Source organism: Fundulus heteroclitus, unplaced genomic scaffold, assembly GCF_011125445.2.
Source record: "Fundulus heteroclitus isolate FHET01 unplaced genomic scaffold, MU-UCD_Fhet_4.1 scaffold_36, whole genome shotgun sequence".
NCBI classification, from domain to species: Eukaryota; Metazoa; Chordata; class Actinopteri; order Cyprinodontiformes; family Fundulidae; genus Fundulus; species Fundulus heteroclitus.
The window spans coordinates 3621312-3765490 of NW_023396770.1; the positions used below are offsets into that span (position 1 = coordinate 3621312).

At 40.3% G+C, this 144179-nt stretch overlaps 2 protein-coding genes across 3 annotated transcripts in view; both read right to left on the bottom strand.

Annotated features, from left to right (window-relative positions):
* Positions 1-10596: 10596 nt before the first annotated feature.
* adgrg6 (adhesion G protein-coupled receptor G6) lies at positions 10597-109722 on the bottom strand. Of its 2 annotated transcripts, XM_036130457.1 has the most exons (33): positions 109614-109722; positions 94072-94160; positions 78677-79030; positions 78225-78358; positions 75460-75739; positions 73042-73215; positions 61833-61880; positions 59278-59349; positions 58929-59024; positions 57883-57963; positions 57621-57698; positions 53865-53978; positions 48165-48244; positions 48000-48046; positions 46328-46354; positions 46075-46208; positions 45757-45868; positions 44306-44376; positions 41905-41969; positions 41684-41823; positions 41354-41519; positions 41111-41254; positions 40914-41030; positions 39538-39583; positions 38836-38942; positions 36737-36864; positions 36305-36576; positions 33780-33870; positions 31911-32061; positions 31564-31696; positions 28238-28339; positions 25942-26097; positions 10597-11931 (listed from the first exon to the last, which is right to left on the bottom strand). In XM_036130457.1, coding segments are annotated over exons 1-33 (4026 nt in total). In that variant the 5' UTR covers positions 109616-109722; the 3' UTR covers positions 10597-11716. The 2 variants fall into 2 exon arrangements, with proteins under 2 accessions (XP_035986350.1, XP_035986351.1); XM_036130458.1 differs by lacking the exons at positions 53865-53978; positions 57621-57698; positions 57883-57963; positions 58929-59024; positions 59278-59349 and having other exon boundaries at positions 109614-109721.
* Positions 109723-121590: 11868 nt separating this feature from the next.
* The window catches only part of LOC105923097 (vacuolar protein sorting-associated protein VTA1 homolog), a 54963-nt gene continuing 32374 nt past the window's right edge, over positions 121591-144179 (bottom strand). Inside the window, exons 5-8 of the mRNA XM_036130434.1 lie at positions 143067-143181; positions 136869-137090; positions 132802-132879; positions 121591-121811 (exon numbers count right to left, since the gene is read on the bottom strand). Coding sequence (XP_035986327.1) covers positions 121666-121811; positions 132802-132879; positions 136869-137090; positions 143067-143181 — 561 coding nt within the window. The 3' untranslated portion in view covers positions 121591-121665. The remainder of the gene's footprint in view (positions 121812-132801; positions 132880-136868; positions 137091-143066; positions 143182-144179) is intronic.

The window sequence follows — 144179 nt, forward strand, 5'->3', positions numbered from 1 at the left end:
TTAGACAGAGGACATGTTTATCCTTAGAAAACAGATGTGCGCTTATTTCTTGTGCTTATTTCTTGTTTAAGTGGAACTAAATCACTTTATTTTCCAGGGATGTTAAAAAAAAAAAAGATTAGATATTGATCTACGGACATATTTTGAGAAAGAACTGAACAAATCCTAATTTTTCAGCATAACTGTGTGTATTATTCTAATTTACTGAATTTGGGGTTTTCACAAGCTGCAAACGAACGTTTCAGAAAAATTGTGATTCACTTTATAGACATTTATCTTTCTAAATCTAACTCAAACAATCCCTTATTGATGCATAAGTGCACGATCATGTCTGTTTCAGCTTTTTAAAGGTTAAAACTGTGATTAACAGACAAACATATACATGATTTTTCAGCATGAAACAATTCGTGCTTTGTCCGTTTTATTCAAGTTATTTTTTTTTTTTTTTTTTTTTTTTTACATTGTGGATCAACTTTAACTTCTGTTTGTCCAAACGCTGAGAAGCCCAGCCCTGCCTCCTCTGTCTGCCCTTCCTTCCGACCACATTTATATAGACGGCATATACGACTTTATGAGCTCTAACGTTTGGTCAACCTCATCCTCCTCCTCATCCTCCCTCTCTGCCTTCATCCTCGTTTTACAGGAAGCTCGGTTTTGCCCTGCTGAGCTTTAATTCCTTGATCTTTATTGAGATTTATCACTAATTTGATGACTCTGCCCTGTTTTTGTTTGGTTGCTTGATCTTATTTTATGAGAAAATTAAAGATAAGTGTGATGATGGGAGAGAAAAAAGGTCAGGAGGAGATTTCTTCTTTTTTTTTTTTTTGTCGGCACAAATTCATGTGGTTAATTTCCTGGAACAGTTGGTGTCAGCAGGCATGCCCGCCGAAAATAAAACTGTCTTTACTGTAAACCTCAGTGGTGTTGTGAAACTGGAGCAGAATAGAAATATATTTTACTGTCGTACCTCAGAAGGAGTCAGGTAAGTGCAGGAATCCAGAAGTAAGTCTCTGGATGAATAACATTAACAAACTCCTTGATGTAAATGCAGTTTGTTTTTAATAATAATGAACTGATATAATTTTTGACATATTATCTGCTAATTTGTTTTAGGTCTCTATATTTTACTGATGATGATTTTTTTCCTTGGTTTTGACTGTAGGGATGTATCAGGCTAAAACATTTTATACTGTAGTTGATATGTAGTTTATAAAATGGGGCATTGTTGAAAAGTTCTACACTGCAAAAACGGAACTAAAAATAAGTTAAATGTTCTTAAAATCAGTGTATTTGTCCTTGATTTGAGCAGGTAAATAAGATGATTTCCCAATAGAATAAGATTTTTACACTTAAAATAGGAACAACTCATCTCTATCATCTTATTTCAAGTGCAGGATGTCTAATTATCTTATTTTAGGGATCAAAATACTCACTCCATTGACAGATAATCTTATTTACCTGCTCAAATCAATGATAAATACATTAACTTTAAGAACATTTTACTTATTTTTTAGAACCGTTTTTGAAGTGTTGTTGGTAACTATTATTATAAAATATATTTAACCGATTCAGGGTAACCAACAGCTTCATTAAGATAGAAAACAGAAGTCCCATCTCTTGGTGGGATGGCTGCAGCTGGCCGAGCTCACCGGCTCTTTTTGTCAGCCTTTGTGTTTTTGTTCGTTATCGTCCATTTTAAGCTCTGACCCAGAATGGGGGGGAAGAGCTGCTTGAACTGAGGTCAAACTCGGAGCTTAGGGACTGCACTGACTGCCAAAAATCAGACTTTATCCCACCCCAACTGCCACGAACAATAGAAGTTTTCCGCCTCTGAGTCTTGTTTATCCAGAGTCCACCACCAAAACGTTATTTTATCCCATTACTGTTCTTGTTTAATCACACTTGCATTTGTATAGATTTAAAAACGACAATATAATACCAGTTTTAGTTCAAAAGTCAGTAAAGGTAGCCCTTCATATGACAACACCAATGAAGTGGCTCTCAGTTTCTAAAAGGTTGGTGACCCCGGACTCTAGGGGGCAGCGTTGTGCTCCAACGCCAAACGTACTACACCCCTCTACACGTAAAAGTACAAAACACAGCTGTTTCCAACATTTTAAAGCCTCTTTCTTCCAAGACTGGCTGTGATTTCTGTCCAGGAATAGTTCACAGTTTGCTGATCACGGTGATCTTTATGGGCCGAATCATGAAGATGTCGATATTTACGAACCAGAGGCAGAAGGAGAGCTTACTCGTCGGCCATGTTTTACCATATGGGAGTGTCTGCATTGTTAGAAAATTTTCTATGTGCGCAGAGCAGAAACTTTGGCCGAGTTAAGGAGCGCGGTAGCCAGAATGGCGCTATGTGGCCGCGCAGACCTCGCCGATGCGTCAAGGATAAACCAGGCTTGCAGCGGTGGCCTCCTCACCAGGCTAAAGGCTAATCTGCACAGACCAGTTGGGGTCTGCCCAATAGTCCGACAGTCCCACTAGTCTGATATAGTCGGATTTCCCACATTACACAGAATGGTCATGAGTTGTGCCTTAGGTAGTTGGGTTAGGGTTAGGGTTGTCGAACTATTGGGTTGTCGAACTATTGGGTTGTCGGATTATTGGGTTGTCGGACTATTGGGTTGTCGGACTATTGGGGTGTCGGACTAATGCTATGCACCCGAGCAGTTCTGCCCAGCCTCCTCATGGCCAACATTAGATCAATCGCAAACAAAACGAATGAGATCACCTCACATAAGATAGACAGCTATGTAGTGATCTTCAGGGAGACGTGGTTGGATGATAACGTACCTGACGCCGCATTGGAGCTAGCAGGCCGGTCACTCTCTGTTTAGAGCTGACCGGACTGTAGCAGCAGAGAGAAGAGAAGATGGGGGCTTAGGAATATACCTTCATAACTCTTGGTGCACAGCTGTAAAGGCGATTAAAACATTCCCCTATCTGAGATATTTGGTAGTTAAGTGCAGAATATTTAAGCTAGTCAGAGGTCAGCTTTGCTATTATCACTGGAGCAAAGATACAGCCGAAAGCTAATGTGACGCTAGCCCTGGAAGAACTCTTTCGTTTCATCAGCAGCCAAACGAAGAGCAATGCAGAGGCAGCTAAGATCATTGCTGGAGACTTTAATCGTGTTAAACTAGAAGTTGTGCTCCCCCAAATTCATTAAGTTTCTGTCCAGAGACAGCAGTATGTTAGACCAGGTCAATTGCAACATGCCAGGAGCTTATAAAGCTGCTTCAGCTCCTCACTTTGGATCATCAGATCACATTTCTGTGGACCTGATCCCTGCATACAAACCACTGATCTGCTGAACCAGACCCGTTTGTCAGAACTATTCAGATTCGGACCGATGGCGCCTGCTCAGCCGTACAGGACCGCTTTTAAAACACAGATTGGGAAATGTTTAAAGAGGGCGGTGATCTTGATCTAGAAAGTTACACATCATCTGTGCTGTTTTATATTCACTCCTGCAATGATGTTGTCCTTCCCACAAACCAGAAACCATGGGTGGACACTAAGTGCGGTCCGTGCATTTAGATCAGGAGACAGATGGCCTACAGTAGGGCCAGACGTGAGCTAGAAAAGGGGCATCCACAAGTCCACTCCAATTAATGTGTAGCACATTTCAGCAGCAAGTGTTTTACATCATTAAAACCTAAAAACATCATAAACACACGGAAACAGTCACTGGTTGTGAGAGCAGTAACTAACATTATCAGGTAAAAACATCAATATGTTGGTCAATGTTCCTGTTGTTATGGCTGAAAGCAGCTCTGAACTTGAGGTTTTCAGTCTGATTTAAAGGAACTCTGGAAGTTTGTTCCAGATCAGTGGAGCAGAGGAACTAAAAGCTGCTTCTCCATGTTTGGTGCTGGTTCTGGGTCTGCAGAGTTGACCAGAACCAGCAGATCTGAGTGGTCTGTTGGGTTGATGCAGCAACAGCAGGACTTTAATGTATTTAGGTGCTAAGCCGTTCAGTGATTTATAAACTAACAGCAGTATTTTAAAGTCTAGTCTTAGAACCGGGTCCATGTTCTCTACGTTCTTAGTCTCAGTGAGAACACAGGCAGCAGCGTTCTGGATCAGCTGCAGCTGCCCGATAGATTTTTTTAGGCGGACCTGTGAAAACACCGATGCAGTGATCAGTTCTACTAAAGATAAATTCATGGAATAGTTTTTCCACGTCCTGCTGAGACATCAGTCCTTTAATCCTGGAAATGTTCTCCAGCTGGTAGAAGGTTGACTTTCTCCCTACCTTCCAGCGGGGGGTAAACCTGGGTTATCTGCAGCCTCTCTGTGGGGATCCTCTGAACCCTAAAGCCCCGGTTCCTTCAGCTTCTGCCTGGATTGACCTGCTGCATGCTGGGTAGCTAACAAACTAAAGCTAAACATTCAATACCTCTGTAAGTCAAAGATCTGGGCCAATGTTGGGGAGTCCAGTGTCTTTTCAGAGCTTAATTAGATTTATTTTAACTCTCTGCAGACATCAGGTCAGAGAAGGAGAAACACCAATTGTTTTTTGAGTTTCTACAACAAACAGCTTTCATTTTCAGCCTCTCTGTCCAGTTTTTAGCTGAACGTCTTTTAGCTCGTTAAGGACTTTTAAATCTAATTGACTCTTAGCTTCACACGTTGGGTACTTGGCCTAAACCAGTACGTGGCCACACACTGGTCTGTTTTGGAGCTCCTTTTAAAGCGGCTATTTGTCTCTACGTCTCTAAATGATCTCGTATGTGTTGTTCAAATCGACACTCCATAGGGGAAAATGAAGTTCCCATGGAACACTGAACCATTACCGGAGTTCATTTTATAGCTCTGGAGGGTCCGATAGTTTTATTGTCATCTTGTCTTGCTTCAACACATTTTTCACCGTTTTCCCAAAGTACAAAACAATAAGTCTGAGTGGATTCCGAGTCAACAGGGTCACAGTAATCCTCGCTGCTTAAATGTAAGACAGATGGATTTGTTTTGTAAAGTCGGAAGAATTTCAAGCATTTGGGGTTACCGTGACTTGGATGATAGGTGTTTTAACTTTATGCAACCGACAACCTTTTCTTTCTACCTGTGAGTTGTTATTTTTCACTATCATGGAATCTTTAAGCGCTTTATATCCGAGGTTTTTCAGAACATGCAGAAAATCTGTTGAAGGTCCTCTTCCAACCTGGGAAGCAAGTCCACTGGTCGTTTCCAAACCGCACACTTTAATCTACATTCTGTGGCGCTAGAATCACTTTCAGCAGTCAAGAGCGCGAAACCAATGAAACCTGAGCGTTCCTGGGTTTGTACTCACTGAGTACGTGTCAACCACCTCATCTCCATACGCCGTATGATAAATGATCTCAGGGCTCTTGTGTTTTCTCTCCTTTGACTCCTGGCACATGGAGCAGCGACAGGGTTCTCGCATTTTTCGCATTTGTGACCCGACCGCATGTTTGATAAATCCCAGCGCTGGGAGGTAACGGAGAGGTGAGGATGAGGTGGAGGGAAAACGGACAAAGTTACCTAACTCAGCCGTCTGGGGGGAGGGGGGGAGGGTCTGCTTTTTACTGTGGATTCATGCTGTGGGACACTAGTTTGTCTCTTTTGCTGGTGTGGATGTGGCCGTTAGAAGCGACCTTCCCCCTCTTTAGACAACCACAGAGAGTGATTGCTGGGGTTTAAGGAAGAAGTAGTTCTCAGCAGGATGTAGGCTGTAGTTGTTCAACCTGAGATGTTCAGAAATGTTTTACTCTTTTATGTCAGTAGGGATGATATTACAGTTTACTACGGAGGTCAGAGATTGCATTAACTAAATCCAAAAGTAACGGCAGTAAAGGCTAAGGATGGAAATCTTTGATGGGAATCAAGAATTTTATTTAAAATTCTTCTTCTAACGTATAAAGCACTTAATAATCAAGCTCCATCATATATCAGAGCTCTGATTACCCCGTATGTTCCTAACAGAGCACTACGCTCTCAGACTGCAGGTCTGCTGGTGGTTCCTAGAGTCTCTAAAAGTAGAATGGGAGGCAGATCCTTTAGCTATCAGGCTCCTCTCCTGTGGAACCAACTCCCAGTTTTGGTCCGTGAGGCAGACACCCCGTCTACTTTTAAGACTAATCTTAAAACTTTCCTTTGTGACAAAGCTTCTAGTCAGAGTGGCTCATGTTACCCTGAGCTACCTCTATAGTTATGCTGCTATAGGCTTAGGCTGCTGGAGGACATCAGGGTCTATTTCTCTCACTCTGCTGAGTTCTCCTACTGCTCTCCAATCTGCATTGTTTGTTGTTATTTCAGCTTTTAACTTTTTTTCTCTGTCATTTTTCTCTTCATAGAAGGTACACCTGGTCTGGTGTTCTGTTAGCTGTGACATCATCAGGGGAGGCAGATCATCCACTATTACCATCTAACATAGAAAGTACTCCTGGGTCAATGTGAGCTTCTGTGCTTTCTGTGTCTCTGCTCTGTCTTCTCTAACATAGAAAGTACTCCTGGGTCAATGTGAGCTTCTGAGCTTTCTGTGTCTCTGCTCTGTCTTCTCTAAGCCCCAGTGGGTGGAGGCAGATGAGCGTTCACACTGAGCCTGGTTCTGGTTCTGCTGGAGGTTCTCCTCCCTGTTAAAGGGGAGTTTTCCTCTCCACTGTCGCTTCATGCATGCTCAGTATGAGGGATTGCTGCAAAGTCATCAGCAATGCAAACCTGGAGGATTTGATGGAGTCTGACTTTGGAAAGAGCCTTGAGATGATATGTCGTGTATTGGCGCTATATAAATAATTTTTTTAATATAATTAGCTGCATTGATGAACCGACTGTTCATCTGTTCAGGCAAACCAATTCCTTTACCGGTGATGAAAATGAGAGCAGTGTACCGAGTGCAGACAACCTGACATAACTCCATTTATGGTATTCTAAACCATATGTTTAACAGACAACCAGTAATCTTCTATCTTTTAACACACACTTCTTTTTTTAATGCATAGATAATGGGAAATTTTTCTGCGTACATGATTGAGTTTTTTGGCTCATTTTAGTGATATTTTGGTCAACAACAGAAAACAGAGAAGCATATTTTCCTCTATGCAGCTGAACTCAGGCCAGCAACAGTCTAAGAGGGTTTTGCCAACAGTTCTGCCAAAGGAGCCTCCACGGTTTAGCCTCAGTCTCCAGGGCTTTTTTTTCTTTCCCCTGAATAATAAATTGCTTCACCATGCCGGGGGTGAGGGGGTGGGGGGGTTCTTGGGTTGTGGTGTCTGATGGTCGGTGAAGCGCTTGCTCCCACGACCGAGCGGCGGACCTCTCGGTGAACTCCACTTCCTCAACCATCATAACGACTTGTTGCCAAAACCGGCGGGTCAAGGTCCAAAGACGATTGCGCGGTTAACCAGGAGAGGCAAACAGTGCATTAAACGAAGACAAAGAAGTGCTTAAAAAACGTATCAGAGGCAACACAAGAGTCCAAATTCAGGTCAAACAAACAACAGAAGTGACAAGAACACATATTTATATATAGATGTGATGGTCTTCCATTCAGATTCCCCTTCACTCACCTTCACTACAAAATGCTCAGCGAGGGCGTGACGCTCTGACACTTTTTACCTTAAATGACTTTAAACGCCTCTAATTTCATCTCCATATGCAGTTTATCCACCAAAACGGAGGGATTTCTTTCTGCTCTGCCCCGGCGGGTCTCTCCCTGCTACAACACGAACATACTTCAGCAGTTTTTTACCTGTTAAAACTGGAATTAAAGGGCATCTTTGATCACATCTCCTCCATAAAACACTGATGCATAAACGACTTACAGTCTTTGAAGAGTGACTGATGCTGATTTCTGTCTGCTTGAAGAAAAGAGTGATGCTGCGGGCTCCTCTTCCTCTAAAAAGAGTCTTCGTCTCGTTCTCCAGTCATTAGAATCCCACGATTGCATAAATACGTCGTTTTTGTTGTTGCTGCTGTCAAAGCCGACCGTTTTATGTTACCGGACTCCATCAAAACCAGAAATGCCTTCTGGGAGATCTTTGATGTGAATATTTGGTAGGACTGGACGGTACAGAGGAAAAAAAAGCATATCGATAAAATAGAAATCATATGGATCAATATCGCTAATTATCAACAAATTTAAAACATGTATTTTAAGTGCAGCTCTGACCATTTTATGCTGTTGCTTAGCGACCTGTTTTTAGATAAAGACACAAACACTGAATTCAAGTTTTTAAAACAGAAAAAATAACGCGTGCTCTCTGAACCCTTTGAAGGGGGCGGAGCTTGGTGATGGAGCGGCCCTGGGTCTGCGTTGTGATTGGTTGGGAGGAATTAATGATGTAATATTAACCTACATGATAGGCTAGAATGCAAAAGAAAGGAAAACTGTTATTCTATTGAACTTTGTATTGACCCCATCATCGATATACGTCTATCGATCGATATACATCGTTACTGAATTATCGTCCAGCCCTAAGATTTGGTTGTTGTAGCTAATGAAGTATTTGGAAAAACTTCTGAAAAGCAGAATATGAGCCCTTTTAAATGGCTTCCACCACACGTAGCATGGACGGAAATTCACTTACAAATAAATCCACATTTCTGGCTGTGAACGAGTCCCAGTGGGGAAAGAACTGTGGAGCATCTGCAGCCATCAGGCTCATCTATGAACTTCAGCACTGAGAAGTCTGATCTGAACTTTTAGTCCTTCCAGGCCTGTTGTTGCCTAAATTTAGCTTAAACTGAAGCAAAAAACACAAGAGATTGAGTTCATTTATCCCTTAAAGACATTAAAATTTCCAAATAAACAGCTTTTCCTCCCTCAGTGGTGTGGAAAACTCCTGATAAATCTGTAATTCTTCGTATTTTTAACACATTTCTTTCCACGGTCAAAGACTTTAAAGGAAAATCTGGCCGCTTGGCAGGAAAGCAGAAGGCAAGAGGGCTGAATCTGCCATGTTTCGTTTGTGTACATTGTCTCAAACGCTGGATGAAGCAGCATAAAGGAGGAAAATTAAGCCAGCTTATGTAACAATAAAGTATATTTATTCAATCTTCAACCAAACAGCTGCAAAGAGAGATGCTGCCAGACACAGATCAGCTTCCTACCAACACCAAAGTCTAATCTGAGCCAAACACGGCGCTAAACCTTAAGATACAGAGAAGGTCTCGGCTGCTTTTCCGTCGTTCCCCCGTCTCACAACGTTCTGAATTTCACGTACAGCGTTCCTGCATCCGGAGATCTTAGAGAACCAGGCACATTGAAACAGAGAAGTCACTATTTACAGAGGATATGGCTCCAAAAAAAACCCAAAAAACAAACATCACAGTTTTAAAAAGGACAACAGAACCTTACAGCCCATTTTCTCCAACCCCCATCCTCTCCTCTCCCTCTTCTGTCTGCCGGTTATAAGATACAGTAGGATCGCATCAGCATCTCTGAGCGCCCGGTGGCTCCAAAGCACAACGGACCATCATGGAGACTCGCAGATGTGGAAAAACTGGGGATTTTCCTGTGAGCCGAGCCTTTTTCACGCCGACTGTCATTTTATTTTGTTGTTGCACAGGATCACATCATTTGTTTCTAACTCAGTAAGTTTAATTCACACTAAACAAGCCATCTAATTGGTGCTGAACGGAGGTGGAGGCTAAATCAGTGGGACAACTGTTGCAATGTTTTGCTCTTTCTAGCTTATTCTGTGCATGGAATCATGTATAAACACTGCAAAAACGGATCTAAAAATAAGTAAAATTGTTCTTAAAGTTAGTGTATTTGTCCTTGATTTGAGCAGGTAAATAAGCTTATCTGCCAATGGAATTAGTATTTTTACCCCTAAAATAAGATCATTAGACATCCTGCACTTGAAATAAGATGATTGAGATGAATTTTTCCTATTTTAAGTGCAAAAATCTTATTCCATTGACAAATCATCTTATTTACCAGCTCAAATCAAGGACAAACACACAAATTTTAAGAACATTTTTACTTACTTCTAATTCCGTTTTTGCAGTGAACAGAGCATTAAAGTGATGAAAATATTCCCTCATCCGACCTGAGCGGTGCTGGCCTCTCAGCGAGTTTACCTGGTGGTCCAAACGTATTCTGGTGATTTATGGGATATCTAGCCAGTGTTTACAGCCTAAATAATTTAAATAAATGCGTAAATATGCCATTTTATTAGTACAGAACAGTTTTGTTCTGAATTAAAGCTGCAACAGTAAAACTAGTGCAGAACACAAAGCTAGTGTTGCTTCGCTTTCTGCCTTTTGACATTTGTTTGCATGATTAACAGTCTTCTTACTTATTTATTGCTTATTTTCAGCTGGTTGTGTGGAATATATGAGTGGAAAACTGACAGGCTATTTAATTTATGACCATATTCAGATTGAATCCGGGGTCCCGTCTATGTGAAGCCTCCTTGATGAAAGTCCCTCAGCAATAAACACCTGGAAATACCCTAAATGTTGTGAAAACTGGAAGCCCAAAGCTGCATAAAGAGGACCCAACTGCAAACTACTGGATAGAAAATAATCCTTCTGTCTGATGTTTATTTTAAGACAAATATAGAGCCCTTTAAAACTGACTTCCCTTTATAAATTCTTCTCTTTTGCTTTTTTTTTTTAAAATCACACCTAAATGTTTGAGATCATCAAAAAGTATTAATATCAGACAAAAATATAAAAAAAGTGGTGCTTTTTGCTCCATAACAACAAAAACTTTGCTGAATTACTTAATTTCAGCCGCACTGGAGGGTTTTCCAGCATGAAGTCCCACCTTTGAAGTCCGAACTTTGACTAGGCCGCTGCAGAACGTTCCGGTTCTCTGTCCTTTGCTGTTTTCTCCTTTAGTGGACGCTTACAGTTAATTCAGGATTAAAAAAAGAGGAGATTACCATTTCACACACGGCCAGGTTGGTTTGGACAGCTTTTAGTCTCATTAATAAATCAAATCATAACTGGAAGACTTTTGTGTTTAATCAGAACATCTTCGTCTGATGTTAATATTTTATGGATGATCTAAAACTTTTGGCGTTGAAAAGAAAAACAGCAAAAGACTTTTTCACAGCACAGTTTATGTACATAGCTATTGTTTCTTAGTGTGACTAAATAAAACCCCAAAGTAAATGTATTTACCTTTTTTTTAACCAATTAAACAAGAAAATGGACCCAGGTTCCTTTATAACCCAGAACCCATCGTTCTGTTGTAGTTTCCAACTGTGTGCGCTGATCGCTTCTAACTATCGATTTCTTAACAAATAAATTGCTCCACCTGTTTTTTCTCTGGCTAAAAAGAATTCTTGAAATTGAAGTAAAACTTCAATTATTTTATAATTTATAGAAATCTGGAGGACAGGACTAGCTTTTAATGGCGCTGCTTTAGTTTTAATGAGCTGAACTCGAACAAAGTTCTTGATTCAAAGAATTTCCACATTTTAAACTCCTGCTACTTCTACAAAAACTACAAACAAACATATATAACACACAAAAAAAAACATAATAACCCAACATTTCCCTTTAGGTGCATAAGAAGACGGCGGAAAGACGTCCTGGGTCAGATTTACAAAGATTTTCAAGCTCCTTAAAATCAAGACAACCTTCTCTGGGTATCAGCAACGAAGACATCTTAGATGCTTGACGATGTTCCAGAAAGAGAAAAAAATCCCAGGTTCCAAAAAGCGTCGGGAATATTTAGAAAAACCACAACCGGACAAGAAAAGGTGTCCCAGGGGCCGAGAAGGCGGGTCTAGAGCCGGGTGCAGTTGGTGAAGCTGTCGGACAGGATGATGTTCTTGTAGAAGTTGTCGGTGCGTGTGGAGCAGTAGCCTTTCACCTTGTCAATCATCTGGCTGACGGGGAGGATGGAGGAGGAGGAAGAGGAGGAGGAAGAGGAGTTGGGCTCTGCGTCGGAAGAGGTCGAGGAGACGCACTTGGGGCCGGTCTGGTTGGAGAAACGTTTTTCTGCAGAACGAGACGAGAACATGTTGAGCGTGGGGCGCAAAGCAGGAACGCAGAACCGCTTAAATCAACGCTGCGACTCTAATTCCCAGAGTTATTACGACTAAAAAAAGTTTTACAGCTTTAATTAAGACAACATGTTACCACACATGAAAAAAAACAACAACACACGGGGGGTTTAAATGACATTAAAACCTGCACCACATCTTTCAAAGTCAACAGAAGCAGAGAGAAGAGGAATGTGAGGCCAGGATGTCTAAAAGAAACAGAACCTCTGTGCATCTCAGCAAAGATGGGCGATGATGCCGAGCGCCGCCCTGCAGACCGGCACAGACCCCTAAATCCAGCAGGAAAAGGGGTCTGCACTCGCTTTGTTATTCAAGAAAACACCAAATACCTCAAACCGCTGTCACGGTCTCAGTCAAGAGTCCTCAGGAAAGTAGGCTTCGTCTTTTCCTCCATCTAAAAACCAACGGGGGGAACTGGAGAGAAGCTGAGCAGACGTGTTGTCACCTGCTTTCTACGGGGCGAAGACGGCAGACGCCCTGGACTCTCTGACGTCTGACGGCTAAGAACCACCAGATACTAAACCACAGATACGTTTGTTTTTGGCGTCGTGGGAGGAAAAGCAGAAAACCGTCTGAGGCAAACGCCACACACATAGACTGTGGATCAGAAACCAAAGGGTACAGCAGACAAAAAATAATAAAGAAATACTAGAAAGGCTTCACCATCGCACAACTAGGCCAGCAGGACTCCCACTCTGCAAAAAGGAGCTAAAAGTAAGTAAAAGGTTCCTGAAATGAGTGCATTTGTCCTTAACTTGAGTAGCTAAATAGGATTATCTAGCAATGGAATGAGTATTTCAGCCCCTAAAATAAGATAATTAGATATATTTACGTGAAATAAGATGATTGAGATGCAAAAATCTGCAGATCATTTAAACTTGCTGCTCAAATTAAAGACAAATGCGCTCATTGCATAAACATTTTACTTATTTTTGGTCTGAAAGACCCTCATTAGTGCTGTCCTGAAGAAGCCTGTATAAAAAGACGAATGTTTTTAAGGTCCGTCTTTGGCAAGGCAAGGCAAGGCAAATTTATTTATGTAGCACAATTCAGTACAGAGACAATGCAAAGTGCTTTACATGATTAAAATATAGGAATAAAAGCAAGTAGGGATAGAATGTAGTTGTGCTTGTGGGCCATGATGATCCCGACATGGAGTCACAGACGGAAAAGCTAAATCATATTTTTTAATCATCACACCTGCTCTGACATGTTGTTCAAAGCTCTTTGTTTGACTCGTTAAACCAAACTGAGAAGCTGCCATTTGATAACTGACTCACTGTCAATCAGTTCTCTTTGTCCTGCTGCCATGGGTGTTTTTTTGTTTGTTAAATTTCTCATGTAAATGATGTTTGTTGGTTTGAAACCCTCCTGCTTCCAGAAGCGTTCAACCCTGAAAACCGTTGCAGCCAGCAGATGAAACAAGCCTGTGTCCTGTCAGAGCTTCACAACGGCAGCCACGTTCTTATTTGCTTTTCATTTTCTAGTTCCCAGCACGTGTGCCGAGGCGGGGGTGGGGGTGGTGGTGGGGGGGGGGGGGGGGGGGGGGGTGTAGTCATACCTCAGACCCTCAGGACAGGAGGGGAAACAGAAGACGGGTGTACATCATCCACATAGAGAGCCAGAGGGATAAATTCACTCTGCTGCACAGTTCTGATCAATGCGCCAGTAAAAACACGGCGAAGATGTTTTGGAACAGCCTCCTTTAATCCTTGTGAAAACGTAAAGAGCTTCGTTCTGTCTGAAGAATGTTCGGAGCTCCAGCCGGGATGAGAGTGCCACGTTAAAGCAGCCTACACAGAGTCTGACAGACTATTTATACCGTCAAACATAACCGGCAATGATTTAACAGCTCTGCAAAGAACACCAAACATCCTGCGCCTGATAAGAAAAACTGAACCCGTCATCAAACTTATGTGTTGATTCAAAACAAATCCAAAGGCTGAATCCTAATGTTTAGCATTTCGCTGCATCGCCAACAGATTCCACAGATCATTTCATGATGTGAAAAAGTTTTATACAAGTTCCAATATCTGGTTCTCTCATTTTTGGGCACAGCTTCATTCACAAAAAGGGTGATATCGCTCTGTTTCTACCTCAGGTGGAGACAGAGCGCTAAATGGAGCGGGAGATTAAGAAAAAGCAAAGTTCTCAATTAATCTATGTTCTTAACTTGATCTGCATGTCCAACATAATGGGATCCCTGAAGTCAAATTCCCTGCTCGCGTCACAAACGTGACGATTAAAAGCTGGTACCGTTTAGCTCTAAATGATCTAAAATCTTTTATTTCTTCTAAATCGTCCTGTCTGGCAGTGTAACATTAAGAATTGATGTCTTAATGCCAAAGAGAGACCAACAGATTTAGTTCCATAAGTGGAACTGCTTTCACCATAGAGCTCCGCTTGATACGTTCGCAAAAAGCTTTATTGGATTTTATTCTGGGACTATTTTATGTTCAATGGACACTGAAACAGGTAAAAGAGATAAAACAAAGTGATAAATGGGAGAAAAGGTGAAAGAGAAAGAGGAGAGGAAAGGGAGAGAGTGATATAGCATCCTCTGAGTCTGCTTCTACACCTGCAAAAAGAGATATAAAAAGAAAAGAAAAAACAGACGATAAAGTATTACAGGTACAAACAACCAACACCCTGATACCATCACTGAAAAATATACAGAATTAATTAATATTATTTTATTAGTTTTTGTAATTTGGACCTTGAGTCTGTAATAAAATCTATCTATCTATCTATCTATCTATCTATCTATCTATCTATCTATCTATCTAATACCACATGTATAAAGTGACAACTAAAGTGGTTTTCTGTATAGAAGTGAGTCTGTAAGCACCTGTAGGTGTTTGTGAGAGTGAACTTGTGTATGTGAGGTTTATCCATGAGGGAAATGCTTAATAGTGGTTGTAAGGAGCCAAAGACCCCCAGAGCACCGAGGCGTTTAAGACTGGGAAGGCTAAATGAGTGAATTTCCCTTTTAGGTGACTCCTCTGGTTGAGTCTTCTTGCCTGCAGAGGCTTCCTCACTATTCAGGGATTGTTTGTGTGTTTTAGTCTCTGTGACGGTTGCATTAGCTGTTGAGCATTGAATAGTTCCTGCGGTCTGAAACCATCCAAAACATCCTCCGGGAACCATGAAGCCAGTCAAGAAGTTGTGGTTGGATACATGCATAAACAGGAGGCCAGGTGCCAAAGTCAGCACCATTACAGGGTGAATGTCCGCCCAGTCCTTTTTTTAACTCCTCTCCCTGTCCTTGTTAGACATGTCAGTCTGAATCCTGAGTTTATGCTAATAATGCTAAGTAAATGCACGCTGGACCAACACCAGCCGCCCTAAGAGGTTTCCAGGTGCCAAAGCGGTCGTACTCAACCTATACCCCTCGGGCCAAATAAAGCACATTTTGTACGAGCCGGACCTCCTGCACTGCCAGCGTGACGCCGTCATGCAGGAATTTAGCCTTCATCAGAGTCCTGCTGGGGAGAAAAAGGCTTCCTTGGCATGGCAGGAAGAGCTCCACCATTCTTAAACAAGGTCCTCTCCGAGCTCAAACGGGTGATTAATGTCACACCCAGTTAAAACGAGCTAAAAGGTCCGAATCAGAAAATCGGAAGCAATTTTTATTTTATTGGATTATAAAGTGGTGACTGGTGAGAACGGTGTTGGAGGAAATACTGAATCTCTGTGCTACAGTAGAGCTAATGTCTGAAGGGGGACAACTTGGAGACAAAAGATACACTATTGAGTATCTCTGAATGTACATCTTTCATAAAAATCTATTATTTTGGTGTATTCTGGTGGCTTGTTGGTGCAGGATAATCCTAATCCAACATTGTACCTTATAAAACAAAGGCCCTTCTATCAGATTAAGGGTGTCCAACCCGGTACTAGCAGGGTTGACCTCGTTAAGCGGCCGTTGAGTATATTCTCTCCACAGAGCGCTGCGTCTGTGAAACGCCAATGTTTGGTGTCTGCAAAGAAAATACGGAGATATTCCAGACATATGAAGACGTGAAGAGAGTTTGTGTTTAAAGATATGCCGACGCAACGCTGTTGTAGTCGACGCCGCAACAAACGGCCTTCTTCCCATTAGCTTTAAAGGCCGTTAGGGAATCTCAGAAGTTGTTGTTTCCATCAATCTCAATAAATCGAAGGCAGTAGAGCCGTTTAAACATAGAAAGTACGTTTAATTAACCATTTCAACTGGTTTTTGTCCAGTTGTAGTGACTTTTAGTAGAACGTGTCCATTGAGTACTTCTACATTTGCTTTTGCTTTATTTGATCATAATTAAAACAAAACCTTTTCTGCCTGAAAGGGAAACGTTTTGAGGCAGATGAACAGGATAATGAGTTATAAAACGGCTGTTTTATCGTCACAGGCTGTGCTACGGCCGTCACAAAACAAGGAAACCAAAGGTGTGTTGAATTTGGCTTTTTCTTTTTAGGACGACAATAAATAGCAACCAGGATTTTAAGACAAAAACAAACAAAAAACACATAACTTTGCCCCCTCAGATATAAAAGCAAAGGTGCAACAGAGCGTGTCTTTAATCAGATGCGAACAGACCGTCCCTGCTTTAGGCGGGACAACAGCGAGGGAAGAGGCCTAACCTGGACCCGGCGCTGTTTTATTGTTAGATGAGCCAACGAGCTGACATAAGACTGAACAGACAGGCAGGAAGGCTGGAAAAAGCTTGATTAAAGTTGTACAATAACAGGCAGAGCTTTTCATTGGGTCCCATGGCTGCTGGTCTGCAAGTCTTCTGGAGACGTTCTCGCTCCGAACGGCGCCAACAAAACGACAGATTGGAAAGTTTCTCTGGTCATTCCTGGAAGTTAATCAGGTGTTACTTCCAAAAGCGTTGGACGTTATTCCTGTGAGCTCCTCTGTTGTTTATGAGGTTTAATATGTGGACCTGTGTGAACCGGCCCAACGTCGTCAGAACCGTGGAGGTCTCCTGTCACTCCCGTCCATCTGGAACCAGTAACAGGCCTCACTGAGCAGAGGATGCATAGATCAGCCAACACGTCGTTACATTAAAGCGTTGGCCAAACTCTATGAGTGACTCTGTTATAGCTCACTGTCAATGTATAGAGCAGCAGACAGTTAGCCATTACAAGCATTTTCTCCCGATTGTCCCATAATTTAGCTAAAAGAGAAAACCTCTTCCTCATAATATGGATCGATCCAATCTAAGATTCCCCAACAACCAGCAAAACCGTTGTTAGAGCAAAGAAAAAAATAATCCTCATCCATCCACAGACAACTGCAACAAAGGTTTACGCCTTTTTTAAGCCTGAAACGTCATAACCAGGAGTTTTAGCTTTGGAGTGATTCAGAAGGAGACGACATAAATTTTATCTTAGTGAGGAGCTGTGATTGACCCTGTGGCTGGATGTGACGCTGTACAAAAAAAAAAAAAAAAAAACACAGACACACACGTACAAATGTGCCCCTAGTGATCAGAGGAGAGAAATTAATCGATTACACTGGATTAAGAAATGTGTGTAGCAAAAATAAAAAATAAAATAATAATAATAATAATAATAAGCATCACACAAGCAAACTTCTAGATGACCATTTAGGCTACTGGCATCATTAGACACAATACAGAAAATTATTTCTCACCTCGTTTATCTTATCCAAAGTTTTTATTTATATATTTTTCTCTGACTTTTTTCAATTTATTCTAAATTTTTTTTATTATAGGGAGTATTTCTTTAAATGATATAAAACTTCCTCTGTACCATATTACTGGTAGATTTCACTAATTTGAATTCACGATTATTCATTATTTTACCTATTATTTATTTATCCTTGATAAAATTACGTTACCAGAGCCGGACCTTTAACACGTCAGACCGCTGAAACGAAAAAATGTCCCCCTTTGGGGATGATAAAGTTTATATTATCTACATATTATAAATTAAAGAAGTATATTGGCTCATTTCCTCCACAGCCAATCAGCTCCCTCTGTTTTATTACTATTAATCGATTACTTATAGATTAATAGTTAATTAGATTAAAGTTTGTTTTATCTAACTGATAATGTTCACTTAGATCTTCCTTCAGTGTACTAATACGGCTGCCATCCAGCAGGGGGCACTGCCAGTCATTCTAAAGTGGTGCCCGACCACAGTAGTTGTTAGAGAAAGAAGAAATAGCGGACGCAACATGAGGAAATCCAAATGGAGTCCAGTGTGGGATTACTTTTGTTTAATTAGGATGCGAAAATCTCTTTATGCAGTTCAGTTTTTAAACATAAAAACTCAACAAGCTCATTAAAACGTCAGCTAAACAACTCCCATTCAGCCGGGCTGCATGGCGGAGCAGAGTCAGCTTCTCAACCAGAACTCCCTGATGTGCTCAGGAGGCGAAGATGTGATGACAGAAAAACGGAGGGAATTATGCAAAAAGTTTTAACGTGATAAAAAAAAGACATGAAGACAAAAATCACTGTGGATTAGTAGTTTTTCATATATTTTATTCTATTCAACTTATGTGTTTCTATTCAGTAACCTAATTTGTTCAGTTTTTTTTGTATTTAAGATGTCCAAGTTTATTAATGTATGAATTTGGTTTATTCAGTCAGTATTTAATACAAGTGGCAAAATAAACTGTAAAAAAAAATGACGTACCTCTTTTAAAAATCAGCATATTGTAAAAAAGTCTAAGTCTTAGTCTAAAAAAAAAGTTATGTGGAAATACCCTCTTGATACAACAGGAAACTCAGGTTTTTAAGAAAATGGCCGCTTATGAATTAATCGTTAGTCGCTGGATAAGATCAATCAACTTTAGATTAACTCATTAATAGATAAATCCAATAATGAGTTAATCTAAATCAGAATAATTACACAAACTGGACCTCTGCCTAGAAATGGTTCGTCTCCACAGAGAAGTAATCAGCCACCACAGGCATGACTGGAACCGGGTCCCGTTTAAGCGGGGCACAAACAGGTACTGCTTATCCACAGGTAAAGGTCAAGAGGTCAAGTCGACCAGCGCCTGTTTTCTTCTTTCTGACACACTGCATAGGAGAAAACCTCTTTATAACCTTCTCTCTGCGTCCCGTTTCACTGGACCTGAAAGGTGCTGACTCGGTGTTCTCCTCGCTCGGAACCAGCTGTGTATTTGTGGAACGTTCTGGACAAACAAGGCCCGCTCCAGCCCACCTGGCGATAAGAATCGGATCCTGAGACCTGGGTGTTAATCTGTTATTCCTGACTGTCGTCTGGGGATGCGGTGAAAAGGAAGCCCAGCGCGCGGCCCGCCAAATCAGCGGCGGGCCCGAGCTGGACCCGCGTTCTGTGCCGTCGAAGCCAAACTAAAGACAAAACACGGATCAGATCCTCTGCAGCTGCACAAACTGAAAAATTGCTCCAAACTGTCAGAAATTAAATCTTCTTACTTCACTTGCATCCATGTCCAGCCAACATTGTTCTGAAAAGGTTCTGTGGCACCGGGAGCCAAATAAGCTGTTGTGAAATTTGTCACTTGTGCATGAAAACGAAAAAAAAAAAATCTTTCACATGAGGAAACCCGGAGAGAAAATTAGATAATGATGGATTTTCTCTGGTGGAAAGAGCATCTGGTCTCACTTAAAGTCCAGCTGAACTCAGCAGAGGCCACTAATTCAGTCAGAAATCAAGTCAGATGGATTCTAAATAAGTTATCTATGGAGCTAAAACAGTGACAGCTTGCAGAAAAGACACGTGGCATTGTAAAATCACACATTTAACAATTAAACATTGAAAAATCACTTACAATGACATCGAAAAAGAGATTTGGCATTGAAAAATTAGACATTAAAAAGTCAAACATTGTTAGAAAGTAAAAACTGATGATTTTCTCATTTTATGCTGCAGCTTTTATTCAATTAGATGTTTTCAGTGTCTCTGCAGAGTTCCTTCAGCTACGATGCCACTACAAGCTGGCACTGTTTTACCGTCGGGGGCGGGGCTAAACTGAAGGCCCCTTCATGGACCCTTTCGGTCTGAGCTTCTTGTTTAACGAATAATTAGATTGTACCGTTTATATGGGCAAACAATCAATTAATTAATCATAATTTGTGTGTATATGCACCTGGCTTTATTCAGAATAGAACCACTCTGACAAGTGCAGTTATAAAGTTCCCCTCAAAAAATGGTAAATGGTAAATGGCTTGTACTTGTATAGCGCTTTAACTGGTCTTGACAACCTCCAAAGCGCTTCACACTACAGTTCAGTCATTCACATATTCACACCCTGACGGTGGTGAGCTATGTTAGTAGCTAAAGCTGCCCTGGGGCTGGCTAACAGAGGTGAGGCTGCCATGCACCGGCGCCACCGGGCCCTCTGACCACCGCCAGCAGGCAATGTGGGTGAAGTGTCTTGCCCAAGGACACAACGACAGAGATAGTCAGTGAGGCAACCTGCAAATTGCAAAACGAACTCCTTAACCTCTGTGGCACGTCGCCCCATAAAAAAAAAAACATAGAAGAAGAACTTCTGTATTTGCGAAACAACAAAAATAGTAAACAAAGCCGTTTTACACGAGTTTTTTTTTGTCTTCTGAGCGCCCAGGCTGGACTTATACGATGTTTTAATTATGGCTGAAATGTTACCGCATGTCATTCATTCCTGCTGCTACCAGACTATACAATGCTGCAAAATAACTGTAACCACAACGGCAATAGCTAATGTGCAATAATCTATTTAATACACTGGGCCACAACCCGTGCAATAATCCTGAAGTAGTGACTTCTGCTGCTATCACCACCTGAACATATGTCAGTACACATGTATGTATGTATGTATGTACAAGTGTATGCACGTATGTATACGCACATATATACGCGTAGGTACGTATGTATGTAGCCGATGTATATATATATATAAGTATGTATACATGTCTGTATATATATATATATAGATCACCATGAATGTAAATAAGACATCATATGACCATTCCTATTTCTTTTGGTATTCTTTTGATCCATTGTATATATGAAGATTCACTGTATATAACTGAATGCACCTTTCCTACTCTGCACCTTCTTGTATGAGCCGATGTGACGAGTGAATTTCTCCATTGTGAGATCAATAAAGCCTATCTTATCTTATCTTATCTTAAAGCAACAATTTTAGATCTTTTATCTTTTCGAACAGAAATGTTTTTATCAGGAGCGCCGGCAGTTTTGCGGGCGCTCATGGCCACTCGGGTCAGTTTGCCACGGTCAGAATAATTTAATCCTGACAAGCGTTTATATGAACTTTGATTGGATTACCAATCGGCATGAAGCCCCTCTCATTTATGATATTTAACCTTGCTGTGCTGTTTTACTGTCCTTCAGACAGTTTTTTGTCGTAAAGGTCCTTCTGGAGAGGTGCATTATGGGGTTATTTGTTTATAAGTAACGCCCGTCCCCATGCAAATACACCATAAAGGCGGGCTAACGTCATTTCCCATGAGGCACAGCAATGGCTGAAGGCGCCTTAATCGTCTGTAAAAAGGATCTAAAGATTGAAAAGTAGTTAAAGAAAAACAAAAGTTAGAGAAAAGTGTCATCGGTGTTTAAAGTGCTGGATGGAAACAGCATTTCAGAGCTGCAGTCTGGCTGTTTATCCCTGCAGGTGCAACGCTTTGGCAGCTCATGAAACAAATGATCTGAATCCTGCAGCTCTGATGGCGTTTGGAGAGCAGATGTTTGATGAGCCTAGAACCAGCCAGAGGCAGATTAATCCGCCACGACGGGCGCTCCATTACGTCCTCGCATATTTACGCTAAAACAACGTCTGACATCCGTCACGTTTGCCGTTAATTTTTCAGTCCCCGGCTGATTGGAAGCACACCACTGAGCTGTTGTTAAAAACCCAAACCACACCACACAGCACACGTTAGCGGAGATGCAGGGTGGGCGTTTGTTTCTGCAGCCAGAGACGCTCTGAGCGGGTGGAGTTAGCGCTTCCTGCTCGGTGTCGCCACCCACGTCAAAGCGTCTCGGGCTGGGAAAGCGTGTGACATCACAGCGAGCAGCCAATCACAGCACACCGAGCAGGTATGGGGTGGGGGGCGTTTTCCCAAAACGTCTGCGGATTCAGGGCTTTTGATCCCATGAAGCAGGAATCTGGGAACCGGATCCTTGGGATGCGGCGTTTTGGGAAAGCGGAAGCGGGTCGCGTGGCATCAGCTTTACCTCTGCAGGTCGTTTCCTCACGTTACGGGCCTGACGAGCTTTCTACACACCAGACACAGAGGCAGAGACACGTGAGAACATGCAACAGAACCTGGGACAAGGAGACAAAACTACAATGGTCCTGTTTAGAGCTGCAGCTGGACTCAACTTAGAGGCTGGAAACAGGGAATCAGACGTTCTGACTTATCAACGGGAAAAGAAACAACGGCTGGGTTTCCATTAAGGTTTCACGGCGGGGTTTAAAGCGGCACATTGTGAATTTTAAAGGAGATACACTGCAAAAACAGAAGTAAAAATAAGTCAAATTTTCTTTTAATTAGTGCATTTATCCTTGATTTTAGCAGGTAAATAAGATTATCTGCCAATGGAGTGAGTATTTTCACCCCCAAAAATAAGATAATTAGACATCCTGCATTTGAAATAAGATGATAGAGATGAGTTGTTCCTATTTTAAGTGTAAAAATCTCATTCCATTGGCAAATTATCTTATTTACCTGCTAAAATCAAGGATAAATGCACCAATTTCAAGTAGATTTGACTTATTTTTAGTTGTGTTTTTGCAGTGTAAAAGGGCGACTCGGGCTAATTTTACTTATTTAATCAAAGTTAATGGTGCCCAAAGGATAAGGTTAGACATAGTAATTGAATTGAATTGAATGTATTTGTACTTTATTTGAGCAGGTACACAAGATTATCTGCCAATGGAATAAGATTTGTGCACTTAAAATAGGAAGAACTCATCTCCATCAGCTTATTTCAAGTGCATTATATCTAATTATCTTATTTTAGGGGTAAAAATATTCATTCCATTGGCAGATAATCTTATTTACCTGCTCAAATCAAGGACAAATGCACTAATTCTGAGGAAATGTGACTTATTTTTAGTTCTGTTTTTGCAGCGTGTCAAGACGTTAATTGCACGGTTTCCACGCTGCTTCAGGATTTATCTTCAGGGAAAGTTCCTTTCTTTCTGTGCATCATAACATCTGGAATTTTCTCATCTATAGTTTGATCCATATGTTATAAAAACTGGATAAGAATCAAAGGAACGACGGCCACTTTTTGGACAGATGTGCGCTCATTCTGCATCAGAACTGCATGGTTTTAACCGTGCGCCGGTCACCTCCCATCCAGGAGGATAGATCGATGGTTGTAAACGCTGATGAGGAGGATGAGTGGGATGCTGTGAAAATGAGTTGGACTAGTGGAAAGAAGAACCAGGAGGAGGATTCGTGGGATAAAGAGCAAGGCTCGGACTGGACCAGGGTTCTGTGGAGGATATCCGCTGATCCAGAGATGGTGGAGGTTTCTGCACTGCAAAAACGGAAACTAAAAATAAGTAAAATCATCTTGAAATTAGTGCATTTGTCCTTAATTTGAGCACATAAATAAGATTATCTGCCAATGGAATGAGTATTTTGACCTTTAAAATAAGATAATTAGATATATTCCACTCTAAATAAGATGATGAAGATGAATTGTTCCTATTTTAAGTGTAAAAATCTCATTCCATTGGCAAATTGCCTTATTTACCTGCTCAAATTAAGGACAAATACACTAATTTCAAGAAGATTTGACTTATTTTTAGTTTTGTTTTTGCAGTGTGGATCTGTTGCAGACACTCCCCCAGTTCAGGTCACGACTCTCTGCAAATGATCCATTTCCCCTTGGAGGAATTGATGTTCCTTCAGCCTCTGATGTTCTGCTGGGTCCACCTCCAGCCGTCACGTGTTCACCGGTCTGGACCTGGACGCCCCACTGACTCCCAGAGATGCTCCTGTTCACGGCTCCAGCCTCCTGGAGGTGATGATCCATGGAGGCGTCACCAGAACCTCTGTGCTGGACTCCTTCCTGCTTCTTCCTCTGCTTCAGTGATTAGTCCCTCTGCGCCGCAGTCAGTCCGGCTCTCTTCAGCCTTCTGGATGCCGACCACGTTCTCAATCTGTTGCACAGACTCGTCCCTCCATGATGGTTCCTCCGGGCCCGCTGCTTCCCGTCTGGCCGAGATGTTCAGGTCCTGAGGTCTCTGAGAACTGGACCCTATCGGTGCATCGCCAGGATTTGGGCTTCTATGTTATGATGCTTTGTTTTTTGTTTTTTTTTAATATATTATATTAAGTTATTTTGCTGACTATTTTTGTCCCCCTTTCCTTTTGTCGTTTTGTTTTTGTGAAACAGGCCTCCTCTTTTCCTGTTTTTTAATCCTTTTTAATAACGCATGTTATTTCCTGTCTTTTAATACACTGTGATATTGTGTTTTGTATGTTTTATATGTTTTTAACTTATTTTAACCTTTTCCTGTTTTAATGTACAGCACGTTTGTCACCTGTGCGGTTTTTAAAATGTGCTTTAGAAATAAAACTGATTGACTGATTGATTGAGTTACAAAAAATAAACAGAAAACAAACAAACAAGTCCCCAAAAAACCCAACAGAAATGCTTTATCTTTTTATATTCTTAAATTATTTTAGTGACAATTATTTGTCTCTCTTTCCTTTTGTCATTTTGTTTTTGTAAAACAGGCCTCCTCTTTTCCTGTTTTTAAATCTCTTTTAAAATTTATTTCCTGGCTTTTAATACAGCGAGATCTGGTCATGTACGGCATTTTAAAACCTGGTTTTTAGCTTTAGATATTGTGTTTTGTATGTTTTATATGTTTTAAACTTATTTTAACCTTTTCTTGATTTAATGTACAGCACGTTGGTCAGCTGTGTGGTTTTTAAAATGTTCTTTAGAAATAAAACTGATTGACTGATTGATTGAGTTACAAAAAAATAAACAGAAAAAGACCAAAGAAGTCCCCAAAAAAACAACAGAAATGTTTTATCTTTTTATATTTTTTAATTATTTTAGTGATAATTTTTTGCCTCTCTTTCCTTTTGTCATTTTGTTTTTGTAAAACAGGTCTCCTCTTTTCCTGTTTTTAAATCTCTTTTAAAAACACTTTAATTTCCCGGCTGTTAATACAGCGAGATCTTGTCATTTACGGCATTTTAAAACCTGGTTTTTAGCTTTAGATATTGTGTTTTGTATGTTTTTAAACTTGTAATTTTAACCTTTTCTTGATTTAATGTACAGCACTTTGGTCACCTGTGCGGTTTTTAAAATGTTCTTTAGAAATAAAGCTTTTGGATTCATTGATTGAGTTACAAAAATAAACAGAAAAGGAATAAAAAACGTCCCCAAAAACCCAACAGAAATGCTTTGTTTTTTTTTATATTCTTAAATAATTTTGTTAACTTTTTTTTGTCTCTCTTTCCTTTTGTCATTTTGTTTTTGTATAACAGAACGAGTTACAAAAAATAAACAGAAAAGGAGCTAAAAAAAGTCCCCAAAAACCCAACAGAAATGCTTTTTTTTATATTCTTAAATTATTTTGTTCAATTTTTTTGTTTCTCTTTCCTTTTGTCATTTTGTTTTTGTAAAACACAAGTTACAAAAAAATAAACAGAAAAGGAGTTATAAAAAAGTCCCCAAAACCCAACAGGAAACTCCATAAACCATTGATGGGTATAAACTTTAAAGAAGAAAACCCGACTTTATAAATGATTCCCTTGTTTCCAGACTTTCAGGTTGAAGAAAAAGAGTTTTCTGTCTGAGCGTCTGATTTTCTCACAGCAGCCACTGAGTCCAGAGCGTTTCCAGCCTCATTTCCCTCACTGTCAGCTGAATTCTCACATCTGCCGTTCAGATAAACGCGTCTCAGCGCTGTGAGCGCAGGAAGCACGGCGGGAAGTAATCCGCTCATCTTGGTTCTCACCTGCGTTGCGGCTGCGCCTGGAGAACGGCGTCAGCGTGGCTTTAGCCTTGGCGGTCCAGTTGATGGTGCTGGAGCCGAAGGAGCTGGAGGACAGCGACTTGGCCAGGTTGTCTGAGCTCACCTTCTTCGTGTTGTTGGTGGCCGTCTTGCTCCAGTCTGCATGAGGGGAACAGAACCAGCAACCCATGTTACACCATGTTAAATATTCCAGTCGTTATTCACTGGAAATTAGCTTTTGGCTTCAGGTACTTACAGATTCACTTCTATACTGAAAACTCCTGTTATTATCTTCAGCTGTCACTTTCTACATGTCGTATTAATTAATCCTGTATATTCTTCAGTGATGGTATCAAGGCGTTGGTTGTTTGTACCTGTAATACTTTATCAGCTGGTTCTGCTGTTCTTTATATCTCTCTTTGCAGGTGTAGAAGCAGACTCAGAGGATGTTATATCACTCTCTACCTTTCCTCTCCTCTTTCTCTTTCACCATTTTTCCCTTTTAGCATTTTGTCTCATCTGTTTATCTCCTTTTTTTCCTCTTCTTTCTTCCTGTTTCTGTGTCCATTGAACATGAAATAGTGCTAGAATAAATTCTAATAAAGCTTCTTGCATATATAAATCAAGCGGTGCACTATGCACTGCAAAAAGAGAACTAAAAATAAGTAGAATTTTCTTGAAATTAATGTGTTTGCCCTTGATTTGAGCAGGTAAATAAGATTATCTGCCAATAGTATTAGTATTTTTACCCCTAAAATAAGATAATTAGATATACAGCACTTGAAATAAGATGATGGAGATGGATTGTCCCTATTCTAAGTGCAAAAAATCTTATTCCATTGGCAAATAATCTTATTTACATGCTCAAATCAAGGGAAAATACTCTAATTTCAAGAAGAGTTTTCTTATTTTTAGTTCTATTTTTGCAGTGTGGTAAAAGCAGTAAGGCTCCACTGGTGAAAGTTGAATCTATTGGGCTCTTTTTGGCATTAAGAAAACAATTGTTATTGCCACATAGCCAGACAGGACACACAAAAAATGGAAATTAGGTTTTTCATCTAAGGTTTTATTAACCTGCTGGGGATGGTTTACAAACCTCCCTCAGAAATGCGTCATCCTTAAAGTCACAACAGAGCCGTTTTTATTTTTTTGTAGCCTAATTGAAGTCTAATTCTGATGGTCCGTTAGTTTTATTCATATTTGCATTAATCCTGAGTCTTTTGAGAAACTCTGTGTTCCTTTATTTCTGTGCCTGGAGACGAAACGCACCAGTAGATCATCATTTCTCCAAACCTGCAGTCAGAGCAATGATTTCACAGCTTAAAACAGCTGAAGGGAGTCTGTTGACCTCTGCTGGGACTTTACCTGAAACGCTGTTTACGGTGCGGACAGATAGGATCCATCCAGGGGAGGCAGATCATCCTCTATTACCATCCAACATAGAAAGTACTCCTGGGTCAATGTGAGCTTCTGTGCTTTCTGTGTCTCTGCTCTGTCTTCTCTAAGCCCCAGTGGGTGGAGGCAGATGAGCGTTCACACTGGTTCTGGTTCTGCTGGAGGTTCTCCTCCCTGTTAAAGGGGAGTTTTCCTCTCCACTGTCGCTTCATGCATGCTCAGTATGAGGGATTGCTGCAAAGCCATCAACAATGCAGACGACTGTCCACTGTGGCTCTACGCTCTTTCAGGAGGAGTGAATGCTGCTTGGAGAGACTTGATGCAACCTGCTGGGTTTCCTTAGAGAGGAAACTTTCTCACCAACCTGGAGGATCTGATGGAGTCTGACTTTGGAAAGAACCTTGAGATGACATGTTGTTAATTGGTGCTATATAAATAAAATAAAATTGAATTGAAAAACGTGAAATGGCTCATCCGTGGGTCTTCAGCAGGATAACAGCAATTTCTCCCAGAAACGACCTGCAGGATGTTTCTCTGCGTGGATCCCACACACAGGCCTGACAGGAACGCCGCTCAGATCCTGGTTTTAAGGAGGAATTCCTTTTTTCTCAGCCGATGGCACCCAGACAAAGTTAATTAGGATTTTTTTTCAGTATGAAGTCAGACTTCAAACCGAACGTTCAGACTATTGTTGAGGAGCGCGGCCTCAGATTGACCGCACCTGGAGGACATTCCACCCCCTGAGAGACGGCTGGGTTTTATCTCCTTTTATTAGCTGCAGAGCCGACACGACTTAGATTTTATTAAACTGTCCTCTTTTTTTCCCCCCTAGCAGCTCTGTGAACCCAGCAGCCGCCCCACAGACAGCCGCCCCCCCCCCCCCCACAGGTAGACGGACGGTTACCTGAGTTCTCTGAGAGCCGGTAGGGGCCACAGCAGAGGTATCTCCTCCACTGCTTCTGCACGTTTTCCTTCAGGGCGCAGTGGAAGATAAATATGAAGAGACCTGAGGAGAGTAATAGTAATAATATAATAGTTAATAATAATAATAATAATAGAGAGAGAGACGCTAAATGAGACCAGAAACCACTCCGGCTTAGAAACATTAGAAACAATATCAGAATGGAGCGTTTCAGAAGTTCTCAGCATGATTAAACAGAGTTTGTGCACGGTTGAAAAATTAACTGAGACTTTAACTATTGTTAAAAATATATTTTTTTTGACTAACATTTTGTTAGGAATTTGGAAAAAATAAAAACATTCCCCAGCCTTCCTCTATATTATCTCAAGTTCTGTAAATAATAAGTAATAGCCACTATTACACAATTAAACTTTAATATTTCATCGTTTTTTTTTACCTCATATTACCAACAACTATGTTTTTTTACTCTGGTATTTAGCTTTTACTTTAACTTTAACTCTGTGTCTTTTCCGCCATCACACCAGAATTTCTCTATTGTGGGACAATAAAGGCGTTGTTGATCTTAAATCAGATAATTTTCTTTAGTGTGGAAATAAAAAACATGGTTCTAATTTATTAAGCGTTATCATCTCAGGGGAAACCTCTCCCTTCCTCTTCTGAATGTCGATCCTAATGCTCAGCGCCGGAATAAAGGTGTGCTGTGCATGGTTTTATAAATCAAAAAAATAAATAAACAAAATAAATCAGAACTTTTTTTAGCATATGCCATTTTCTTTTTCTTAGCATACATAAACTTTTACTATGGATTCTATGCAGAGCTTTATAAATGAGACCCAGGCGCCACATTTACACTGCGAGAAGAAAACTAAAAGTAAGTAAAACCTTCGTGAAATGAGTGCATTTGTCCTTGTAAATAAGACTATTTGCTAATGGAATGGGTTTTACTAACCCTACAATAAAATAAGTAGATATAATGCACTTGAAATAAAATGAAGGAGACGAATTGTTCCTATTTTAAGTGCAAAATCATTATTCTATTGGCAGATAATCTTATTTAACTGCTCAAACCATGGATAAATACACTAATTTCAGAAAAATTATTTCTTTTAGTTTAGTTTTTGCAGAGATAAAGCTTGCATTTGCACAAAATGAGGCCTTAAATGTGCGTAGGTCTTTTTAGACGCAACTTTGGGATCTATATATATACAAAAAAAAAAAAAGTGTGGTCCTCACGACAACTCTGACCCAGGCGTTTTAAGGGATGGGGGAAATTGGTGACGCAGATGGTAAAGTGGAGACGTTCAGTTTCTCTCCATTTCAGACTTTAATCATAAATGGACTTTAATCATAAATGGACTTTAATCATAAATGGACTTAAATCATAAATGGACTTTAATCATAAATGGACTTAAATCATAAATGGACTTTAATCATAAATGGACTTCATCATAAGCGTTCAGAGCTGCAGTGTTACTCATGCTGGCGCCGGCGACACCCAACACTTCTTCATCACATTCCTCTCCCTGATGCTCCCCAGGGCGACGTCTTCCTCAGACTAACAGATAATTGTCACAGGGTGTAAGGCGATTACTTTAATTGCTGTAAAACTCATTCGTGCTGCACGGCGGATGAATCGCCAACAGCTTGGATACGAGTTTCTACACGGCGCACAGGATGTCAGCCAACCTTTAAAGCAGCAATCAGCTTCACTTTTTAATGACTTCTTTTAACGTCAACAACATCTGTGCTTTTATCTCTGATTTACACATTTAAGAAACTCCTCTGGGATATTCTCTCAAAGTTTCTTAGCTGCAAAAAGGGAACTAAAGCTAAAATTTCTTAGAAATGTGTGTATTTGTCCTTAATTTAAGCAGGTAATTAAGATGATCTGCCAATGAAATTAGTATTTTTGCCCCTTAAATAAGATAATTAGATATACTGCACTTGAAATAGGATGCTAGAAATGAGTTGTTCTTATTTTAAGTGCAAAAATCTTATTCCATGGGCAGATCATTTAAACTTGTTGCTCACATCAATGACAAATACACACATTTCTAGGGCTGGACGATATATAAAAAAGGCATATCAATAAATAGAAATCATACTCATCGAGATCGACAATTATCAACAAATTCAAAACATATATTTTAAGTGCAGCCCTGATATTTTCATGCTGTTGATTTGTGACCTATTTTTAGATACAGACTCACAAACTCTGAGATCAAACTCAACCCTTTATTCAACCAACTTTTCACCAAACCTACAAGTTTTTAAAAAAGAAAAAAAAACGCGTGCTCTCTGAACCCTTTGAAGTGGGCGGAGCTTCATTGTTCTGCGTTGTGATTGGTTGGGAGGATGTAATGATGTAATATTGACCTGCATGGCTAGAATGCAAAAAGAAGAAAAGCTGTTATTTTATTGAACTTTTTATTGACCTTATCTTTGATATACGTCTATTGATTGACATTTATCGTCATTGAATTATCGTCCAGCCCTGGTTTCATTTCAAGCCAATTTTACTTCCTTTTAGTTCCCTTTTTGCAGTGTTTGCTTCTCCTCCCTGGCTGGCATTATCAACCATCCAATAACAATGATAAGCAGACTCATTTAAACGCAGATTGATTTTCATGAGCTGCTTTGCATTGACTGTTTATGGGGTTTAAAGGGCTGAACATGAGGAGGAAGCCGGTACCAAACGTTCACACTGCAAAAATGGATCTAAAAATAAGTAAAATTTTCTTAAAATTTCTGTTTTTGTCCTTGATTTGAGCAGGTAAATAACATTATCTGCCAATGGAATGAGCATTTTGACCCATGAAATAAGATAATTAGACATCATGCACTTGAAATAAGATGATGGAGATGAATTGTTCCTATTTTAAGTGCAAAAACTCTCATTCCATTGGCAGATCATCGTATTTACCTGCTCAAATCAAGAACAGACACACTCATTTTAACAAAATATTACTTATTTTTAGTTCCATTTTTGCTGTGCAGGTGCAGCTGTGCTCCATAAAAGGAAAATAGCGTGCTTTTTATTTGGCGTACGTACACTTTTAGTACGGATTCTATGCAATATGTTTAATAAATGAAACCCCTGGAGCTGGCTGATACAGATACAGGATTCTAGAGTTAAATATTTGTTAATTCTTCTTCACTTTAAGTTAACGTTTAAATGGAGGGGAGTGTCTGTTTGTTATATGAGGAATTTTCACTGATGGCAGGAAGGCAATAAAAATTAATTTTTCCATCTTCTTATTCAACCGTTCTTAAGGAGAACCCATAATTGGCTGAAATGGAGGCTGAACCTTGCAGGGAGTTGAAGATGGTGAACAGGTAGGTGAAGGTCAGGTAGACGGGTCCCCAGGCGAACAGAGCGAAGCCCCACGTCATCCCCAGCAGGAAGGTGAGGCTGACCACGCTCCGAAGGTTTCGAAGAACCTGAATGACACCAAATGCATCTCCTTTTCAAAATAATGCAAAAATAACATTTTAAAGAGATTCTTGATACGTCGTACGGATCAGATGCCAAACAGCACATGAAAACCTCGCTAGACTTATTTGGACTGTGTCTGTTTCTCTTTCATGACCAGAAGAGGCGGATGTTTGATATAAAAGAGTTGGAGCGTAAGCTACAGTGAAAGTGAGCGCAGACCTCCTCCCGCAGGGTGCGGTTGCTGCGTTTGCCGTTACGGCCGCAGATCTGCATCATCACCACGATGAACATGGCCACGTTGAGCAGGAACATCAGGCAGAAGTAGCCCACGCAGGTGGTGTAGAAGACGCTCTTCTCCTTGATCCAACAGCTGAGAGGAGACACCAGTAACAGAAGAAACAGAAAATAATTAAAATAATATTAACAATAATAATAATAGTAATAATATTAATACCAATAATCATAATGATGGGCTGCACAGTGGCGCAGTGGGTAGCGCTGTTGCCTTGCAGCAAGAAGGTCCTGGGTTCGAGTACACCCCTGGGTTTTTCTGCATGGAGTTCTCCCTGTGCATGCGTGGGTTCTCTCCGGGTACTCTGGCTTCCTCCCACAGTCCAAAAACATGACTGTTAGGTTGATTGGCTTCTCCAAATTGTCCTTAGGTGTGAGTGTGTGCGTGAATGGTTGTTTGTCTCTCTGTGTTGCCCTGCGACAGACTGGCGACCTGTCCAGGGTGTACCCCGCCTCTCGCCCATTTGACAGCTGGAGATAGGCACCAGCAACCCCCGCGACCCCATGAGGGATAAGCGGTTTGGAAAATGGATGGATGGAATCATAATGATGATAATATAGCGATAACAACAATAGTAATAATATTAATAAAAATAATGATGTTAATAATGGCAATAATATTAACAATAATAATAATGATAATAACATAGTAATAATAATAATTATTATTATAGTGATGATAATAATAATAATGATAATAATACAGTAATAAAATTAATAGTAATGATAATAATATTAGTAGTAATAATAATAGTAATAATATTAATACCAATAATAATAATGATGATAATATAGTGATAATACAATAATAATACTATTAATAATGATATTAATAATGGCAATAATAATAATAATAATAATAATAATAATAATAATAATAATAATAATAATAATAATATCAATAATAATATAGGAATAATAATAATAAAGATAGTGCCAATAATAATAGGAATAATGTAATAATAATAATAATAATAATAATAATAATAATAATAATAATAATAATATTAGTAATACTAATAATAATAGTAATAACAACAACAATAATGATAGGAATCCTTAGACAGGATTTTTTTTACCAATCTGTATAATCTGATTGAATTTGACTTGAGATAACATGCTTCATGAATTGGCACTATATAAATAAAATTGAATTGAATTGCTGATAATAATAATAATAATAATAATAATAATAATAATAATAATAATAATAATAATGATAACGATAGTAATAATAATAATAATTATGATGATAATAGTGATAGTAATAACAACAGTAATAGTAACAATAAAAATAATAATAATAATAATAATAATAACTGCTGAGTCATAGGTTGCTACAGTGATTTTCCTGCCTTTAACTCAGTGGGAGAAGAAACCCGTTGCCCAGTGTGTTGAATTTGAAAACTGTTGCACATAAGCTTATGTAATAAATATGGCAGCTTAAAGGGACCCTTAAATGCCACTTGGAAAGGAAAATTCAGGGTTGACATTTTAGGGAAGTGAATTAGAGTTCAGGGGTTTCCTCTCCGCACTCCTACAGCATTCAGAGAAAAGGACCAAAATATCTGCATTTGGTTGCAGAAAGTGTAAATGTGGGCATTAAAATAGCTTAAATCTAAACGTTTCTGAGCATTTCACAGAATATTTCAGACCTCCGATTAAAACATCGTCCAGGTTAAGATGAAATAGTATCTGAATAAAAGCTGTGGATGTGTTTTTTCTCGTCAGGCTCCGTCACACCTGCTCATTAATGAGCCAGAGATTTAATCAGTTTACAGAGTTTGGTGCTCTTACATCATTGCTGAGTCGTCATCGCGGCCCTTCAAGACGCCGTAATAGTTTTTATTCACCGAGACGATGATTCCCACCAGGACTGCAGGTAAACCTGGAAACAAAGCACAGCAGGGAACCTTTATCATCCACTCTCTCTATTTCTTGTATCTCCTCCATCTCAAAGTGTATTTTTCCTCCGTCACGCTGGGATTAATGTGAGGCGGGGAGGCTCAGGTCGAGTTCTCCACGATGCGAATTAATCCCCATAATTCCTTCGTTCCCTGATGTTTTTTTTCTGCAAATGCAAATAACTCAGAACCGTGACGCCTTCAGCTGACAGTTCTGACTCCTCTATCCACGCTGGGCTGGGACACATCCATCTACTCCTGCATTTCAGCTTGCAATACATCCCCAAACCCCAAAAAAAGAAGAAGAAGAAGCTTTTCCCAGTTTCTAATGTTTCCATTCGTTCTTCCAACACCTCGGACATTCCTGCATTGATGAGACCAAGCCAGCAAAAGCTGCAGGTGTTAGTTGTCCTGATTTTCACTACAACGTGTCCAAAATCACGGGGGCGGGGGGGGGGGGGGGGGGGGGGGTGCTGCTGTGGTTCTGGTTCTGAACCGCCCGGAAGCTTTTACTGTGGACAGGTGTTACTGTGGGCAGGTGTTAAGGTGGACACACCATAAAAAGGGAACTAAAAGTAAGTACAATTTTCTTGAAATTAGTATGTTTATCCTTGGTTTGAGCAGGTAAATAAAATTATTTGCCAATGAAAGGAGTATTTTTACCCCAAAAATAAGATAATTACATGTCCTGCACTGAAAATAGGATGATTGGAGATGAATTGTTCCTATTTTAAGAGCATAAATCTTATTTCATGGCAAATAGTCTTATTTACCTGCTCAAATCAAGGATAAATACATTTCAAGAATATTTTACTTATTTTTAGTTCTCTTTTTGCAGTGCAGGTGAGCGCTGCAGGGAGCGCTCCCTTTTGTCTGACAAAACAATGCAAGTCTGAAGAAACGTGGAATCTTGAAATTAAAGTATATGTCTTATTCAAATATTTGGCCAATTTTTAAAAATTGCATTTTTGCATTGTTATTGCAAAAGTTTGTGAAATAAATTGTACACACTGCAAAAACGGAACTAAAAATAAGTCACATTTTCTTGAACTTAGTGCGTTTGTCCTTGATTTTAGCAGGTAAATAATATTATCTGCCAATAGAATGAGTATTTTAAACCTTAAAATAAGATAATTAGATATACTGCACTTGAAATAAGATGATGGAGATGAGTTGTTCCTATTTTAAGTGCAAGAATCTTATTCCATTGGCAAATTATTTTATTTACCTGCTAAAATCAAGGACAAATACACTGAGTTTAAGAAAATTCGACTTACTTTTAGTTTCGTTTTTGCAGTGCAGATTTTAGAACATGGAGCCTGAATTCACTGCATAAAACGGAACAAAAAGTAAGCAACATTTGATTTTTGCACTTAAAATTGGAACATTTCATCTCCATAATCTTATTTCAAGTGCAGTTAATCTAATTATCCTTTATCAGGAGTCATAGTATTCATTCCATTAGCAAATAGTCTCATTTAGCTGCTCAAATCATGTACAAATACACTCATTGTACTTACTTTTAGTTCCGTTTGTGCAGTAATAAAACTGATAAAAGCTTAGAGGAATGGCTGCTTTTTGGCAAACAACCACTTGGCAATGTTTCCTGCTGAGAGTGATTTATTTTTATCTCTTATAAACCTAAATCTCCTTCCACCTGAACCGTCACTGTAGTTCCAAGAATCAGGATCCATTCATCTGATCCCAACTATTCATGAATTTGAACTTGAATGAATTGATTCCAGACAGACAATTATACCAGCTTAAAAAAAAAGTGATCGACACAATTAGAAGAAAATCCCAATCAACATGCTTGATAATCGGTATGAGCACCAACGCCACCGTACACATCTGTATATGAACTTGAACAGAAATAGAACTCCACTAATAAAAACAAAAAAAACAAATTTCCATTTCATAAACCTGCACGTATAACCTCAGATGTGACCTTGATGAGTACTCCTACTAAAAGTAAGTACAGTTTTCTTGAAATTTTTGTATTCATCCTTGATTTGAGCAGGTAAATAAGATTATCTGACACTTAAAATAGGATTAACTCATCTCTGCCATCTTCCGTATATCTAATTATCTTATTTTAGGGGTTAAAATACTCATTTCATTTGCAGATAATCTTATTTACCTGCTCAAATCAAGGACAAATATACTAATTTCAAGAATGTACTTACGTTAAGTTACCTTTTTGCAGTTTAGTAAGTGTCTGAAAAGGCGTATAAAGAAGTCAAACTTGTTTATTCAAAGTCTTGTCACCTAAAACGTAACGGTGAACTACTTGTTTCCCGTTTGATTTCTAGTCTTCTGATCCAAAAATCCCCAAAAGAACCGTACATATATACACATTTTCAGCTATAAGTTAACGATAATCTTTAAACGAATCCCTAAGATCAACTTTGAGCTCACCCCATCCCACGATGCAGAACTTCAGGATGTATCTCCGTATGTAGGTGTTGAAGACCTTGACCAGAGCGATGTACATGTGGACGGACTCCAGGCCCATCCAGGTGAAGGAGGTCAGCAGGAAGTAGTGCAGGAGGACGGCCGCCGACGTGCACAGCCCCTCGCTGTCGGCCATGCTGGCGAGCCAGCCGTCCAGCAGGAACACGATGTTGAGCAGCAGCAGCGACGCGCTCAGGTTCATCAGGATCTTAGACGGGTAATCTCGCCGCAGTTTCCTGTGAGGATGGAAAAGAAAACCCTGAGTCGTCTTACAACGCTTCTCCAAACGTCCTCAGCTGAGATGCTGAGGTTCTAAAAGCCATTTTCTGCTCTGCGGCATCCAGTCAGGCTGTTGTGACCACGCCCGCCCTTCAACCAACCGACACCTGGACTCACTCGAAGGCGATGTAGGTGAGCAGCGTGGCGGCGGAGCAGAGGGCCGAGATGCCGCAGCCGATGTAGGACAGGAATGTCAGGACCTTCTGGTTTTCCCGATCTATTTGAAATGAAGTCTGGGAAATGTCCTGCGTAGACAGACACCAATTGTGCAAATTGAGATTTTAGATTTCAGACAGAAAAACAAACAGAGCACCAATAAAATGGATCAAACCGGCACTACGCACCGAAGCAATGCAAGATAGCTAGCTAATCACATCCTCGCTCCTTTTTAGGCGAGGCAAGGCAAATTTATTTATATAGCACAATTCAGTAAAGGAACAATGCAAAGTGCTTTACATGATTAAAATATAGCAAATTAAAACAGAATAAAAGCAAGTAGGAATAAAATGTAGATAGAAATTAGAACAAAGAAGTAGTGATTCAGTTACCTAGAACAGCTGAAGGCAATCCTAAACAAATGTGTTTTTAATCTTGATTCAAAGGAACTCAGGCTTTCCGCACCTTTACAATTTTCTGGAAGTTTGTTCCAGATAAGTGGAGCATAAGAACTAAATGCTGCTTCTCCATGTTTGGTTCTGGTTCTGGTTCTGCAGAGCAGGCTGGAGCCAGAAGACCTTAGTGGTCTGGAGGGTTGATACACTGATAACAAGTCTGTGATGTATTTAGGTGCTAAGCCATTTAGGGATTTATAGACTAACAGAAGTATTTTAAAGTCTATTCTCTGAGATACAGGGAGCCAGTGTAAGGACTTTAGAACTGGGGTGATGTGCTCTATTTTCTTAGTCTTAGTGAGGACGCGGGCAGCAGCGTTCTGGATCAGCTGCAGCTGTCTGATCCACTTTTTAGGAAGACCTGTGAAAACACCGTTGCAGTAATCTATTCTACTAAAAATAAATGCATGGATTAGTTTTTCCAGATCCTGCTGAGACATCAGTCCTTTAATCCTAGAAATCAACACAGAAGTAACATTTCAGCTTTGTGGGGATCTACGCGGTACTAGAGAGCAAAAGGTGGTTTCTATGTTAAGAAAACATCATTCAGAAGCAGGTTCAGCTCTCATCCAGGAGATGGCGCTCACGAGCCTTTTGCTGCTTGGCAGACATGATGGAAAATGGGCGAGTAACACAAAGCAAACCGCACCGAGGCAATGCAAGACAGCTGAGAATCCGGACCCTACTGGTTTCTATTCAGTGAGCGGAAAAGGTTTTATGTTCCCGCCAGTGCTGGAAAACTGACGGAGCTATGGAAAGCCAAATGGGTCACAATTTACACATTTTGCACCAACTCGTGGAATCATGTTTCACTCCATTTGCCTCGGAAAACTAAACTAGGAGCTGGGAGTGGGGTCAACCAGAGTAAAAAAACGCTCCAGTTAAAACAGTCCGGATCCCAAAATAAAAACAAAAGATTAGGATTTCTATATGGCAATGGGCAGAAAAGTTGTGGTTTTATTCATAGTACTTCTAATAAATGTCCTTTAAAGCTGTACGTTCCACATGCAGACACCACTTTTAATTTGTTCAGCTCAGAGTTGCAGCCGCTACATGGAACATTGATTTCAGACGCACTCTTACAGCTGCGTCTTTGCAAAAATAAACATGTCTGATCACAGCTTGCTGTTGTTGACGTGAGGAGCAGCCATATTGGATCTGACAATTGCCGTTGAAAGAAATGTATCCCACTTTCATTTTCAAGCATTTAACAAAAACACAAACCATGACAGCTTACAAATACAAGCATTGCTGCTACTTAAAACTAAATATGTTGACATTTTTCAGTCTTTCTCTAAGCCGACACATTGTGGACCCGAGAACTTTAGTCCAAACAGGCTTTTAGACAAAAAGCTGAAAAAAAAAACACACGTTTGAACTATTTTCAGTCTCCTTTACAGACCTTGCATGAGAAAGAAAAATGTTTGGACAGATGTGATAATTTTCGGCCATCAAACAGCCTATTTAGATTAAAGTTATCGAGTCTTCAGAGGTTATCAATCTATCTGGAATGCAAAAAGGAAATGCATACATTTGTTTTTTAAAAGAAAGTGAAAGTGTGGATGTGAACAGCGAGAGGACCGACTCCCCCCCGCAGCGTCCTACCATCAGGATGCCGAAGTGAGTCAGGTGGTTGCAGAGGCAGACGGTCCTGTTGGTGCTGGACTGTTTGGAAACGTTGCAGCCGCGGTTGCTCCAGCCTCCGTTGCCCTCTGGTGGCGACAAACACACATTACATCTACCAATAGAAAAACAACAGGGGTGGTTCTAGACGGGGGCCAACAGGGCCCAGGGCCCCTTATATGACATGATACTGAATCAATTTATTATGATGACATGTGCTTGAACAATTGTAACTGGTTGGTCTCTTGGGCTTATTTAATTTTTAACCTTTACATTTTTATTCTAATAATTAAAATATTTGAGACAGGGTCACAGTTTTCAGGGTTCTGCAACCTGCAGTGGCTCTTTGGCTCACTTAATATATCAAACCATTATATTTTGCCCAGTTTTTCTTGGTTTGATTAATTTTTTTTTGGCCCCACCGGTAAATTTGGTCTAGAACCACCACTGGAAACCAAATCTGCTTTCTGCTTACGAATTATTTTCGTTTTTATTCTGATTTATTCTGGAGCTTTTTGCAACTATTAGCTCCAAGACTGACAAGCAGTAACAGAAGAAAAAGGAGCTCAGGGAGAATTTCAGACAATATGACAAAGATGAGAAAAGTCCACATGTGTTTCGTTTCTGTTAAAAAAGCTCCAACAAGCGGCTCTGAAGCTGAGATGCTGAGCGTGACGGACTCACTGTTCATTGTGAAGTCCCAGAAAACGCACTCCCTGCGTGCCGAGACCTGATGGGAAGCAGAGGAAAATCACATCTCCGCACCAAACACGACGGAAAAATACACGTCTAAGAAGAAATTCAATTGATTAGAAATTTAAAACAAGAAATATGATAAAATGATTCAAAACAAGTCTGCAAACAGTCAAAAAAAACATGACAAATTAAATAATTAGAATCATATTTAAAATATTAATGATAAAACACGTTTTAAACTCAACAGTATGAAAATATAAAACATTTAAATACAAACAAGAACACCAAAAATAGAATAGAAATATAATCTGTAATATCAACAATAAAATAAGTTAATATTAATTACAAAAGAAATTAGAAAAAGCTGTTCCTGCGTAACAGCGAGTGAGAATGCTAATCTGTAGAATGATTTGAGCAAAAGATGCAGAACATTCATGAAGAAGAGAAAAACTAGTTGAAATGAAATCAAAGAACCAATTTTAACATGAAAGGACAACAGCTGATGGATTAGAAGAATGTTATGAAAAAGCTGAAGTAGTTGAAGTATATTTGAAAGTTAGTATTAGTATTAGTAGTAGTGGTAGTAGTAGTTTTTTAAGCATTTAAAAGAATTTGAAGGAATTTGAAGAATTTAAAAAATTTGAAGAATTGGAAAAATTTGAAGATTGTGAAGGAATTTGCGTTGATTTCAATGGGACCAACCAAAAAGTGAAATATTTTAAAAAGTATAAAAGATAGCATAACCATGAGATATAGCAGTCATGTCGGGAACAAGCCCGTTTTGATACCAAAATTCTTGAAATCGGTTGAATTATGCGGGAGTAGTTAGACGCCGACGGAATAATAATAATAACTAGAAAAAGCTGTTCCTGAGTGAGAATGCTAATCTGCAGAATGATTTGAGCAGAAGATGCAGAAGAGAAAAACTATCTGAATTCAAAGAACCAATTTGGACATGAAAGGACATCAGCTCAAGCATTAGAAGAATGTTATAAAAAAGCTAGTTGAAACTAGTTGAAGAATATTTGAAAGTTAGCATTAGTAGTAGCAGTATCAGCAATAGTAATAGTAGTCTCAGCAGTAGTAGTTGTATCAGTAGTAGTAGTTTTTCAAATTTGAAGAATTTGAAGAATATGAATAATTAGAAAAATTTGTGACGCCAAAGTCGCAGGATCAGGCAAACTATGAAAAAAAGTGCGACTTATAATCCAAAAAATACGGTAATTAAAATAAACTATGAAGCTGGTTTGGAATGAAAATATTTACAAATAACAAATCAGAAAGATATTCATAAAACAAGAGTTTAAAGGTGACATAAAATATGAAAGGAGGAAGAAGAGGCGTTAGAAAGCGCTGAGCGGCACCTGATCCGACAGGTGGGCGATCTCGATCTTCACCGGATCCCTCAGGTCTCTGATGGACAGGTTCCCCACGCTGCTGGCCACAACGTAGCTGTTCAGAGACAGGCCCTTCTGCTCTTTCTGTGGAGGAAACAGGCAAACGCAGTCAGCGCCGCCCCGATGAAGCCCCCCCCCCCCTCGCTGCGGCCCCCGCTGCTCACCGTGAAGAAGCTGGGGCTGCTGAAGAACATGAAGTTGATCCTGGACAGAGACGACCTGTCCAGGTCGCCCGACGACACGCCGGACAGCAGGGAGGCGGGCAGCGTCACCTGCGCCAGCGGGTTGGCCGTCCGGTCGAACTCGATCTGCCGCGGGACGAGGAAGAGGAGGAAGAGGAGATCACCAGTAGTCCGGACGTGATTTTTTATTTTTTTTTTGGGTGGAGAACCTTGCATGCTGGTTACCGTCGGGTCGGTGGAGTTCGGCAGGAAGAAGGCGCTGAACGACGTCCCGTTGAAGGACCTGGAGTCGAGCGCCAGAATTCCCAGAGCCAGATGTTTGGAGGTGATGTTCATGGACGGACCCACGAACTCCACCTTCTTAGCCAGCTTCTCCACAGCCCTGAGCGCTCTGCAGGACGGCAGCAGAAACATTAGCAGCTGGACTCGCCTCCTCAGCGGGACCGGAGAGACGGGACGACCAGCCGTCAGGTAAGGCCGCGCCTCACGTCTCCGCCGGTGGACGTCTGGTCGCCGTCGCTCCGGTCGGAGGAGCATCAGGCGGGGGGAACCTACATTTTGGAGGTGTTCCTCTCCGGCGGTTTCTCCGAGCCGATCATGACGTTGGAGATAATGTGGACGACGGATCCGGCCACGGCGGAGTCGATCTTGGCGACGTTGACCAGCTCGCGCACCTTCGTCATGACCTGGGAGACCTGCGGGACAAAGAGGAGAGCCGGTTGGTTGGTCGGTGTGTCTCTGCGCCGGGTTTGCCGTCTGACGGCTCCTCGCCTCACCTCAGCGTTGGACAGCGTGTGTTTGGTGAAGTTGGCCAGCTGCTCCGCCACGCCCGCGGCGTTTTCTGCACAAAAGACGCACGTTTGAACTCACAGCTGATCAGGTGATCCTAAATGGTCTAAAGTTACATAAACTTAAATATGTCTCACATCGATCATGGAGCTGAACTTCAATTTAAATAATTACGGTTAAATGAGAGTAAAATTAAGCAGTCAGATGGTCTCGGGGTTAACTTAAATTCTTTAATTGCTTTTAAGATAAATTAGGTTTAAATGAGTCATAAATTAAGATTTAAACACTTTTCTGAACCGTTCATTCATAAGTTTATAAACTTCTCACCATTCTCTGATTAACATTTCAAATTTGTATTTAAATGAACTAAAACTGATTAAGTACAACTCAACTACAGCCGGTAAATCTAAATTTTGTCTCAACAATTAACTTTTTTTTTTTTTTGGAATCTAGGCTAATTTAGGCAACCTTGCATAAAATGTGTTTAATTGAAAAAATAATCTTACTTTAGTAAAGCAGACCTAATTTAATTCAAGGTTGTTCATGTACATTTTAATCTAAAGATAAATTGAATCTTAAATTAAGATGAATATCAACTAATTTAACTTAATCCTAAATGGTCTAAAGTTACATAAGCTTAAAAACGTCTCACATCGATCATGGAGCTGAACTTCAATTTAAATAATTACGGTTAAATGAAAGTAAAATTAAGCAGTCAGATGGTCTCGGGGTTAACTTAAATTCTTTAATTGCTTTTAAGATAAATTAGGTTTAAATGAGTCATAAATTAAAATTTAAGCACTTTTCTGAACCGTTCATTCATAAGTTTATAAATTTCTCACCATAGCCCATTCTCTAATTAAAATTTCAAATTTGTATTTAAACGAACTAAAACTGATTAAGTACAACATAACTACAGCCGGTAAATCTAAATTTTGTCTCAACAATTAACTTTTTTTTTTGGAATCAAGGCTAATTTAGACAACCTTGCATAAAATGTGTTTCATTTAAAAATTATCTTACTTTAGTAAAATAGAATCCAGCAGACCTAATTTAATTCAAGGTTGTTCATGTACATTTAAATTTAAAGATAAATTGAATCTTAAATTAAGATGAATATCAACTAATTTAACCGTTTATTCATAAGTTTATAAATTTCTCACCATAGCCCATTCTCTAATTAACATTTCAAATTTGTATTTAAACGAACTAAAACTGATTAAGTACAACATAAGATTTAAACACTTTCCTGAACTGTTCATTCATTCATAATTTAGCTTACCATGTGGACTGATTTTGAAATAAATCGTATCTTTTTATGGAGATGCAGTTAATATAATTCAGGATGAAATCATATTAAAATAAGAGGAAATTTAAGATTCTGGAGGACATATCTTGCTTCTCACATTGAAATTATTAGTTGTGGTGTGTAAAAAGTGGATCTGCAGTGTTTTGGTCTGAATTCCTCGTTAATTTGCCCCGTTTAGCTGCACCTGAGAACGGATCGTTTTGGCGCCGTCTCTTTAAATCTAAAGCAGCCTCTTCAGACCCCGCCCCTTCCAGGTCAGCGCGTCCCACTTCACTCCATTTATCAACTAAATGTTGTTAAATACACAACTACCATAACCTAATCTTAATTATAACTATTATAACTAGCCAAACATGTTTAACAGAGCATAACTGTAGCCAATTTATCTTAATTTTGACTCCTGATGACAAATTGCTGATTTAGGCAAACTTGGATGTTCTGGAGAACCTAAATGATCCCAATTCTGCTAGTTTGCTAAAACTGACTTTAACTGATTCCAGATTAATTAACAAAACCCTAATTTAATGAAGTTAAACTTCAGTTACTTTTAGTTAAAATAAAACTAATCTTAAATGATGTTGAATTTAAGCGTCAAGATATTTATGCACATACAAATTACGATTTCCCATCATTTAAATACAAATTTACACAAATAATCAGTTCCAGCTTAATCTCAAATATTGATTTTTTTTTTTATAAACTTGAATGTGATCAAGATTTAGACTCATGTATTATCATCCCACACTGAGATTACTATTCGTTTAGTTTGATTTTAACGTTTTAGGGTCATTCAGGATAGATTGATTTCAGGAAACTAACCCCAAGTTAACCTTTAATTTAAGATGGACTTCACTCGATCTAAAACTGACCTTCATTTAAATGCAGCTCATTTAAACTCACTTAAAGACGGCTTAAATCACGCAGGAAAGCTTGATTTAACGATTTATTCGTTCTTTTTCAACAGATGCTCTTAGATTAGGTTGCGTTTAAGCAGAGAAACAAGGATTTCTCTTGGGCCCGGTGGTATGGGCACCCTGCTGGGGTTTTCATGCTGAGAAGAGTGCATACAGTCTGGGTACCTGCTGTGACCGTGCAGTTAGTGAGGTTGGCAGCCGACCACTGGGAGCGGAAGGTTTCTGGGTTTATCACGCTGGGAAAAGAGACAGAAACACGTTAGGTTGTGATGGATTATGTTCAAACACAAGCAGAAGTGGGGAAATGAAACTAAATGTTGCAGCAAAACGTGTCTACTGGTTTTAAAAAAAATTCTATTCAATTCAATTAAACTTTATTTATATAGCGCCAATTCATGAAACATTATATTAAGGTTCTTTCTAAAGTCAGCCTCCATCAGATCCTCCAGATTGGTCAGAAAGTTTCCTCTCTAAGGAAACCCAGCAGGTTGCATCAAGTCTCTCCAAGCAGCATTCACTCCTCCTGAAAGAGCGTAGAGCCACAGTGGACAGTCGTCTGCATTGTTGATGGCTTTGCAGCAATCCCTCATACTGAGCATGCATGAAGCGACAGTGGAGAGGAAAACTCCCCTTTAACAGGGAGGAGAACCTCCAGCAAAATATCCAGCCAGCCTCTAAACTCTGTTTTTTATTTTTATTATTGAACTTTCTGGCCAAAAAGACAAACAAGCGAAAAAAAAAAAGTGTATGTAAACATCTGGCACGCTAGCATTTTAGCGCTAATGTTTGTTGGCTGAAGGCAGAAAATACACATACTGTATTTTTTGGGACGATACGGCGCACCTGCACGCCATCCCATAGAACTAATTAGCTGGATATGTAACATTATTCCACCAGTGTCGGTTACAGTTTGAAAATTTAACTTCACGAGTCTAGACCTCATTATATCTGTTTTACAGGCCTCTGTTTATATGACAAGCAGCCGTACAGGTGGGAAAACACGAGCCACGCTGAATGAGATGCATTTCCTCCTGGTTAGCGTCCATGGCCCAACATCTCTATGAACCTTGTTTAATGTCCAGGATCTGAACGAAGATGCTCCGATGTTAATCCCATCTAATCTAATATCTTCCTGAGGTGTAGAAAGAAGGGGGGCAGGGAACCTGTGGTGGTCAAAAGGTTTTTGAAAGAAATAGACAAATTTGTGGAGATGTGCTGAACATGTGATTAACCGGCACCTGGAAACATCCAAGTTTGGCTACATACGGTAAAGATAACACTTTAATGACGTTTTCCCAAATGATCTGCGGAAAACGTGGATGAAGCCGATGTTCAGCTTTGTTACGTTTGGCACAAAAAGCCCAGGATGCCCAGCTAAACATGGGGGTGGCGGTATTATGATGTGGGGCTGTTGGAAAACCAATCAACGCCGGACCAGAACAACCAGAGGACGGCTTCACTAGAAGAAGACGGAGGCTTCAGAAGCCGAATGTGACTGAAAACCCAGGAGACGGTCTGAGCAGCAGAGGTTTCCTCACAGTCTGACGGAGAATAAGCCGATAAGTCCGGCTATGCACCGACAGCGTATCAGTTCAGCACCATGACTGCGTTTTTACCAGGTTCTGGAGGCGCTCAGGTCTTTGTTGGGGAAGCAGGGCTGGTACTGGGTGAGTCTGGGTTTGGTCTCGGGCCACAGGTAGAGACGGTGGTTGTCCTTCGGGCAGTTCTCTGTGAGGACGGTTGCAAACACATGAAAGTGTGAACAGCTTTAAGAAGAGCTCGTTATCAGATAATTATGACCATAAATCACAGGAGAGATGAGGAGGAGGTTTTATTCCTGCAGCGTTCTGGTGATTTCTGTTCTTCTTGTAACTAAAGCTAAAATCAAAGGTTCCAGTTTTTCCAGTTTACTGCTGAACGGTTTCGTTTCTGACCTATTAGGTTGACGTTGATGCTGGCGGTTTGGATCTGCAGGCCGGTACTGGCGAGACCGCTGCGCACCTGGGCCAAGATGTCGTCCTTCCCCAGACTCTCATTGGTGATCACCAGCAGCACCTGGCAGGAGTAACTGCAGACGGGAAGAGGCTCAGATTTCAGCTGACGATGGCAGAGCCAAAGCTGAGACGGTACCCAGACCCGGACCCGGACCAGGACCAGGACCAGGACCAGGACCAGGTCTGTTCTTACCTGTTTGAGGCTCCGCTCTGCTGGACTCTGCAGAAACAAAAGGAGACAAAGATTGAGAAGCAGCAGAAACCGCTTTAAGTCATAATAAAGGCCTGATAATAAGATTTTTCTTAAGAATCCAGGGATCTGCATTTTATCTGGAATAATCAGCGTTTGTCAGATGTGTCCAAATGGTTCTGCAACATCAAACCTGTGATCCTTTCATAGTTATTACTTTCTTTTACCGCTCAGCTGTAGTTTACAGCTCCACCACTAGATGGCGGTGTGAGCAGGTGTGAGAATATCAAACAGCAGGAAGGCCTGACGGAAGTTTCTACCTTCAGAACTAAAGCTCCTCATCAGTCCAGTAATGTGAACAAAAAATTACATTTCTGCTCTTTTGTTCTTTATCCTATGTGGTAAAGAACGTGATTTAAATGAACCCGACTGATGTCGTTCTGCAGAGCTCCATCCACATGGAGATGTGTTTTTTAAAATGTGTCTCCCTAGTAGCACACAGTGAAATGGATGGAAAATAGGATTTTAGTTCCAGAAAAGGTGATTTTTGGTAAAAAATTTTGCTTTCTGTAGATGTTTAACTGAAGCAGGATGAAGCTCTTCATATTTAGACCGAAAATCTCTAAACAGAAGCGTAAATATTTGTTGTGTTGATCCAGATTTATGTATAGAAAATTAAAACCTGAGACGCTGAAACACATTCTAACTTATTTTAGCCAAGTGGACTTTGGGTGATTCTCCAATCATTTTCAGTCCAATCCTAAAAAAAGAGACTTATGGAAATTTTGAGTGAAACCACTACAGTCAAAAGCACCAAATCAAAGCCCCACAGCAGCTTTTTTCTGCTTCAGTTTACTACAACCTTAAGCTTTAAGCCAGGGGTGCCCAAACTTTTCGGTGCATAGGCCAAAATTGTCAAGTCAAAGGAACTCGAGGGCCAAAAAATTAACATAAACCAAAATAATTATGTCAATTTTTATACCTGCTCTACAAAATTATTATTTTTAAAAAATTTGTCAGATTTTCTGTAGAAAATGAATGTGTAAATCATTGTAGCTCCAAAATTTAAAAAGGGTTTTGCTCACTTGTTGTATTAAAAGATGGTCTTCTAGTTTGCAAATTCCATCCATCCATTTTCTGACCCGTTTAATCCCTCATGGGGTCACGGGGGTTGCTGGTGCCTATCTCCAGCGTTCAGTTTGCAAATTATTTTAAATAATTTAATTTAAAGGTAATAAACTTTACTCTTTTTGGTGTAGCAATATAAGAACATTATTTGGGCCGGCTGTTCTTGAAAACACTTGCAGCAATTGGCCAGTTTTAATAATTGAATTCAACGCAAATTTTAATGCACCAAAGCATAGATGTTACCCTGAAATTAGAGAGAATGTCAAAAGTGTGTTTATTAAAAGATAATAAGATGATAATTTGTGTTGTACTTAACATTTTGAATTGTAGGATTCTGTACAGGGGCCACAAATGGCCCCCGGGTCGCACTTTGGACACGCCTGCTTTAAGCTAGACAGTTTTATTTAAATCTGCTGTATGCAACCAGAAGACAAAAGTAAACCTGGGAAGGAAACTTTTCTGAAGCGGTTTGAAACAGAATGAGCATTTTGCTCTTTTCATTGTTCAGCATCGGCAGCAGAACAAGGAGCCCCGGCTGCAGGATTACCTGACGTCATCCACAGAATGGGTCCAGTTCTGGAACGTCTGGTTGAGCTGCAGGAAGAAGAGAAATCAGATCAGGCGGCTGCAGATTTCCCTCTGCTAACAGATCCGCTCCTTTCTGCTCCTTTCTGGGTGAAACGTGGGAAGAGAGGCAGCGGCGGCGCCTTACCCAGAGAGCCACGCCTCGCTGCACCGCCTGCTGGTTCAGCTCAGACTCCAGCAGGAAGGAGACCTGGTAGAACAAACCATCTGCAACAGAGCGGCGACACAACAGAGAATCAGCCACCGGTGGAGCCTACGCCACTCTTTCTGCACCGCACAGCAGGAGATGAACCAAGCACTCTGAGAAACCAGGAGGGGGAGGAAATGTGCTGCTCAGCGGATTGGAGACGCGAGGAGGACAGGAGGGAACAAGTCTTTAACCGTTTCTCCTCCCTTCCAGCACTGTGGCCTGAACTCTCTGCCCTGTTCCTGCTGAGGAAAAGCATCCCCTCAGCATGATGCTGCCACCACCGTGCATGACCATAGGGATGTGTGTTAAGGCTGTAGTGAAGTATTATTCATCCTCTGCCCTAACAGCATTTTGCATGATGGTAGAAAAAAATAAAGTTACATTTTGGTCCCATCTGCCCAGATCAGCTTCTTCCAAGTCTGACTGTTTCTCCTTCGTAGCTTTGTAGTGAACCGCTAACAGGACTTCTTCTAGCCTCCTCTCCACGGGGGGCGTTATGTAATAATTTCAGATGTTATAAAAACATCACTAAAACTGGATTTTGCATTAACCACCCCAAAATGTGATGATGTTATCCGTTACACGGATGGTAACCAAAAGCCGTCCTCTTCCTCCACCTGAGCTGTGGGTCTCTGCAGCTCCTCCAGAGCCACCATGGTCCTCCTGCTTCTCTGATCAATGCTCTCCTGGTCCAGCCTGTCAGTCCAGGTGGACGTCCATGTCCTGGTAGGTCTGCAGGTGCTCCATCCTCTCTCCAGGTCCAGATGATGATCAGAACTCTGGGAGGTTCTGTAGAACCGGACCCGGCTTTAAAGTGGACCAGAACTTCCTCCCTGACCTCTGGTCTACATTAATATTCTTTAAAATCCCTTTTCTTTCTGTCTGTGTCTCACTCTATGTTTTCCTAGACCAGGTGTTCGGCAACCTTCAAAGCCCTGGAAGCAATTTTTACACCCAATAATTTGTTTAAAGCCGCAAAAACTTCACGAAACAATTTTGCAATATTATAGGTAGTTTGTAATTTTTCTAAAATAAAAAACAGCTATTTTATATTATTTTAAGTTTTGAATAATAAAAAAATCCCCAACCGACGACCTGAAAGGTATCCAAATTTAAACCCTGCAAAAAGGGAACTAAAAAAAAACAAAGCAGTTGTCAACCAGACAAAAAATATTTCCATTATAATTGGAAAAATGGCTCCATTCTTTATAATGTTTGGTCAGAGTCTGAGGAGCCACTGGGGTTTCTGGGGCCGTCGGCTGCAGATCTCTGGTTCAGCACAGAAACTCTCCATCAACCATCTTAAAAGATCGACAAAATCCCCTAAAAAACTCACTGCTGTGAATACTTTTAGGAGGAACTTGATCTAATTACTTGAATAAAAGATATTTGATTAACTCACTAAAAGTTGAATTAGTATTACTCTTTAAATTTTAGCACATTTTCATCAGCAGTGTTTCACACTTCTGCAAAATATGGTGAATTTCCATCTGAAATTCCATTTAAATTTAGTTTGAGCCATAAAATTGAATAAAAGAAAAAATTGAGTTGAATTTTGGCTCATTAACAGTCTTCCCCCCCCCCCCCCCCCCCACACAACGCCAGTGCGGTTGCCGTCTCAGTGCTTTTTCCATCTCCTGCTATGCAGCACAGCAGCCACTAGATGTTGCTCTTGCATGAACAATTGTTAGTCCCAGCTCTTGACAGACAGCGTTATTTCTGGTTGGAGACCCTCCAATCTGCTCATGAATGGCCATTTTTTCTGCCGGTTGCACTTCAGATAAAGAGCAGGAAGGTCTCCACCAGAAAGCTGGAAGGACTCGGCTAAAAGAAGAGAGCTGAAACTGTTAAAAACTGCAGAAAGTGTCAGAGAATAACGCTAGAATGGCTCAGTTTAAACTACAGCTACAGGAATCAATCAATGATTGGACAGCTCAGGCCCTGGAGCGGGCCAGAATCACAGCACACCGGCCACCAAGAGGCTCCAACTCATTTTGTGACTAACAGGTATAAATGTTCGTTGTTCTACTGCAAAGCCCAACCACCCGAAACTACAAATCAAACGTGCGTTCAGTCCTAAAACCCCTGTGTGTTAAAAATAATCCAATCAGAGCCGACCCGGACTAAGACTGCAGGGTTTTAGGACTGAACGCGATCAGGAGGGATTGTCTTCTCCCGGCGGTCTACAGCGACGGCTTGGACATACTGTTCCCCGCAGACTCTCCACACAGACACGGAAAATCAAAGGTCCGTTTACAGGGGCAGGAGTCCCTGCCCGGAGCGGGCCGCAACGAGGTCGGGCCAGCGGCTCCGAACGGGGGAGCTGAGGCGGGGGTCGGAGCTGCAGGCGGAGCCAGGACACTTCCCTGGTTCCACAGGTTCCCCAGGTTCCACAGGCTCGGGTCTGAGGCCGAGGTTGAGTCTCCAGAAGCATTTTTTGCTCTTGTGGCGTTTATGATTTCAGCGGGTTCAGGAGGGGCGTCTCTGAGCGTCAGAATGACGTCATTATTAACACTTTTTGTGTCTAAATCAGCAGAAGCAGAAAGATCTTTGAGCTCAGACATGACGTCTGGATGTGGGGCACGGACAGACGAGCTGATGGGGGGCCTGGAAGCTGCCTGATCGGGGTCAGAGGACGGCAGGGGGGTCGATGCGACAGCAGCGGTGGTTCGTTGAGGGGCGCCGATCCCGCTGGGGTTGTGAACGTGTTTGGAGGCAGCATTCAAACGACGAGTCGCAGCTTCCAGCGTCCCGTCCAGAGCTCCAGCGTCCCTCCTGCTCTCAGCCGCGGAGCTCGCTGTGACGCCAGAGACACGCTCTGCTGCAGGAAGCGTCGTCAGGAAGACATGATGAGGGTCAGACCTGGAGGCATCTGCCGTCAGGGGGCCGTCTGCAGGCGGAGCGGAGGCTCCGTCACCGTCAGGACCCCAAGGCTGCGAGGGAATGGCCTCCCATTGGTCCCCAGAGAGCGTGGAAGGTGGGCGAGAGAGATCAGAGAGGGCGATAAAGCTCTCGACGGGCTGCACCTCGGCTCTGCGTGGGGTCTGGAGGTGGTTGTTCAGGAACGACGCCGCGGGTGGAGTGGGTGACAGAAAGCCGGTTTCTGCCTCTGCCACACCGACGGTTGCTAACGTCGCCCTGATGGAGGTGAGAGGGGGGGGAGAGAGGAAAGATACGGCGGGAGGGACGTGAGAAGCAGAGGCAGGAGAAGGCTGGTGGATGTCTACCAAATCAGGAACGCGGGGAGAGTTATCCGGCCGAGGAGCCGGGATCCCCGTCGGTTCTCCAGGGGTTCTGTGGCGCAGCGCTAAGGACGGCGAAGAGGGCCGAATAGATGGCTCCTCGTGATCCAACAGGGAGGAGCTCGTAAAAGCTGATCCTCTCTGAGATCCAGCTGCTGGTGTTTGGGCCCGAGGAAGGCCAGGAGGAGGAGACGTCTCCGTGGACGTCCCGAGGCCGTCGCTTTGGCTCCGAGGTAAAGCAGGAAGAAAAACATGCAGCGGTGAAGAGGACAAGGAAACAGAAAGCAGCTCTGGCTGACGCCGAGCCGGGCTGGGTTCTGAGGAAAAGCCGGATGGGCGACCCAGAAAAGACTCCTCTGCAAACGGATGTGCGTCCTTCAAGCCTGTCAGGTCAGACTGGAGTGAGATTGGACTGGATGAAGGACCAGATCCACCTAAATCAAGCCTAGAACCTTCAGACGGCGTCTCTACAAGTAAATCCAGATTAGCTGAGCCGTTTGGCCACATGGAGCCGTCTGCCGACACTCCACCCGTCCGCCCTAAAGGGTCTGATGGGGAGTTAACGTCGGGTACGCTGATGCAGCATTTCTCCTCAGGGAGGAGGTCAGCAACACCCGCCGGACCACGGGGTCCAGAGCCGGAACCTGAAGGAAGACGTGGCAACAGGGACGGATCTGCAGCTGTGCTGTCAAACCCCCTCTGAAGGCGCGAGGGTGGAGACAGAGGTGGTGCAGCAGCGGGATGGGGCGTTCCTGACACCCAAAGAGAAGCAGGAAACTGGAGAAGAGGCGTGGAGGTGTTGGAGACAGACGGAGGCTCGACTGGATGCAAAAGGGACGGAGGGGAAGATGAAGGAAGAAGAGAGGCGGCGAAGGCGGAGGGGAGACGTTGGGGAGAAGGCAAGGGGGGACGGATTTCGGCGGATGGAGTTGTTTGGATAAACCCATCTTTATTTGGGTATAAACCGCTAATTAACCCAGTCTGTGCCACAGATAGAGAGGAGTTAGATGCGCCGCTGGTTTCCTGCTGTAAGACAGAAACAGCAGGAGGTTTGTGGGGGGAAACCTCCAGAGAAACGGCAGGTGAAGGTTCAGGTGAAGACCAGGGAGCTAAATATCCCTCCAACTTTGGCTTAATCAGACTCGCGTTATCTGGAGAGATTTCTACAGCGTCCTCTTCTGTCCGACTCTCAGAGACTCTGGACATGGAGACGGCAGGAAGTTCTTCCTCTGAGGACACAGCGTCGTAGTCCAAAGCCTCGTACACGAACACATCCGACCCTGAAGGGTACTCCGGCGGGTCCGTCCAGCTCCGTGTCCGGGGGTCCCCGCCGCCGGCGCTCAGAGGTTCCCAAGGGGGCGCTACAGGTTTGTTCTTTCTGTTACTCAGCCCCGACGATGATGGCGCCTCACCTTTATGCTGCCGAGGAGACGGGTCCGGCGACACCACGGATGGCTGAGGTCCAAGAAGAGTCTCGGGGGCTCGGTAGGTCGTGGGGGTCTTGTTTGTCGTGACCTTATGGGTAAAAGAGGAAGGTTTGGATGTGGATGGGGGAATATTCATGTGAATATTTGCTGCAGGGGTCTGGGCTCCCAGCGTGGCAGTCAAGTTCTTGGACGCAGGCCTGGCTGTCGACTTCAGCCCGGCTTTAGGAGCAGAGGGTTTGGTCACGTGGACCGACCCCCTGCCGGGTGTTGCCCGGGTGGCAGCCGGTCGCCTCCCTCCGCCCGGCCTCTTCCTCAGAGGCGTGGAGATAAACCCCAGGGAGTGTTTGGGGCTGTGATAGGAAGCGGCCCCCCGGTAGGAAGCCGGGGGTCGCGGGACGGAAGGAGCGGGGGCTGGGGCTTCCACCCGGGGTCGATCCGGGGACTTTGGGAGGCTGGAGTCCCGACCGGTGGCTCTAGACTGACTGGATGTAGCAGAGCGAGGAGGAGAGGCTCGTCCAGCGGCGCTGAGATTTAACGCACGCCTGGTTCTTCTGCTCAATGGGAAAAATCCAAAGTTTCCTCCAACAGTTTGTGTGCAGTCAACCGCCAGATGTTTGGACCTCGGCGTTTTGGGGGGGCATTTTGAAGAGCTCTTCTCCGCTGTTAGGGTGCAGCATCAAAGGAGGAAGCGTTACAGTGAGACATAAGGTTACATTATATTAATAAATGCTTTTCAGAGAAATAAAACACAAACTTAAAGCACATTACAATCGACGGGAAAAGCCCATGGAGATGACCTGAAACCAGAAATGCCTTCATCGGGTTAATCCCGGAACTACATGCATGATTGAAACTTAATTAAATCTTGCAGCAATCAAAGAAAAGAAATTAAAAATGTGGTGATTGGAAAGAAACCAAGAAGTTATGTGGTGTTTGTTAGACAGAGGTCATGCAAGGTGCTGGGTTACCCCGAGAGGAAACATCAGGGTCAGCTTTGTTAATGGACGGATGGCTGGTGGTTAGAAACGGCAGCTGGAGCGTCGTCCCTGGAAGAGTTTCAGGTGAAGAAACGACAGAAGAAGCTACGGAAAACAAGGTGGTTAGAAGGTGAAGAGGAGCAGGAAGACGTTAATAAACGTTAATAAACACCTGAAGAGCTTCATGGTGTTTAAAAAACAGTTTCTTTTTAAAATAGTTAAGACAATGGACAACGTGTCTATAAAAATAGAGTTCCTACAGCACAAAAACAGAACTAAAAATAAGTAAAATGTCTTGAAATGAGTGGATTTGTCCTTGATTTGAACAGGTAAATAAGATTATCTACCAATAGAATGAATATTTAGAACCCTAAAATAAAATAATTAGACATCCTGCAACAACAGATGAGTTGTTATTATTCCTCTGGCAGATCATTTAAACTTTGCTGCTCAAATCAAGGACAAATACACTAATTTCAAGGACATTTTACTTATTTTGAGTTCAGTTTTTATTGTACATGGAACCTGGAAGAATGTAGAAGTTACTTTAAGTCTTTCTCAGGGTTCAGTAATTATGGTATCAAACAACTGATATTAATGTGTTTAACGGTTAATTTATTTATTTATATCAGTTTTTTTATGAAAGGATGGACAGTTGCTATAATTATGGCTAATTATCGTCCATCCATCAACTTCAAATATTACAATTCTCCAAAATCAAGTGCAAACTGTTGAATTTTAAGTTGAAAAATTTGCAGCAACTCTGTTTGTCAAGTCCTCAACAAGAAGTAAAGATTAAATCTAATAACTAAATCCAAAACCATATGAATGATCATTTCACTGCTAATTATTGCATGCACACTGTTAGTGAAATCAAACAGTTTTTGCTAAACTACTAAGAAGTTAAAATCAAACTGAGAAAAAGTAGAAATCTCCATAAAACTCTGTTGCATCGTCTATTTTTCCCAATGGAAACTGGACTGTAAACAAGATCAGGAAACTATTCCTGTCACTTTTCCACCAACGCAGTTCAGGTTCTAGCGCAGAGTTGCACTGCAAAAAAAGGGAACTAAAAGTAAGTAAAATTGTTTTGAAATGAGTGTATTTGTCATTAATTTGAGCAGGTAAATAAGGTTATCTGCCAATGGAATGATTATTGTTACCCCTAAAATAAGATAATTAGATATAATGCACTTGAAATAAGATGATGGAGATGAGTTGTTCCTATTTTAAGTGCAAAAATCTTATTCCATTGGCAGCTTATCTTATTTACCTGCTCAAATTAATTTCAAAACACTCATTTAAATAAGATTTTATTTATTTTTTTGTTCTGTTTTTGCAGTGTGGTGCTCGGATCAAGTTGTTTCAGGTTCAGACCTGTAGGTCTCGGTCCAAACTTTTCATTTTGAGTCATTAACAAGTAATTTGACCAAAAATGTCATCCAGCAATATGAATAACAATTCATAAATCTGAAATTTATAAAAATAGATTTTAAAAGATAATCTTTGTGGTCAAAAAAAAACAAGAGCAATTGAAATTGAAAAAAATCTGACCCAAGACAATAAACCTGATTTCTACACTACATAAATACAATCTCCATTTTAATAAATGCAACAGGACGACCCATCATCACACGAGTGACAGCAGGTCAGTAAAATAATAAATCGTTAATCAAAGGTGGAAAATGTTAGCAGGAATTGTAAATTATTTAAAGGGTTTTCTGAGAATAATTATATTCAGACATTAATTTGTATGGATGAAACTAATCCTCCACAGAAGCTCAACGTTTTTTATCTGAAGCGACGTTTTAGTGACGGCAGGCTGGGGACATCTAAACTGGCTCCTGGAGCCATTTCAGAACCGGCACCAGCCCCGTTCTGGAACCGGAACCGCTTTGGTGGAAAATCCCACCCCACATTTTTTTTGACTCTATATGAACTTTAATTGTGGTGCAGCAGCTCCTTATAGATCTTTTCTATTCTAGGTTTTCACATCAAACAAATCCTAATAACAAAGATCATCTAAGCAAACACAAAACAGATCTTGAAATGACGACTTCAGTGAAAAAAGCCCTCCAGACCAACCTGGTCATGTGTGATTAGCATGTAACCCCTGCATCTAATAACCGGTTCCTCCGCCCAACGCCTATTAGCTGGAAATCAGTCGCTACGCGGCTATTTAAGGATTGTCCTTCAGGGTTTTCTGCTAGAGAGCAGAATCTGTGTCTCCTTCATTATGGTGAGTCCCAATGCATTAAACAAGGCCCAGAGCATAATACGACCACTACCCTGTTTGACAGTAGCTATGATGGGGTTTCCTGAGACGTTGCGTTAGCTTCGTACCGGATGTACCTTTCATTTAAAAGCTTCCCTCAGGGATCATCAAGGTGTGTGTTTGCTGATGGCGAGACGGGTCCTTCTGCCGATTTTAATCAGCAGAGGTTTGGCGCTCACCTAATAGAAATAGTTTTATTTTATTCAGCCTCTTCCTGATTCGTGACCTCTGACCTTAATGAGGCAGTGAGGCCTGTGGCGCTTTACATCAGGGATGTCAAACTCGTTTCTACTTTTTTTTTTAGACTTACACAACTTTATTGTAATTTTGTATGTACAGAGTGCATACAGAAAGAAATTTCGTTGCATACAGCTTACAACAGTTTAATGGGATTGCATTTTGATTTCAGAATTTCATTCCAGTTCACATAAAAAAGTTCACAGTGACATAAAAAGTAGCACCTTAGGCCCAGTTTATACAGTTTATCTGCAAAGAAAGTTGTTATTGGGGTGAGTTACACTTTAAACTCTGCATCACTTCTTCGGTTTTTGGGCATTTCTGGGTTGTTTTAATGTGTTGTGAAAACACTGACATCTAGTGGCAGGATGCTGTTACTACAGCTAAAAAAGCAACATTTGCTACAGGAGGCACAGTTTTAGCCACTTTATACACTTTAAATGGATATATGCCTCTACTTTATGACACAATATGCCTTTTTTGGCTCTTGAGGGCCGGATAAATTGCCTTGACGGGCTGGATTTGGCCCGCGGGCCTTGAGTTTGACGCATACTTTAGATGTTCTGGGTCTCTCTGAGACCTCGTGGGGGAATCATTTATCAGCTCCTGGAGCAATTTTGTTTGCCAGCCTCGTTTTTGTGACCCTTTCAACGCAGATTCCCTCACATCGGTGCATTAAGTGTTGCTTTTTGAGATCTTTGAACCTGGTTTGTTTTCTCAGACAGCTTTTATTTGAGAGATTTCCTGACTCTAGAGATCGGGCGGTAATTAAGCCTCGGTTAGGCCAGTAAAGCAACACCTGCTTTGTCAACATATGATGTTAGATCAATTTGTTTAGATGATGAGACGACATTTGCCGATACAACAAAGTATGTTATGATCGATATGATGCCCATCAATGTTTTTAACTCAGAAAAAGCTTGTACAGGCATCAGGCCTTTGAATCAAAAACAGCCTCTTTCTAGTTTTAAAATGACAATAATAGATCACCTGTTTACTGTAGTTTGAATTCCTAAATATATCTTAAAAACAATGATATGGGTCAATATTTTTATTTTGCATCAATGTAATGGGATCGTGAATCATTTAATCGATGTATTGTTAACCATTAGCGGTTAATCCCTGTTTTACACATGGCCAGGTTGGCTTGGAAGGCTTTTTCCCCCTCAGTAAACCCAATAATCGATGTTTCCTGCATCCGTCATCAAATCAGCGGCGACACAGTTTGCTCTTACCAAGCGGCGCGCTGTTAGTAGCTGCGTGGTTAGTGCTAGCGGAGGAAACAGCTTCAGTGATGCTGCTCGTCTGTTCGGCTACAGAGAAAATGAAACAATCGCTCCGTGTTAGTCACCTGGAAGAGACACTATGCTGTCCCTATGCTGCTAAACGACTGCAACAAAGCCATTTGTTCATGTCGGGGTCCAGTTTAAGCGATTCTGTTCTAACAGCATTAACGTGTAAAGGTGAAAGTCCTACTGGCGGAGCCGTCTACCTTACCGTCGGTTGTGCTGCCGGCTGGAGCAGCGACAGCAGCGGTGGGTGAAGGCGTAGCGGCGCTGGTGTCGCTGGGGGCGGAAGCTGAGCAGCACAGCATGATGGGGGGGGGGGTGTCAGTAACAGATCACACAACCACAGCGGGTCAGCGCAGCAAAACCGGCTCGTTCTGCTCGTTTTTGTATCAGGACATAAAAAAAGGGTCTGGTTTTTATCAAGTTGGTTTTAAATCTAATGTCTTTCTTCTGTCTGGGCTTTGACTAGACCAGCGCGACATCCTGATGTAAAAGTTGTTGCTGTGTTTGGCGTCATCGCCCTGTTCTGATTCAGTCTGGAATTTCGGTCCTGTGTCTGCAGAACAAGCCCAGATCAATAGCTGGTATGAGGCCTTTGCTCCGTTTGGACTTCTCCAAACATGTAGCATCTCCTCTCTGCTCTCATTCACCCACAGGACACTGTCCCACACTGCAAAAAGGGAGCTAAAAGTAAGTGAAATTTTCTTGAAATCATTGTAATTTTCCTTGATTTGAGCAGGAAAATAAGACTATCTGCCAATAGAATAAGACTTTTGCACTTAAAATAGGAACAATTCATCTCCATTGTCTTATTTCAAGTGCAGGATAACTAATTATGTTATTTTAGAGATGAATTGTTCCTATTTTAAGTGCAAAAATCTTCTTCCATTGGCAAATAGTCTTATTTACCTGCTCAAATCAAGATAAACACACTAATTCCAAGAAATCTTTACCTATTTTTAGTTCCCTTTTTGCAGTGCAGAAGTCTAAAGTGAACTAAAAACAGATTTTTCTTCTCCAACCCTTCTACATCCAGTGATAATTGTCTCATAACCCTTCCTAAAGCCATGGGTGGTCAACAGTTGCTTCTATAAGGTCTGGATTTTTTTCAGAAATTTGGCTTAGTTTCTGTAGATGAAATAGATTCATGGTGAGGGTATTTATTGCCCTTAAATGGGGAAATGTGCTTTAATCTTGTCCTGATACAAAACAAACACGAAAAACAGGAAAGCAGCAAAGCAGATGAAGGCTTACCAGAGGATGAGGAGGAGCTGAGAGCGCTGCTGGTGAGGATTGGGGTTAGAGGCATGCTAGAGGCGGGGGTGAGGGGTGAAGGGATGGGAGGGGGTGCTGGAGACGACAAATGATGCTGGCGTTAACACATCCTCACAGTGTTCTGACTGAAGCCTTTAAAAGGACTAAGCAGCATTTATCTGAACTAACTGCAGGAGAGGCAAACGACAGATAAAACCGAGATGTTTAAACACTATGGGAACGATCAAAACTATAAACTAAACCGACCCAAATTTACACTGACCAGAAATGAAGGCGTGTGAGTAAAAAAAAGTGAGACGCAGGATGAGGGAGGCTGAGGCTTGCTTACCGTGGGAGATGGCGTTAGTAGCGTGGCCAGAGTTAGTGGAGTCAGTGGATGAGGCGGTGGGAGAGGAAGCGGCTGGAGGAAGGAGGATGTGTGGATGAAACAGAGAAAGATGCAGCGCATGGTGAATGGCTGTGATGCAGCAGGAGTTTAACCATGTGGCAGAAACGTGTCGAGTCGCTAACGAGGTTTTCTGATGGCGGTGGGACACAAATCAACCCTGGAGCCGTCAAGCAATTTTCAGCAATTATTTTAAGGTTTTCTCTTTCACTGTCCGGTTGTTCAATTTTTACTTCAGCTTCAGGAAATCAAAAAAACAACGAGATTATGAGAAAAAGTTGTTTTTGATGTCATTTCGCTATATTCTGGCTCTTATTTTATAACGTCTCCAGTGAGATATGCCCTTTGAGGCTGAATCCACAGTGCGCCACAATAAAGACCGCAGAAAGACAAAAGGGAACATCATGCGCAGCATCAGCCTGACGGGTATGAACCGACGCCTGAAGGTGGCGCTATTCCTTAACTTAGGGTCCACAATCAATGTTTAAAGACAGAGACATTCATCAAAAATACACGAGTTGGTGCTGGTACTCATTCAGTGGCGCCTGAGCCACTCTGCAACACAACTTATCTGTCCAGCCACCTATAATGTGAACTTCTGATCCATTAGAAATATATAAATGCATATATATATATATATAAAATAAATAATACATTCATGCAACGTCTGTACCCGCCTATCCGTGCAGAGTCACAGGCTGGTACCCATCTAAATCCTAGACAGGTCACCCCAGAGAAACAAATATAGGTTTAATTTCCCTCTGTGATTAATAACATTTATTTTAGAGACCAATAACCCTTACAGTCATAGTTCTGGGCTGCCGGAAGAAGCCGGAGTACCCTGAGAGAATCCGTGCGTGCACAGGGAGAACACGCAAACCTATAGCATGACGATTTGATGCTGATGTGCTAAAAAGATTTAGCATTCCCTTATTTGTGAAACCAACAGAAGAGATTTTTTAATTTTAACATTTCTTCATTTTTGTGAAAACTCCTACTTTATTCATTTTAGACTTTGTGCTTGTAATATTATTACTTTATTCTGAACATTTCCTGACCCCAAAAAGAAAAAAATAGGGTCTTAAATGTCTGCCGCTGTTATTTTGGGGGGTGCAGACCTAAATGTTTGGTGACTGCTGTACTAGACTAACTCCAGAGGCATGATGATGGCTGCAAAGGGTGTGAGGACAAGGAGGAGAACATCTATCCAAAAACTGGGAGCGCACATAGTCAGGCTCAAAATGATTCATACCTTCCTGGTAGATTTAAGATTTAAATCTTACTAAAATGTTTCTTCATGCTGGAAGTCATTTTAACGCTGTGGAGAAGCCACAGCCAGAGCCCTGGCTTGAATTTGACAGATAATCTGTGGCTTGAGTTAAAGGAAACCTGCAACAAAGCTGCTCAGCAACTATGAAAACAGTTTGATTTCTGTAAACGCCAATAAAGATTGCTAAATGAATGAAAATGGGTTGTTTTTTTCCAAAATGTCTACATTTTTCCATTGTTTTTGAGAGGCTCCAGGCTGTTTTTCCAGAAAGAAACAGCCTTCTCGGCTGAATGGAAACCATTTTAAGCTCGATCTGCCAGGGGTTTGGCTGATTTTGGGATGAACGGTGTTCTCTCTCTCATTCAGAGTGGCATGAATGTACTTGCAGAGCTCAGAATCACAAAAAGTTTCTGGTTTGGGAAAACCTGAGGCTCAGCACGAAAGCTGAGTTTCTCTTCACCTCTCGAGTAGGAACACGATCCCTTAAAAAACGGTCAGTCTGAGCTTTACGTTTCACAGCTTTGAGCCCGAGGGATATTTCTCTGATAGAGACAGAAGAAGGTTGAGGGTTTGAATCTCTCTGAGCCTGCCTGCTTTACAGATGACAGCCACAGAAATGCCCGATGTTATAGAAAAAAACGTCAAGAGATTCCCTTCCCGTACTTTGGTGCATATTCCCAGGTAAAGAGAAGTCCGAACAAACATCAGTGAAGCTTTTCCACCCCAGAGAAAAGCAAAAGAAAACAACAAATGATCGTCTCTGTAACCTGAGATAAATCTGACAGAGACGCTACCTTTAAAGGAAAATAAACACATCAAGTTCACGCATGAACAGACTGGATGACACTGGTTGCTTATGTGAAAAACAACTTCCTGTATCTGTGGGAAAAGTGACACAAACAGGAAACCTTTACACGCGTTACAGCAGTTACTACATGATAAAATTGTGTTTTAAAACAGTTTTACACGTCTGTTTCACGCCACCACATCGTATGGTTCTCATGTGCTGTACGTGTTTATGTGCAACGACTCACGAAGGAACAACGTTCGACATGCAGAAGATTATTTAGGTGCACTTTAACTCAGAATCTAACACTCAGATGTCTATAAAATCTTTCACAAATGAGGAAACAGATGCTGGATTGAAAATACTCATCCCACATGATGTTTGCAGTTATATGTATTTTTTTAATTTACCACACAATAGAGGTGCGTTTAGTTTTCCTACCTGAGCAGCCCGGTCCGCCCGAGTCGCAGCCCAACGTTGGTGTGGAACCTTTAGGGCACAGAGGATTCAAAATTAAAACAAATGTTAAAAAGATGATCCTTCCACGGAATATAAGAACAGCAGCACAACAGGAGATATAAAAACTTTACACAGCCTGGTTAAAGTGACACATTAATGTAAAACAAGGATCTTAAGAGGAGTAACTTCAGGCCGTTTTTCCAACTTTAAGATGACCTTTAACGTGCGCCACCCTCTTAGTTTACATACAGTTATTCAGGGACCTTTTTGGGCTAACAAGTGTTTCAAATAGAAGTTCTGCCGGGTCTCGCCACAGACCAGATCAGTTTGCATCAATCCAAACCTTCCTCTAAGAGTTGATGATGACGTCAGGGTTATCTGAGCAGAGAGTCTGCAGCACTTTGTCTTTATAACCCCTTTGGTTGAAGTCCTTCTCTGTCCATATTTAACTTTTAAAGTTTAAACAACAAACTCAAACTCTCCTCGTCTTTGCTGCCAGGCGCATCGAGTCTAAAATCGTCTTTTTCTTTAATCCAGCTTCAGCCCACACACCAGGCTCTACGTCCACAGAAAGATGAGCAGGAGGACAGGCGGCCACACAGAGCCGGGACTGTTTCAGAGGTACCAGGTGGAGAATTTTGTCTCCAGATCGTTGTCAGGATCATCTGAACCTGAAAGCTCTGATCTGGATCACATCACCACCATAAAAGTGTCCGGCCTCCTCCTTTTGGAAGCAAACAGGTAAAATCCGCTACGTCAGATTTGATAGAACCAATCGAAGGCTTTATTAGCTGCATCAGGTCGGATACAGTTGGACACTTCAGATATTGGTGACTGACATTTTATCGCATGTTAGAAACACGGATAAGTCAAGAGAGCAGTCCAGGAGGTTTAGAGAAAATGATTGTTGCCCTGCACAGATAAGTAAAATGATCCAGAAAGCAGGCAAAAGCCTTAAATATTCCCAGACATACAGCTGGAAGCATAATGCTGATATTTAAAGGTGATTAAAATCATTACACCACCTGGTGGCAGAAAGAGGAAGCTATAACCAGGAACGTGAGGAGGCAGCGTTCACAAATACTGACCCAAAGTAAAAGAAAATAAAAACAACCATCATCTCATAGTGCATTGAAGTGCAGCTAGTACAGTATGAAATACATAAAACCTAATTATAAAACCTAAATGTTCAATCATCAAATACCACCTCAGTCTAGTGTTTAACACTTCCTGAATAACATAAATTACCCTTTTTTTAACTCTTGTATTTTGGTTTTAGTAAATAATCGGCCCAAAACTCCAGTTACATTCACAATCGTCCGCTTTAAAATACTATAACACATAACATTAAGTCAGCAGAAAGCTTCAACACGGCTTTCATTAATATCCTATTATTTTTTTCTACTGCAGAGTGTTTCAATATTCAATGATGTAATGATTAATAAGGGGAAACGGACAGTTCAGCACCATGGACAGCAGCAGAGTCCAGAGGTCAGATTTATTCTGGATTATTAGATTTTGTCACCATTTCAACGACTGGACTCCCATCTGCAATGAATTATATTGTGTTTAATGCAATAAAGAAATTAGCACCCCCCCGTAAATGTTCTTGTTCAGCTCCTGTCTGAGAACATTTGCACCAAGTCATAACAGAGACTCAGAGGGGGCGGGGCCTTTTCTATTGTTGGTCCTGAATTGTGGAATAACGGCCTCTGCACATCAGAGAGCCTCCTTTACTGTCCACCTTTAGAACTCGCCTTAAAATAAACTATTATTCTTTGGCTTTTACCACTAGCGAGACTTGGTTTTCATTTTTAATTTTTAATTTTTTCTTTTACACGTTTTCATGCGTTATCCTTTTATTTTATTTTTTTATGGATGTGTTTTAGCTTGTAGCGATGTACAGCGCTTTGTTCCAGCTGTTGGCTGTTTTTAAACGCTTTATAAATAAAGATGGTATGGTCACCATCCTCTAAATCTCAAAGATTGTCTTCTTCAAAGGGTTGACTCATATATAGGCTGCAGGAGTAATGAAAAGCTCCATTTTGTGTTAAATTCCGACAAATATCTTGTAATATTAGTTTTTTGTCATATTTGTTTAGTATAAAAAGTTGCCAGGATGAGTGTTATTATATAGTAAAGTAGTATTTTTCATCTTGGCCAGGACACTGTTTGGATTTGTTTCCTGAAATAAAATAACAATTAAATGAATTAAGCCTATTTAGGGTGAGGGCTGAATAATGTAAGTGCAGCTGTGTAGTTATTCTGAGTCCTCATAATAATCATCTTTGTTGGTCATTGCATATTCCAGTTAAATGTGTCCTCTGCATGTAGGGAGCAGTGGGTCGCCACTGGGCGGCACCTGAGAGCCTTCTGGGCCAAGGTTCTTGCTCAGGGACAGAGTGGCAGTCTGTGGGATTCAAACCTGGGAACTTGAAGCTTTCCCAGGATGCAAGTGCTTTGCTCCAACCACAAGGCCACGACTGCAGCAACAAAGCTTTGAATTGTTAGATATTGTTTCACTTATTAAGGATAATTGGGAGCGCTGGACTGATGGATGGACGGATGAAAACTGTTCCTGATCCTCAGCGGTTTTGTGTTAAAGTCCATATTTTTAACCGAGCAGCAGTGTCTAGAGCTCAGAAAAGAGTCACAGCTGTTTTCATTTAATACAGCTGATGATCTCAGAGCTCAGAGAAGGCCGGCCAACAGCAGCAGCTATAAAACCTCCATTACAGCCAAACTGAAAATGACAGAGTTTGTGAGGTCTGACGCTGTGAGATTAAACCGACTAACGCCACCGGCTGCAGGTCGGACCATAACTTTCTGCTCTGATCCTGTCTGAGATGTCCAAACGCTCCATTTATACAGGATTTGAGCTAAAACACGGGATTTCAATTAGATTTTCACCAACTGAGCTGCTTCACTGCCTGAAAGCTGCGCCGTTTCTGCAGGAGATGATTTATGGCACTTAAAACAAAACTCAGGGGTTATAAAAATAAATCAGACTAAGTCACAGATGAACATTTTTAACAATATTTTAAGAACTCAACTATTCTTTTAGAAGGAGAACGTCGTCAGTGATGGAAAGAGGAAAAAGTAGAGGCGGAAAAGGAAGCGGCCAAAATATGAAGCAGAGCGTTAAACGTGACGGTGAGAGAATCACGCTTTGAACCAAAGATACCCAGACAAGTTGAGCTAATTCAAGGTTTTTCTATTCAGCATAATCTTCAATTAAATTGTATTTCTTGTTTTCTTAACCCTATTAACATGAAACTAAACCTGATGGACAAGCATAAAAATTGTTTTAATTATTTTTACACGTTTTGGCTGACTTCATTTTATCTAATAGACCTTTCCCGGTCAGCAAGCCTTAAGAGTTAACCACGACCATGAGTCTAATGTTGTCTGTATTTATTAGGATTTTTATTTTTTTATCAGGACATATGATATAATTCTTGTACAGCTGAGCTGGAAACCAGATGTTAAAGAGGAATAGAAAGCTTCAACATCCTCTCCTTATAGTTCTATGTAATGATTCTTAAATCAGGGAGGGAAAAATCCAAGTTTTCCCTGTGAAAAATTGGCAAGCATTTGATTTTAATCATTTTTTTTTTGGCGTCTAACGGCTAAGGAATGAAAGCAAAGAGTTTTCCCTAACAGAGGACACTGCTGCCATGCATCTTTGTAAAAAGCTGCGGTGGTTTCCAAAAGGAGCAAAAGGTGAAGCGGGTTGCTCTTCCAGCAGCTAACCGTTAAATAACCAATGAGCACAGCTCCACCTTCGCTCAGAGAACCTTCGCTCAGAGATGACCTCCAGGTTGCCGTCAGAGATGGAGATCAGGAAGCGTCCTGAAGTCTCTGACAGGCTGACTGACAGCCTCTTGGTACTATTGTGACAGAACCGGGCCCGTGCGCCAGCGCCACTCTGACTGACACCGCAAACACCAGAACCCGGTCTGACAAGTGCTCGTCAAATCTTCTGGAGCCTGCAGGGAGGATGTTCTGAAGAGGCTGCAGGAGAATTTGTATTCATAGGTCCAGGAGTCCTCTGAGGATGATGAGTCCGTAATCTGAGTAAATCTGAGTATCTGAGACGAGCAGGTTTCAAATGATGCTTTCAGCTAATAAGGGAAAAAAGTATCTGAACCGACCTGGTCCAATGTGAAGATGCAAGCAGCTCCTTGTTAAATCATGAGTTATTTGTGATTCTAAACATTGTTCAGCTTGCTTACGTCCATAATGGGTACAAATCACCTAAGTAGGCTAAAAAGATCTCAAGAATCAACATAGCATGTCCCGATCTAAAGAAATTCAAAAGATCCTGGCCATCCATCGGTCTTGAAAGGGGTGCAGAGCCATTTCTGAGACTTCGAGGCGTCGGAGAACCAAAGTGAGAACCGCTATGTACACACGGAGAGAACATGGAACAGCACAGAACCTTCCCAGGAGGTGCCAGCCTTTCAAATTACCCCAAAAACTCACCAGTAACTCATCCATGAGGTCATAGGACAGCATCTAACACTCTCACTTGCTTCAGTAAAGGTCATGATTTAACAATAATTGGCAGGATTACCTTAATTTATGGACCCAACTAATCTATCTTTTGGAGGAATGATAACAAGAAAGCCACAAAACATGTAGGAGACACAGCCGACATGTAGAAAGCAGAACTTTTAACTTTTTAGCTTATGTGCAAATCATTAAATGTAGCGAAAAACTAACACTGAACATAACAAGCAATCCCCAGAGGGAGACATGGCAGCATCGTGCTGTGAGGATGTTTTCTCCTGCAGGCACAGCAGAGCCGGTCAGAGCCGACCCACTAGAATCCAGGAAGAAACCCAAGAGAGCCGCGGTGGAGGTTCTCTGGTCGGCAGGAAAACGTCCCTAAAAACACGACGAGTGGTTTAGATGGAAGCATATTAGTGTGTTAGAATGGCCTAGTCAAAGTCCAGACCTAAATCCAACTGAGAATCCGAGGTCGTCCTAGAAAAATTATGTTTAGTGATTCTCTCCGTTCACCGGTGACGAGACGTGCTGCTGTGATTGGCTCCACTAGCATTGGTCAGGAAGCTTAATATACTACAACTAATACTAATAATACTAATATATAAAACGCCTGCCACACTTTTCAGATTTTTTAAATACAAAACAAACATACAAACGAATAAAAACAAGCAACAAAAGAAAAAACACATTTCAAAATCAGATAATTTTCCTTCCATGTCCCGAATAGCTTCTACCTTGGGTTGGTCTATCTGATCACATCAAATCCTGGTAAAGCAGAGCGCGGATTGTGGTTTAAAGGCAAAACATCTCTTACTCTGTTACATTTAGAGCAAGTTGGCCCATTTTTGGTCCTCAGAAGCAACCAAGATCGAGTGTTTTGGTTCTGGAACTGCTCTCAGTTTCATCTGCGTAAAACTGGGATGGGTTAAATATGGGGATGTTTTTCAAATGCGTTCATTCAACCTGCGATTTCTCTCTCCTGCATCTTGAGGCTGGCTGCACGCTGCAGCTCAAAGTTGGTCCACTTAGCTTTCAAGTCTCCACTGAAACCTCAGTAAATGACCCGGTGTGGATTGTTTAGCTCATCTGAAACTCCCACAGCCAAAAGAGCAAGGGTTATTCTCAGCAAACGATGTTAGTCCATGACTTCTGAGGCATTTTACTCACGTTTCACAGATACCGCTGAGCCTGGTTTACACTGACATGACACTTATGGCATTAATGTCACAGGAAAGTTTATGCGTTCGTTTCCATGCACAAGCAGAATGACACAAAGCTTTGAGTATTAAAAGCGTGTTAGCAGCACTCACCACTAGTGGGCGCAGCAGCGGTTAAGTGAATGCAATGAGGATAGCAGACTGTGAAAAGAAGAGAAGGTTAAACATCAGGTAAAATCGTCACATTCAACAGCTTTCTTTACAATATGACAAACGTTCCTATATTATCTGTCCGTTTTTTATTGCTAGACACATTTATTTCTAGATGTTTCCAGCAGGTATTTGTTCCAGTGATCAAGCTTTTTAGATACGTGCGTAAAAACTGTCAGCTAAAGAAAAGCAACTGGGAGAAAACCTATTTAAAATGATCTGTTTTCCCACATAGTTGGTTCACTTTTAATGGCAAACCCACCAGTTTGGACCTCAATCAAACCGACCCGTACCAAACAGAATGGATGCTAAACCGTGGAAAAGAGCTTTTCTCTGCAAGGAGCGTTACTCTGGTTCTAAATGCAAACTGACTCCACAATCTGAAGGGCAGCTGGGTTGTTTAATTTATTTGTATAAATGCAGATTTATATAATACAGTCATATTAAATAAATTAGAATATCAGGTAAAAGTTCATTTATGTCTGTAACTCACTTCACAAAGGGAAACATGTTCTACATAATAATACAGATGATGATGTTATAAAGCATTTATTTCTGTTAGTTATAATTTATTTTCCAACTCCAGCTAACAAACACACCATTTGAGATTAGAATATTGTATTAAACCAATAAAAATGCACACTGTTTAACGCAGAAATGGGGGATTATTGAAAAGTATGTTCAATACCAGTTTATAGGTTGTGTTTTAAAAGGTACTTTTAATCTAACAAGGAAGGACCTTATAAATGCATATTCTGACTTATTGAATATGACTGTATATGAAGCAACCATTTTACTACTTTCATTTTTTTTTATTATTCCAAACTCTGTGGGAACCACTTAACCAGACCAGATTTAAACCCATTTAGACCCAACAGTTTAGTTTAGTAAAGAAAAAACTAACGAACGACAGGAGGTAAGAAGAAGAATATTAAAAAACGAGAAAGGATTAAGGAGTGGAAAGAAAACCAGAGAGGAAACAAAACAGGCTAGGAAATGAGAAATAAGGAAACAAGAGATTAAGTAACAAGAAAATAATGAATGAAAAAATAGGGACAGATAAAAGAAAAGAGGAAAAGTTAAAGAGAAATTAGGCAATAAAGGAAGAAAACCTGACAAAAACATATGAGGAAGAAACGAATGAATGAAGACAGGAATTAAAGAAAGATGCAGAAAAATGTTGCAAAATTTATGGAGCAAGGAATGAAGGAAGCATTGAAGAAAGGAAGCAAGGAAGGAATGAAGGAAGGAAGGAAGGAAAAAAAGAAGAAAGATAGGAAGGAAGCATGGAAGGAAGGAATGAAGAAAGGAAGGAAGGATGCAAGGAAGGAAGGAAGGAAGGAAGGAAGGAAGGAAGGAAGGAAGGATGGAAGGAAGGAAAAAAAGAAGAAAGGTAGGAAGGAAGGGAGGAAGGATGGAAGAAAGGAAGGAATTATGTAAGGAAGGAAGGAAGGAAGGAAGGAAGGAAGGAATTATGTAAGGAAGGAAGGAAGGAAGGAAGGAAGGAAGGAAGGAAGGAAGAAAGGAAGAAAGGAAGGAAGGAAGGAAGGAAGGAAGGAAGGAAGGAAGGAAGGAAGGTGACTGCAGAGAGGTTCTCCACTGATTTAAATCACAGCTTTTCACCAGAGTTTCCTGCTCTTCACCTTTTGTTCCAGTGTGGTTTTTTTCTGCTCTGCTGTGGGACAACGGCACACATTAAATACTTTATTCTGAACATTAATTTATAAAGCTGTATAAAAGTTAAAGTGCAGGAGAACCTGGAATCTCACTGCAGAGTCATCTGTTTAGTAAAAGCTGCTCCATAAACATGGACCTCCATTCTTCCCCAGAAACAGGGCTGGCAGGAGAGAAACCCCACTGTGGCACCAGATTCCACCCTGCAAACCCACACAGAGGCTTGTTCTGTGGATGTGTCTGTGTGCAGAACGCGTTTTACGGCTACTGCGAGTACAGAAACAGTGGATGTGTGAATAAATCAGCACGCCGCGTCCCTCTAGAGCCGCTCTGGAGTTCATAACAGGAACTGCGTCTCTGACACAAACCCAGACTGGTCCTCCGCCAGCAGGCTTACTGGAAACCATTAACTCGCCATCTGAAGGCACAATGTACCAGGATTGGACTCAAATCTCTAACAGCCTGAATAGCTTAACACTTTAAATTCCTGTTAGATGCAACCCAATGTTCTGCATAGGGACCTGGACCTGGTCTTTCCACACCTCCTGGTTTTTCTACCCAGCTTTAGATCCTGCCTGTTTGTTCCAGCAGGGACCGTTATTGCCATATTGTTTCCTAATTGACTGGTTTTCTATTATAGCAATAATTTCCCCAGGATGTTACTCTGCAAACAAGATTTCCTGCAGAGAAAGGAACCACTCCTGTGGACAGATCTGGAATACTGTGTTCTGACTTTATACCTACACTGCAAAAACAGAACTAAAATAAGTTAAAATTCTCTGGAAATGAGTGTATTTGTGCTTTATTTGAGCAGGTAAATAAGATAATCTGCCAATGAAATAAGATTTTTGCACTTAAAATAGGAACAACTCATCTCCATCATCTTATTTCAAGTGCAGGATGTCTAATTATCTTATTCTAGGGGTAAAATGACTTACTTCATTGGCAGATAAGATTTTTTACCTGCTCAAATCAAGGACAATTACAGTCATTTCAAGAAAATGTTACTTATTTTTAGTTCTGTTTTTGCAGTGTAGTGATGTGTTGCACTGTCTTCAAAGAATCTGCAGCTAAAATATTTTCCATTAAATAGTATACTACTTTGTTTAAATGTAATAAAAGCCCGGCTCCATGCACACCCATGGCTCAATGGCTCATAGTAAGTTGGACTTTACCTGACTCATTGGTATTTGAGCCTTTTTACAGTTTCAATGTAATCCCAGTTTCATTCATTAGGTCTTTAGGTTCAGCTCTACAGAGGCCTGGTAACGAGACATTCCTTATATTCAGGTGTGTTGGAGCGCGGATTTATTTCAAAGTTGCAGGATAGAAGCGCTTAATGACAGGATGTTGCCATCTGTGTTCCACAAATACATAAAAAAAATTTTTTCAATAGGACATAAAATTTCTCTAACAGAGCGACTCTTAATTTGAAGGTTACGTTGTTGCCATGTTGGTGGGATCCCCCAGAAAAGGTGGGAATCACCAGAGATGTTCACAGGTAATTTTCTTCCAAGTCCAAGAAACTTAATCTCAAAGTAATTTAATACGAAGTTGAGTAGGAGAGACACTCAAGTGGTTGTTTTTTACTAAGCTCCAGCAAAAATGAACTGTTATGAGTCATTAACGTCCCACAATAATCTACCACCATCACTGGGTAATAATCAAGCTCTTCCTTTCACAATAAAACATCTTTATTACATGAGATCAAAACTCTGATTAAAACTCCAGTCTCAGACCACAGGTCCAAATCCTCAGTCTTTAGGACACAAGTCAAAGTCCAGTCTGAACTCAAGTTGAAGTCTCAAACTAAAGCCACCATCTCTGGTAATCACCATAGCAACAACATTTCCTGTGACAGAGGAAGCTGTTACCTTAAACGATGGCTCTCCAGTGACTAAGCATTGATTTAGCTTCGTTTTAAATGCAACACGACTCCTTACAGGGAATATATCAGGCTTTCTAATGATCAGGTTGGTCTTCAACCACGCCAAGCTGTCCCTCTACTACGAGGTACTGGCTCCTACAGCAGCTGCGTCATCTTGCTTTCTAATAGTTCTGCATTACTGTCGGCAGATGGCACAACAATGCTCATGTTAAAGGGGAGTTTTCCTTTCCACTGTCTCTTCATGCTTGCTCGGTATGAGGGATTGCTGCAAAGCCATCAGCAATGCAGACGACTCTCCCTGTGGCTCTACGCTCTTTCAGGAGGAGTGAATGCTGCTTGGAGAGACTTTGATGCAATCAACTGGTTCCCTTATATAGGAAATTTTTGACCAATCTGTATAATGTGATTGATTTTGTAAAGTGGCTCGAGATTTCATGAATTGGAGCTATATAAATAAAATTGAATTGAAATTGAATTGAATGTCTGCTCACTGCAAAAACAGAACTAAAAAAAAGTAAAAGTTTCTTGAAATTAATGCGTTTGTCCTTGATTTGAGCAGGTAAATAAAATTATCCACCAGCGGAATGAGTATTTTGACCCCTAAAATGAGATAATTAAATCTAGTGCGCTTGCAATATGCTGATGGAGAAAACTTGTTCCTATTTAAAGTACAAAAATCTCATTCCATTGGCAAATCACCTTATTAACCTCCTCAAATCAAGGACAAATACAATCATTTCAAGAAAAGTTTAGTTATTTTTAGGTCTGTTTTTGCAGTGCTGATCACACCCAGTGCACGACTCTTTTGAGCCTCAAAAAGGACTAAGTAGACACCATGAGGATGAATGCCTGGCATTTGTTTTTCTTTTTATAGTCAACATGCATCACAGGGTCTATTTAAAAGTTTCATAAATCAGTAGTTTGACCACGCATTGGTAGTTCCCAGTAATCTGACAGAAGCCAGACGCATGTCGCTCCGCCTAGCTCCACTCACATACATCTGGGACCTCTCCATAGGAATTGCCTTTATTGAAGGCTGGGTCTTATCAAAAATCCTTGCATATGATTGGATAAGCCACTTGTCTGTCATCTTTATCGACGTGCTATTTCAACCACTCACACCGAAGCTAACCCGTGACGCTGATGAGAGCGACGCAGGAAAAAAAAGACGTTTAATTGACAGTGAGCTGACAGGAAGAGGGGGGAAGACAGGCGGCAAAGCGCCGCGGGTCGGACTCAATCCCGGGCCGACCACGTTGAGGATTAAAGGCCTCCTAACATGGTTCGCGCTAACCGCTAACCGCTCCGGGGCGCGTCCGCTGCAGACGCGGACGCGCCCCGGAAAACAAAACTTGCCAAATCCGGTCAGGAGAAGGGCGAAAACATGGTTTCCACCAACAAAAGCCTTTAGAGCCGTTCTCTGATGTTCTTTTAATGAAACAGTATTGGGTAGGTTGGACAACACGGAAGAAATAGCAGCATCAATGCTAACGCTTGCTTCCTCGACGAGCCGCCATTGCTATCAAAACAGTCTCACGGTCACTTCTCCACTACGTCACATCTATGAAACTCCAGCCCTGCGTCCTGATTGGCTGGACCATAAAATTGGTTGGAGAAATCACTTTCGATGGGCGGTGTCCCAGATGTATGTGAGTGGAGTTGGCGGAGCAACATACGTCTGGCTTGTGTCAGGTTAAGTTCCCAGATGCCCACAAGCCAAAATCAGACACAGATGACCATGTTTACTCACTGCAGCTAAGCGTGTTGTCGGTCTGAGCGAGGGAGGATGAGATGGCCCAGTGGCTGTTGTCCCAGTCGACGATGTTCCCCACCATGTCGCAGGTCAATGTCTTGAGCTCCTGCATCGACATGGCATGATCCCACAGGCGGAAGTTGTACATGTTCCCTTTGAAACTGTACTGCCCTAAGCGTAAACATGTTTAACAGTTTAAACCACAAAACACAAGCGAACATCATATATTCATTCAAAGGTTCAGCTTTAAATGAGCATCAGTAATTATAGATGTTTATTTTTTAGCCCAAGAGAAAAAAACGTTGTAATATTTCTGCTCTTGTTCAAAATGGGAAGAAACAGAGAACATGCCCCTTGAGTACGTGTGTTGTCTAAAGCGCCAGTCACACATTCCCAGGTCGAACAAGAATTAGAGCCGTTCAATTAGAGCCAATAAATTACCGGCTCAGCTCTTTTCACACTTAACCCAGCAACGACGGAGTGGATGTACCCAATATCACCTGCAGGGGGCAGTAATGCAAGGCATACAGCTCAAACGGATGGATCCAACCTCCAAAGAAGAGTTTCAGCCATAAATTATGTTTTTCAAACAGCTGATTAGCCTCAACAAACAATGGCTTCAGGGCTGTTGGTTCACACGGCAAGATTTTAAGATTGTCGGCCGATTTTCAAAACCTGAGGGACACCACTAGTAACGATTCAAAATTAGGGATATAGCAGGTTTGCTCGTATGGTGCAATGATGATAGTTTGTGGAGTAATTTTAACAGAAAAAATATTAGAAAGAGAATAGGTGTCGGTAAAAGAAGCGGAGACAGTGTGAACAAAACTCCACGTTAGCTGCTCTATGATGTGGAGGTGAGCTGTTTTATTTTTATTTTGTTTCCCTGACCACGCTTCCTGATTGGCTACAAGTCACGTTCAACCAGCTGCATGCTAGCTTGTCCTCGGGGAACACTCCACACGCTAGGGTATCAGGGCAAGACAATCAAACATGTGGAAAATCCCCGATTTAAGGTCGGAGCGGTCCCGATCACGCTTAACACACCATACACCGCAGCAATATCTCTTATAATTTTCTTAAACGCCATCCCGACAATCGGAGTGTGTCGGAAGGAGAAGATCGAGGCAAAAATCGGGGAGATTATCCTGACGTGTGAACCAGGCTTTACAGTGGTTACTAGCTTCATAAAAACTGCAGAAGAAATACAATGTCAGTAAATTTTTAATTCAGAAAAGCAGCTTGCAGACTCCCTGAACGCTGCCCCAGAGGGCTAAATACAATTACACTAAAATACACACACACACACACACACACACACACACACACACACACACACACACACACACACACACACACACACACTGCCTCTACTGTGCTTTCTTCCCTTCCTCTGCTGCTTTCTGTTTTAGCTGTAGAGTCAGGAAGGTCAGATCAGAGAGCACAAACTGTAGCTTTATGGATAGAAACAATTAACCTTTAGAATCTTTAGTGATGAAGCTGTTCCAGTGAAACTTTATCATGAATAGAAACAATTATTAATAACAAAAGAAGTTATTCTAGTTGTAGCTTTAGAAAAGTTAGACAAAATTACTTTAAATCAGAATTCCCCAAGAATATACTTAAATTGTTTCTATTCATAATAAGAAATAAGCCAAGTCTTTCTGTATGTTTGTTAATGTATGAAAGAAGTCTAGTCAAGGATTTGCTAAGCTTATTCCTTTGTTTTTCGTATGTCTGTAATGTTTTCCTGTCCATTTACAGCCCTTTGAATCGTCTTGCTACTGAAAAGTGTTATATAAATAAACTTGCCTTGCCTTCCCAAAGCGAAAACTATGAATGTTTTATGTAATAATGCAAATGCATACCTTACCCAGGAATGTAACGGCTTTATTCACATTAGAGTGGTCCCGGTGAATTACCGGGTATGATACTTGGTCACTTGGTCTAGACCCGGTAAATTGCCGAGTCAGTTTTACCCAGGAAATCAGTTCTGGCTTTTTTCACACATAACCCCGACCCAGTAAGTTACCCTGGAGGGTGTGAGATCAATTAACTGTTGGTAAAAAGCTTTTTTTTTGTCAAAAAGCTGAAAAGAGGCAATCAGGGAAATCATACAGCAAGATACTGATCCAAATAGCCAATGATCTATAGATCTCATCTCACTGAAAACACATAAATGTAAAAATTTAAACCAATACACTTAATGTCAAACCATGAAACAAAACATTGGTTTCCTACCTACCTCCATGTCGGGAATTAAAAGGAATCAAACAAAGAATGAAAGCCGTTGCAGTCACTGGGAGTCATCAGTCATCTCCTATAATTTAACCAATGACTCACCTACACAGCAACTACTTAATAGAACTAGTCAAATTATAACTGTAAGGCATAACATCCATCACAGATCAATACCTCCTAAGTGGAAGTTTCCTCCAGCCGGTACAGTGTGGCCACTAGTAAGTGAGCAGGTCTTCCCCCAGTAGGTCCCGTTGAAGTAAACCGCTATGAGGGCGTCGGAGGACGTCCAGAGGATACAAAAGGACTTCATGGAGGAGGTAAAGTCATTAGCGGAGATGATTGACTTCACTGAGCAGGTCACGCCGTCAATAACCATCTCCATGCCCGTCTGATTGTAGCCAAAGCTCAGCGCCACGTCATTGTTGTTAGCGTAGTAGGTGAAGAGCCACTCATTCTGTTCAGCAAACAAAAATACTGGGAGTAAGTAGAAGGCAACACCAATAAGACAGTTTACAAGTATGCTGTTTATTGCATATATATTTTTTTGCCATCATATCAGCCTAATTTCATTTGGTATAAACCATTATTTAATTACAGGGGAGTGGTGGCCTAGTGGTTAGAGCACGCTTATGCTCTGAGATGGTTACATGTACCTGGTTCAATCCCCACAGACTACCCCTAAGCAAGACCCTTAGCCCCAGATTTCTACCCAGGCACTGTAAAAGCCTAAGGAATGGATTAAAATCAGACGACACATTTCAGCTATTTTATACTGTTACGATTCCTCCTCTCAATACTTCAGAGCTGTTCTATCACTGAGAACGCCATGAGAAAATTCTGTCAACATTCCCATTGCATGATGGTCCAAGCCCAGACCTTGGATTCTGAACAAAGTTAACCTGTAGGATTCTTTTCTGCAAAATAAAAACTTGAGAAAGGTTCCCTTAGGTAATCTCTTGCTCATGTAGTTCCATCACTTGCCAACGCATGATGGTTCCCATGGAAGGGCCATCTGAAGGATGACTTTGTCCTTCAAAGAATTTTGTCAGGGGTATCTCTGTGCCCAGGTTGGTATCAGTTGGCTCTCCAGCGCCTGTATAGCTACAGAAAATGTGCATGCTATTCTCAGCAGGAAGTTGACTTTGCTTCAAGTGCCTGTTTTGCCCTGCTGGGGATCCCCAGTCGCCCCCAATTTATGTTAGAGGTGCATTGACATGAAGTTGAGTTGTGCCATCCAGAGGAAGGTGCCTGGCTTATGAACCTTAGGGTCTCATCTTTGCTTTATGCAGATAATGTGACTATGAAACCATGACTATAAACAAAGCAATTCATTGTCTGAAGTCCGGTGCGATGTCTGGCAACACCGGGTAAGTTATGTTGGTGCCATGTTCACAATCAATGGTAGTAACATGGTATGGATTGCTAGACAGTTTGGGGGCTCAGCATAAAAGGGCAGCACCGTTCTGGTCTGTTGTGGTGAAAGGAGACCCAAAAAGCAAAGTTCTTGATTTCATGGTCCATCTATAATTTAACCCTCAGCTCTGGTCACGGGATTTGGACATAAAGAACGACGTAATGGATAGGAATAGGAATGAGCTTCCTCCGTAGGGTGGCTGAGCTCAGCCTTAGACGCAGGGTGAAGAGCTCCGTCTTCTGGTGTGAGCTGGAAGTGGAACTTCTGTTTCTCAGCTTAGAATCGAGTCTTCTGATGTTCTTCATCTTATGGCCTCATGTCTGGAGGGCTGGCTTGGAAGAACCCCCAGAATGAGCTGAAGAGTGTCCATGAGGAGAGGGATGTCTAGGTCTGACTCCTACTGCCTGATCTCAGATACAAGGAGGATGAAGGATGGATGGATGGATGGATGGATGGATGGATGGATGGATGGATGGGTGGGTGGAAGGATGGATGGATGGAAGAATGGATTGATGGATGGATGGATGGAAGGATGGATGGATGGAAGAATGGATTGATGGATGGATGGAAGGATGGATGGATGGATGGATGGAAGAATGGATTGATGGATGGATGGAAGAATGGAAGGATGGATGGATGGATAGATGGAAGGATAGAAGGATGGATGGATGGATGGGTGGAAGGATGGATGGATGGAAGAATGGATGGAAAAATGGATGGATGGATGGATAGAAGGAAGGATGGATGGATAGATGGAAGGATAGAAGGATGGATGGATGGAAGGATGGATGGATGGATGGAAGGATGGATGGATGGATGGATGGATGGATGGATGGATAGAAGGAAGGATGGATGGATGAATAGATGGAAGGATAGAAGGATGGATGGATGGATGGATGGAAGGATGGATAGAAGGAAGGATGGATGGATGGATGGATAGAAGGAAGGATGGATGGATAGATGGAAGGATAGAAGGATGGATGGATGGATGGATGGAAGGAAGGATGGATGGATGGAAGGATGGATGGATGGATGGATAGAAGGAAGGATGGATGGATGGATAGATGGAAGGATGGATGGATGGATGGAAGGATGGATAGAAGGAAGGATGGATGGATGGATGGATAGAAGGAAGGATGGATGGATGGATGGATGGATAGAAGGAAGGATAGATGGATGGATAGATGGAAGGATAGAAGGATGGATGGATGGATGGATGGATGGATGGATGGATGGATGGATGGATGGATGGATGGATGGATGGATGGTTGGTTTTTGGAATGTGTTGCCGTCTAAAAACTTGTTCACGTTCAGGTATAAAAACAAATCTAATTTAGAAAGCTTGAACAGATGGGTCTACCTCTCATTCCTTCTAAACATCACCCATCTGACGGGTAACCTGAACTATTCACTAATATTCTCCATTTTTAACTGGCATGGGATTGGTTGATCTCCACTTCTACAGACTCCCACACAGTTGAAACCCTGAAATGTTGTAACCACAGGTAGAAACCATTTTCAGCACCTGATTGAAGGCCTCTCTCTCCACCTCAAAGCATATGGTCAGTGCATTGAGCGCCGGGATGGAGCTGGTGACCTTTGCGATTTGTCCGTTACCATTTGGGATTTTCACCTTCTGGTTCCTCAGGGCCACGGCAACTGTGGAGGAGAGATGGAGGAGTCACGGAAAGCAGGGAAAGATGGTAAAAACAGTAAAATAGGCTGAACATAAAGAGAACAATCATTTTTGAGTTTATTCAAACGTGCATAAAGAAGGGATACAGAGGCAACAAAACCCCCAGATTTTTAAAATTTTGTCCAAATTGAACAGAAACTTCAATAAAGCAAATCATGAACTGGTCGTCCCAGTTGATGTGGCTGAAACAAGCTGCCAAACTGAAGGAATACAAACCCCAGGTAAGGTGTTTCAAAGAAGTTTAGACCCGTATTAGTTTGCAAATCTAAGCCAGGACCTACCATGCTGGAAGCTAACCATGAACCCCTTCTTCCGTATGCTGAAGTCAGAGACGAAGGAAAGCTCCATCACGTTTCTCGTAGAGTTCAGAGTCAAACCACTGGCTGTCAGCCCACAAAACTTTGACTCTGTGCTGCCGGTGTTCACCACCACCCGGTCGTACATGCAGTTCTGCGCCTCCTCCAGTTCGAAGTCCAAGAAGGTGAGCTGAACGATGAAGCCGGCCGGCGCCTGCATGGTCCACTTACAGGTCAGACCGTTGCGGTATGTCTGGGGGTAGCAGGGTGACGAGAACTTCCCCTGGGCCTCAGTCAGCACCACGTTACAATCTACGGAGCTGCAGCCCAGTACTGGAGCTGATGGTAGGATAAAGTCAGTGAGTCAAACCTTCAGGTACAACGGCCAATAAAACGAGGACAAGACAAAGGTAGAGGGACGGAGTCGAGATTAGAACAAGACGACAGGAGACGCAAACACCGACTTCAGTTAGGAAGAAGTTATCAGCAGTGGGTCAGGAGGAGGAAAGGCTTTCAAGAAGGACTTCAAATATCCATGCAACAAAAACCAGAGGTTCTGTCAAGAGCAGAGCAGGAAACTCCAGAGAGATTGGTCAGACCTTTTTTCAGTTATTAGGAGAAAACAGATCCACACTGGGAGACGCTGTTGAGTTAGAGAGAAGCTCAACGGCCCAAAGAGAAAGCAATCAATCAATCAATCAATCGAGAGAAGATTGATTGTGTCAGCCTTTCGTTTTTCAAGAACATACAGGATAGGGCGACAAGAGTAATCCAGAGTGATCAGGATATGATCTTCTAATTGCAGCAGAGCCAACCCTTCGTTAACAGACATGCAGGAGTGTCTCAGGCCAACGACGAGGAGGACTGGAGAGTCTCTAGGAGTACGGAACATGTGAATGTAGATAGCTAAATCTAAACAAGGTCATGGACTAACGGCTAACTTGATTTACGAAGCTACCATTTTTATTTTCAGCTGGGATTTTCTGGTCCAAGCTGAAGCTACAAGTGGATAATATGTTGAGTTGTTGGGTGTTTTAACCCACACAATCCATTACACCGTCCCCCAGCAGACTACAAAAATGGCCGAAAGGGGGTGAAGAGGAGCGCTCAGCATTTAAAGAGACGGCACCAAAACGAGTTATCCTCAGACGCACCTCAGATCACGGGCAACAGAGGGACTGTGGAGCTAAATTAACATGATATTTAGGTCAAAGGATTGAAGTTTCACTTCATGTAGACCACAACTGAATCATTTAAATGTGAAAAGGAAGAACAGCAAAGTATGATATGTGTCCTTTTACAAGCACTCCCAGTCAAATAGATCAGAAGTTTAGCTGGAGGGTTTCTGGGGTATAATAAAAAAATCTAACTCATCAATACAATCGTTGAATAAAGAACTCTATACTGAACTCTACAAACAACACTCTACACTCTATGTCTGCATGTGGTCAATGTGAAAACTGTTCAGATCAGCATGCCTGTGCAAACTCTCAGCCTTAAATCAGACGTTTTATGAAAACCTTTTCAGTCTTTGTCGATTCTGGAGGCTCACACTTGAGCAAGGTTCAGATTTACCAAGAATTAGAGTTTGTTAAATTTACCAGACATTTATTCATGTCTAAACTTGCATTCAAATGAATTAGAGGTGCACCAGTGGACATATTTTAACTAAACGATAATCTGGTACAGCCCTTTCACTTCAATAAGCACATGTACCAAACAAACAGCTTGAACTCATGCAAATGTTGATGAATGCCATGAAACATTCTGCGGGACAGCTTTAAATAGCGACACCCATTTAGGTTCCTTCAGCAGCTAAGGTAGAGAGAGCAATAAGTTGGATCGTACCAAAACTTTAGTCAGTATTTTCCAACAAAAATCAGGTCTGTAGCTCGCTCTGCAATGATTAAACTGGATTATTTACCTGAGTGACACTGATGCAGGAGAAAAAAAATCTAAAAAGTCTAAATCCAGGAGCCTGCAGCATTCAACCAGTCCAAAACGCTGCACAGCACATCAGACATGACAGCAGACAGATACAGTCAGAGGCTTCATGCGCTGATATGGTGCGTTCAAGTACATCTCGTTCACTGGATTACCTAAAAATGAGAATAACTACAAACCAATTTAACCCTTTGGATTCTCCAGTGTCCGTTATTGTTGTATAATCCATCCATCCATCCATCATTCCACCCATCCATCCATCCATCCATCATTCCACCCATCCATCCATCCACCCATCATTCCACCCATCCATCCATCCATCCATCCATCCAGCCACCATCCATCCATCCATCCATCCATCCAGCCACCATCCACCCATCCATCCATCCACCATCCATCCATCCACTATCCATCCATCCATCCATCCATCCATCCATCCATCCATCCACCCATCCATTCATCCATCCACCCACCATCCATCCACCATCCATCCATCCACCCATCCATCCATCCATCCACCCATCCACCCACCATCCATCCATCCATCCACCCATCCATCCATCCATCCATCCACCCACCATCCATCCATCCATCCACCCATCCATCATTCCATCCATCCACCCACCCACCATCCATCCACCCACCATCCATCCATCCACCCATCCATCCATCATTCCATCCATCCACCCACCCACCATCCACCCACCCACCCATCCATCCTTTTGTCTATTGTGGCCACTTTTTTTTTGTTTCTCTTGACTGAATCAAACCAAAGTTGCATCAAATCCCTGATTTTTGTATAAAGTTACACCCCTGAAATAAATAACAACTTAGCTTTGGTGATTAATCGTGATCCTAATCATCGTTCTTGGATGTTCAGCGCTCTCAGACCGTGGGAGTCTAGAAACCAAGCCCAGCCCACCAATGGCTGGTTTCCCAAGAACACTAATGAAAAACATGTTGGCCTTTATGGTTTTGTGAAAATGCTGGAAAAAAAGGGAGGGATCCCCCAACATGAAAATAAAAAAATAGAGAGAGAAAAATGGAAAATGGAAAGAATGGTTTGCCTTCCTCATGCAGAGCAACAATGGGCCCTGTTCATGTGAGGCCCGGCCCGCGCTGCAGCCAAACCACAGCCAACGCAGTGGAAACGTCAGAAACAGCCCCGTGTGTGGGTCAGCGCGCACAATCTCTTTCTCTGCACGTCCGAACACACAACCGGTACAAAACGATCCGTCTGGGTCCACGTTCTCAGGACCGAGGCGTGTTGGGGGTCCCCCGGTCAGTCAGGGTCTGTCAAAGGTTCGTGCTCATCAGGTTTTACCGTCACGGTCTGTTGGGATTCAGGTTAGGGGAGATCAGAGCGGACATGCCGGTCGGGTAAATAAACACGAGACGCCTGCAGCTTATAAAACGGTACAAACTCAGCGTCACAGAGAACTGCATCAGGTGAATCATCCAAACATCAAACCAACCACAGCCAAGAACTAACACGCACAATTTACAACGGAAACACTTAAAGCCATAAAGAAAAGAAAATATTCCTCAGATCTGAACACTGAAACATTACAAGACAGAAAACAAACCCTGAATTTAAGAACCGCACGACCGAGCCAGAAGATTTCCTGATGTCTTAAAACACTCAGGGTCTCTACATCTCCAGAAATTAGATCTTCAAAACTTTACGTAGGTAATGAATCCGTGTTTCCATAAGTTTCTGTTCATCTATTTGGTTATTAAATGCTTTTTACACCGGTGGGTCGCTGCAGGCTGCTCAAGCGAGAGCCGGCAGAACCGACAAAGACTCCTGGACAGGGGTGGAAACCTTTCTAGAAAAACTGAGCGGAGGTCCGGTTCCTTCTGATTTAAGCCTGTTTGAGGCAACTAAATGAACTTTTCAGAAGTTATTCGAACATGCTGATGTGGTGGGAGTGCAGCTTTCATTTAGCACACGGTGGGACCCCCTGTTTCAGCGTACGGCTGTCTGACATCGAAACATGAAGACTTTTATGTTTAGATGGAAGAGGAAAAACATCACGCTCCATTAGAGTATAAACTCCTGCATGTCCTTCTTCCCGTCTGTCTCAGGTCTATCCGTCTCTCACGGAGGATTCGCCCAGACTGGACTCTAAAAAGCTGCTTCTCATGTCTCCACCTGGACAACTCTCCCCTGCAGTCTGGCTGCCAACGGGTTCACACCAGGAGAAGGGCTTCCATTCCTCGCACAGAACACATTTTCAGGACCGGCTTATTTCATTCCGGTTCATTTCATCCGTGCATGTGTGAAAACGTAGCGACGTGACCTCTGAATCAGAGCTCAGATCTTTTAAATCCTCCTCTGCTCTTCCGGCTCGGTTGTTCTGAGCGCCGATGACATTTCTTCCTTCCACAGCTGATAAAACCCGACGGACAGCCAAGTGAGGGCCAATCAGGGCGCCGTTCCTGCTCAGAGGAAGTTCACCCATGCAAACGCGTCGGCTGATAAGCAAATGCTGGAAATAAGGAGAGAGCTGGTTTTCCCCGATGAAGAAATCTCCAACGGAGAAATGTAACAGCGTCCCTCATCGCTGCTGCACACACAGCGGTGTGAGGACGTCCAGCTGAAGAGGCAAAGCACCGTACCGAATTTTAACATCATTTTGGGAATAAAAACCTTCTTTTAAATAACATAATGCTATAAGGTTTAAATAACAGATACATAAATAGCAGAAATGGAGGAACATAAGCCGTGTTTTAAAGGATTATTGTAGACGGATCTAGTCCAGGTTTGAAACACGAGATTAAAACACGTCAGCCCTCCTGAATGTGAGGCTTTCACCATCAGTCCTCCTCTCTGGGCGGACAGGAAGTTAGCACAACTGAAAATAAGCTTTGACTTTATGCTTCATAACCTGCAGGACGTGCTTCTTCAGAGAAGAACCTCACCTGAGAAAAACCTGAAGAACCTCATTAGGGTTTCCTGATTTAATCATGGAGGTGTCCTTTTGTTCAGAATAACGGCCGTTTTAATCCTTATGTGCTAAGGAATCGTCTCCAGCGTTCAGATCTCGGATATGTCTGTTTTTTGTGGCTCTTAATTGATCATCTACCTCCAGAATCTATAATCATGTTTGATCCAAAAAAAAAGGTTGAAAAATAAAACAACTGGACAGAACCAATGGTTGAGTACAATTTATACAAGTATATATTCAAAATAAGCCGTAAATATAATGTTTTATTGTCTACAGCTGAAGTAGGGAACTGAAACTTTATATTTCCAACACAGGTCAATCCAAAACAAGGTTTACAAAATTAAACAACTGGACTTTTATTATAAAGCTGAAGATGCTTCTCTTCCCATCCAGGAAGTTTTCTCAGTTCAAAATGTCTGCAGTGGTGAGGAGTTCCAGCTTTATGGACCTGCTGAGCTTAGATTCACCTGTAGATTCACCTGGAACCGGTCGCCCCAACAATGGAGAGTCGTTAGGCTCCTCGTTAGCCTGGCTCACAGGTTAAATGTTGTGATCACATGCATGGAGGTGAGAATCCTCAGCAACATATAATCGCATTTGCCTCATAATAGCCGCTTTTGCATCAAGAGTCCAGGGATTTAAATACCTGGGATTTTATTTACCTGGTTATAAGGAATCCCAGGTAACCTGTCTGCTTTCTGTTTCCACTGTTCTGAAGGGCTGCAGAAAATGTATCTAAAAATCAGATTAATTACATATGGGCAAACTACGAAGAAAAGTGCACTACACCTCCGGTCCAGCAGGTGGCGGTAATCAGAAACCAAGCCAAGACCAACAGAGAAGCTCCATATGCCACCATTTGAGCTCTTCCTTTGATTCTCGATCACAAAAAGTACTTTAAATATATTTATCTGATGTAAAGCAGAAGACGACGCGCAGGTCCTACATATGGGCGGAGAGCAGAAGCCAGAACAGAGCAAGAAAAGCTCCAGCAGTCACCATTCCTCAGCACATAACCACACCCCTAAAATATCTGAAAGTGGACTCAGGAAATGTCTGAAAGTCTTGTCGATGGTGCTATTACCCCTGCTACTTGAGCATCTTTTTCTACAACTTAACCAGTTTCATGTTTTGATTCAACACTCTTAGTAACCAGCTTCTTTAGCAAAGTCCATTTGGCTCCTTGTTAAGGATACGAAGCAAAATGGCCAGAACAACTCGAGCCTGGGTCTCGCCTCTCTTCTTCAGGATTTTGGGAACTTGATTTGCAAATGAAATGCAACATTTACGTTGATCTGCAAAGTTATTTTTTAAACCACTGAGCATCAGTTTAGTCCTCTCTCTCCTCAGTAAGATGCTTCTGATGTTGTCTCTGGAGGAATGCAACCGTTTTCTCTGTTTTCCCTCCACTTAACTTTCCATTAATACGTTTGTTATAAGTTTGATGTAAAGTTCAACATTTAAGATTTTCCTTGATTGTGAGCCATAGTTTTAAAACGGGACCAATACAAATGTTTTAAAGAGATTTGTATTTATTTATTTACAAAGGGACGGGATAACAGCCAGCGCTAATTTCCATCTCTAGTCCCTCGACACTGTGCTTGTGATTAATCTACGTTTCTCTTTCTGAACTGCTGTAAACCAACTCGCTGTAAAGACATGATCCGGTTCTTTTTGCGCTGCTCCTTTTTCCTGATTCTCTTCAACAAACCTAAGCTGAGCAAACGCAGCTTTCAGTAACAACATGTGAGTGTGATAACTGCAGGATTAGTGTTGAATCCTAATTTACATTTAGATGTGCGGCTGTTTTTGGCCGCTCGCTCTGTGTTCCCAATAATAACTGAATAATTGAATTAATTGGTTTGAATTGTCAAGCTTTGCTGGATGCTGTCAGTCTTTCTCTGCTGATGACTGTAAATCACTGCGTGTGTGATGTAACTGGATTATAATTAAAATAATAGACTGTAAATAGAACGGGGTCATTTACAGAAGACGGGTCAAAGCCTCAAATTACCAGATTGGATAGGTACGATTATTGGGTTATTCATGCTCAAAGGGCTGCGCTCTGGGTCAGAGCAAATCAGAGAAATAATGAATGACAATCAGAGCTAAAAGAAGATGATTTAGACGCATGAAAAGAAAAGAGGTCAAGGAAAGAAATCTGTGGATTCAGCTTTGTTTAGCTGTTCGGGTTTTGAAACCTACTTTTGTTATAATCTAGCCTGTGACAGAGCTGCACTCTTATTTTTAAGTGCACAAGCAACCTTATTTTCAAACGTCTGTGTTTACTGTTTTTTGCTTTTGTTTTTTAAAACTAAAACCTTAATTTAAAAAGTTCTCACCAGAGATGATTGTTTAGATACTGTTTAATATCTATAAAGGCAGCCATGATGGATTATATCCTGTTAAAGAAGCTGCTGAGGGATACAACTGTCAGGAAATGTGATGGGATTCCCTCTTTTTTTATAGGACGCAGGTGAATTCTGCAGAAGCTTCTCTTTGCATTTGACAAACAAATCAAAACTTAAAGCTTAAATCAAACTGTCAGAAAACATTAAAGGCGAGGCATGTTTATTTATAAAGTGCTTATAACAAGATGGTTTAAATTGCAGCACTTAAACAAAACAAAAAAAGAAAGTACTGCAGCGTAAAGAAAAACATTAGACAAAGGGAAAACATTACAGGAGAAAGCACATTTCTGGTCTTATTTCTTTCTACTGAGTCCTTCCTCTTTTTCTCATAAACTTGTACACAGTTCGCTTCTTACAACTCTCAGCCATGTTCAAAGTCTACGATGAGAGCAGCAGAGCTACAATGAACGGCTAACATCGAAGCTAACCGCTAAGCTAACCGCTAAGCTAACTGGATAAATTAACACTAGTAGTGCGCAGCCAACAGAAACTATGTGGGACAACTAATAGGTAAGAGGATTCTTTAAGTCTTATTAAAAAACGTACACCTTGAGTGGCATATCTTAAGGTTAATATATCAGTTTTCAGTGTTTTATTTAAGAGGTGTGAGAAGTTAAAGAGTCAAATTCAGAGATGCCTTATATATGATGGCAGTGAATAGAAAGCTGGCTGGGCTCTTTCTGCGCTCTGGGCTGATTGAACAGAAAATCGTAGGTCATTTAGAAGTGAGAGACTCTGTGGATGAACGTAGATGAAAACACAGACATCCTCATATATCACCTGTACAGGTGGAGAGGAAACTGCAGACTTCAACGCTGTTTGAATTTAAAAGGTTTCTGAATATTTCTCAGGGTTAGAATCTACATCCTCTCGCCACGCTTAAGATTTTGTGGAAAAAGCTAAAAAAACAAATCATGCAACATAAACTATCAGTGGGTAAAAACTATAAAAAGTGTCACAATTTTTAGTTTGTTCTTTTTTTCTGAGTCATTTTAACTAAACTAAGGGGGGCATTTCTAATTTTTAAGAAGTTTCTCATAAACATCTGAGGCCCACTGTGTGTAACTGAGCTACGTGTTTCTTTGACTTGATGCTCGATATTTAAGATTCCTGCAGGAGGAGAAGCAGCACAAACAGAAGAACTGGAGAAGAGCGGAAAACTCAGGGACTCTGCATCAGGACTACAGGAAATAAAGGAAAGGCCAATTCCCATCGGCACAGAATTTAGTTTAAGTTTGGCGTTAAACCTGAAGAAAAGCTCAACGACGATTTACCAGAACTTAACGTTGTCCCGTAGATCCACGACAGCAAGAACTTCTGTCAGCTTATGGCAGCATGGACTAAATATCCTGATTGCTGCTAATCTTTGCTTTGTGTGTTTTACTTCTTTTTTAATCAATACATATGAATATGATTGAAAAGTTCATTTTTTTCAGTAACTCAGTTCACTGAGAGAAACACATTATATCGATTAACACAGACTGCTGATGTTTTAAAGCCTTTATTTATGGTAATTTAGATTTATTTTCCACCTCCAGCTAATAAAAACGCAGCATTTAAGATTAGAATATTACATCAGACCAATAAAAATGCAAGATTTTTCATGCATAAATGGGAACTTAAGGAAAAGTATGTTTAATACCAGCGTGAAGTTGTTGTTTTTATTTTCAAAAGATACTTTTAATGTGACAAACAAGACTCCTAGAAATGCAAATTTCTAAGAGGCATTAGCGATTCATAACTTGGGAGCTGCAACGTAAAAAAAAAAGAAGCTTCAGCTGCGTCCTTGGTAGGGATGTGCGTTATTAACTTTATATTTTATCTCCATATATTGTGATACTATTGTGATAACAATACATGATTATTATGAGCCTCTTGCAGTATTTTTAGGTAACTTTGTGGCTGTGACTTCATTATAGCCTCATAAATACAAATACTGTCCTTAAAAAACACATTTAATAATGTAATGTATATTAAAACAAAATTCCAAATACGTTTCATCAGGACACAAGTTTCATAAAGAAAACTGCACACAGTAATGACATTTAATTATATTTTGGAATATATTAGCATTTATTGTTGCTCTGAGGAAACCAGCAGTGGAGAAAATGTCCAAAAATAACAATACTGACTGTATCCTAACTAATTTACCGTTGTCAAGATAAACCCAAATTCTTATCACGAGAACAATAAAACAATATGATACAGCTTTAGGTGCTTTACCAAAGACTTAAAAACCAATAAAAGTTCTAAAATAAAGGGACCAGCAACCATGCAGAGAGGATGGAGCTGCAGTTTCATGTTCTCTCTCAGAATTCCCTTGTTTACTGCAGAACCAGCGACGTTTAGACGAATAACTACTGAAAATCAATTCTTTAAAATTCAAAAGCTCAAACGCCATCCATACTGTTAATTCCTCCAAACGGGGAAAACACTTAAAACCAAAGCCAGTGAATAATGTGGAAGCGAGCGCATCTGAAGCGCTCTCAGACACTAATCCTGCAGCCTCCACCAACCTGCCCTTCTCTGCTTTCACCCCTCCGTCCTTTCAAGCCTTTCTCCCACATTCCTTCACTCCGGCAGCATTCCTCCCTCCTCCTTTCATTCCTCACTCTTCCCGACTTTGTTCTCTCTTCATCCATTCCTACTCAACCGGCAGAGGAGAACAGAAACCAATCCCAAGTTTTAACAGAATCTAAAAGACTGAAAATCGCTGCAAGTTCAACTCCATTTGCAGGTCAGGATTTGAACCCAGGACCTTCTTGCTGCAAGGCACCAACTTTCTGTGTTGTTTCCTCCAGTCGGCTCGCTTTAACTTGAAGCAGGAGAAAAAGAAACTGCTGGGAATCCCCAAAACTGGAATAAACAACCGTATTATTGCACCTGAACACAACACGGCGGCGTTTAACTGAGCTGGGATCAGCTCTGACTCACGGCCCCAGGTGCTTCGTCCCCTCCTTCTCCTCATCCTCGTCTTTCAGTAGGTGGGAGGAAGAGGAGGGAGGGAGGAAGAGGAGGGGAGCAAACAGAAACGTTGAAGGCATCACGGTTCGCCGAATATTAAAACGATTTATTCAATGAGTTTTGGCTTTATAGAACATAACAACGACGTATATAAAAGCAGATTTTTAGCTTCGGTAGAGAGAAAAATATCAAATGAATTTAGTTCCTTTCAGTTTATTTGTAAAGAACCAATTAACAACTTACTTTAAAGGACCGCATTCATGTCCATTTTAGTGGTATATACATTTAATATAAATCTTTAAATGCTTAATTTATGATCTAATCACAGAGACGCATGGGACAGATCAAAAGCAAAGAGGGAAATCAGCACCGGTCTTGTGGACAGCAGAGGTTTTCCCATCCGTCCGTAAAGCTCGTGTCTAAAATAATCTGAGAAACATTCATATTCTGACCTAAAATGTCCGACGCCTCAGATGTTTGAGGACTAAACGAGTAAAACTGCAGATCCCGTCCTCTGCCCCTGGTTCCAGCTCAGGCTGTGATGCAACAGAGCTGGCAGCGCCGGGACGTTTGTTAAAATCAAAGTTTCAGATGTGGTTCTGTCCCTTTAAAAACGGGGGAACAGTTGGAGTTCAGAGGAGCGCTGTTCCTCATCCCTCAGATATTTACAGCTTCCTGTCCCTCCGCTGTCCAAACCTCCTTCTGCTGTGTACTGGCGGCCGGCGGCGGCGGCGGGGCCTGCATGTGTTCTGTGGCTCGGCTCTGCTGGGAACTTTACGAGGCCGCGTGAAGCGCCCGGGCCTGGCCCGAGGCGGCTGCCTGCGCTCCGGTTCTGGAAAACCCATTAAACGCAGCGTGGTTCTGGCCCGTCGGCTCGCACAGCTCCTCGGTTCTCAGCGAGAGGTTTCAGTTTCCCGCCTAATGAGTGGGAATCTGGCACAAACACGGAGAATACCGAGAACCTGGACTGAGATGCAGATTTCCTCCGACAAGGCGGACGTTTGGGGGGGGAATATAAAGGAAGGAGGAATCACAACAGAAAAACATATAGAAAAGCAAAGTTCCCACTCAGAATGTGATTAATTTCCTTCAATCTTGATGCATTAAAACTAGCAGAGGCGGTCCTAGACAGGGCCAACGGGGGCCAGTGCCCCTGTAGAAATGGCCCTGGCCCCTGTACTAAAGTCATAACATTAAATACACTTCTTATTCTTTTTATCAGTTTTTTACCGTTATAGTTTTACTCTAAGAAGGATTTAAAAATTAGTTTAGCTTCAGCTGCATTGAGCTGGGATCACAGTTTTCATGTTAGATCAGGGGTCTGAAATCCGCAGTGGCTCACTTAACATCATCAAACAATTAAATATTGCTTTGTTTTATTATTTTATTCTTTTGTTCTGTGCCCCTGTGAAAAACGCCGGCCTTCCATGGGCCACTTAGGTAAATTTGGCCTAAATTTGCTGCTAGCACTACGTGTAGCTGTAGTTTATTCTAAATCTGCTCCGGTGTATCAGGATAAAAACGTATTATAACATTATTGCAGCTGAAATTATCAACATCACGCTGACAGCAGCATCCCTCAGCCTAAGAGCCCGGATGGCGTCGTATTTTTCACTCCGTCAGAGTCTCAGACGGTTCCAGATCAGAAGTTTGGGCTTAAAACCAGCTTCACATTTTATCCCCGCGTCTAGTTTTCTGCTTTATCTCCAAAATGTCTGCAACCAAAACGTTTAAAATCAGCGTCATGGGAGTTCTGTGTATTATAAAACAAACATAAATGAATAATATTGATACTGAAGCACTTTAAAAACCATTTAACCAGCAATTAAATGTTATTTTATAGCATAAATAGTAACAAAAGTGGGTTTATTGATCCTTGAACAGGATTTAACAGCCGTTAACTTAAAGTTTGTGTTTCATTACTGGAATCATGTGACAATATTAGGGCTTATATTTGTAATATAATCATAATTTAATAAATACAATTTCCAAATCACAAAGGTTTGTAGTTTTTGGCTATGTAACATTTACTGGATCAGACGTCTTTTAGGTGTCAGTAAAATGTATAAAGTGGGTTTGCTCCACATGGAAGGGAAGAGAGCTGCAGCAGTGAGATAATCTAGTTTTATTAATTGTCTTAGAGTTTATATAATCATAGTTTTTATTAGTAACTTTCAGGAATCTCACCGCAGCATTAAGTTCTGGTTAAAATGTTAAATACATGGACTTGTTTGTTCATTTCACTTTATGTTCAACAAGGATTGATGTCCAACTCAACAAGTTATTTTCTTTAATTATAATATTCTGATCAATAAAAACAGTTACATTTATTATTTTAAAACGTCCTGGTTTACAAACATCTTTATCTACAGGACATGGTTGTTGCTTGTGGTTAAAACAGAGAAAAGTCAAAATTAAGTCACAATTATGGTTAAAATATATCACAATTTAGATTTTTGGCTAAATCGATCAGCCCAGAAATTGATTTTTCTTGAAAAGGTTGTCAGAACCTTTCAGAATATATTAATGGCAATTTTTCACACACCACTACCAGATCCAGCTAAGACATGACAATAAGGCGGGAGGAAAAGGAATCATTAATAATATGAAGTTTATGGAGTTTCCAGGTAAAAATGCTCAAAATCAACCAGATCATGTTTTTCTGAGCAGCTGATGAGGGTCTGCCGTTTATTTTAGCAGAATGTGGAAATAACCTGCATCCAGAATCACAACTTCCTACACAACGCTCAGCAAATCACCCAGAATCACGACTGAAAAGATCCATTTCTGGCAACAAGTGCAGCAAATGAGTCAAAGCGCAGAAAGCGTGCCTCCAGTGTTTGAATGCTGCAGATGGTTTTAAAACAAAAGCTCTGCCATGTGATGGAGTGTCAGCCAGACGTAGGAAGGATCCATCGGCAGGTTTCATGAACTAGAACTGAAAAGTGGCTTTTGTTAATGGAGCCGTGAGAAAAAAAAAAAAGGAGGCATGCAGGAGCTGGAAAACACGGGGGAAACAACGGCGTGGGATGAGACGAGCAGATGGAAGCAGATGAATGAAACACGGAAGATCCCTGCTGTCAGAAGAAAGGCTGCATCCCTCAGGAAGGATTTGGTTCTTCCTCAAGTCAGCAATGCAACATTTGTTCCCACAGCAGAAAAACAAAACAAAACAAAAAACAGAAATGAGGCGAATAACAAGTCATAAAAACAACAGCATGGTGAAATATGCAGCGGCTTTCTGGAGCACATTAAAAGCATCGTCAGAATCTGGTTAGATGGACCCTGCCCGCTTTAACGCCACCCTAATTCTCATTTAAAACCAGAAATGTGATGATTTATTTCATCGATGTCTGGAAATGATGAAAATATTTGATGTGAAACTGTTTTAGACACATAAATCTGTCAGAATGTGAACGGAGCTCACTGTATTATGGATCGCTGCGTCTTACATTAAAAAATAACAGGAGAGAAAACCTTCAGTTTTCATCCATCTGCTCTGATTTTGTTCCCTAAATCGTCTGGCTGGGGTCAAACTTCCACGAGTTTCTCCTAATACTCTCCAGGGGTGAATCGGGTCGGGTTTGCCGGCTCGCCTCGCTCACACAGCGCTGTGTCTCTGCCCACATGCTCCACTCAGATCTTTTTATCAACTCTGAGCCATTTAAAGCAAAGCTGCAACCCCCTGGCTGATGTCTACCTCCTGGTTAGAGGAGCAACATCTCCGATTGTTACAACTGCAAAAACTAAACTAAAAGTAAGTAAAATTTTCTTAAACTGAGTGTATTTGTCCTTGATTTGAGGAGGCAAATAAGATAATTTGCCAGTGGAATAAGATTTTCGCACTTAAAGTAGGAACAATTCATCTCCATCATCTTCATTTCAAGTGCAGTATGTCTAATTATCTTATTTTAGGGATCAAAATACTCATTCCACTGGCAGATCATCTTATTTACCTGCTCAAATCAAGGACAAATGCACTAAGTTCAAGAAAATGTGACTTATTTTTAGCTCTGTTTTTGCAGTGCGGACCACAGAATCTCCCCAGAACTGAAGCTCTCTGACCTTCAGTGTCCTTTAAAAACCGAATTTTCTATGTTGCTTTTAGAGTTGGGGCTTTTCTCTTTCAGTCCATGTCGGCTCGTTTCCCCCTGGAGGAGGACTTTCCATCCTCTCACCATCTTTAGCTCCACAGTTTTACACCCCCTCCCTCCTGAACTGTGGGAGAAGTGGCTGCAGAGCAGAATCACCTTTATCAGCCAATCAAATGTGAGGTTTGTTCATTAAGTTCTGCTCATTCTCCTACATTCACACAAGATAATTAATGTATCATCAGCATATATGATGACGTTTGTCTCCATTTTGTTTTGAATTCAGTCTAACAGAAACCTTTTAGCACCATAAAGCTGTGGTATCTGTGCTGGCCTGGGTCTGGTTAGTTTTATCCACCTGGTCCTCGACTTTGCTCTAAAATACTAATAAAATCCTATATTAGAATAATTCAGCGTCGTCTAATTCGGCTTGGAGCAAAGATTTGTTTTCCAGTTGGCGCGGAGTTGCTCTCACAGGAAATCTGAATGAACGCTGATTAATTTCTGGCCTTGTTTGGTCACTCGTAGCCCTGTGCATCCGCAGGGTGGTAATTACCCAGCGAGGCGAGTCTTTCTGCACGTTGTGCTTGTTTTTCTCTCCGAAGAGACCCAACCCTTGGTGTTGCGCAACAGCTGGCCTCGGCACGCCCTGCATGCAGGGAGAGTTTGGCACATCTGACAGATTTAATGTCAACATGACAGAGAGGAAAACTAATGCTTTTAAATCCACGGTTAAACGTTGACCTGATTTATGATGAAGGCTGACCTTACCGTCACTTTTTAGTGAACGTTAGAGCCAGAAAAAGCATACATTTTCCTTTGCTTGCTCCACATCAACTCAGCTTTCAGCAAAAGTATAGAAATGACGTTTAGAAACATCAACTCTTTTCTTCAGGTCAATAACCGTGAGAGCAACGTCACTTTCTTTTCTGTGGTCAGATAATTTGGACCGGCACTTTCTGAATAAACAAGAGGAAAAAACAAAAATAAACAGAGTAAACGTGAGAGTTGGGTCCTACCGGTCCCGTCCAGAAACATCCACAGCAGAACGAAGAGGACGAAATGCCGGAGCCTCCACCTTCCACCTCCTTGGAGAGGCAAGAACCCCCTGAAGAAGTAAGAACATCATCAGTCCAGTTTCTACCGTAAACCTTTCATCAAACCTCGATGTTTCTATCAGAAAATCTTTGGTTTTAATTTTAAAAGATGACAAAAGGGGCAATTTCAGGGTATTCAATGACTAAATATCAACAGTTCTCTGGAGGCCTGCATGGACGCAGGTCCTGCACTGCAAAAACCAAACTAAAAATAAATTTAATTTTCTTGAAATGAGTGTATTTGTCCTTGGTTTGATCACGTAAAGAACATGGTTTGCCAGTGGAATGAGATTTTTGCACTTAAAATAGGAACAAGTCATCTCTAGTATCTTATTTCAGGTGCAATATATCTAATTATCTTATTTTAGGGGTCTAAATACTCATTCCATTGGCAGACAATCTTATTTACCTGCTCAAATCAAGGACAAATGCACTCATTTCAAGAAAATTCGACTTATTTTTTAGTTCTGTTTTTGCAGTGTGGAGAGACTTTTCTTCCTGATTTCAGTAAAATATTTTAGAAAGAGCAGAAATCTGAATGTCTGACTTTTAATGCTTAAAGTCAAACTGCTGAATGTCAGGAAGAGACACATTTTCACTCTTATAAGTTTCTGAGCCAAATAAATTAACGCTGTCTAATGCAGGAAAACAAAGATTATACATTAAATGTTTCACACTTTTGTAGCATGGTGAAATAAAGAGTCTAAGAAATTAATGATCCAAAGTCTTAACGTATCGATTTAGAGTTGGTTTTCCAGTTGCTGAATAACTTCATCGCATAGCTGATTATTTGCATAATTCACTTTGTGCATCTAACTGTAATAGATGCTGTGGCAGAGAGTAACAAGATAAAAAAGTGAGAAAAAAACATTCTCAATATGTTTTAATTACAAATGAACTTTTTTCAGATGATTTTCTTCTCTGATGTCAAAACTAGAACTTCTCCTTTATTTGGGTTTTGGAGATGGAAAGTGACCCAAAAGAGACACGAGGAAGACTTATTTAGTTACGTTTTCTTAAGCTCAGCTTGGAATCGACCTTATTGTCCTCTTAGATGCCTGCATGTTACAGTAAAATAATTAACATATTATCTTAAACATGGCATCTGCACCAAATATCCATGAAACACGATAAAGGAAACTGGAATAGTCTGGGATCTGAGGAGGGTAAGAAACGACAGTTTGTTAAGACATGTAAGTTTAATTTTAGGGAAGTTTAAGGAAGTTTATTTCAAAGATGTAAAACACAGAAAATAAATTAAATGAATTCCTCAGACTAAATAATTGTAATTTACACATTTGAAAAGGAGTGGGAGGAAGTAATCCCACCCGTCTCCAAAACGTCTACGTTCTGAACGTTGTTTGTGGTGGAACCGATATTATTTATTATGTATATGAAGGATATAAAATATTTTTTAGTTCTAGTGAGAATTTAAAGCAACAATTGCATCAATCAAGATTATAAATGAATAAGTTAAAAAATGGTTTAATGTAAAGAAGTGCTCCCTGAGCTTGAATTTAGCAAAACTGATTTGAATTCATTATATTTGGGGATTGCAATTAAAAAAACTACAATTCATATGAAAATAGTTTCATTTGTTTAATAGTTTTATTTATTTGTTTAAATTTTGAAAGGATAAGCCCTTTGAGATAAAATCATCTCATTTTCAAGAGGGTCCTTAAGGTGAAAATGGAAAGAACCCCAAAAAATTAGATCAAGCAATTAGCTGGATATCTCATATCCATCGTCTTCTAGTCATTATTAACAACATTTATAGATAAATAAATCAAATTTTATTGAGAACTTTTGTTTGGTGTTTACTGTATTTAACTTTTGTTGCACTCATTCATTCTAAACACTGCATTTATTGCTACGAATAATAATAATAAATGAGCTGATAATCGTTCATTACGGCTAACAATAGTTGATGACAGATAAAGAATAGTTAAAAAAAGGGAAACTTGATGGATCATCACTGAATCAAGCATAAAAACTAAAGTACATATGTGACAAAGCTGTGAATACTGCATGAAATCTACCATTTTCCTCTCAATAAACCAAATCCTCCCCGATAAAGCAGCTTAACCTGCTCCAGTTACCCACGGTAGAGAAAGACACACTGCAAAAACGGAACTACAAATAAGTAAAATATTTTTTAAAATGAGTGTATTTGTCTTTGATTTGAGCAAGTAAATAAGATGATCTGCCCTTGGAATAAGATGTTTGCACTTAAAACAGGAACAATTCATCTCCATCATCTTATTTCAAGTGCAGGATGTCTAATTATCTTATTTTAGGGGTCAAAATACTCATTCCATTGGCAGATAATTTATTTTACCTGCTCAAATCAAGGATAAATATACTAACTTTAAGAACATTTTACTTATTTTTAGATCCGTTTTTGCAGTGCATAATCGGAGCTCGACTCCCAGTGCAGACAGACGGTCGTACTGAAACGATGTGTTTGTTATGCCCAGCAGCCGGTGAATAAACGAGTGACCAGGGACCTCAGAGAACCACCTACGCCTTCTTATGTAATGTATGCGTGTCCTTCATTGCCCCAGGGAGCCAATCAAAACGCTCCCCCCAGGCCATCATAACGTTTCTCCAGCTGCTAACGAGACGAGCTGCATTGGACATTTTTATGCTTCAATTAGAGAAAGACACCTTTAAAATACCTTACTCTCATTTTTTCCATATATACTGTATAAATATCAATCTGTGGAGCTGTATGCTGATGATGCTGTTGTTTACTGCTGTGCTCGCTCAGTTGCTCTCGCAGTCTAAATTTGATTTCATCCGATTGACTGCAGCTCACACCGGTACTGATTGCAAATAAAACCAAGGAGACGCTGTTTTCCAGCAAAAAAAGAGAGTGGCAGCTGTTTTGTGTCCTCAGGAGTTCAGAGTGTGTCCTCCTACAAATATCTGGGTAGAATATTTAATGAAAATCTAAGTTTTAAAGATCACTTTCATGTTATTTGAAGAAACCGGAGCTTAAATGAGGCTTCTTTCTCAGAAACAAGTCTTGTTTTTCTGTTAATGTCAGGAAACGTCTTGTTGCTGGCGCCTTTAATTCATTCGTTCATCACATGATTCTCTTTATTTAATAGATTTAGCTCTTCGTGGCGCTCTAAGATTCATAGCTGAATGCAGAGATCTAACCCATCATTGTCTTATTTACTTATTTGCTCTTTGCTGTCTCTGCCCAGAGTTTTTTTATTGGTCCATTTTTATCTATAAATCCATCTTTGGTTTATTGCCTCTTTATTTATCCTCCTAAATGTCACCTGAAAAAGCGGATTCCCGTCTAGGATGAAGTTAGAAGAGCCAGCCTCCTCTTCCTCATCACCTTCAACCTGGAATATCTCCAACAGGAGCTGAAACTGTTGCATCTAATTTCTATGGCTGATTTTACTGCACTTAATATAAAATCTGGCAACCATGTCAGGAAGTTCTGGCTCTTGTTCTTAAATGTTTATTTTGTTGGTAATTGTTTAGTAATTAAAACTCTGTGAGGCTGTATTTCACTAAATCCTGCATTGTTCTGTACCAGTTTTTAAACAGGTGCTAACAGGTCTCTCTTGTAAATGAGAACTTATATCTCTATGAGGTTTCCTGTAGAAATAAAGGATTAATAATAAAAAAAATCACGTTAACTGCGTATTTGTGATTTATACAATACATATTTTATGTTAAACAATAATTTTATGGTTTAAGTCAGGCTTTCCCAAAGTGGGGGTTGTGAGATGAAAGTTTGGAGAGTATCCTGGTTTTAATATAGCAAGTGTATTCCTTTAATCTTGGGAAATTATCTTTTTTCTCTTAAATATTTACAGCCTATTCTTGCAAATATGTGAAATTAATCTAAAAATAGCTGAGGTTTTTATGGAAATTTAGTCCTTTGTGGCCAAAAATGTATTTTCTTTAAGGTGGCCCTAATAGGATTTGTGCGTGTGTGTTATCATAATAAAGTCTTAATAGGAGGTGTACATAAATAACATTGCAAAAATAGTCAACTTTATTACAAGAATAAAGTAGAAATATGAAAGTAAATTTGTAATATTGTCAGAATAAAGTCATACGGTCGTTTCAAAGTCCTGTTACTAATAATGGTTTTATGCTAAAGTGCTAAAAAGATTTAGTATTTTCTTATCTGCAAATCAAGAATATAACTTTGCAATATTCTCAACGTTCCTTATTTTAACACGGGGGACGACTCTTAATATTACGCCAAACGGGGGGTCGCCAGTCTCTGGCGTTGTTAATTCACTGCAAAAATAGAACCAAAAGTAAGTTAAAATTTTCTTGAAATGAGTGTATTTGTACTTTATTTGAGCAGGTAAATAAGATAATCTGCCAATGAAATAAGATTTTTGCACTTAAAATAGGAAGAACTCATCTGCATCAACTTATTTCAAGTGCATTATATCTAAATATCTTATTTTAGGGGTAAGATTACTCATGACATTGGCAGATAATCTTTTTTACCTGCTCAAATAAAGTACAAATACACTCATTTCAAGAAAATCTTAACTTATTTTTAATTCTGTTTTTGCAGTGTTCTGGGGTCACAAGCTGAAACGTTTTGGAACCTCTGGTTTAAGTCATGATCAACCTAATAATTTCCTTACCAAAAAGCATTATTATTATTATTATTATTATTATTATTATTATTATTATTATTATTATTATTATTATTATTATTATTATTATTATTATTATTAATAATAATAATAATAATAATAATAATATTATTATTATTATTATTATTTCGCCTCATCTGCAGCCTGTGGGGTTTGGATGCCTTAAATTGTCCCGTGCTTAACTCTAGCTGATCCAAGGAAGGTTCATCTTTAAACGGAGGGAAAAGTGCTGAGTTTGACTTTCGTATCCTCCATGTGTGATAAAATATGTTTATTTCCAGACTTGTTTGTCTGTCCCAGACTAAAGGAAACAGTCGGGATCTAAATGTAGATTTATCGTCCTGCTCTCTTACACACACACACACAGGTGTAAAACCTGTGTAAAAAAATAAAATAAATGAACATTTATTTACAGCAGTAGGACCTCAGATTGCATACCTTCTTTTATATTCTTACTTAAAAGAAAATCAAACTCACAAAGACCATCTCTTTAAAATAGATGAAACATGTTCAGCTTCATTTTTAGCTTTTCTGAAACTTTCCAGGAACTCATAATTACCGATAAAATTACCTTTTATTTCCCAGAGGTAAAAATCTGATACGACACGGAGAACCATTCCTCCATCACTCTTCACACAGGGAACAGGAGAACATGGCATTCTCCTAAAGACAGACGTGTCTTTCCTCAACCAGCATAAACTAGCTTACGTCTACATTTGGATCAATGACTAAAACATTTATTAAAACAAATAACTTTTTAAAATAATAACCAGTCCCGACGCTGCAAAAAAAAAAAAGGAACTAAAAGTAAGTAAAATTTTCTAGAAACGACAGTGATGTGAGCAGGTAAATAAGATTATCTGGCAATGGATGAGTATTTTCACCAACAAAATAAGATAATTAGATCAGCAAAGAGGCTTAAATTTGAAACAACCGGACTTTTCCTCACGTAGTTTTTCTGAATTTGTTTCGACGCCTATCCAGGAGTCCCTTAAGCAACCTGCAGCTGGAGCGCTGCTGTTTTTAGGGATGTGGAGGCCCGTCCTCCCAGGCGAGGGACTGCACAAGCAAGACGATCAGATTTACTGCACTTGAGACAAAATGACGAAGATGAGCTTTGCTGCTCAAATCAAGGACAAATGCACTTATCAGAAGAACATTTTACTAACTTTTGGTTCCCTTTTTGCAGCATTTGTGGCAGCAAACAAACAAATCTGCACCTTGCAGACACGCCGAGGGACATCACGGCAAAAAGGGAACAAAAAGTAAGTCAAATGCTCTGGAAATTTGTGTATTTGTCCTTCATTTTAGCAGGTAAATAAAATTAGAATAAGATTAGATATACTGCACTTTAAATAAGATGACGGAGATGAGCTGTTCCTATTTTAAGTGCCAAAATCTTATTCCATTGGCAGTTCACCTGCTCAAATCAAGCATAAATACTCTCATTTCAAGAGAAAATGACTCACTTTTAGTTCAGTTTGGCTGTGATCAGATGACACACTGCAAAAAGGAAATTAAAGTAAGTAAAAATTTCTTGAAATTAGTGTGTTTTTTTTTACTTATTTGAGGAACTAAATAAGACTATTTGCCAATGGAATGAGTATTTCTACCCCTAAAGTAAGATATTTAGATATCCTGCACTTGAAATAAGATGATGGAGATGAATTGTTCCTATTTTAAATGCAAAAATCATATTCCATTGGCAAATAGTCTCATTTAGCTCTTCAAATCAAGACAAAATACACTGATTTCAAGAAAATTTCACTAACTTTTAGTTCCCTTTTTGCAGTGCACGGCAGATTCACTGCAAAAATAGAACTGAAATCATGTAAAATTTTCTTGAAATGAATGTATTTGTCCTTGATTTGAGGAGCTAAATAAGATTATTTGCCAATGGAATAAGATTTTTGCACTTAAAATAGGAACAATTCATCTCCATTATCTTATGTCAAGTGCATTATATCTAATTATCTTATTTTAGGGGTAAAAATACTCATTCCATTGGCAAAAAATCTTATTTACCTGCTCAAATCAAGGGTAAATACATTAATTTCAAGAAAACTTTACTTATTTTTAGTTCTGTTTTTGCAGTGTTGCATGTTACTGACAACGGAGAGAACGGTTAGACCAGCCTTCTTTTCTCGGCTGCAGTCATCAGAAACAGTGGTTATGCAGTCATGTACCGACTGCTGCGCATCACGACAGATAAAACAACATGGAGGGCCTACAGGCTGCCTTTGGTGGTACAATGCCACAGCTGTGGGTGTAAACTAAGAGAAAATCCTGAATCTCCAGCCCAGAAACGTTCCCATTGGGTCATTAATATTTAACGCATGGGGAACAGGCTCCGGTTTTAATCCACGCGTCCGCTGCTGAAAATTCATGCAGCTGCTGACATTAAAGAAAACTCGCCTCTTTGTCAAGTCATGCGTCTCGCTTCCCCGTCTCCCCTCCTCCTCCAGTATGGAAATGACGAGGTCAGCGAACAAGGCCGCGCACAGACCGAGGGTTTTGTGCGTGCAGGGGCTGAACGGCGGCCTGCAGACCCTCCGCCTCCGGGCGGACATTTTGGGGCCCACCAGTCCTGGATCTCACAGGCGCCGGGACGCTTCCAACCCCGGAGAGCCGAGGAGTTCAGAACCGGATCGTCTTTAGTCCTTAAACGGTTCCCTGGAGCTGAAGAGTCGCCCGGCACCCTTCACTCCACATGTCTACCACCATGTCTGCTGTTTAGTGCTGTAACTAACCCCCCACAGCACTGATCACTGCAAAACCAGAACTAAAATAAGTTAAAAATGTCCTGAAATTAGTGTATTAGTACTTTATTTGAGCAGGTAAATAAGATAATCTGCCAATGGAATAAGATTTTTTGCACTTAAAATAGGAACAACTGATCTCCGTCATCTTATTTAAAGTGAAGTATATCTAAATATCTTATTTTAGGGTTAAAATTACTCTTTCAATTGGCAGATAATCTTATTTAACTGCTGAAATCAAGGACAAATACACTAGTTTCAAGAAAATTTTACTTATTTTTAGTTCTGTTTTTGCAGTGTTTGATGAAGTGAAATTTAAAATCTAACATCAATTGCTCTAAATTGTGCAAAACTGTCATGGTAACATATTTCTTCCTCCAACAAACGTGGCTGGAGCTGTTTAACGGCAGAAATATGATGATTGGGGCTTAAATCTAACCAAAGATTAGGTAAAAACATCAACAATGCACAATTTATTTTAAAAAACGAGATTATGCACTGCAAAACCTGAACTAAAAGTAAGTACAGTTTTCTTGAAATGAGTGTATTTGCACTTGATTTGAGCAGGTAAATAAGATAATTTGCCAATGGAATAAGATTTTTCCACTTAAAATAGAAACAACTCATCTCCATCAACTTATTTCAAGTGCATTTTATCTAAATATCTTATTTTAGGGGTAGAAATACTAATTCCATTGGCAGATAATCTTATTTAACTGCTGAAATCAAGGACAAATACATTAGTTTCAAGAAAATTTTACTTATTTTTAGTTCTGTTTTTGCAGTGTTTGATGAAGTGAAATTTAAAATCTAACATTAATTGCTCTAAATTGTGCAAAACTGTCAAGGTAACGTATTTCTTCCTCCAACAAACGTGGCTGGAGCTGTTTACCGGCAGAAATATGACGATTGGGGCTTAAATCTAACCAAAGATTAGGTAAAAACATCAACAATGCACAATTTATTTTAAAAAACGAGATTATGCACTGCAAAAACTGAACTAAAAGTAAGTACAGTTTTCTTGAAATGAGTGTATTTGCACTTGATTTGAGCAGGTAAATAATATTATCTGCCAATGGAATGAATATTTTGACCCCTAAAATAAGATAATTAGATATAAGATTAGAAATAAGATGATAGAGATGAACTGTTCCTATTTTAAGTGCAAAAATCTAATTCCATTGTCAAATCATTTAAACTTTCCTGCTCAAACCAACGATAAATACACTCATTTAATGAAAACCTTGTGTGGCTATTGTCAGAAAGTTTCACATACTTTGACTTCCCTCAGTTGATCCTGTAAAAAAAGTAAAAAGGCTGCTGACTAATGTAGAAAAGGCCCAGAGAGCCTCGCATGAAGAAATCTAGACCGCAAATAAACACATCAGGAAGGTTCAGGAAGCGCGGGTGAAGAACCATCTGGTGGCCTCACAAGGACATTTCTACGGGTCCGCGGTGGGTTAAGGTGGAGAAATTAAGTATTTCTTTGGACGTGTTGTGAGGAGAGATGGCTAGACGAGAGGATGTTGGAGCTGGAAGGAAAGAGGAAGACCTGAGAGGAGATTCAGGGCCATGCTTAAGGAGGACATGGAGGCAGAGGAAGAGACAAAACACTTAAAAGTCAAAGTTGCACTGCAAAATAAGTCAACTCAAAATAAGATTTTTTTTTCTTGAGAGTATTTTTCTTTAATTTGAGCAGGTATATACATTTATTTGCCTATGGAAAGAGTATATTTGCACTTAAAATAGGAACAACTCATTTCCATCATCTTATTTCAAGTGCATTTTATCTAAATATCTTATTTTAGGAGTAAAACTACTCATTCCATTGGCAGATAATCTTATTTACCTGCTCAAATCAAGGAGAAATACATTAATTTCAAGAAAATTTGACTTATTTTTAGTCCTGTGTTTGCAGTGTGCTCCCAAAATATGATTAGAGTTTTTATTACCCAATCCAATGTCTAATGTAATAATTATTCTCTCTCTCTCTCTCTCTCTCTCTCTCTCTCTCTAGAGAAGAGAGTAGGAGGAGAGAGAGCGAGAGAGGAGAGAGAGCGAGAGAGAGAGCAGAGAGCAGAGAGATCTCTTATCTAGAGATAGCGTCTCATAGATTATATCGGATCTCTCTATCTCTCCTCTCTCGTCTCTCTATCTTCTATCTCTTCTCTATATCTCTCTCTTCTCTCCCAATCCATCCATCCATCCCTCCATTATTCATCCATCCATCAATGATCCAATCAACCATCCATCTATTGTTTGATCCACTTGTATCTATGGGTCCATCCATCTATTAATGCATTGATCCCTCACTCATTCATTCATTCATTCATTCATCTGTCAGTTCAATCATTCATTCAGTCGTTCTTCTCTTCTCCGTTTAACTGAAGGCCCAACCATCGTTCATCGATCCATCATCATCTCTTTACCAGCAAACAGAAGAAGAAGCTAGAGCTGCTCAGCAGATTAGAGAAAAAAACACAAAACCTGAGAGAAATCCAGATCTAATGAAAACTGCAGAGATCTCTGCATCCAAACACAGCAGCCAGTCTTTACTGGAACAAAGTCCATTTAACACCACGGAGCAGCTTCTTCTCTCTGTGCTGAAGCTTCTTCTCTGTGTGCTGAAGCTTCTTCTCTCTGTGCTGAAGCTTCTTCTCTCTGTGCTGAAGCTTCTTCTCTCTGTGCTGAAGCTGATTTAACGTGTTGATATGTGGCTGCAGACTTCCAGGTGAAACACCTTCTTCTTCTGCTCTGAATGTCAGCGGGATCAAACCCAGCGGACACTTTAATTAAAGCGCATTCCTGGCCGCAGCCGCTCCGTCTTCCAGTAACGGATCAGCCGCGTCTCCCGGCACACCTGGAGCAGGTAAGTCCCCTCCTGTCCTGTCAGCAGATAGTTATTCACCATGCGCCTCCTTTAACAGCGGTCAGTGAGGAGGGCTCTGCAGGCCGTATCGCCTCCACAGGTTGTGTAACAGCTGGCAGCGGCGGGTTCCTCCTTAAACAACGCCTCCTTTGATAAGAAGAACTAAAGAAAGTGGAACTCTGCCAACATACCTGCAGCAACTTTACAAAACCATTTGTAGCTTCAGGGAAACAGCTGAAAAAAAAAAGTCCTTTTCAAACCACATTCCCCACGGTTGTACTGAAGTTGCTCAGGTTCTGCTAAGTTCTGGCAGGAAACCCACATGGTCCTCCTCAGATGAACAGAAACGTTTGAGACGCATAGAGAATTGAGTCCAAACCCGCTTCTCTCTAGAGACCAGCACTGCAAAAACAGAACTAAAATTAAGTACATTTTTCTTGAAGTTAGTGCATTTCTTCTTGATTTGAGCAGGTAAATAAGATTATTTGCCAATAGAATAAGATTTTTGCACTTAATGTAGGAGCAATTCATCTCCATCATCATTTTTTCAAGTGCAGAATATCTAATTATCTTATTTTAGGGGTAGAACTACTAATCCCATTGGCAAATAGTCTTAGATACACTGCAAAAGGGGAACTAAAAGTAAGTAAAATTTTCTTAAAATTTTTATATTTTTCTTCGATTTGAGCAGCTAAATAAGACTATTTGCCAATGGAACGAGAATTTCCACCCCTAAAATAGGATAATTAGATATCCTGCACTTGAAATAAGATGATAGAGATGAATTGTTCTTATTTTAAGTACAAAAATCTTATTCCATTGGCAGATAGAATGATTTACCAGCTTGAATCAAAGAAAAATACACTAATTTCAAGAGGATTTTACCTACTTTTAGTTCCCTTTTTGCAGTGTACCTGCTCAAATCAATGAAAAACAGACTAATTTCAAGAGGATTTTACCTACTTTTAGTTCCCTTTTTGCAGTGAGGACAGAAGCTGCGGCTCCAGGACCCACAGCTTCAACCTGGGCCCAAACCTGCAGCAGAACCACCTGGACCAGCGCAGCGTCTTCTGGGTGGAGACGGTTTTATGCACAGCGGAGACAAACGGCTGTGCTCACACTGCCCTGTTCCGAGTTTCAGCAGCAATCGGATTTTATTTCCCAGGGTTCATGCTACTGCAAAAATAGACCTAAAAACAATTTTTCCTTGATTTGAGCAGGTAAATATGACTATTTGCCAATAGAATAAGATTTTTGCAGTTAAAATAGTAACAATTAATGTCCGTCATCGTATTTCAAGTGCAGGATGTCTAATTATCTAATTATCTTATTTTAGGGGTAAAAATACTAATTCCATTGGCAAATAATCTTATTTACTTGCTCAAATCAAGGGCAAATACATTCATTTCAAGAAAATTTTACTTATTTTTATACGGTTCTGGACTGCAAACCGATGTCCAGTACAGTGACGTAAACGGCAGATGTAAAAAAAAGCAACATGCCGGCTAAGACTGCGGCCGCTCTGAGAAACATCCTAGATGCACACGAGTTATTACCACGTATGAAAAAGACGGATACGGCTCGCATCTGTCCCAAACCTGCAGGTGAACGCAGCAGCAGAGTGCATGCTGGGAGGAGGCGTTGACTGTAATCAGCTGTTAAGCACGGTAGCGGCAGCATGATGGTTCAGCAAAAATGGAACTAAAAATAAGTACAATTTTCTTATAATGAGTATATCTGTCCTTGATTTGAGTGAGTAAATAAGATTATCTGCTAATGGAATAACATGTTTGCACTTAAAATGGGAACAATCCATCTTCCTCATCTTATTTCAAGTGCAGGATGTCTAATTATCTTATTTTAGGGATCAAAATACTCATTCTATTGGCAGATAATCTTATTTACCTGCTCAAATCAAGGACAAAAACACACATTTTAAGAACATTTTACTTATTTTTAAGTCCGTTTTTGCAGTGCAGAAAGCGGGTCAAACGTGAGGCAGAAGGAAGTCTGCAGCTGGTTGATCTACGAGAGCCTCGGCCCAACCATGTTGTGGATTTATGGGATGAAATCCTTAACGCTGTCCAACTTCTTCTAAAAGCCGTCATGTGAAGGTTTGTTCACTACAAAAAGAGAACTAAAAATAAATGAAATTTTCTTGAAAAGTATGTATTTGTCCTTGATTTGAGCAGGTAAATAAGATGATCTGCCAATGGAATGAGTATTTTGACCCCTAAAATAAGATAATTAGATAAATTACACTTGAAATAAGATGACGGAGATGAGTTGTTCCTATTTTAGGTGCAAAAATCTCATTCCATTGGCAGATAATCTTATTTACCTGCTCAAATCAAGGAAAAAACACACTGATTTTAAGAAAATCTTGCTTATTTTTAGTTCAGTTTTTGCAGTGTTGTTGGTTTTTCTGTCTTTCCGTGTTTGGAAATCTAGGAATAAAGAGCCTCAGGTCGCTTCTCGGAGCTCAGCTGTTTATCCTACAAATATTTTGGGTTCTTCTGGACCGGAACCGTGTTGAGCGTGGCTTTAAAACGGACTTCTGTAAAACTCCAAATCCCAGAACCGTTTCCTGTTCTGTTGTGTGTGTATTGAACTTATGGATCATATTTCTACTCATAGACTCCTGGAAAGTTCTTGTCTGTCCCAGATGGAACAAGACCTTCAGCTTCGTCATTGTTCCAGCCTCAGAAAAGAGGAGTAGAAGAACGTGACCCGACAGAACCGGCTTTCTTCTGAGACTCTGACAGAATAAAGCTGAAGCTGTCGCCCACCATCAGAGAAGGTCGGGGAAAGACAAGAACTTTCAAGGAACATCCAGGACTTTCCAGGAGTTTATGAGCTGAAATCTGGACGGTTCTTGGATTTGGAGTTTTGAAGAAGCCGGTTTTAAAACACGGTCCCGGTCCAGAAGAACCCAAAATATTTGTAGGATAAACAGCTGAGCTCTGAGAAGCGACCTGAGGCTCTTTATTCTTAGATTTCCAAACACAGGAAGACAGAGAGGTGTTGTTTTATTCAGGCATGATACTGGACATTTATGTTTAAACTGATCACATTACCTTGAAAACCATCGCTGAACATTTTCCCAGATTTCCATTATAACCAGAAACCGCTCCGGATTTAATCTGGACTTTATGTGCTGGACGAACACAAGGCAGAAGCTTTCACAAATAAAAACCCACAGGGTCCTAAAATGTGTTCATCCTCTTTAATGGAAATAAAAAGTCCTTCAGAAGTCAACGCACTGCAAAAAGGGAACTAAAAGTAAGTAAAATTTTCTTAAAATATGTATATTTTTCCTTGGTTTGAGCAGATAAATAAGATTATTTGCCAATGGAATGAGAATTTCTACCCCTAAAATACGATAATTAGACATCCTGCACTTAAAATAAGATGATGGAGATGAAATGTTCTTATTTTAAAGTGCAAAAATCTTATTCCATTGACCAATAATCTGATTTACCAGCTCAAATCAATAAAAAAATACACTTATTTCAAGATGATTTCACCTACTTTTAGTTCCCTTTTTGCAGTGCGGGTCAGAACTCAGAGCCCAGTCGTGTGTAGTTCAAGCTCAGTAGGAATCCAGATGTTCTGTTTCTGGTCTCAGAGGTTCTTTAGAGAACGGCAGGAGAACCTTAGAGGCTGCAGAAGAGCTTCCAGCAGGACAACCAGCCAAAGATTCACCTGCTAGAATGGCCTAGTCAAAGTCCGCAGTGAGGGAATCTCTGCGAAGATGTTCTTTATTTAATGTTGGCATTTTAAAAACCACGAACGTCGTATATTCCTGCGTCGCTCTGTGTGGTTCTGTCCCATAAAAACCCGATAAACTAGACCACCGTTAATGCTCTCTGGGTCTGGACCATCGTTTTCTTTCTTTTCTTTACCCTCCGTGTAAATATTTTATCCACTTTAAATGCTAGTTTAGATTTTTTTCTTGTATTTTTAACAAATCTGGGTGGGAAAACGCCAAATTGTTTAATTTAAGTTGAAATAAGCAACAGAAGGAGAGACTGAGGCTCCTTTAGTTAAACATTCAGTTGATCAGAAAACGTTGATTTTTCTACTTTCTGCTCTCTAGTTTGTGTTTAAATAAGAAAACATTTAGCCTTTCAGTGTCAGGGAGTCTAAATGTATCTTTTAAGTGTTTTTTTTTAGGTTTTATGCAACATGACAACTCACCAAACATCATTAGATCTAAGGTTAAAACGTAAACGCAGCTCCAGGTGGGATTATTTCTGTTATTTACTTTACAATTAATGACTGAAAAGACAATTAAGTCAGTAAAATATGGACAAGAGGAACTGAGTTCTCTCAGATTCAGAGTTTTGTTCAGTTTTTAGCTGAATCTGCGACTTTTATCACCACGGTGGCCTCAGAGGGCCCAGTGGCACAAAAAGATGGGGGGGGGGGTTGTATCTGAGCCTGGGGGAATAAAGAAATTAACAACAACTCTTTTCTGGTCAGTTTTCTCTTTTAGTTCAAAACTTGTTTAAAATGCATTGGAAAAAAAGTTGCTTTCCACCTCAAACATGACAGACGGCAGATTTACAGTAGACGGAAAAATAGATTTAATAACTGGGAAAAAACAACAAAACTCAGCTTGTCGAGGGGGATTTTACCCTCAGGGAATAAAAGTTAAAGCAGAAATCAGATCTTTGAATAGAGGTCAGAGGCATGAAAATCCCGAGGGGACGCAGATTCCTCCTTTTAGTTCAAAAGGCGTAAAAAAAAGCCTTAAAAATAAAAATAACAAGACCTGGAAACTACTTCAGCTCAAAGTAAAACACACAACTTGCTCCGTTTGCATCAAAGCCGTCAAAGTTTAGAGAAAAATATCATAAAAACACATAAAAGTACCAGGTTGGTTCTTAATTTTCTATTTATGAACCCAATCAGGGAACTAAAGGCTGTGAATGAAGGCAGCTTTGGGCCTTTTTCTCCTGCCTCAGATTAGAAACCTGGAAAACTTTTTACCCCAGTTTTAGTTTTTTTAACCAGAGAAAAGGAGAGTTTCTCCTGTAAAAGTCAGACTGCAGCATCATGAGGAGCTGAGATGTCTGCAGCGGACCAGGAGCAGAAGGAGCGGCCAGCGGCGGGTTTACAGGAGGACCAGGACCTCCAGGCTGCAGCAGCATCTCCAGACTCAGACACATTTAAAGTTTCACTCACATGTTGTCAGTGCAGCGGCGGCTCGTCCCTCCGCACAATCATTCTCCCTCTCTGCAAACTCCCAGGAAAATACCGCTGCTGCTGCTGCTGCTGCTGCTGCTGCTGCTGCTTCACTTTTCCTCGCTGTTAAAATTCCCAAAGACTCCGAAGCGGCCAGAAGCCAGACGCGTCTCCGCTGAGGCGCACAAAGTCTGCGGAGTTTGAGGAGAGGGCGGGGAGGAGGAGGAGGAGGAAGGGGAGGAAGGGGAGGAAGGGTAGGGGTTGGTGCGCTCGCTTCTGCGGCCCGGGCTCACCGGCGTGGGCGGGGTCACAGATCACACTCAGGCTTTTTACATATTATGGGACAAAAGAACAAAAAAAAAATCTTCTTCAGCTTTTTATGTCTCATCCTAACAAGGCTCCACTGTTTACTAAACTTCTTCATTAATTGTATCTTCAATTTTGTCACTTATTATCCCATAATTTTAGGTGATCGGCTGCACAAGTTTACATCTTATAAATTTTCTTCAGAAATAAATTATCATTAAATTTGAGCAAAACCAAATTCATTCTGTTTGGGTCACGGAAGACATAAACCAGTTATTATGACTGGATCACGTGTAAATTGATTTAATTGCGTTTAAGGATTAATTTAATCTGCATAAAATGGAAAAAGTGCTGTAGTCAAGATTATTAAATAACTTAAAACATAAAACAGAAGGGGGGCTTGGACTAAACCTGGAGGGACCTCAACACCCAGTTAACCAATAAAGGAGTTCATACAGCTTTACTAAAAATGTGTGTAGTAAATAATTCCCCAGGAATACTGAAGATATTTAAAAGCTTTGCTCAGATTTTGTATAACCATTCAGTCAACCAACTGCTGACTCCCTTTCTCTAAACTTCTTATTTAATTGCATCTTTAATTTCGTCGCTTATTATCTGATAATTTTAAGTGAACGGCTGCATAATTTTACATTTTATACATTTTCTTTCCCTCATTAAAATTGTTCTTATTAGAAAATAAAAACAAATTCAACAGAGCTAAAACATTTAAAGTTTTGGTTTTACAGAAATTAATTATCATTAAATTTGAGCAAAACTAAATTTATTCTGTTTTGGTCCCGGACGACATAAACCAGTTATTATGACTGGATCACATGCAAATTGATTTAATTTACATGTGAATGCAACATAAATTGTTAAATGGACTGGAGTTTTAGGGAGCTTTTCCACAATGTACAATCAAAGCATTTTTAGGAATCATATCTATATTACATTAAGATTATGCTCTATGTGTACCAGAGTTTCAGATCGCTTGTCTTTATATGCACAAACCGTAAATACATGTAAAAATCACATTGTGGTGCAACGTGAAATCTCTACGGAGAACACGTCGTTAACATCAGCCGATGTGTTAATACACTCAAGCATTGCATCTGGTTCGTCTAATTTATATGTGATATCCATATTAAATAAATAAACTAAATAAAAAACAAGGTTTGTCACACTCCACCTACAGGAACTTCACATCTTGGCTCATCTCCACACGTTCAGATTAGATTGTGCTGCTCCACTTTTAGCACTAATTAGTTTCACCAGAGCAGTTTGCTGTCATGTCATCTTGTAAATGTGGACTTTATGGGATTAACACAATAAATCCAGAGTTTGGCATAAACACCAAACCCTCTGTGACCCCCAGCTTCTGGGTGCTTTCATGTTTTTCATGAATGAATAAATAAATGAAACAAATCTCAGAAGTCAGTTTTTCTGAAACCTAAACGATGTTTCACTGATTTTGAGACAAATCTGACCAGAGGGCAGTTTTCTGTCTCCGTGAGGCCAGAACCTGCTGGCTCAGCGTCTGATTTCACCACAGGGAGCATAAACTCATCTGCTGAGATGATGTCAGACCTTCATCACTGACCTGACGGTGAGGAAGAGGAGGGCCGTGCTGCAGCCCCAGGTGAGCTGCGCTCATTTGCCTTTAAAACGTCGGCCGCTCTGATCTTCCTGCCTGATAAGGGCTTCAGGACGCTGCTCAGATTTGCATCGCCGTGAAAGGCCCCTCAGAGAAGCTCCGTGTGTGAAAGGGAAGACTCCTCTGACGTCACGCAGCCGGAGAACAACCAGGAGCCTTTAAGATGATCAGGAAACACATGGAGACAAAGCTTGGTGTCATGGATCACATCTACCTGCATAAAAAAGGCCTTTACATTACAAAATGCTATTTAAAACATTCAGATTCTTCCAAACGAGCAGAGCTGATTAATATATCTTAAAGCTGTCTCGATAAAAGTTTTAGAAACTTTTGAACCTTCAGCCTAAACATCGGCTGCTCGCTTACTAAGTTTTATTTTTCTTTATTTACCCTTTATTTATACAGGTCAATGCATTGAGACCCACAAAGCACCTGTTTAAAAATAAAATAATGAACATCAAGTTACAAACCCAGTAACAATACAAATAATTAAAACATTCGATTCAAATTAAACAAGCTGATAAAACATAACTTTGTTTCTGTGGTAGATTTAGATTCCTGTAAACTCAGAATCTCTCACTTAAAAAGTCAGACCAAATTATTTTACCACACACTGCAAAAACTAAACAAAAAATAAGTAAAATTTTCTTGAAATTAGCGTATTTGTCCTTGATTTGAGCAGGTAAATAAGATCGTTTGCCAATGGAATGAGATTTTTTGCACTTAAAATAGGAACAACTTATCTTTATCATCTTATTTTATGTGCAGTATATCTAATTATCTTAGTTTAGGGGTCAAAATACTCACTCCATTGGCAGTTAATCTTAGTTAGCTGCTCAAATCAAGGATAAATGCACTAATTTCAAGAAAATTTGACATATTTTTAGCTCCGTTTTTGAAGTGCATATCTGTACGCTGTAAAGCTTGATAAGATACAAACAGAAACGATTAACCATGAGACAGCCTGGGGTTTTCAGGATTTAATTTAGCAAAGCATGACTAAGAAATGTTTAAGGTTGCTGGTTTAAACCTGCATTTAAAGCCGAGTTTAATCTGCATAAAATGAGGAACGTGCAGTAGCCTGGATTATTCAGCATTTTCAGGAATAATTTAAAACATAAAGCAGAAGGAGGGCCTTGGACTGAGCCTGGAGGGACCTCAACACCCAGTTACCCACATTTTTCACTAAAAAATGTGGGTAACAAATAATCCCCCAGAAATACTGAAGACATTTAAAAGCTTTGCTCCGATTTTAGATTCATTTTTACTCAACGTGTGTCTGGTAGTCAACCATATCTTTGACATGTCTGACTTTAAAACATTTAATCCCATTTCTGCAGCCTGTGTGGTTATAAGTGGGATAAGATTAGAACAGTTAAAAAATAATTATTGTTTTACGTAAACCAGGATTTTGATAAAGCAGGTTAAGGCCCTTTGCACACAACCAGGATCGGTTCTCCGGTCCTGTTAACACAACTTCAAGGCATTTTGTCTTCTCATAACACATTGATAGACCTCAGAATTACTTTACTTTTCTTGAGAATTTAAATTTGTGAGTAGTGAATTAACATGTTTACTGTATGAAAATGAGAATTAATGTAATAGATAAAATAGTGAATGTAATAACTTATTCTGAATCTATAATGTTTAATTGTTAAGTAATTTTTGTTTTGTCTAGCTCATCCCACTTTTGGTGACAGCTAATCTTTTAAACAATAAACAATAGAGACGCTAAAAACGGCGTAATTTCCCCTCCCTGCCTCTAGTGGGCAGCATGTTCTCTGAAACACAACGGACGGTGAGTTTCAGCTGTTGTTTCTGCTGACGTTGGATTATAAAAGCGACAGCGTAGCTCTTAAAGTGCTGTGAGGGTTGCAGTCACACGTTGCAGAGCTTCCCCATGCAGGCGCATTACGATTTTCCTGTATACACAACAACGTAGGCAGATCAGGAGGTTTTCCAAAGCCTTGTTTCTTTTAGGATAAAAGGCACAGCGTTGTTGTTTTGTAGACGAAAAGGTAAAAATCAACAAAGCTTTTCTGTTTTAAGCCAAACAGGTTTGCAGAGTAGGGGTCCCAGGACTGAACCCTGAGGCACTCCACAGCCTGGCTGAGGTCACTATTTACAGATTTCCTCCCAGGATTATACTTTATTTAGCTTCAGCCATTTCCTGTCAACCTAAGATGAAAAAGTTTAAGGGGTGTGAACATAGACATTTTATACGTAGACGCTTCATTGGGCGGGATCTGCCTATGCTGCGATGCGTCAGAGCGTCCGCCATCTTAAATGTGGCAAATCTGCAGTTACTCAGTCACTAAAACAGCATCAGAGGGACTTTAATCTCTGAATATACTTTGTATTCGTAGTATTTTTGTTTTTGTAATGTTACAAGTTTATTTTCGTATCCCTTTAGCTTCATTCTCCTGAATTTATTCTCCTAAAGAATAAAAATATTTAACATAATCTAACCTGGCCCTATTACTCCAGGAGTGAAATAATTCTGCAAACTGTGACTATTCTGGAAATGTTCCCTCTTAATTCTCATAATATGACGTTTTTCTCATAACATTATCACTTTTGTGTTTTTGTTTTTTTTACTTTATTGACCTAGGACTTTTTTCTCATGTTATTAATTCTACCTCTTTAATACTCCCCCAAAAAGTCTGTTCCTAAAGGTTCACATGTGACATGTGACACGGTTTTATGAAATAATGAAGACCACAATGTTTAGATTTAACAAATTGATCCTTATGTTCATAACACATACACACACAAATATATATATATATATATATATATATATATATATATATATATATATATATATATATATATATATATATATACATACACACACACACACATACATCATACATTATATATGTGAACACTTTTCTCAGCCAAAGCAAAGAGGACCAAAAGTGGAGCTGAGTTTCCGGACCATGACATGGCAGAAGTGAAAAATCTAGTAAAATAGAAATATTTGGCTGCTGAGGTTTTATTAATGAACTTTTGGAGTTCCGAGGATAAACTTTTCTTCAGAGACATTAAAACACTATTTTTAGTTTTGAGCCAGATTTTTCAGGAGTCTTCAGATTAAACCATGAGGTGAAATATAGTGAGTTTCCCCTCAAACAGGGAGGTCTTTAAACCAAAGCCTCCTCAGAGCCGTGCTGCTGACAACCTGACGTCAGCCTGTTTGCTGTTTGAACATTTCCTGCAACCCTTCGCTCTCCTGGAGCTTTGATACGTGAGCAGAACAGAAGGTGTCGTTCTGCGCTTCAGGCTGCAGGCTTTAACCTTCACTTAGGAGGAACACAAGGTGAAAAACGGCCCTGAATGCAAACAGATGGAGAGAAAACTGTTGAAAGGCAGCGGTGGCCTTCACACTGCAAAAACGGAACTAGAAATAAGTAAAATGTTCTTAAAATTTATGTATTTGTCCTTGATTTGAGCAGGTAAATAAGATGATTTGCCAATGGAATAGGATTTTTGCACTCAGAATAGGAACAATTCATCTCCATCATCTTATTTCAAGTGCAGGATGTCTAATTATCTTATTTTAAGGGGTCAAAAATCTTATTCCATTGGCAGATAATCTTATTTACCTGCTCAAATCAAGGATAAATACACTAACTTTAAGAACATTTTACTTATTTTTAGATCAGTTTTTGCAGTGCAGCAAGGAGCAAAAAGCAAAGAAACTGGAACACAAGACATGCTTCAGAATTCCTGAAAAGGTATAAAAGGTATATAAACATGATCAATCTAATCTTCTGGTTTGTAGACTGCAGGAAAGCAGAGGACCTGGATAATCCTCTCAGGTGTGCAGTGGCTCTTAAAGCACCGACTCCAGTCACAGTAAGCGTTTTGTGAATCTGACCAAAACTCTTAAATGGGTTTTGATTTCCAGTCTCCTCATGCTTGTGGCTTTACGCCTCTTTTTTTCCCCCTACAACAGTTTTTCCTTCCACTCAACTTTCCAGCACCATGCTTGGAAACACTCGACTTCTTTAGCGAAGACTTTTCGCAGCCTGCGCTGTTTGGGGACGGTGCCAATGACCGTAATGTGTGTAATCAACCTAAATATGAGTTTCACTTCCATGAACATTTCACGGATATTCTAGTTCTCTGAGATGCACCTACATATAAAAGGTTTAAATCTGTTGCTGAAGGTGACATGCTGATTAAAATGTGATAACTGCTTTTGTGCCGAGCACCAAGAGGCTGAGGTCATGGCGTCAGATTTTAATTGCTGGTTTGCGGTTTTCCTTTTAGCCTCTCTGAACGACAGGGGCCGCTTCCTTTAAACTAAAACCACACGTCCTGATTCTCTCCACCATCCCAGAAAAAGGAAGACCTACAGTAACCGTCGTTATACCGGCGAAGATGTTACAGCAGATCACCAGGAAGATAAGGGCTTTGGTTTTACAGCTTTGTTTCTAAATGAGCAGCTTTAGACGCTCCCGTCTTAAATGCTACTCACTGAATGGCATTATGTTGTAAATATATGTTCATTGTTCACTAAAGAGAGAGAAAAAACTGCTCAACGTTTTCAAGAGTCCTGCTTTGATGCAAAAACATTTTACTGGAGGCATTTGAGCTCATTTCATATCTGCTGAGATAAAAATATTTCAAACGGTAAGAAGAAAAGGCGTGTTTACCTGATCTCTGGTCCTTTTTTGGTGTTCATGGACAGGATTGTGAAGAGGAGGGCGACTGCTTTTGGAACATCTGGCTCTCATTGTTGGGTCTTTTTTTTTTTTTTTTTTGCAGATCATAAGCTTCTTCTGGGGTCTTCAAACTCCGACCTTTAGCCTGCGCTGGAGAGGCTTATCGCTGAGATGAGGGTCAGCTCCTCCAAGGCCGAGGCCATAATTGGAGAAGAGTGAATTTCAGAGCAGGAGATGGATACATGGGATAGGGTTTCCTCTGCAGCCATGACGGCATTGCTCCAGATTGTGGTGGTGGAAGGAGGGAAGCTCTGGATTTAATGACCCATTAGCATTCCAGCCCTCACCGACGGCACCGAGCTCCGGATCCAGACGGAAAGCAGGAGGACCTGGATACGAGCAGCTGGAAAGAGCTCGCTCTGTAGGGCTGCCAGGCTCTGCCTTACATCCCCTCGGCAGATCAGAGTGTAGATCCACTTTTGTTTGCAATAACAAAGACTATCATCAGCATAAAAACGAAGAGCTACAGCGCAAACACTCTGACCCACATTATTATTACAAATCAAATCAAAACGCCGGCTCTAGTACAGAGCCCTGATGGACACCGTTTATAACAAGAAAGATTACTTTAAAAGCAGATGGAAAGGAAGAAGTCATGATCTACAGCATCAAATGCCTTTGACAAGTTTATAGAAATTGCTTTACTTCCAAAACAATAATAAAGAAATGTTGAAAGCAGTTAGAGGCATTTGTAAAACATGACAGATAAAGCATGTTGTGTATAGACAGACGGACGGACGCATGTTCAGTCTGAGGTACCTGGCTCCCTGACAGAGGAATAACTGACTTCAATTAGAGAAATGAGAAAAAGTAAATAGATAGTGCTCAGTTGAAATGTTCAGCTACATGTTGCACTTGCTCAACATTTCCAGCACTCTGTAGCTGCGGGCCTTTAACAACACACTGAGGCCCAGAGTAAACGCAGCTCTGGATCCTGCATGGTGTTCCTGCTGCAATGGAAAACCTGTCCAGCTTCTCATGTTTCACTGATGTAAACAAGCTAATGACATATTAACAGCTGTAGGTTATGGTCAAAGGCTACAAAAAGGTTTAGGGCATGAAAATAAAGGTTTAATGAAGCAGAAAAAGCGTTCGAACTCCGGCAGCAAGAAACTTTTCAGTGTTTGGTTATAGTCTTTAAAACCTGCTGCCTAATGACAGGATGTGATGAACATACTCCTCAGTTCTTGAGACCATTCTAGGTTTGTAAAACTCCCTGGAACTGAACCAAATATCCCTCGTCATCCAGGGGTCTGCAGCCTGTGGCTCTTTACACCTTCAGCTTTGGCTCTTAGGCCAAAAATGCAGGGGGGAAAAAATTGATCAATGTTTAAAATTGCTAGCTTTAGGATGCATTTAGTTCTGCAATATATGCAAAACTAAACTTTCCAGAAAGAAAGAAACTAATGGTGTATAGAATATTTTACTATAGATAAATGAAGTATCTTATTGTCAATAGATTGCAAACAACTTTTTTTATCATTGGATGCCATTCGCTATAAAAATCAAATGTCCAATAGAAGAAAATGCATTGAACCTAAACATAAAAATAATGTTGGTTAAATAATAATAACTGTTGATCTTTAATTTAACGAAAATGTAAACAAATTTCCTATACTATACTATAAAAACAGGCTCTTGTTTCAAAGAGAGATGTAACTTTTTTGGCTCTAAACAAACTTTGTTTAGCTGGACCGAGGGCAGAAATGGCTCTGCGGGTTGTAAAGGTTGCTAATCCCTGCTGTACTCTCTGCTTCAAGACTCCTGGTTTAGTTTCTATACCGACTGACAGTTCAGAGGTTTTTCAAAATACATCACAATCATTTAGTCCAACAGGTTGTTTCTTTTGCTACTTAAACAGAAATCAAACAAAAATAAAGGCGAGTTGATCACTTTTCACTGATTCCTAAATATCAGAGCTCTGCCACTCATCTCTCTTACGCCTCTTAGAAAGATAAATGAGACGAGCACGAAGGAAACCACAATGCCTCCAGGTTTGTTTTTTCCACCTTTTTCAATTTCAGTTGTCAGTAACATTTCCAAAACTTAAGTATCTTTCCTCTTTCTACAGCTTTTATAAGATCACTATCTAGAAAATATAGCCTTGTTTAAATGAATTGATGCAGATTAGATCTCTTTCAGAAATGAGTTTGAGTTTGCTTAATTGAAAAGAATTTCACACAATTAAACAAACATTTCAAACATTTTATTTAAACTACAGTGACTCAGACCGATTCGAACGCTTCGTGCAAAGTTTTGAAAGCCTTTAAGTCAGTGAAACAATTGTTCGAAAAGATTCAAGTTAATTACGGAAAAAAGATGTCTAAAGCTAAAACTACAACCAACACCTCTCCTCCGTCTACAGTGATATGTTTTGTAAACGTCAGAAATAAGTAGCCCCCCCACTCTCCAGCCCTCTGACTGCACCGTCCTCTACGGTTTCTTCCAGATTGTTAAAGAAGATATAGACATCTTAAACAAGGAGACTGAATCCATTCAGTGGTGCACCTGGAGAGAAAACAGGTGGTGCAGAATAAGAAAGCAGCTGATTTTTGTTTCTCAGATGGTGTTTTGTTGGTTCAGTCCAATGAGTCTATGAGCTTTAGGCCCTTAATGAGCCCGCCTCAGTTGTTAGAGGCAAAGATGAACAAATCATGAAGCCAACAGCTTGGTCAGGTGAGTAATAAAAATGCCAGACTATTCATTTCCCCACTTCCAGGTACTGTGCCAAAGTGATCCAGTGAGATAAACATTCAGACCTTTAACGGATGAAGATTGCGGTGTTTTACCAGAGAGTCCAGGATGAAAACGTTGCAGCTCAGGTGGTTGAGAGGAAAGACTGATGAACAGTGGCTGCAATGCTTGTTTTTTTTATTTATAGTGAAGAGAATGCTACAAAATGTTAATTTACTTACTGTAACATTGTCATCATCACCCAGAACACTACAGATAGCAGTAGCTTGGTTTATTAGCAGGTCAACTTCACTATGTTAAAGCTAACAGGTTAATGTTAGCATGGTAAAGCTAGCCGTAGTGTGTTTGGTCAAACCTGATCAAATTAGTCTCCCTAATGAGCCTCTGTTACATACTTTTTACTTTAACATGTAGACTATAAGCAGTTGAGGATGAAATTTGTTTTTTACCACTACCGCTAACGAGAGGATTTACTATATAATGCACTTCATGGTATATTAGTGGACAATCTGAAAAGTTGCTTAAGCTAACAAAGGCATGAAGTTGGGCAAAACATTCATTAGCATGGTAGATTTAGCATACTAATGTTAGGATTAGCTTGCAAAAGCCAATTTTAGCATGCTACTGTTAGTAAATTCTGTTCTTAACTTTGACCTGGTCTAGTCATGCATTTTGTATGCATGTCTAAAAGTGAGTAGGTCTGTTTAGTAAGCTGACAATCTTTTTATACCAGATCTTAAGAAAAAAGCTAGCTAAAATGTTCATTAGTGAGTTAGCATTAGCATATTAAAATTATCTGTACGGTAAACCCTTTTCTAGCATGCTGCTGTTTGAAGTACTATACTTCATAAACTCATATCTACTTCTGTGCTCTATTAAATGAGGGGATGTTGTGAACAAAGAGATACCTTTTCTATTGTAGCATTAAAATACTAAGAATTTAATATGAATTTCAAGTGCTCCAAGTAGTAAACGACTACACAATTATGTTGGCTGTCAACCTATTATGTCAGGGTGTAAGCATAAAAACCACCAAGATGTTCATTAGCATGTTAGCTTTGTAGCATTACCCAAAAGCAAAATTAATGACGACTTGCTAGAGTTAATTTTAGCAAGTTCAATTTAGGATTAGTTTACTTTATCGCACACATTTCTTGTGCAGTTTGTGGTGAATTAGTGAACATTAAGAACAGAGCTGTGAATGTTCCCCATGTATATTAGCCTAGATGTTTATTAGCATTTAAGAACTACAACATTAGCATGCTAATGGCTAAAGTTAGCATCTTAGATCCACATACAGCTGTAAAAGAAACTAACATTACTACCTGTGCTCAGTAAAACTTTAACCCAAGTTTTATGAATGAGGCACCAGTTGAGTGCTGGAAGGTTTTAGGTCAGCATTGGAAATTTGATTCACTCGGCTGCTTAGAAATAAAGGTAGAAAGATTATTTCAACCTGAGAAAATGTTGACTGCTCAGTTTGTGCATCTATATCAGGCTTTAAAAGTTTTATTTTGCTATTGTACTCCATTTGTTTGCAACTGGAAACACAGTGTCCCTGTTCTACAAAGAAATCAACACTGGGACAAATTGGATGCGCTACTTGTCAGCCTGGAAAAGGTTTCCCCAACAGGCACCTTGCATGGATTTACTAGCATAGCATTGACATTGGCAAACATTCCAAGTATTTCAATATAGCTGTAAACAGATTATACCAAGTTTTGACAATCAAATATAAAAATAAACATTAATTTATGCAATAAATGGAGTTTATAAAGACCAACTTTAACCAATCATCATTATTAAGGGTTATTAAGAGAGTCATCTAATCACCTGTTGGTTAAATACAGTTAAATAATTTCACCCGCCCAAAAAAAAAAATAGATTTTTTATCTTAACATTGATGTGCTGAATAATTTGAGTTTGGACATGAGGGAAACACTGATGATCCAGCCCTGGAACGATTTATTTAGCAGGAATTACCCAATAAATAAACTGAATCTGAACAGTTAGGATTTTATACAAACTGGTATCTGTGTGTTTATCTTTGCAATAAAGCTTTGTTGGATCGTAGCTAACTCTGCTCTGTAGAAGCTCTCAAAAACAGACAATCCTGGTGATAGTGGAAGCAATCAGGAAAAAAAAAGAGTAAATTTACTCCTTTAATTCTGGGTCTATTGAAAGATTGCGTAAATCTTGACATTAGTTTAGCTGAAAACAAGCTTGAGTTGATAAAGTGACACATTCAGACCAGAGCTTTAGGCCTAAAGACGAAGCGCCTAGGACAGCTTTCTCTCCTCTTTATTTTGAACCTGCTGTAAGGAGAATAGGAACCACGCTGAGGCGGATGAGCTGGTAACGAGCTGATGGGGGTCAATAACGAGGCTTTGAGTCCGCATGTCCCGCAGTCAGTTGGTCAGTTGTCCCGTCAATTGGTGCGACGGCGGACAGAGGCCACCATTGTCCCGTCGCATTTTCACCATGTCCTCGTCTGACGTGAGTGGCCTCAGTGTGAGAGCGTCCCCGTCGGCTCGCTGCGGGCCAGATCCCAGAAAGATATAGGGGAGTAAAAGCGGGTGGGGGTGGGGGGGGGGGGGGGGGGGATGGGGGGATGGAAGAAAAGGAGAGGAGGAAGGAGGAGTCAGAGGGGAGGCGGACAAAGAGCTCATTCTTTGCCGGTGGTGAGGAGTTTCAAGGCTTTCTGGAGGTTCTGGATGGCTGTGCTGACGTCCTCGTATTGCAAGGCGCTGCCGGCGTACTTGCAGTACTTCTGCGCCTTGGTGAAGTCTTCGGGGGAGAGCTGAACGCCGCCTGAGGGAGGGTGGGAGGGAGAGGATGAGAGGAGGAGGTAGAAGAGGTCAATGTCAGCCAATTAGAGGCAAAAAGAGGAGCAATCAGTCCTGATTACTGAGTTAATAAGGACGAGGATGCAAATACAAAAGAGACGATCACTCTACAGTCAGTACATGGCAAAGAGACAAAGAGACGGCGGCTAATCTAACTGTTGTCAGGAACCTTTAGGAAACAGCCAGGAATCAACAGAGACACGTAGAAGACTATTTTATAAGAGCAAACGGTGAGCAATACTGATGCATTGATTGAATTTGATGGAAGAGACATCAGACACATGAAACCAGCTGGAAGACCGGATGGATCCAAGGCTGCGGTGCTGAGCTCAGGTCTGAGGTTTAAGCTCTGTAGAAACAGGCCTGGATCAGCAAAGTAACGGCTAACCTGCTCCAAAGATGCAAAGACGTTCATACTGAGCCCGGTTCTGCTGGAGGTTTTCCTTCCCGTTAATGGGGAGTTTTTCTTTCCACTGTCGCTTTATGCTTGCTCAGTATGAGGGATTGCTGCAAAGCCATGTACAATGCAGACGACTCTCCCAGTGGCTCTACGGTTCCCCAGGAGTGAATGCTGCTTGTCGGGACTTTGATGCAATCAACTGGTTTCCTTATATAGGACATTTTTGACCAATCTGTATAATATGATTGATTTTGACTTTGTAAAGAGCCTCGAGATGACATGTTTCATGAATTGGTGCTATATAAACAACATTTAACTGAATTGAATTGACCCAATCCTGAATCAGTGCAAGATGATTCATGAACAATCTGGCATTCAATCATAGGAAACTGTATTAAAGTTGATAAAAGGTTGATAGAACCATTTCTCCTTTGGTCAACTTACTTATTTACCCTTATATTCTACTCTTGGTGCTTTCTTTAGAGCTAACTTTAGGTCAGAAAGTTTACTTCTATTTTCTCATCCCCAATAATTGTGTGTTTGCCACTGTCACACCCAAATTTCCACATTTAGTGACATTTGTTATTTTATGCATCTGAGGTGATTCCAAACAGAAAAAATGAGACTACGATAATATTTATGCTGTTTTATGACCACACTTTGCTGTAATTTTTTAAAGTGCTATTGATCAACAGTTCTTCTTAAAAAGTTTGGCTGCTGTCCACCTGGTGTCGGTGAACTCTTTGAACATGAATCTTTTAGGAAGGCGGTTGGACGAGGAAAGAAGAAATGTCGGACCTGAAGCCTCCAGCAGACGATCGGACTCTGAAAGACGAATGTTTGACACAGGACTGGAGAGACGCCAAGGTCTTTTCTCTTCGGCTACATTTTCCTCATATCAGACCCCGCAGTTGTAAATCCACCTAACTCCATCATATGGATCATTCAGTGATAAAAAGACTCCTAAATCTCTAATGACAGGAGGAAGGCAGCATGTGTGAGTGCAGTCTTCTGTAATCCACCATGTTCACAGAGGCTTTTAATGAAGACTGACATCCTGAAAATATCTGGATCCTTATCCTTATCTTATCCTGCCTCACGACAAGCCGTCTGATCTGTGGGATCTGAATTATCCAACATCAAAGTCAGCATAAAGCCACTTCAGCTCATCCTTCCTGCTATTTCATACCCTACACAGGGTTCTGGTGCCATCAGGAACACCGTGGAAAAGCACTGAATTCAGTTTAGGTATTCTCCAGGTCTAAATAAGTATGGAAACATAATATAAAAAGGTATTAAAATAGATTTTTAAGACTTTATTTCCAATCTCATTGCATACAAAGTTGCATACATTCTGTTCTCCATCCATCCATCTTGTTATCACGGTTCTCCAATTCAAAACCAGACTGTAGAATATCTTCCATGAATTAATGTTAGCGTTAAGTAGGCGAAAATGAGCATAAACTGAGAATCATGGAAGTTTAAGTCTGGAAAAGTATGAGTTTTTGACAGGGAAAACGTGCAGGAATCCTGTCTACAAACTTTTAAAGGTGAACTTCTGCTTCGATTACAACCCAGGTAAAAACATTAAGACATCAGATTATAAAGTAGCTTTTTTTTAATCGTATTTAGCTACTTCCCCTCCACCCTTCAGATTCTCTCTCGGAGGTGTACGGCTCAGCCTGATGGAGGATGAAACGCTTCGCCTCACAGGCTGGAAAATGGGGCTTTAAATCTTCAGACACATCCTTTAAGTTCAGTCTCAGTCTTACTGTAGGAACTGAAGCACTCTGAGAACAATATGGAAACTTAAAATACATTTAGGACTATTTAGAAAAGCTGCTTTGTAACAATGACTAAACCCTTAAATGGAATTAGGATTTACGGCGTGTGACTGCATATAAAACACAGAATGTATGACCGGAGCCTTTAAAGCTGGAGGTCCCTGTATGAAAGTGCGTTGTGTTAGTAATGAATGCAGCATATTTTTTATTACAGAAGTGTTCATCAAAATTATAATAGATGCATCTGCTGGAAAACGCAGACAGAAGTTCATTTAATTGCTTAGTGAAACTCATCAATCTGTTTCTTTAACGACTTTTAGCTCCGGATATTTCCCAGCCATGACAGACTGTCGCTCCTCGTCCATTTTTTACAGACACTATAGCTATAACTAAATAACTAATAGCGCCTGACAAGGACTTAATAACTCATGTTTATTGGCAAATATAAACCTTTAGGAGATTAGGTCTACGCTAATATCTCTTTCTCCATCTTGCACATATTTCTGCCTAAAGATATATCTGAACGTGTTTTTGTAGCCAAATAAGTCACGGTTTTAAAAAATGTTTCAGCCTCGTCTTATAAACAGAAGCTCAAAGGTTAAAAAGAAATAAAAAGGCTAAGCAGTTTAAATTCTTGAAATAAAAAATGTGGATGAAATAGGTGCTGGACATTTTATCAGCACTATTCAGATGTCTTTAGAGGATTTCAAAATGTTTTACAAAACCTTAATTGCTTCCCTACATTTCTTGTTGCTTGTTCGAGGTCTGCCTCCCTCAATCTGTCCCCCCCCCCCCCCCCAGAGGGAACTCCTAACTCGAACCATGCCTCAGCGCCTCGCTCGTCCCTCAGCGCGGTGCCGTCCAAACAGAACACGAGACGCTGCGTGGGACGCTTCTCGCTCTGCATATCGAACACAGCTGCACGTCTCCAAGCCATAAAGTGAGCGACGGCGCAGAATGAAAACATATTAATGCATCAGGAGGAATAACATTTAATAAGCCAGCCTGGCGCTTGACAAATCAAAAAAAAAAGGGGGGGGGGGGTTCTTACAGAAAGTTCTGTGTGCTGGAGAAGTGCTGAGTCGGGGAAAAGCTTCCAGTTTAAACTGCCTTACATGTTAATGTGTTGGACTGTCCTCCATTTGGCCAATCTGTTGATTCTGCAGTGAAAAGGTGATTCCTGTAAATATTTTTCATGTTTGTTAACAATTAAAGGGCTGGTGTTTGAAAACTGTGTTCATATGTGTTTTTTGGTGAAGTATTTTTATTTATTTTTTTATCATCTGCTCCCTTTACTTTACAAAAGCCGCCTAATTTTACCAAAACAACTGGTTAAAGTAAAGCTGAACATAATACGGTCAGTACGAATGTTTATTTCTAGTGCATTTTAAAGCATTTTGATTTAATTCTACGTGACATGACACAAATGTAGTTCAGATCATCTCTTCACAGGGGTTCCTCAGGGATGTTTGCTCGGGTCCCGGTTCTTTCCACCTCAGATGACCCAGTTTATCGGCTCTAACGGATGTTAGTCAGACGTATTTGTCCTTTCTAATGTCTGACTTTAAAATCATCAGCACAAATTTGTAATCGCTCAGAGATTTTCACCATGTTCAACTCAGATATGAAGTTGTCAGGAAAGTTTTGAAAATATATTGTCCTTGTAAAGAAGTTAATGAAGGCAAGATTCAGTCATGGTTGTCTGACACCCGGTACTATAATATGAACAATACAGTCCATACTTTCTCAGAGTTTAACATTTGTTTCTTGCATGTTACGTGATATTTTGGGTTTGAAATATCTCCATAAAGTACACAATATAAAATAAAAAAAAGTATATGTATATATCTATCTATATATATATATATATATATATATATATTAGGGCTGGGCAAGTTAACGCGTTAATTTCACGTTAACTTATTAGACTATTAACGGCGATATTTTCTTTAACGCGCGTTAACGCATGTTGCTCACATGCTTTTATTTTGTGAAGGTCTGTTGCTGCGGTGTAGGGGTTTGAATCAGAACAGTAGGTGGCGATAATGCGCCAATAACCTCGCTGTCAGCCAAACCTCGGATTCAGAGTAAGAAAGGTGCTGGCCGGAAAAAAACAAAGCCAACATGCGGAAGGCGGTGTTTCCCGCAGGAATTTGCTTAGGCGAGGCGAGGCGGTGAGTTGGCGAACGGAACAAGTTTTGTGCGGAGCGGAGCGGGGGGGTCTGCTTAGACGCCGTCGGTGAAGTCGCGTCGCGTTTCAAAGCATACATGTATTTTTGCCTGTTTTTTCCCTGCCATTCACTATATGCACGCGAGAAAGCAACAACAAAAAACCGCGTGTTAACGTCAAATAAACATGCAAGCATATCGAGTTAGCAAGCATTTCAGTTTAAAGTTCTTCCAGCATGGAATATGACAGAAACAAGTTAGTTGTAACCACTGCCAAGTTAAACTTTGGTATTGAACATAAAATTGTAATGCTGCTCCCTGCTGTTACCTCAGAAATTGCCTGTTTTTGGTAGATTTTTTCCCCATAAAGAGAATTCCCTGTCAGTGGCAATAAGCTTTAATTTATTATTATTGCTATTTTTTGTTTTACATGTTTAAGTTGAGCTTCACAATAAATATGTGTTACTGATAAGTGCTATAAATGTTACAACACTTTTGTTCATATGGCAGCAGAACATTAAAATAAAAGTGCTCTTTACACTACTTTTGAATTCATTGTTGGAGTTTGTAAATACAATGCGATTAATCATGATTAATAAGGCAAATTATGCGATTAATCGCGATTAGATATTTTAATCGTTGCCCAGCCCTAATATATATATATATATATATATATATATATATATATATATATATATATATATATATATATATATATATATATATATATATATACATACACACACACAGATAGATAGATAGATAGATAGATAGATAGATAGATAGATAGATAGATAGATAGATAGATAGATAGATAGATAGATAGATAGATAGATAGATAGATAGATAGATAGATAGATAGATAGATAGATAGATAGATAGATAGATAGATAGATAGATAGATAGATAGATAGATAGATAGATAGAGTTGACGTATAATTAGCAACAGAGAACTTTTCGGACGCTGCCAGAATTATTCAGATAAAAAGCTTTTAGGTCCAAATGAAGCAACCTGCAGGGAAAGTAGCCTTCAAGCTCTAACAGAGTATGCTGAAAGTTTACAAATATTAACATGTAAGTGTTTTGTAAGCTGACAGAATATTGGCCGTGATGGTTGGTTCGTACGCCTGTGCAGAAGTCGACAGAAGGCCTGTGGGTGAGCTCTTGGAAAGAGAAAGGGAGCGAAGCTGCACCGAGGCGCACACATGCATGCATTAAAAGTATGACTGGAAAAAAGTTTGACTGAAAACTGAAAAACTGTCACACTGACTGAAACAAAAAGTTACAGGATATGCAAATCAGACACAGCAGAACTCACAAACACTGGAGTGAAGCAAAGGGACGAGAGGTTTGATGAAACAACGCTTCGACCTCCACAGTTCCAGATGGTTTTAGTTTTGCATTTAAACCAAAAAGATTGAAAGCTAAATAACCGAGGCATCGCTTCCTGTCTGAGTCGTCTCTTAGGTAGACGGGCTGCGTGGAGTTCAGGGAGTTCAGTGACTTTAAGTGTAGCGATTATGAGCTTAGGTTCGATGGTTAAACTGTGAGGTCAGCGGTTTATTATGGGGTGTAGAAACCACAGCAAACAGCAAGTTCAACACTTTGCTTTCTGTAAATCCACAGATGGAAACAGTTCCTCACCCAGACTTAATGTGCAGTAAATGAAACATTATCAAATTATTCTTCTACTTAAAGGCTGGATTAGTAGGGGCCATTAAAGAGCGAGAAGAAGGTGCCTGGGTGATATTTCTAAAAAGCAGGGCAGGCTGAACTAGAACAGCGACAGATGATATCTCTCTTGGTTAAGCAGCGGAAATAATGCGAGGGAACGACGCTGAACCATAAAGTCCCTCGCCTGATTATTATTGGAAATATGCTGACTGTATGTTCACAAGGATGGGAACAGTTTGAGAGACAGAGGAGGGTGGAAAAAAAACATGAAAAGTTGATAGAAAAAAAGTCTGCGAAGTGATGGGAGACGGCCAGAAAGCAGAGATCAAGAGGAACAAGCAGATTTGAGGGGAAAATGAAACAGTTGATGAAAAAGGGGATGGATGACGGCGAGCCCAGGAGAAAAAGACGCGGCTCAGCGATTAGAAACAGCGGGTAGCGCCGTCTGGGGCCAGAAAGCTAGCTTCTGTCTAAATGCTGAATTATTTACAGACAAAAGCAAACATAATGTTTGATTATCACTTCAGTTCATCACCAAACTCATTTAGGAAGCAACACTATGCGGCACAGATTTCCAACTTGACTGCCGGTTCAAACGCTCCACAGCAGGAGATGCAACACAAGCCCATCAGGAAATTTAGTAAAACTTAAATGTATTTTATACAAAGAGGACATTTAACGCTTTTAAACAACTATTGTCTTTAGAGGTTTACAGCCCTCTGGAGTTTGATGTTTGTGTGCAGTTCTGTAAATCTGCAAAGACTTCCCCATCAGTTTTAAAGGAGTTGTACCTAAACTCTCATTTGGATCTGAAGAACCGGCACCAGGACCATTAAAACATCTCTAAGCTCTTCTAGGCTCCTCTAAACCTAGGAGAAAACATTTAAACCAGCTTTACTCAAGACTAGGCATGGGCTGGTCACTGGTTTCACGACGTACCGCAATAACCCCAATCTATAAAGTATAAAGTGTTTTTTTAATGTCTCCTCAGTAGGGAGGTGCAGGTGAAATCCTTCAGGTTGTGTACAACCGCAGTAATCAACAAAGGTCAGTTTGAAAAGAACCTTTTAATTCTAATTAAATAAAAGTTTTCCTTCTCCTACAGATTACCCACGGTCGGTTCACAGTGGGCTGCTGAACAGAAAACACATCTTTACTGTTTAATTGGCCTCTTCTCCCCAGTCTATTAGACACATTTAAATGGGGGGCAATGAGCTCCATTTTTCGTCATTTAAAAATCTTGGACCGGGGCTTAATGTGCTCCTCAAACAGGCCGATTTGTTTTAATTGTACCGACAGTCGGACTAAAGGGCAACAGCCCGAGTCATGAACGCCTGAAGTCACTGTGAGGAAAAAAGTTGAGCACACAAACAGTTTTTTCCTCTTTCAGCTACTCAGCAGGTAGTTCGGGATTTATTAAAATAATTTAAATTATTCCTTACACTTCTGCTTGCTGATAAAGATTCTGCTGATCAGGTAAAGCTGAACTTTTCAGACAAAAAAAATAGATGGTGCTGTTAAAACTGTTTTAAACTTTTTGACGTATCGCTGCATTGGGCAAAAAGACCTGCAGTTAGATTTAGTTAAGAACAGATGACCGAGGGGTTTTAGCCGAGGCCGACCCTTAAGGGGTTAAATTAGGTCAAACAATGGTATAATGTGAATTTCTATAGGCTCTATGGAGGCAGCCATGATGGAGAGTCCTTCCAGCTGCTCCCCTCAGTGGTCGCCACAGTTGGCAGAGCTTTTAATGGCAGATACTCTTCCTGACGCCGACAGGAATCTAACCTGGATCTCCTGTAGCAAAGGCTTAAGCCTCCTACGCCACAAAGAAAAAGGTCCAGTTACCGGTTGCTAAGCTAACGTTTGGCAGTGTGACAAATAAACTAGTAAAAGGGAAACTTAATGAAGACAGCCACGATGGCTTAAAGAAAAGTAATAACCCTAAGCCTATGGCGATTCCCCCCTTTTCATTGAAAAAAAACTGTGAAGAATAAAAATAAGAAGTTAATACAAGCAAAAACGTATAGGATTTATGGAGGCAGCCATGATGGATTCAGCAAAAGTTGCTGAGTCAGTGGTGGCTACGGTGCTTTCCCCCATTTTCTTCTAAGCTAACATTTGGCAGAGTGACAAATAAACTAACAGTCACTGGTTGCTATGGTGATTCCCCCTTTTCATTAAAAAAACTGTGGGGAAGAATAAAATACAAAGTAAATACAAGTAAAAATGTATAGGATTTATGGAGGCAGCCGTGATAGCTTGAGCAAAAGTTGCTGAGTCAGTGGTGGCTATGGTAATTTCCCCTTTTTCTTCTATGCTAACATTTGGCAGAGTGACAAATAAACTAATAAAAGGGAAATGTTATGGTTTAAAGAAAGGTTGCCGAGTCCCTGGTTGCTATGGTGATTTCCCCCCTTTTCACTGAAGTAAAACTTTGGAGAGGATAAAAAAAGAGGTGGATACAAGTTAAAACGTATAGGACTCATGGAGGCGGCCATGATGGATTCATTAAAAGTTGCTGAGTCAGTGGTTGCTATGGTGATTCCCCCCTTTTTACTGAAGTAAAACTTTGGAGAGGATAAAAAAAGAGGTTAATAGAGGTAAAAAAGTTAACTCAGTGATGGAGATTCCTCCTTTTTCCTTGAGGCTAACTTTAGGCACATCAACAGATGCAGACTAGAAACTAGAAGAGGCTAAAACAAGTAGGCCTACTCCATCTTATAAAACGATCAGTGATCGATAAAATGCTTGAACCTTCTGTTGGCCCCACAGGTAAAGGTTTGCTGTATTTTATGTGGGAGATGAGAGCTTAAAGACATCCTTCCATTCTAGCTTGGAAAGAAAACTTCAGAGCTGGAATGTAATGGGAATGAATACAGCGTGAGCTACATGGTCTGTGCACTATAGAGGGATATGAAAAAAAAAACTGTAAGCGAGACTCTAACCTGCATATTCAGCATTTTAAAAAGGCATCAAAATGTCAAAGCAGTAAAAGTTTAACTTTCTGTGAGCCGTTTAAACAATGGATTGTGTTCCTGCTTTAAATTTAAAGTTCAGCAGGGCTGTTTCTTCTCAGTGGTTCTGCCTAAACGCTGGTTTAAAACGTCTGTACTGGGACCTTTGATTATATTTAGGGTTTATTTTTCAGAATGACTGCAATAAATCAGTTTTATATGTTTTCTAATAGAGAGTCCTAAAACTCAGGAGGTTCCCCTGCTGTATGGAGCCCAGAGTTAGACAGCACTGCCCCTTCCCCACCTGTTGCTGGACACCACTTTAACTATTTTCCCTCTCATAAATGAATCACAAATCCAGTTCATTCAGTCATGGCATCAAAACTAAAAGGCACACAACTCTATAATCATATCTAGGTAAAGCTGTTCATGCATAGATTTTGCCATGTTTCAGTAAACAGTAAAATATTTGGCCGAATACTTGTGTATTTTGGGGCGATTGTATTTTATTTTTTTAAACCAAATACAGAAATCTGGCTCCCATCAGCATTTTCTGTGGAATTGACTCAAATTTAAAAAAGAACTTTCTTGTATACCTTGCTGCAGCCACTTGATTTATATTTTGTTATATATTTTATCATTCCTTGGTACTTAAAACCTATCAAATTATCATTTTCTGTTTTCCCACTAAGCTATTTATTGTGTTGTAACAAAACATGAATGTGTGCGAGGGAGAAAAGCAACTTTATAATGATTTTTCTTTGACTGTGCACAAAAAAAGAAAGATTGATCAGATTTAGTGTTCTGCCAGTTTTTGACATGCTTGGATTACACTTCAATATGCAAATCAGGATGTGCATAATTAGGACAGGAAAATGTGATAATAATCAACATAAGACATTAAAATTCTAGATAACTTGGAGGTTTACTGCTGCATTTTATTTCTATGAGAGTCTTTTAAAAAGCTGGCCTTATAACAACCAGCTGATCCACTCATATTAGTGATATTTTACAATAAAAGGTTAAAATCTTCAGTAATCAAAGTTTTAGCTGCATGAGTATTGAACCAAATATCCAAAGGGAATGATGGGAAGGAAATTCTTTGTGGTGGTCAGATAGTAACGTCTGTAAGAAGCAAATGCAGTTCATGAAGACTTAAGAAAAAAAAAGCTTTGGTATTTTACACACACATATACATATATATATATATATATATATATATACATATATATATATATATATATATATATATATATATATATATATATATATATATATATATATATATATATATATATATAGATTAAAAAAAAACATGTTGATCTACTGTAAATAAACACCTTTTAAACTACCGTCTGTAAATGATCCTGTTCTGAGCGTCGGCTCGCTTCATGCTAACCGCTAACCCTCGAAAGTGGCTCGCCACCAGCTGCTAATCACAGTCTAGACAGCGACAAAGAGGCGGTGGCGTGGTTGAAATGATGCGTTGTAAAATTGCTAATTTATATGGTGTTATTTAAAATATTTTTGTATATCGTAATCGTTGTAATCATTACAAGCTGTTAGACATTGAGATTAAAGGTCTTTCTGCTCCTTGACCTGATATTTACTCAAAGGAAATCAGAGATTGTGTTCCAGTTTCAGAAGAAACCTATAATTAATTAATTTATGTTTCAAATGAAGCTAAGTTCAAACTGTTTTTCTTAATTGTGCTATGTTCTCCGTAAGAATAAAAACTTCTTCCTGTTGTTTGAAACGGAGGCGTCTCCAGTTGTAAAGAAACCAGAATGCAGTAATTAGATGAAGCACTAAAAGGAGTCTGGACCACAGACGTCTTTAGACCACCAGGAGCTTTTGCTCCATCTTTCTTTGGACTATAAAGATTATAGATTATTATAAAGATTAGGATTTATAAATGTTTGCACAGAGCCGATATTCCTCGCAGCATTCAGGGCGTTCGTCTGTTCTTACCCTGCTGCTGGGCGTTGAGCAGCGACGGGTCAACAGCAGGAACCGACCGGCCTGCAGGCGTCGGTTTTGCAGCTTCGCCTGGACAACAGCAAGAAGGAAAAAAAAACAACAATAAATAATCTCAACGTAACGAGACGGTTTAATGCACTGGATTTTATTTAGATGCAGCAGAGTAAAGGCGACTGAAACAAAAGCACGGCGACATTTTCAGATTTTTTTTTCTCCAAACATTTTGACGTAAATCATGTTTCTTCTTCTAAATGACAACATTCAGTCGGTCTATAACGTTAAATCACAAGAAAATACAAGTTTGTGGTTAAAACTATGTAAAAGTTAAAGCGGTGTGAATAATCTGGCTGTTTTTTACTACTTTGAATTTAATAAAGTCTCCTACTATATAATAATATGTGCACTGCAAAAAGAGAACTGAGAATAAGTAACATTTTTTTTAAATGAATGTATTTGCCCTTGATTTGAGCAGGTAAATAAGATTATCTGCCAATGGAATGAGTATTTTTCCCCCTTAAATAAGATAATTAGACATACTGCACTTGAAATAAGATGATGGAGATGAATTGTTCCTATTTTAAGTGCACAAATCTTATTCCATTGGCAAATAGTCCTATTTACCTGCTAAAATCAAGGAAAAATACTTTCATTTGAAGAAGAATGTTCTTATTTTTTGACCAGAATCAATGATTTCTTTCTTAATAGTCCAGACTGAGTGATCGACGGCTCAGCTGAGCTTTTAAGGTTACAGAAAACGCAGCTCCAGCCAACGTCCTGGAGGCCAACATGCTGACGGCCTGATATCTGATGACATACAGGGCAGTTAATGGCAGAGCTGATAACTGAACTGGTCTCCAGCACCGTGTCTGACAGCCGGTACGACGTGTTTTATGCAGAAATGTCTTTACTACATCTCTGCTCTGATCTCGTCTCTCTAAAAGAACATTAACCCTCAGGTCTTGGAGCCATTTCAGGTCCAGCTTTGCTAACTGAAGCTGTGCCACCATTTAATTTTGGGAGAGAAGACACGTTCTCCTTTAGCCTTTCCAACCAAGCTATACAGGATTTGTTCTGGACTTGAACATTTAACCAGCCACTGTTGGCCCGTAGAGTCTGTCCGTATTTTCAGTTCTCTGAGCGTCGCTCTGGTCTTTGGGTGAATTTGCTGGAACATCCGCTGCTGGGAAGCGATTTTAAACGTTTCCAACGTATAGACGCTCTTTCTCACTTTACAATGATAGACTTAATGTAGTTTGGAAAAGGCCTAATAACCCCTCCCAGACTGCTGCTCAATGATTAGTGCTGATATCTTGCCACACTGGCATTGTGTTTAACAGTTTTTCACTTTAAGTGAAAAACAACTACTGCACTGCAAAAACGGAACTAAAAATAAGTAAAATGTTCTTAAAATCAGTGCATTTGTCCTTGATTTGAGCAGGTAAATGAGATGATTTGCCTATGGAATAAGAATTTTGCACTTAAAATAGGAACAACCCGTCTCCATCATCTTATTTCAAGTGCAGGATGTCTAATTATTTTATTTTAGGGGTCAAAATACTCATTCCATTGGCAGATAATCTTATTTACCTGCTCAAATCAAGGACAAATACACTAACTCTAAGAACATTTTACTTATTTTTAGATCCGTTTTTGCAGTGTGTATTTTTCGGACTATAAATCACACTTTTTTTATAGGTTGGCCGATCCTACGACTTATATGCAGGTGTGACTTGTATATCAAATTTAAATGGTAACTCATACTGACCAACATGAACCAAGGAGTAAACGTTACCGTCTATAGCCACTAGAGGGCGATCTAGGCTTGTGAGAACTATCCTGCTCCTGTAACACTTAAAAATTAATTGAAACATTAACTTCTAGACAACAAAGTCTGCACACATGTACATATGTTGTTTCACTGTTTCAGTTACTGAAACTGTTACTGAGCTGTAAGTAAAGCTAATAGCAGCTAGCGCTAGCTAACAGCTCTGTTGTCCGGGCGTTTTACAACTTCACTGATGGACGTGAGATTTATGTTGCTCTGAAACATCCGTGTCGTACTGTTAGCTTAGCATGTAGCACTGTTAGCTCACGGTCTGATTTCAGCGTAATTTTGACAACTTTCAGCGTAGCGGCTCGTTATGATGAAATGCGCTGGATCAAACCTGCTGGTTGTTGTGGTAATTTACTCCATTCATCCTCCCCGGTATGTTCTATGTTATCCAGCCGGTTGTGGATGCAGCTGTGTAATTTAATAAATTGGTTTACCAGATTAAATGTCAGTATTTAGTCTTGGATTGTGTGAATCAAATGTCTAAATAAGTGAGTATAGTCCTGTGTGACAGTTTTTCCTCTTTATGATGCATTTTTTGATTGATGCGACATATTCTGGAGTGATTTATAGTCCAAAAAAGAAAAACTGAGCAATCGTTTTTTCTAGTACTGACTTTTTTCTTCTAAAGAAATGCATGAGCAGATACTCTGTCCTTTTCGAGACTCTTTTTACCATCAGTCACATTTTCATAAGGGAAAAAAACACCTTGTCTGTCGGCACTTAGTTTGATTGGAGGAGCTCCACGTTCAACTTCTGACACTCTTTAATCTTAATCAACCCCTTTTTCTGCAGACATGTTTGAAGCCATGCCAGCCAGATAATAACTCAACAAAGTGAGAGTGTTTGCACTTCTCCTGCCAGCTCACTGTGCAGAACATTGTTCTCGTTATCTAAACTTGACGTCAAATTCTCTTTAACAGGAAGATAAATAAAGCTTCCTTTCTCACGTCTGCCATCACACTCTAACGATAATTAGTATGCTGTGGTTGCTGTTGTCTGGATTGAGGTAAAATATACAGTTTTCTAATTTAATTTGTACATCTGATAATTGCACTTCAACCACTTAAACACTGCAAAAACGGATCTAAAAATGAGTAAAATGTTATTAAAATTTGTGTTTTGTCCTAGATTTGAGCAGGTAAATAAGCTGATCTGCCAATGGAATGAGTATTTTTACCCCTAAAATAAGATAATTAGACATCCTGCACTTGAAATATGACAATGGAGATGAATTCTTCCTATTTTAAGTGCAAAAATCTCATTCTATTGGTAGATCATTTTATTTACCTGCTAAAATCAAGAAAAAATACACTTATTTTAAGAACATTTTACTTATTTTTAATTCAGTTTTTGTGGTGAACTATTTTTATCTGTCAGGTTTACTTGTTGTTCATCACTTTGGTCAAATGTGTGTTGCTTTTATTTACTTAACTAAATATGCTGTTGTATTTTTGACTGTAAAGAAAATGCTTCAAGAAATTCAGAAATCAAGAAAAGAACCATCAGATGACCAGAGAATCACTCTGACCAGCCAAAAACTCTTTAGGAATCAACTTATTGAACCCGTATTTCATGTCTGCAAAAGTTACTTTTGGGATTATTCACAGACTTAACTAAATATTTGCCAGTTTTACCAGACTTTCTATTTGAAGCTGACTTTAACTTTTTAGCTAAAAGTTATTTATTAATCTTACTTTTAGCCTTATTAACCCTAAATTAAAGAGTCTTTATTTAATTTGTGTGGTCAATAAAATACTCATGTTGTCCTTTTTGCTTTAATTTATTCCCAAACATTTCCTCTTCTGTTTGTTAAGGTGAAACGTTTCCGGTTTCCTGCAATGAAACCTCCCAGTAATTACCGCAGACAGATTTTATGGGTTTTACACGTTTCGTACACTGCAAAAAAGAACTAGAAATAAGTAAAATATTCTTTAAAATGAATGTATTTGTCTTTTATTTGAGCAGGTAAATAAGATGATTTGCCAATGGAATAAGATGTTTGCACTTAAAATAGGAACAATTCATCTTCATCATCTTCTTTCAAGTGCAGGATGTCTAATTATCTTATTTTAGGGGTCAAAATACTTATTCCATTGGCAGATAATATTATTTACCTGCTCAAATCAAGGATAAATAAACATTTTACTTATTTTTAGATCCGTTTTTGCAGTATAGAGCAAAGAATGAAGCACTGGGGCGTTAACAGCGGGCGTTTGTGTCGCACCTGAAGGAGCGGGCAGCTCGGCCGGAGTGTTGGCGGGTGCGTGGGCCCCAGGTGGGATCTGGATGTTGTTGTAGTTTGAGGAGGCAGGAGGGCCCGTTGGACCCGGAGCGAAGCCGATGCCTGGAGCTTCATTCGAATTCTGGTCCTGAGAAGGAAGGTCCGTCCTGAAGGAGCCCCCGTGTGAGAAACTCTGTCCTGAGAAACCTTCAGCTCCAAACTCATCTGAAAGGCAGAAGGAAAGCACACGGCGCTCGTTTTAAACGGGTTTTATAATTTACAGAACGTCTGTAGAACTTCCCAGCTTTGCCAATAGCTCTAATATTGATCTGCTTTGACTTTCCACTGGTCAGAAGTCCTTCTTTTACATTTATTCTTTCAACCACAGCAACTCACTGTTCCTTTTAAAAACAGCAGGATCGGAGCGCTGCTTCCAAAGGATTCAGTTTAAGTGGGTTAATTAACCTCTGGGGAGCAGTATGCTGTGTTTAACACACATTCTGGCTCCCACTCCCTCCACCACACAAATATACCACTGGTGGTTACAGAAAGACCATTGTCTCCCCGCAGCTCCACTCTGACTTTCCATTGGCTGGGGAAGGGACGTGTTGAGCAAGAGGAAAGGAATGGATGGAGGGTGGAGGTGAGGGGGGGAGAGAGAAAGGAAACAGCTTCCACTGCTGAGCTGCAGCAACAGAAACAACGTGTTGTCGGTTCTGGTTACTGCAGGAGCATTTGTGTTCTAGCAACACGTTGCATTTCCTGCAGAGTCCGTCTATGAGTTTCCTCCTGGTTGTCCAGCAGAGAAACGTCGTCGTCACTGAGCTATTTTTAGTAAGAGCTCATCGTATGGCGAGAAGCATGGGAAGATCTACGCTACATTCGTCCCCCTTTAAGAAAAAAAAACAAACACCTGAAAGCCAACTACTAAAACTTATTTTCTGTTTTCAGCTCCAACGTTAACATTTTATTCCCCACCCCATGGTGACACTGCTCATTTAAAAGAGTAGCTGCACCTTAAACTTTCTCAGCTTGTTCATTCAGTTTCTAATAGCAACTTTCTTCAACAGAAGATACCAAAAGTTTTCCTCAGTTTTCAGGTAGAAACTGTCTAAAATGTGACTGAATGACCGACTGAATTGGCCAGGTGTACAGGCAGATGGATGATGGATAGAGAAGTTTCACATTATTTATTTATTAATTTCAATTAGGACAATTCATCAACATGTCAGCGTAAATATGCCAGAGTAAGCACGATGGCTAATTTGCATCCGCTGTCCTAAGGCAGGTAAGAACGGTGAACTTTAAACAAGACGGGCGAGAACAGAGTGGACACAAACAGATGAGATGGCAATAACATAAAATCACAATAAAATCAGGTTAACAGGCCCGAGGAAACAGATCGGTTCACCTGTGAACACATGACTGGTTAGTTTCAACCAATTTGTTCCTACGCCGCTGAACATTTAAGTCTCCTATGGTGTTTTTTATAGTAATGTGTTTTTTTTTTGCTTGTAAAATCTGTTAGAGGAGGAGGAGACGGTCCATTTAAAACTTTAAAAACAAGGCACGCATCCAAAAATATCCAATGACGTTCAAAGTCTGAAATGTTTTACTTAAAATGTTACAATAATGATGAGGTAAAGGCTTTTTGTCAAGAACTTTCAGAGTTTTCTTGAAGAGAGACTGTAGGGGTCTCAGAATGGCCTCTGAAGTGTGAGGCCATGTAGTATAGCAGTAGTTTATTTGGCTAAATATCATGGCATGCATTTAGGTGATTCAGAAGTTCAACATATGGATGGATCACTAAATGGAAGAATGGACAGAAGATTTATTGGCTGAATGGGTGGACAGACAAATGGACATATTAATGGTTGAACATGTGGACGGATGGATGATAAATCAGATTAATCCCTGAAACAACAATGTAACAGAGTAAAAATATAATCTGCAGCTCAAACATCAACCCTTTTCAAGCATGTATGATGATTTAAATTGAAAAAGACGGTTTGAACAGCTGCATTATCGCTGGTTTTCCCTTATCCTTAAGACTAAAATGTAGTACAGACCACTTTAAAACGAGGCGCCGGGTCAAATTAACCTCCAACAGACCCAAGCAGAAATTAATTCTTTTTGAAAAGCCCATCGGGAGACGGGAAAGTAATAAGATTTTTCTGGGGAAATCATTTGAATATAAATCAAAGTGTTTTACCAGAAATAGTTTTTTCAGGGAGGAAAGGGTCACCTGTTGGTTAAAGTAGATTATTTAACACTAAAAGTTAAAAAGCCCGTTAGATTTGCAGGAGTTTAGAGAGGATGATTGCTCTGAGTTTAATTTAATTATAAACACTATGAGCATCAGAATAGAGTCAAATCCTTATTTCTTAGTTGGCTTTACTATAATAAACTTGGTTGGATTAGTTTATTGAGTGGATTGTTGGTTGATGAGCTCTGAGGAAATAGTTGTTTTTTTAAATCAAAATCAGAAACGCCAAGTAAACAAAAGTAGAAAATAATGAATTATTGTTGGTCTGAAAAAGAGTCTCAGAGGTTTTTCTTAGTAAAAGAAAGCTGTAGACTTCTGCCTGACTGAACACTCAGCCATAGATCAGGCAGATAATGTTAACATCAGCTATACATTAGTGGTAGGGGTGTTTTCTCCCTTTCTGCGCAGCTCAGGGTTCCACAAGCTGACGTCATCGTAATCTCGCATGTTTTGGGGTCAAAAACACCCAGATGTGTTCGAAGTGAGTGGGTGTGGGCCAGCAGATGGACGTTATTTCAGGGAGGAATTTCTCAACGTGATTTCACCGCCTTTAAAAAGGATGTGTGACGTTTCCTCCATCAGGGAGGGAAACGTATTTCAGTCCATAGGTGCTCATGTCAAAACAAACACTGGGTTCTGCTCCTGAGAGGCTTGAGCACAATATCAAACCCTGAAAATTAAATCTGAACGTAGCTCCAGATGTTAGAGACCCGTGGGGGTGGGGTTGGGGGGGGGCTGTGAGGTCATCGGGGTCCGGGGATGACTCAATGGTTAAAATGCTTTACAGTCACAATGAAAACAACAGAATGCTAATCTGTTCACACTTCACCCATCCCAGATGATTCAGACTCCTGAATCATTCTGCTCCATCTGGCTCTGCTCTCATCTGATCAGAACTCAAACAGGCCGCCGTGCACGGTTACTCAGATCTCAACACTTTCTGTGATAACATGCACAGAACCTTCAACAACCCCTCAGGCTGCCGTCGGCTCCTAAGAAACCCGGGACTGACCAGGGAGAGGCGTCACGGATCAGCAGGACCCAATGAATCAATCGGTAGTGGAGGAATCCAGGAAAACAGGAGAAACACAAACGGTGGCTGAAGCATCCTGGCCTTTTTGGTTTGACACACAGAAAGGGAGGTAAAAGTTTAAATCCTGAATCAAAGAAGATAAAAACCCTTTTTGTATCAAATCTGGGATGTTTGGGCTCGTTAGGCTTGGGTTTGCAGGATTTGCTGGTTGATTGGGTTGGGTTGACTGCTTAGTTTGTTATTGCTTATTCAAAAAGCTTACATCTAAAATGTGACTTTTTTTTAACCTACATGATCTGACTACTGAAAAAAATTAATGATCTCCGTCAATTAACATAACTGAGAGGCATTCTGGGGCTAGATGTGCTATTTTGTTATTAGATCATAATAAAACGCTAAATGTTGAACTGCTGAACTACAACCCATAAACTCTGCACAACATTTGCATATTTGCCCATTTTGCATCATTGCATTCTCCATCTAGCAGTACAAATGCTGCCAAACTCTTAGTTTCTAAATGCATTCTTGCACAAATGCCCTTTGCACAAAAATTCTGCACAAACAAATGGTTTAAAAAATACTCACCTGTACACTGTGACTTCTCCTGCATTGTCTACATTTAAATTGTTTACTTTTAAATCACTGCTGCACCTCATACTGCAATTTAATTTTTACTGCAATTTTTCAAGCTGTGTGCAACTAAATTTCGTTCTGTACGCACTCTGTGCATACAAAATGACAAATAAAGTTGTCTAAGTCTAAGTCTAAATGGACAATAAAAACATGATTTAGGTGTGCTAATACATGCTAGTGTGTTATAGCATAATTTTTTTTGACAAATTCAAATGTGAAGATTGGCCTAAAACCTTGAATATACAGTCTGGTTTTTCCAGTTAAAGTTTGTGGAAACATTGCAAGTAGTTCAACGAGTAGGTCCAAACCAGTTTTCTATGTTTCTAGAGTCAGACTTCATCAAGATCAAGTCTGAGTTTCATATCAACCTGAAGTCAATTTGGAAAAACCTCTTTCAGAGTGAAGGAAACTATTAATACGCTTTGATTGGTCAAACAAACAACAACATCAAAGGTTTATAACTTTCCTCCCCAATGATGCTTTCCTGGGCCCTCGCCATGTTCTGTAGGTAAGCAGCAACAACCATATATCAAAAAGCCAGCTTTTAGTTATTATTAACAATTTCACAACTTTTTTTAACCACCTTTTAGTGTGACCTCACAATTAAATAATGACCAGACTTGCTTTATAGACAACACTAAAGATAAAATAGCTTCAATAATGGGACTGAATAAGCACCTGGACACTTTTATAACAGTGGGTGTGTCTGTGTACAGAATTAACTACCAAACTGAAACTCTTTTAAACTTTAATCGGGAGTTGATACGGACCTGCCGTCATTCGAAGGACCTGCGGTTAACCCAAAATAAGGTTACACTGCCCTAGTGGGCTTTGTGCTGACATTTTCTCAAAACAAACAGGTTAAAACGCATCAGAGGGTTGAATTGTTAAAGGAATCAGTCAGGAGAAGGCTACAAAAAAAATTATTTCTAAGAAATTGGAAATAAAATGAAACAGAGAGGCCAGTCAACAACTGCAGCACTGACATTACCAGCAGCTTTAAAGTTGATGAAAAGGCCTAAAGCAACAATAAAGGAGCTGCAGAATTGACAACAATCATCTTACCTCTGGACTGCGGGGCAGAGTGGTGAGACAGATGCATTTAGTTATGAAGGAAATTCTCTAAACCTGGCTAAATTTGGCAAAAACACAATAGGAGTAATCTAAAAGCACTTGGGAAAGTGTGTTATTATTGGGAAAAACACCTAAAGGACACCATACCCAACAATGACCGTTTTACAGCTGAAGATGGGGCCTTCGTCAAGGTAAGGGAAATATTACCAAACCCAAAACACCAGCCTATGCTGGCAAAAAGTGGAAGAGCAAGAGGATTTTCATCTTTCAGCAGCACAGCGACCCAAAGCATATTCCCAAATAACCAGAACTGAAAATCGGCCTGAACACAGCGATGCACCAGAAATGCTTCTGCAGTCCAACAGAAGCCGATCCAGTCCAACCCAAAATAGACAGAGAGCTGTAATTAGCTTAAAAAAGTGCTTCGACACAGTATTAGATTAGTTTTGTGTTCAGTTAAAGGAATTGGTAAATGTTCTAAATATTAAGTTTTGAAAAAGGATGTTTTTGTGTCCAATAACAACCTTTAAGTTCATCTATATGAACAGATTTGTGACCAAGTCTCTCAACAGTTAAATAATAGGAATAATCATTCAAAATCTCCGGCCCGTTTTTTGCTCACCAAATGCTGCCCAAACAGTAATTTAAAAGGTTGTTCTCGGCATGTTTTCTCATACGAGCTCAAACAAAGGGGTTCCCTGAGCCTTTCTTTCTCTAAAAGGTTAAGTTTTATACTGTAAACCTGCTTCATGGTGAAGGCGGCAAAGGTCAGAGCCTTCAAGTTGATTTGGGTTAAAAATAGACGATATATCAGCGTATTCCAGATCTAAAATAGATAGGTGGAGGTCCAGTATAACCTGAGAACATGTGGACCTATATGAAACGACACGTTTCTGAAAAAGCGTTGTTTTAGGTGAAAAGCAGAAAGTGTCTGTGAGAAGGAACGACGTGACTAATCTACTCCTCACACACGGCTAAGCTTTCCAAGTCTGCACCTCTGACCGCGGGGCTTCCCGGCACCTTCTGAGAGCTGATAACCAGAACAATACCGAGCGCGACTGAACTCACACAAACTCAGATAAAAACACACAGATTAAGCCCCCGCCAACAAAGGAAGCTGGCCTCTGTGTTTTTTAGAGAAATTAGGCTGGGAGTCTGTGATGAGGAGGAACAGGACCGTATCAGAAGGCCTCACCTGCTTCCTCGTCTCCATCCATGCCGATGGGCCCCGACTGGGGCGTCTCGCCGTTCTTCAGGCAGTTGTGGATGTAGGTGGCCTTCCAGCGGGCGTACTTCTGGTGCCGCATATTCTGGATGGGATTAAAAAAATAAATAAAAAAAATCAATTTTGGAGGTCGGTTTGAGGACAGAAAATGTTAAATCAAGGCGTAAATGTTGATTTCTGAGGGATAAACCCAACATCCTGAGTTTGGGTCAGTAGTTAGAGCTGCTTTTAAGTACTTTATAGAAACTTGGAATTATTTCAATAAAATTTTATTTATATAGCGCCAATTCATGTCATCTCAAGGCTCTTTCCAAAGTCAGCTTCCATCAGATCCTCCAGGTTGGTCAGAAAGTTTCCTCTCATTTGTAATATACCTGTTAAAACTAAAATGTATGTATTTATTTTTCCATGTTTCCTGTGCTAAAATCTGTCAAGAAACAACTTAAACTGTGATTGTGGCTCATCAATGGGACCCTAACACAACTCCACACCATTTTAACTATAGACCAGTTAACTTTTCTATTACACTGCCGGCTAACTTTGATGGGTGAAATGTACCGGTGAAGTAAATTAGTGATGAGCTTCAACTTAGTACCATTAAATGCTGAAATTATATCTGCACTGAATTGTATGATTTCAAATTTCAATTCATGATTAGAAAATGTTATGTTTACAGAAAAATATATGTATCAATTTGATAGGTTTTCAGTTTCATGTCTTATATAACTGCTCATTACTGATTTCTGTAATGCATTGTGACATTTTTGGCCCTCGTCAGGCTGGTATTTAAAATGAGAAACTCTGATCACTTTGCTTTGTAACCTAAAGATTAACTGTTGACAAGTCAGTTTATTATTCTAGAGATTAAAGTAACTAAAACGCTTCTGGTGGAGATCTGGGAAAAAAAAAAAGAAAAAAAAAAAAGAAAAAAAAGAAAGAAAGTTTCCTCTCTAAGGAAACCCAGCAGGTTGCATCAAGTCTCTCCAAGCAGCATTCACTCCTCCTGAAAGAGCGTAGAGCCACAGTGGACAGTCGTCTGCATTGTTGATGGCTTTGCAGCAATCCCTCATACTGAGCATGCAT

What these genes read in the sequence shown, in the direction of transcription:
- adgrg6 (XM_036130457.1), bottom strand. An exon ending in GTTCTGCATCGTGGGATGGG is followed by an intron (nt 33,871 to 36,304) that starts GTGAGCTCAAAG and finishes CTTTGTTTCCAG; the next exon opens with GTTTACCTGCAGTCCTGGTG. An exon ending in ACCGCACCCTGCGGGAGGAG is followed by an intron (nt 31,697 to 31,910) that starts GTCTGCGCTCAC and finishes GGTGTCATTCAG; the next exon opens with GTTCTTCGAAACCTTCGGAG.